Below are 106,896 nucleotides of genomic sequence, written 5' to 3'. Positions count from 1 at the left end.
CCTGCCCTGCCAAACAGGGCCCCTGCCTGTAAAGCCAAGGCTTGACTCAAGTGGCTATGCTTTCTCTCTCTCTCTCTCTCTCTCTCTCTCTCTCTCTCTCTCTCTCTCTCTCTCTCGATTCACACCTCCAACACCAGGTGGCTGTTTTGAATTTCCCTGGGATTCTACTGTTCTACCCAGACTTGGTAAGTCAATTAACATATCTATTTAAAAGAGAATTTTTTTCTACATTAAAAAAATGGGCTTTATATGTACATTGGAAGAAAATTGGGCTTTGTTTGAAATTTTAGGCACTCTGACAATGGAACAACTATATGAAAAGATTAATATTGATCGAATTATTCAGTTTATTACTTTTCTTATCCTCATTTTACTATTTAAAAAGATAGTCAACTTAAGTGCCAAGATAACAGTCTTAGAAAAACCTATTAAACCGATAAAAATGAATTATAGAGAAATTCAAATTCAGACAGAAGAAATAAATAGTGAAGTTGTTTCAAAATTGGATCGCAAGGTTACAGAAAGAAAGCCAGTTTTCGCACAATCACCCTTAATTTATCCGGTAGCCGTACAGCAGCTACCTGATGAAGAAAATGAACAAAATACTTGGGTTCCAGGTAAAATGTTAGACTTATGAAGATTTAAGGAGGCAATAGCATCTTATGGCATGCACTCCCCATATGTAAAGCAAATGTTAAACACCGGGTCAACTTGTAATTAGATTCTACCAAAGGACTGGCGGGAATTGGCACAGACTGTTCTTGAACCCAAACAAAATCTCCAGTGGAAAATGTGGTTCAATAATGAGGCTAAAAATATAGAAAAACAATGAAGGGATAGCAGAATACAAGTCTGCCAGGATCAGCTTATTGGAGAAGGCCAATATGCTTCAGTACAAACACAATGTTCATATGATGTCCAAACCCTAGTTCTATGTCGAACGGCAGCTTTGGATGCATGGGACAGAGTTGAAGAACCAGGAAAAAAACTGTCATTTACAAAGGTTATACAGGGCCCAAAAGAATCTTTCACAGATTTCTTACAAAGATTGACTTCAACAGTACAAAAAATGGTCCCGAATTCAGAGGCTAGTCAGATAATAATTGAATCTTTATCCTTTGAGAATGCAAATGCAGCATGCAAAAGAATAATCAGGCCATTAAAGGCAAGATCTGCACCTTTGGAAGATTGGATTAGAGATACAGATAATGTAGAGGCTTATGACCATTATGATATGTGGGTAGGAAAAGCAATTTCAAAAGGTTTGAACAATGTTAGATGTTTTGGATGTGGAAAGCAAGGACATTTGAAAAGGGATTATAAACAGGTCATTCCTAGAAATAATGTTTCTTCAAGGAACACTGGCAACAGAATGCCCCTTCCTTCTGGAGTATGCAGAAGGTATGGTAAGGGAAAACACTGGACCAACGAATGTAGATCAACAAGGGACAGACAGGGTAATCCTCTGCCTCGAGCTTTGGGAAACTCCCAGAGGGGCCTCAGGCAGGCCCCCACAGTAAATCCAGTTCAAACCTTTCCTGCAGTTGTAGAGGAAACCCCTACTCAAAGCAACTTAATAACCAAATGTCTATTGGAATAAATCATGTTAGTTGAGATGATGAAACAGAGAAAATAGGAAATTGAGGAAAAAATATAAAGAAAATTTTTTGGCAAACTTCTATTAATGAACAAAGACCAAAACTAACAATAAAGATAAATGGTGTTTTGTTGTCTGGTCTGGTAGACACAGGTGCACACACCATAATTGCACCAGAATTTTGGCATCCAACTTGGCCTTGTCAAGAGGTAAACATACAACTGTTAGGAATTGGGACATTATCTCGAGTGAAACAAAGTACAAGATGGCTTGAATGTATAGGTCCAGAAGGACAGAAAGGAAAATTAAAACCATATATGGCTAACATAGCTATGAACCTGTGGGGTGGAGACTTGTTACAACAATGGAATACTCAGATTAATATCCCTCCAATCTCAGGAACAAATCATAAATTAGTACATGTTTCTGAGAGAAATATTAAAAGATATTATTCTAATGAGTGCTCACCAGCCATCCATGTCATACAAGAACAGGGCACAACAACTGATAATTTTCTAAAAACGCCAACAGCTCTACCTTTAAAATGGTCAACAAACAAGCCTGTATGGGTTCAGCAATGGCCTTTAACAACAGAGAAATTCCAGGCTTTACAAGAGCTGGTGGAAGAACAGTTAAATGCTCATCATTTTGAAGAATCAACCAGCCCTTGGAATTCTCCTGTATTTGTTATTAAAAAGAAATCTGGTAAATGGAGAATGGTAACAGACCTTAGAGCAATTAACAAAGTAATTCAGCCAATGGGCTCTTTACAATCTGGAATTCCTTTGCCTACTCTGTTACTAAAAGGATGGCCTCTCATAGTTATTGATTTAAAAGACTGTTTCTTTTCAACACCCTTACAAGCTTTCACGGTGCCTACTTATAATAATTCTCAACCGGTTAAAAGATTTCAATGGAGGGTTCTCCCACAGGGAATGTTGAATAACCCAACTTTGTGCCAATATTTTGTAAAACAGCCATTAGAAGTGGTACATAAAAAATTTCCTAAATCTATAATTTATCATTATATGGATGATATTTTATTAGCTGACTCAAATGCAGATACTTTAGAAAGAATGTTTGAAGAAGTAAAAAAAAAATTGCCTTGCTGAGGATTAGAAATTGCTCCTGAAAAGATACAAAGAGAAGATTCTATTAATTATTTAGGATATAAAATAGAACTTCAAAAAATTAGACCTCAAAAGGTGCAAATTAGGAGAGATCGACTACAGACTCTTAATGACTTTCAAAGATTATTTGGAGACATTTCTCATCTAAGAACTATTGTTGGGGTAAAAATGATGAACTGAACAATTTGTTCAAAACCTTAGAAGGTGACAAGGACTTAAATAGTCCAAGAGAATTATCAACTGAAGCTGAGAAAGAATTGGCCTTGGTAGAAAAGAAAGTACATGAAGGGCACGTGGATCATATTGATCCAAAGCTGGATTGCATTTTTGGTTATTTTACCTTCTAGGCATTCCCCAACAGGAATATTAATGCAAAGGGAAGATATTATATTGGAATGGATATTTTTACCAAATAAACCAAATAAAAAATTAAAAACTTATGTGGAAAACATCTCTGACTTGATTTGGAAAGGAAAATTGAGACTTCATCAATTAGCAGGAATAGACCCAGCAGAAATTGTTGTACCTTTAACTAAGGAGGACATTGAAAAATTATGGATAGAAAATGAAGCTTGGCAAAAAGCTTGTAGTAATTTTTTGGGAGAAATTAACAGCAAATATCCCAAAAGCAATAGAATTGATCTTATAAAGAGAGTTGATTGGACCTTGCCTCGAATTGTGAGGAAAAAAACCCATATCTGGAGTTTGTACATTTTTATACAGATGCCAACAAACAAGGAAAGGCAGGTTACAAATCAGAAAACTTAAGTAAAGTGGTTCAAAGTCCTTATAATTCAGTTCAAAAATCAGAATTGTATATTATTCTGTTGGTATTAATGGTTTTTTCAGAACCTCTCAATGTAGTAACTGACTCTCAGTATGCTGAAAGAGTAGTATTACATATTGAGACTGCAGAATTTATCCACGATGCTTCAGAATTAACTTCACTATTTATTCAATTACAAGATACAATCAGAAAAAGGAGTCATCCTTTATCTATAACTCACATCCGATCCCATACTGGTCTGCCAGGCCCTCTAGCACAAGGCAATGATGAGACTGATAAATTATTGATAGGAAATGTGTTGGAGGCCTCAGAATTTCATAAAAAATATCATGTCAATAGTAAAGGTTTAAAAAAGGATTTTTCCATAACCTGGCAACAAGCCAAAGAAATAGTAAAGAAATGTCCTACTTGTTCCTTCTACAATCAAACACCATTACCAGCAGGATGTAACCCAAAGGGTACTCAGAGGAATGAAATCTGGCAGATGGACGTGTTTCACTTTGCAGAATTTGGAAAATTGAAATATGTACACCACACTATCGGTACTTATTCAGGATTTCAATGGGCAACTGCTTTGAGTTCTGAAAAAGCTGATTCTGTAATCACTCATTTGCTAGAAGTTATGGCCATTATGGGTATACCTGTACAAATCAAAACTGATAATGCTCCATCATATGTCTCTGTTAAAATGAAACAGTTTTTTGCTTATTACAATATAAAGCATATTACAGGCATACCACATAATCCTACAGGTCAAGCAGTCATAGAAAGATCAAACAGAACTCTAAAGGATATGCTAAATAAACAAAATGGAGTGACAAAAACCCACAGAAATAGACTACAAAATGCTCTATTAACTTTAAATTTTCTCAATGCCAATGAGAAAGGAACAACAGCTGCAGAGAGACATTGGATAATAGAAAAAACTACAGAATTAAATCAACCTATATACTTTAAGGATGTGCTGACCTCAGAATGGAAACCAGGATATGTGTTACATTGGGGACAAGGTTTTGCTTTTATTTCTACAGGAGAAGATAAGCTGTGGGTACCATCAAAATTGATAAAGGTTTGATTTGAACAAGAGAGACCTCTTAATTAGAGGAGGTGATAGTTTATCAACCAGCATGAACATCCAATTTAAACTAAGTTATACCAGTAACACATGCCTTTTCATTTAATCAGATAATTACTTGCCAAAAAGGAACATCCCCAAAAAACCTTGGGGAAAGGTTTTTGTTTTTGTCTTTTAGGAGAATGAAGGTTAAGGAATTTGAAGAACACTGGACAAATGACAAACTGAAGAAAAGGGACAAATCATCTATCCTAAGAAACAGAGTGAAATGGCGTATGGGTATGTTATCTAAAAAAATTTTATGTCTTCCTAAATGTTTGTTTCTGCTTTTCTTTAAAGATTTAACACTATTTAACTTCTAATAGTCCCAGTTCAATTAAAATTTAAAGCTGACTTTGGAGTTGGAGAATGGCTCTCTCCTTCTTTAAACTCAAGCATGTTGTTAAAAGGATAATGCAAACTCCCTGTATCATGCCAGAAGAAAAGAGCCATCTTCTGCTATGGGACAGGAGAAAAGCCAAATTAATTAAGGGATTATTCTATTAGTAATCTCAACTCTTTGTTTCTGTTCTGATTCTTTAAACTTTTCTTAAAGTATGAATTTTATATCAAAATTTACAAGATTTATATATATAGATAGATATATACATTTTAAACTTTGTTAAAATAAAAATGGTCATATAGAGTACTAACTAATTCTAAAAAGCCACATATATAGTCTTTGTGTTTGAGTCTCTTATCAGTTTTTTGCAGGAAATCGCAGTCAGGCCTAACATCAACTGAAGTCTCCAGGAAGAAGATGGGGCCCCACAACAACAATTCCACGTGGACAATAATAACATCACTAAGCTGACAAACATCATCTACAGATCAGCTTTGAACTACAAAGTTCTCAGAGCAATTTTGAGAGAGCTAGCTGAGATGATCCAGTCTCAAAGACTACTTGAATAAGGATTTGAGATAAACCCTGAACTTTGGCATTATACACAGACTGGATAACAAAGGATATATTTACCTTTCCTAGAATTTGACAATTAATCTAAATTTTTTCTTTCAGTATAAAGATACCTTCACCCATACCCAGCAGGAAGCAATTTCAAGAATATGACGCCCACATTCCCAAAGAGGTGGTGTGGGGCAGGTGGTTTTTTTGGTCTTTTAATGGGTATTGGGTCTGGAATAATTTTCATTGATTAGGGGGGTTGGTTACAAGTTGTTGTCAAGGGATAGGAAGAGGGCTAAGCAAAGGAGATTAGATTTAAGGTTCTTATTAAAAAAGAAAGAAAGAAAGAAAGAAAGAAAGAAAGAAAGAAAGAAAGAAAGAAAGAAAGAAAGAAAAATGTAAATACTTTACATTGGATTGGATCGTTTTATATTGTATACAAATTATATATATTGAAATTGATATTGTTAGAAAATGTTATATGTATATTTCTAATTGTACCATTCATCTAACAATGTAATGCAATTTTCTGATCCTTGAATGTTATTACCAACTATTAGGATATAAAGAAATGAAAGTTAGTAGTTAGACATTATAATAGAACTTGTAGTTATATTAGGTATGTTTTCAAGATTGAGTAGATATATTTTAGACAGACAGGTTATCTTCAAACCCTTCAGAGATCTACAGAATATGGCATTTAAAATGTTTTAATAACTTAGAAAATTTTTCTTTTTTGTTATGACTATGAGACATGTCGGCTCCTGGCAGTACCAATCTACTTCAGAGAAAATATGGGCATTGAAAAAACTGCAATTGGAGTTAACTTTCATTGTGGCAAAAGTTAGCCACTGGACAACAAAGTATCCTCAAATCAACTGCTGACAAACAGGACAGACAGGACACGAAACAAAGGACTACTGATTCTTGTCAAAACAAGTGTGGTTATGGCTTTATCAAAAGGCATCTTCTGAGGCCAGGACAATATGGCACCATCCCTGAAGTGGCCTTCGCAATCCGGAAAAGGTACAGTGCCCTTTTCTTCGAAGGCAGCTTAACAAGCAGTGGGCCGATGGCTTCTGATGTGCAATGGGAAGGTAGCTGAAACAATTATTCTTGAAGAGTAATTAAGCTCACACCTCTCAACAGTAGAATGGCATTTAATAGAGGGATGTGGAGAAGAATGGGATGCTGAAATGAAGCCATATACACACATAGCCAAGAAGAATGGACAGCTGAATTCAAAAAACATCAACCATTTCCAGAATTTAAAATCCTGAATCATGACATGACACTAGTGGAATTCAGGTGTTTCTGGTATATAGACTGCTCTCACCCAATGTGAGGTTGAACTGTTGACCTTGTGTACATCCTATTTCACAAATGAGTCTGTCAGATACGCTAAACCTATAGGCTGAAGATGAGGCCCCAACACTGCGGAGAAACCTCAGAAGATTGTCCAGGCAGCTGACTGTTTCTGTCAACTCACAATTTTTTGGAAATTGCTTACATATACTTCCTGTTTTTATTTTTTTGTTAGCTAATTTATTTCCTTCTTGGGTTTCTGAGGGAGTTGAAGATTAGTTAGTTATCGTTGAAGATTAATTAGGATAGAAAGTGAATTAGATACAATGGAATAGATAATGGAATTATTTTCTCTGAATTTGTCAAATACAAATGAACTAGACATTGTTTAGGTATTTATTACTTGTATATATTGTATATAGTTATTGTACTTTTGTATATAGTTTTTCTTATGTTAGTTATAAGCTTTTTCTTTTTTTCTTTTTATTAAAATAGAAAAGGGGAAATATGGTGATATTTTATTTGTATTAAAATGTTATTTGTATGTTAATAAATAAAGTTGCCCGGGGGTCAGAGCTATTAGCAAGCCATAGGAAAGCAGGGCAGTGGTGGTGTACTCTTGTAATCCCAGCACTTGGTAGGCAGAGCTGGGTAAGTCTTGTGTTTTCAGGGATACAGCCATTATTAGATACACATGCCTTTAATCTCAATACCAATCATGGAAAACCTGGAGGCCTATCCAGACAGGCCGTGAGGAGGCGGTCATGTGGTTGGGTTTACAACCAATGAGAAGGCAGGACAGGAACTCTATATCAAGACTTTAACACAGGGGTAGCTCTGGTTCAGAGAGGTAGGACCACTGCAGGAGGAAGGGTAAGGTTTTAGCTCTTAGCTCTGACCTCTTGGCTTTCTTCTTTGCATTGGTTCTGTGTTTCTTATTTAATAAGAAGGTTGGTTACATCTACAGCTTGCTATTAGCTCTGACCCCCAGGCAACTTTATTTATTAACATACAAATAAAATCACATTTCAACACAAATAAAATATCACCATAAAAGATGAAAAATGTAATTTTATATTTGGGCTCCCAGTAAGGTGGCAGCACAGAGTTACATGTGGATGCTGCTTATTAAGGATGTGTTTTACACCAAAATCGTGTTCCATGTTGAGAGAGCGAGCATTCAGAGGACCCACACAATGTATGTGAACTCATTAGGGAGTATTTTGCATCTTTAAAATTACCCTTTCATGTTCTCCTTCCTGTATGTTGTACCGTACCTCTGTATATGTACATGCATACATTATATAGGCTAGGATCCACACATAAGAAAGGACATGTGGTTTTTCCCCTGAGATTGGGTGATCTCTTTTAACAGTATACATTCTAAGTCTATCCACTTTCCTGTAAATTTTGTGACTTCATTTTTCTCTAGAGATGAATAGTATTTAATTTGGTACATGCACTAGACATGTATTATGCATTCATCTGTTGATGGACATCCAGATTGGTTCCAACTCCTTGCTATATTGAATAGAACAGCAGTAATCATGGGGTGTCAATATCTTTAAGGTAGGATACAGGATCTCTGGGTATATGCCCAGTAAAATAGCTGAGTCATGTGGTATTTTCTAATGTTTTAAGAGACTTCCACAAGTTCTATATAATGACTGTATTAATTTTCACACCCACCAGCAGTGAATACATGTTCCTCTTTCTCCACATCCTCTGCAACATTTGTTGTCAGTTATTTTGATTATAGCCAGTCTACCTGGGGTGAGCTGGCGTCTCACAGTAGATTTAATTTGCATTTCCCTGAAGACTAGTGATCAATTTTTTCCTGAGTTATATCACTTATTTATAATGAACACAAAAGCTGTACGGTATATATGACTTACAAATAAGCTTTTCTGTTCTGTAGGTTGTCATTTCAGTTTGTAGTTTTAATTCATAAACTTACTGTCTTAGGGTTACTATTGCTGCGATGAACCACCATGATCAAAAGGAAATTGGGGGAAGAAAGGGTTTATTTACCTTGCTCTCACATATCACTGTTTATCATTGAAGGAATTCAGAACAGGAACTCAAACATGGCCTGAACCTGGAGGTAGGAGCTGATGCAGAGGCCCTGGAGGAGTGCTGCTTACTGGATTGTTCCTCATGGTGTACTCAGGCTTCTTCTTTCCTATAGAACCCAGGACCACTGGCCCAGGAATGGCTCCATCCACAATGGGCTGGGCCCTCCCCCATTAAGCAATAATTAAGAAAATGCTCTTCAGGCTTGCCTATAGCCCATTCTCTTTTTGTTGTTATTAATTTTTTTCATTAATTTTACATACCAACCACAATTTCCCCTTCTTCCACACTTTCCATTCTTTCCCCCCACCTCCTATCCTCCCTCCCACATATCCCCTCCTCTTCCATTCAGAAATGGGTAGGCTTCCCATGGGAGTCAACAAAGCATGACATATCAAGTTGAAGCAGGACTTACTTCCTCCCCCTGCATCAAGGCTTCACAAGGCACCTAGCATGGGGAATATATTCCAAAAAGCCAGCTGAAGCACCAGGAACACCTGATCCCACTGCTAGATGCCCCACAAACAGACAAAGCTATACAACTGTTACCCATATTTAGAGGGCCTAGGTTGGTCCCATGAAGGCCCCTTAGCTGTTGGTCCAGAGTCCATGTGCTCCCAATAGCTTGTTTCAGTTGTCTCTGTGGGTTTCCTCATCATGATCTTGACCTCCCCTGCTCATACAATCCCTCTTCACTCTCTTCAACTGGACTCCTGGAGCTTGGCCCAGCCATTGACTGTGGATCTCTGTGTCTCCTTCCATCATTTACTTGATGCAGGCTCTCTGATGACAGATAGGGTAGTCACCATTCTGATTACAGGAGAAGGCCAGTTCAGGTCCCCTCTGCACTATTTCTAGTGCCTTAGCTGGGGTCATCCTTGTGGATTCCTGGAAGTTTCCCTTACACCAGGTTTCTCTCTAACCCCAAAATGGCCCCCTTTATCAAGATATCTTTGTAGCTGGAGTTTTCTCCAGGACCACTTGGACCCCCTCAGTTCCATAGCCCATTTATAAAATAGTCACTCTGAAGCTCATATTAATTAAAATTGCTCAGCCATTAGCTCAGGCTAACTATTGACTAGCTCTTACATCTTAAATTAACCCATTTCTATTAATCTATTAGTTGCCACGTGGCTTGTGGCTTACCAGTACTTTTACATCTCTCTTCCTCTGTGTCTGGCTGGTGACTCCTGACTCAGCTTTCTTGTTCCCAGAATTCTCTTCTCTGCTTGTCCTGCCTATACTTCCTGTCTGGCTACTGGCAAATCAGCATTTTACTTATCAGTTAATCAGAGCAACACATTCATAGCATCCCCAGCATATCTCTTTCATTACTCTCCCCCTCCATCCCATCCCAGCTCAACCAATCTGATCACTCATGCTCCCATTCCTCCATCCCTTTCCTTCTGTCCCACTGCCCCCACTCCCAGTTTACCCAGGAGATATCATGTATTTCACCTTCCCAGGGAAATCCATGTGTAACTCTTATGGTCTTTTTGTTACCTAACATCTCTTGGGGTGTGGATTGCAGCCTGGTTACCCTGTGCTTTACATATAATATCCACTTGTGAGTGAGTACATACCATGTTTGTCTTTCAGGGTCTGAGTTACCTCACTTGGGATGATTTTTTTCTAGTTCTATCCATTTGCCTGCAAATTTCATGATGTCATTTTTTATTACTGTTGAGTACTTCGTTGTATAAATGTAAAACATTTTCATTATCCATTCTTTGGTTCAGGGGCATCAAGGTTCTTTCCAGGTTATGGCTATCACAAAAAGTGCTTCTATGAACATAGTTGAGCAAGTGTGGTGTGATGATTGAACTTCCTTTGGGTATATGTCCAAAATTGGTATATCTGGGTCTTGAAGTAGATTGATTCCTATGTTTCTGAGAAACTCTCATACTGACTTCCAAAGTGGATGTACAAGTTTGCACTCCTACCAACAGTGAGGGAGTATTCCCCTTACTCCACATCCTCTCCAACATGGGCTGTCATCAGTGTTTGTGATCTTAGCCATTCTGAGAGGCGTAAGATGGTATCTCAGAGTTGTTTTGATATGCATTTCCCTGGTGGCTAAGGATGTTGAACTTTTACTTAAGTGTTTCTTGGCCATTTGAGATTGTTCTGTTGAGAATTCTCTGTTTAGAACTGTACACCATTTTTAAATTGGATTATTTGGTATTTTGATATCTAGCTCCTTGAGTTCTTTATATATTTTGGAGATCAGCCCTCTGTCAGATATGGGGTTGATGAAGATCTTTTCACATTCTGTATGCTGTCATTTTGTCTTATTGACCATGTGCTTTGCCTTACAGAAGCTTTTCAGTTTCAGGATGTCCCATTTATTAATTGTCAAACTCAGTATCTGTGCTACCTATGTTATATTCAGGATGTTGTCTCCTGTGCCAATGCATTCAAGGCTACTTGCCATTTTCTCTTCTGTTAAGTTCAGTGTAACTGGATTTATGTTGAGGTCTTTGATCTACTTGGACTTGAGTTTTGTGCAGGGAGGTGCATATAGCTCTATTTCCATTCTTCTACATGTGAACATGCAGTTATGCCAGCATCATTTGACAAAGATGTACAGCCAGATCTTATGGAGGCATTTTCTCAACTAATGTTCCCTCTTCTCACATGACTCTAGCCTGTGTCAAGTTGACATAAAATTATCTAGCGCAAATACTAAATCTGACTAAACTAAAGGTCAATACTCATCACAAAATCAACTTTAGCACTTTATATGAAATTTTTCTAGAATTTAAAATTAAATTAATTTTCCACATTTGAAAATCTTTAAAAATGTTTTTATGTCTTTTAAAAAATTTAAAAAAATTTTGTGTCCTTTTGATTCTCAGAAAGCCTAAGGATGTAAACCAGTTCTCTATTCTTTTTTTTTCTTTTTCAAGATTTCAAAGGAAGAGTCGAGAGAGTCCATTTTGTGTCCTAAGTATCTTTCTTTTTCTTCAAAGAGTGAAGAAAATGGTAGCCACTTGCTTTAAAACACATTTAAAATTCATTATTTGATACAAGGTTACATACACACACATATAACAACCCCATTACTCTCTCATCACTTCCCAGTCCTGCTGAACACTTCTTCCTAAAATGCTTGCCTCCTATATGTTTCATGTGTGCATATGTAATTTATTTTATATATACACACACATACACACACGTGTGTGTGTGTGTATGAGTGGGTGTGCATGAGTGTGGGTGTATACCACAGTACGCAGAGATCAGATGGTAACTTTCAGGAGTTAGTCCTCTCTTTCCATTCTTACCTGAATTCTGGAGGTTAATCTCAGGTCATCAGGCTTGTACAGCAAGTGCTTTTAGTAGGCAAGCCATCTCCCTGGGCCTCCATCTTTGTCTGTGGGTGCAACACTGTGTTATTTAGGGTTTCTTACATGAGCACGGATGGTGAGGCGGTTAATTTCCACACACACTGATCAAAAGACACCTGTGCAGTTCCTATAGTATAGGAAATTAAGCACTGAAGAAAATAATTTCCCACCCCTCGGTGGCCATTAATTGCCAATGGGTTCTGAGGAAGTTGTGTGGCCTCTTGAGCCCCTGTCTGGTCCATAGTGTGCTGGTGATGGGCCAGGCTTACACAGGTCTTGTGCTGCTGTGATTTCATGAGTTTATGGTATATCATGACCATAAACATGATCTTCCTGTGAAGTCTCCTAAACCCATCAGAAGAGTTGGCTTACATCCTGGCACCTGTCCACTGAGACTCAGGAGAAGGAGATGCCCGGGTGACCTAACTAACTACAGATGCCTTGGCAGTGTACAACTGGTTCCACACTCTATGGGTCTTGGAGAGTCAGTAAAGCCTTGTTTCCTGTTATCTCTATCAGGAAGTCAAATTCTAGCCCTGCATACAAGCTCTCTATGGTTACCTGGAGTTGAATCCAGAACAGAGATCTGGAGTCAGGCCTTCCAGATTCTCACCTCACTATGATGAAGCTTTAGGTCTCCCAGAGAGGCCCTTCTTGACTCTCACAGGATCTATCTGAGGGCCATGCTGGTGGGGGCACCCCAAGGGTCTGGCTGAAGATAGTCTCCCATTTGAGTTACCATTCCACAGGTCCTGCTCTCACTGGATAGATTCTCATGGGGGTTCTGATCTTTGCAGTTTGTCTCCTAAGTGTCTGGAATCTGTGGCACCTGGGAAAAGTCTAATCATGATTAAAATATTTATTTCTTAGCTGCTAGAAGGGCAACAATCTCTGAGCCAAACTTGAGCTGCCATGAGAAGGGAGGTCAGGGAAGGATTTTTAAAGATGAAAACCAGAAGAAGACCTTCAGTATCTACTCAAGCAAGCAAACAGCGGTATGTTTTGTTGAGTTAATTGGTGAAAGTAATCTAAAACAATCTTTGGGTGTCTGCATAAACAAGTTACAAAAGCCAGAAAATCATTTAGTCAGAACAAGCAGACGGTCACAGCTGTACATTTTGGGGAGGGGAGGTCACTGAGACAGGGTTCCCAGGAACTTATCTTCCAGGGACTGGAGTCAGAGACAAATGACTAGTGGTTACCAAGATGGATGCCTAGCATAAAATGGAGTTTCTTTAGCCACCACAACAGTAAATGCTCAAACCCCAACATGGGAGCACAATGCAAGGAGGAAGTGGATAGTGACCAAGCTGTCAGTCTTGTGTGTGAGGTGGAATTAATCCCACCAGCATCCAGAGGTCACAGATAGTCATTCTTCATGGGGTACTTCATGAAACTTGACAGGTGTCTGTTGATCAGTGTGTATAGTATGTCCTCCTGGATGACGTTCTGGAGCAGCATGCATTACAGAATATTGTTTCTCTCCCATTGTGTGCAGGTCCTGGATTAATTGAATGAGTGGTTTTTTAATAATATGAAATTTCTTGTTTGATGCCTAAAATTTCCCCTTTGTACCAGTGAAAAGCATACACATCTCTCTCTGACTGTGGACAAATAGAAGCATGTTCTTTCCTTTGACAACATCAGTGGCATTGATTAGTAAGGAGCAGGGCAGCAGTGGGAGAGGTCTGTTAAAAGTGAAACTAACAGTGAAAAAAGAGAAACCCATTACAGCAGTTTGAGTGTAGTTGGTCCCCATAAGCTCACAGGGAATGCCATTATTAGGAGGCATGGCTTTGTTGGAGAAGGTGTGGCATTGTTGGAGGAAGTGTGTCACTGTAGAGGCAGGCTTTTGGGGAGTCTCATATATACTCAAACCCTGCAAGTCATGATGTATGACACTAGTCTACTTCTCTGGCACTATGTCTGCTTGCATTCATAATGATAATGGACTAAACCCCTGAAAATGTAAACCACCCCAAGTAAGTGCTTATTCTTGATAAGAATTGCCATGGTCATGGTGTCTCTTCACAGCAATAGAAACTCTAACTAAGACAACAATCAACATCAGGGCACTTTTGTCTAGTGACTCCAAAAGTGGAGGCAGATGCAGAGATCCACGGCCAGGCACCAGGCTGAGCTCTGGGAATCCAATTGATGAGAGAAAGGAGGGATTCTGCAGGTGAGGGACGTTGAGATCATGATGGAAGGACATGCAGAGATGACCGGCCATACTAGTGGAAGCCCATGACCTGTGGACTGGTGGCTGTGGAGCCCCCATGGGACTGGACTAGGCCCTCTGGATATGGAAGACAATTATTTGGCTCGAACTATTTGTGGGGCACCCAGGCAGGGGGATCAGGATCTGTCCCTGGTCTAGGGGCAGGCTTCTGAGAATCCGGTGCCTGCGGTGTGATGCCTTGCAAAGCCTTTGTGCAGTGGGAAGAAACTTGGACCTGCCTAGGTTCAGTGTACTGGGCTCTGCTGACTCCCCATGGGAGACCTTGATTTGGGGGATGTGGAGATGCGGGGTGGCTGGGGAAGGAGGGCTGGGAGCATGGGGAGGTAGGAAGAGGGATCTGTGGATGGTATGTGGAGTGAGTAGAAAATTTTTAATAAAGAGAAAGGTTCAAAAAAAACTTCAGGGTCTTTTTATTTGTTAGAAAGATGGGCTGCAGGTTCTAAGCAGGTATGTTCATCACTCTACTTTGGTGTATATGTATGTGTCTGTGTGTGTATCTGTGTGTGTGTGTGTGTGTGTGTGTGTGTGTGTGTGTGTGTATGTGTGTGTGTGTGTGTGTGTACACACATCTGCATGCTACTAGGTTGAAATCTGTGGCATGGCCTGTATCCCCTCAGAGCCTTTGGTCTTATAATTTGTTCTGCATGGAACTCTCTCCTTAGATGTCTATATAGCTCACTCCCTCACTATCTTCAGATCCCTGCTCACACTCAGAAGGTTTAGGGTGTATGTAATTTGGGAGATACCTTCCTTGACATTCTCATCTATACCCTGGGTCTTCACTTTTGACCTTTCCCTGCTGTTCCCACCATGGCTTTTCTCAACCTCTGACCTCCTCCTCTAGATGTCCTTCCTGTCCTGTCTTCCTGTCTCCTGGAACTCTGGCATGTGAGGAGAGGACTAGTCTGATCTTCACTGAAGCTGCTGCCTGGACCAGGTTCAGACACCTGTGGGTGAATGGATGAGTGGTCCAGAGCATTGCTAGTAGCCAAGGACAATGTTTAAGGCCCCGGGTTGTTTTTATGTGGAGAGTTACCCAGACCCAGCTGTGAACTGTGTCTTCAGACTACAGAGGCCAATGGTGATGAACTTAGAATGGGATCACTTATGCTTCTCCTCCTTGTACTGGTCAGTTCTTTGTTGTTGTTGTTTGTTTTGCTTTTGTCAACCTGACACAAGCTAGGTTCATCTGGGAAGAGGAAATGTCAACTGAGAAAATGCCTCTATAAGATTGTCCTGTAGGCCAGTCTGTGGGGCGTCTTCTTGAATTACAGTTGATGTGGGAGGGAGGACCCAGCTCACTGTGGGTGGTGACACCCCAGAGCATGTGGTCCTGGATTGTATAAGTAGTCTGAGTAAGACATGAGGAGCGAGCCAATAAGCAGCACTCCCCTGTGGTCTCTGCTTCAGCTCCTGCCTCAGCGTCCCTCAATAGACTGTGACTTGAGATATATGAGCCAAATAAACCCTTTGCTCCCCAAGTTGCTTTTGGTTATAGTCTTTATCACAGCAAAAGAGAGCAAATGAAGACACTCCCTGCCCACACCAATTCCTGTTCAGGGAGAGCTTGTTGCTGAGCCTCTGTCCCTCTGTGTCATTTCCTTTGATGCCCCGAGAAGCCCTGTGTCCCCTCTCAGACTCTTGTCCTCCCTAGGAGACCCAGCCAGTCTCCTTGCTGCCTTCCTCCCACCACTCCCAAGAAGTGGTCTCCTCTCCTGTGAGTAGGAGCCCCTGCCAAGAGACCACCAAGGGACACACCTGTGCATGATAGGCATGAAAGGATCTGCAATTCTCTCTGTCCATGGAGAAGAGTGTCAACCCCAGCATGGCTCCCATGCCCTGCTGCTCTTGTGTCAGCTTTGTTGTCCTTCCTTGAAGCTGAGCTTCCTGGCAGGAGGCAGCACCTCCCAGGGTCACTTCAGCTGAGGGCAAGGTCTGTGTGCCTAAATCTGCTCCACCTCTTCCCTCTCAACGTGGGCCTTCTATTCCGCTCCCCATTTCTCTCTTTATGGTCCAGTCCTCTAGAACATGCTTTGAGTAGAAAGGCTAACCAGGAACCCTTGGCCTGAGAGAACAAAGGTCACCCAAGGACTGACCTCTGCCATGTCCTGTCCCTGTCCCTGTCAGCACCAGAGGGAGACCCTGTGCTTCCTAAACCCAATGGTGTATTTCCTCTTGTGACACAGAAACGTACTGAGCCCATCTGCTCTTTGCTCTCACTGCTCTGGGAAGGGGGATTTACTCCCAGCAAGAAGATGACAGAGATGTCTGTGAGGGCTGGAAAGGAACCAGCTGAATGATGACTGGGGAGGGGATGGAACCACTGTCACTGGTGTCACCAATCAAATGCCTGAACCAGGAATTAGAAGTTTCATGTCCTGTGTGTCCTAAAGAGAGAATGTGGACTTTGTCATTCTATGAAAATTCTCAGGGAGACTCGCTAACTTCCTGTGTGGGTTGAGCTGTGGCTGTGGTCAGCCCATGTCCTCTTGACCTTTCTGGGATGTCATCTGTCTAGGTAACTCCCCTGTGACCACCCTGTCTTTCCCTCTGGGTGACACCAGGAGGGAAGGGACTGTCAGGAGGTTAATTAGCATCCTCAGAGATATTGGAAGAAGATGGAATGTTAGAGTAAGCTTGTGGGAGGAACCTCTTGGTGTTGGAACTGGTTGGAATTAGGTGTCTCAGTTAGCTTTCTATTGCTGTGAGAAACACAATGACCAAAGTAACTTAGGGAGGAGGGGGTTTCTTTTGTCATACAGTATACAGTCCTATGATGGGAAGTCATATCAGGAACTGAAACAGAGGGTATGGAGAACTGCTGCTTACTGACTTGTTCCCAAGGCTCATTCAACTTTTTCTTTTATCCAATTCAAGACCACCTGCTCAGGAGTGGCATTCCTCACAGTGGACTAAGCCCTTCCACATCAATTTTAAATCAAGAAAATATTCCACAGACTTATCTACAGGCTGTGGGGATTTCTGCAAATGCCATGGCCCACAGAGTAATGATCAATGTGAGGCAAGAAGGAAATCCTGTTCAACAGGACTCAGGAGCCTGTGATGGTTCAGACTTCAGGAATCTGATTCCAGTCAGATTATTTGAGTCTGTTTACAGTACAATTTGGATAAAAAAATTTTCATGTGTACAATAAAACGTGATTACATAGAAACTTTTCTCAAAGAACATGTCAGTTCTTCCATGAAATTGGCCTCTGTAGATAGGCCACATGTGTTATCTTAAGGACCTAGGAGAGCTTCTGGTGTGGTCTCTGTCGTACAGAGAGCACAGAGGTCACCTAGGTTATTAACCATCTCCAGTCCTATATGGGAGTACCTTGGGAAACCCCTGGCCATGTAGATAGCACAGAGGTCATCTAGACTGCTAACAACTTCTGGTCCTGCTTGTTGGAGGTTGTGGGAGCCAGATATGGCCTGGCCCGACAGATCATGCAGAGATCACCTGGGCTATGGGACACCTCCATTCCCAGCCTTCTGGGCAGAAAGCAGGTTATAACTACCCAGCATGATTAGCTTCCCTGGTTTTCCTAGTGCTTCTAATGTACTCAATTGAGGTTCCCTCTTCCCAAATGACTCTGGCTTTTGTCAAGAAGACAAAAACATAGCAAGCACACCAGGCTTTGAGATTGTGTGTCTGAGGGAAATATTCTTCTGTGTGTCCCAATGTCTCCATCTGGCCTTCACTATGAGATCTGCAGCTCATCTGTGTGGTGTTGCAAGGAGGCTCCAGATGCTGTGTGGGCCTTTATAGCTGTCTATAAGTTGCCCAGGGAACCTTTGAATAGCTATCTAGCTTTCACTAGAAATTGGTACGGCAGTGGAGATGTCACTGTGATTTTGATATGTATTTCCACAATGATTAAAGATATTGAACTTTTTATTTATGTGTTTTTATCCACTGTTTGTTGCTCTTCTTTGAAGGTATGTCTGTTTGAAAACTTTGCCCACATTATTTTTTTTTGCTGTCTTTTTTAAAACCTTTTATTCTTTGCTCATACATTATACCTCAAGCTCTGTTTCTCCTCCCTACATGCCTCCCCATCCTTCTCTATATCTCCCTTCTCCCTCAGATCAACTCCACATTTGTTTCCCTTTTTAAAAAGAAAGGAGGGAGCTGGAGAGATGGCTCAGCAGTTAAGAGCACTGGCTGTTCTTCCAGAAGATCTGAGTTCAACTCCTGGGACTCACCTTGGTTCACAACATTCTGTAATGAGATCTGGCGCCCTCTTCTGGCCTGTGTACTTAATAAATAATCTAAAAAAAATAGGAGGAGGAAGGAAAAAAGGAGCAGGCCTCCCAGGAACATTCAGCGAACATGACCTAACAAGATACAAAAGACTGGGCTCGAACCCTCATATCATAGAGGAAAAGTGCCCCAACCACAAGGGACAGAGTCAGACACCCCCCATGTCCACTGTTGGGAGTCCCACTAGAACACCAAGCTGCACAACCATAACATATGCAGAGGACCCAGCTCAGACCCACACGGGGTCCACGTTTGTCTCTTTGGTCTCTTTAGCACCTATGAGCCCTGCTTCGTTGTGGGCCCTGTTCTCATGGCGTCCTGGGCCGTTCTGGCTCCTACATCCTTCCTCCCCCTCTGGCTCCGACTACTGTTTGGCTGTGGGTCTCTGCATTTGCCCATTTTAAAACTAGATTTTGTTTTCTTTTTCTTGATGAGTTTTGTTTTGCTTTGGTGGTCTTCTCTTTCTTCTATCCTCTAACCCTTCTTCTATCCTCACTAGGTGTTTTTGTCGTATCCCCAAACTCCCATGTCCCGCTCATATTTTTGGTTAAATTTCTGACATTTCCTAATGATCCAGTTGCTCTACTTGGTTTTCCATCCCCAGTTCTCTATTTTCTACTTGCCCCATTATGTTGGTGAGGCTTTCCAAGGAATTTTGCTGTGTTCCATTTCATTGTGTTTGGAGACAGGGTCTCACTATGTAGCCCTGGCTGTCCTGGAACTTACTATGCAGACCAGGCTGGTCTACAGCTCACAGAGATCCTCCTGCCTCTGCCTGACAACTTTTGGGATCAAAGTTGTGCACCACCATGCCTGACTCCACTGAGCTTTTTAATTAGTTTATTGAGTTTTCCATTTCCAGCATCATTTCTGTTTAGGTTTTCTTAAACTCTACTTTTATGTCTTATATTGACTTTGCTATTTCACTGTTCTTTTAGTCTTTGACTGTTTTGAGAGTTCTTCCAAGTCATTTTCAAAACGGGCTGTTACTGTGAGGTTTGTATCTTTTTTCTTTTTTTAAAATTTATTTTATAATTTAATTTAATTTTACATATAAGCCACGAATTCCCCTGCCCTCCCCTCAGCCCACCCTCATTCCTATCTCTTCCAGGGCAAGGACTCCCCTGGGGATTCAGCTCAGCCTGGTAGATTCAATCCAGTCAGGTCCAGTCTGAGCAAAGTGTCCTTGCATAGGCCCCATGTTCCAAACAGCCAGCTCATGCACTAAGGACAGGTCCCGGTCCCATTGCCTGGGGGCCTCCCAAACCATTCAAGTTAATCAACTATCTCACTTATCCAGAGGGCCTGATCCAGCTGGGGGCTCCTTAACTATTGGTTCATAGTTCATGTGTTTCCACTAGTTTGGCTATTTGTCCCTGTGCTTTTTCCAATCATGGTCTCAACAATTCTCGATCATACAAACCCTCATCTTTCTCACCCATTGGACTCCTGGATTTCCACCTGGGGTGTGGTCATGGATCTCTGCATTCGCTTCCATCAGTCATTGGATGAGATTTCTAGCACGACAGTTAGGGTGTTTGACCGTCCAATCACCAGAGTAGATCAGTTCGGGCTGTCTCTCAACCATTTTTTTTTTGTTTTGTTTTGTTTTTGGGGGTAGAGATGTGTTATTTTGGTTATTTGTGTTGTTTTCATTTCGAAGTTCGGATTTGTGCATCTGAAGTTGGTTATTGGTTGATTTTATTTTTTTTTCTGTTTTTTTAAGGCCCTCTTCTTTTTGGAAGAGTCGTTTACAGTGTTCAGGAGGGGGCTGATTCACAGCAGGTTAGGATGTCAATTTTCTCTGTCTGGAATTGGGGCTGCAGCCCCTATCCCAGGTTTTCTGGTTGTCAGCTATAATCTAAGGTCTGCAGCAGCTTGGCTGAGAAAGTTGGAAGAAGTTTCTCTGGCAGTGTGAACTGGTCCTGGGTCTCAAGCTGGGTAGGAGAACTAGAGGGTCCCAGTTAGACAGCTGACAGGGCACTGGTGAGTCCCAAAGAATAAAGTCACCTGGATCTCCCAGCCAGTGTGGTGGTTGGAGAGTTCCTCGTGGGGAGCAGGCTGAGAACTGGTGAGTCTCAAAGGGAGAAAAGGGGCCAGGAGGAGGTAGCAGCTCCTAGCAAGCAGCTGTGGGGCAGTTGAGCACAGCAAAAAGGAAGGGTCCTGGGAGGTGGAGGACAGGTCTTCTCCCTGAGTCTCCTCCTGCATTGTGCGCACAGGTTCGTCATATTGGTTTATTATTTATGTGTGAGTCTGTGTGTGTGTGTGTGTGTGTGTGTGTGTGTGTGTGTGTGTGTGTGTGTGTGTTTGACACAGGCTTTCTCAGTGAACTTGGAGGTAGGTGAGAATCACCTGACAGTTGTCATGTACACTTTTGATTCACACTTCCCTGGTGGATAAGAACACTGATTTTTTCATGTATTTACTCCCCATTTGCACTTCTTTTCAGGACTCTGCTCTGTACCTTTGTTTATTTATTGCCCAGATGATTTGAGGCTCTCTTGCTATCTGATTCACTTTTTGAACTCTTTCTATAGACTACGTGTTAATTCCTTCTCAGAAGTGTATCTGGCAACCTTCCCACCCATTCTGACTGACTTTTCACTCTGTTGTTTCCTTTGCTGTGCAGAAACTTCTCAGTTTCATGCAATCCCATCTGCCAATTCTTTTTTTCCCTCTTTTTTTTTTTTTGGTTTCTCAAAGCAGGGTTTCTCTGTGTAGCCGTGACATTCCCGGAACTCACTCTATAGACCAGGCTGTCCTAAATTCACTGAGATCCTCCAGCCTCTGCCTCCTCAGTGTTGGAATTAAAGGCATGTGCCACCACTGTCCGGCTTCATCTGCCAATTCTTGTTGTGATTTCTGAGGCAGTGGAATCCATTTCAGAAAGTCCTTGCTGCTGCAGGAATCTTGAAGTTTCTTCCTTCAGCAGTTTCCAAGTTTCAGGTTCACATGGATTTTTGTGCAAATGACAAGTAGGGACCTAGTTCTGTTCTTCTATTCAGTTTCCCCATGAACATTGGTCAAAGAGGCCGTATTTACTCAGCTGTATTTTTTGGCAATGTATTTTTGGTCACAGATCAGCTGTGGCTGCTCAGTTTATCTCTAGGTCCTGTGTTCTGTTGCACTGGTTTGAATGTCTATGTCTTGCCAGTAACCATACCATGTTGTTAGGTTTGCTCTTAGGGATATTTGACATGGAGCATGGTGATTTCTCCAGCGTTCCTCTTTCTGCTCAGGGTTGCTTTGTCCATTGGGGTCTCGTTTGCTTCTGTGAGAATGTAGTGTTTTCTATTTCTCTTCACAGATATGTTTTTGGAATTTTGATCCCCATTTTGAATTGATGTTTAGATCACCTTTGGTAACACAGATATTTTCACACTTTAGTTCTACCAACTCATAAGCATGGAACTTCTTTCCATTCTATCTGGTGTTTTCATTAGTTCCTTTCTTCAGTGTTGTAAAGTTTTGAAATTTAACTTATTTTTAGTATGTATATGTGTGTATGATGTGTGCTTGTGTGCATAAGTGCACACATGTCTTTCTGCATGCCATGGTGCAAATATGGAGGTCAGAGGATAATGTGGGAAGCCAGTCTCTTCTTTCAGGCCAGGTGGCCAAGCTTGTGTGGCAGGGCTTTGACTCTCCATGCCACCTCTCCAGCTGCACTTTTATGTTTTGAATTAGAGGTTTCTCACATTGTTGCTTAGGTTTCTTATTTTTTATTTATTAGTTTTTAATTACTTTTACATGTTTTGTTTATTTATTAAGCTATTATATGTGGGATTGCTGCCCTGATATCTTTAAAGTGTGTGAAATTTTGTTTTTCTCTTTCAAGATTATTTTGAATACTCTATTTTGTCTTTTTAAAACTATACTTCTGCAGTTCTTAATGGAGGCCATCTCTTCAAGGCCAGGAGCATTTTAGAGGCTATGCTATCTTTGGTCTTTTGGGCAGGGGTCCTGGGGTGTCCAGACTGCCTTCCATAAGGAATCCAGGTCCTTGAAGCACCTGTTCCCTGGGAAGGAGATGTGGGTTCCAGGCTGAGGGCAGCATGTGCTTTGGCAGTTTCACATATTGGTCTCTCTGCATCCCTGCCACATGTTTCTCCCTGCAGCTGTATCTCTACAGGCCTTGGGCTATGTGAAGAGATGCTCTGGCAGATTTACGACCTCTGTTGGGCAGCAGGACTGGGCAGTGTGAGTACACTGGGACCTGCTGGGCCTGGAGCCCTGGCTCAGGAGACATCCTTCAGGAAGGATGGCCTGTGTGCGTGTCTTCTGCTGTGGACTGGAGGGAGCTGGTGATCCTGGTGTTCCACATGCTCTCTCAGCTCTCCAGCTGAGAATTTGGCCGTGAGTTGGTGCTGTGCCTGCAGAAGGCTGAGGTAGACAAGGATGGCCATAGGTGGGTCTCACCTACCCAAGACAGATGTGGACAAAACTGGGGAGGAAATGAGTCAGTCTGTCTCTGTCTTGCCCATGGCAGTGGTATAAGTTACAGAAAAGCTGTAACAAAAGCCAGGAGTCATGTGTGTGGAGCTGAGCATCAGCCACTGCAGCTGGATGCTGGACAGTTTTCTCCTCCCCAGAGCTCTGGGCACTAACAGTGTCACTCCTTCCATGTGGCAGTCCTCACAGAGACATAATGCCAAACACCTCTAAGGTGCACACAGTCCCACAAGAGTGACCATGCCAAAGTATCTACAGGGACAGTTTTCCTGAAGAACCAGCTTTCAGCAAGTCAGAAAAATGAGCGAGGACATGTTTCTTTGGAGATAGTGCATTAACAGACAGGACTTATTATCTGAGGGGTCAAAGCTTAATTCTTTCTTTCATTTTTCTCTTTCTGCTGCTTCCTTTTTTCCTGTGTTATATTCTTCTTCCCTGCTGTTTCCTTCTTCTTCCTTGATGTTTCCCTTCTATGTTCCTTATTTTTCTCTTATCCCTTTTATACCTCATAAGACAAAATTTTCTACACAAGAAAAGATTACCTCATAATCACAAGTTATATGTTTTCCAAAAACAAATCACAGTATGATAACAAGTTACATGTTTTCCTTAAAGCTCACAAGCAGTTTAACATCTTTTGTTATGTTAATTTTCCCTCCATAACATCTTTACAACAAAGCAATGACTGTTTTATAATTGGTTAGCAAAGTTTTAAGGAAGCCATGTATATTTCAGCCTGTTCCTTTTGTATTGGCAGGAAGCTGCTTGCGATTTCAGTGTAGCAGATACCTACAAACTTCATTCCTGTGTTCAGCTGTCTATCTTTGTTTACATACAATAGGGGCATTTAATTTATTTTTACAACTTTGCTTTATCAAGCTACATTCCAGGGCCTGTGATTAATTCTGTAAGCTACATGACCGAGGAACTCAGGCCTAACCTTGGGTGTAGAGACATACTTGCCTTGTTTAATCATCAGCCTGTTTTCCAACAGGCAGGATCCATGGGTCTATAATGCATGAGACTTCCTTGTTTTCAGGTTCCATCCTCTGTAAATCCCACATCTAACCAAGGGGAAGGTGACTTCTAGCCTATATTTGTCTTTTTGGTGTTTCTTATTGGATCAATTGGCAGAATAACCCAAACTATTTCCCTAATCATCTTCACTTCCTGTCTTAGTCACCTGTATCATTCAGGCTGGCTCAGAATGTTCAGTCACATCATTGCTCTAACTAAGCATCCTTGCTCTTATAAAAAATAATCTTCATTATAATCTGAAAAAAAAATGCCCAGTGAGGAGTGGGATTTTCCCAAGGAACAATCACGCTATTGTTGGAGAATGATTTTAAGGTGTGTTACTTTTGTTTATGTTGCATTTGTTTAACTCTGTGAAGCTGTGTTACATTGACTTGTCTAAAACACCTGATGATATAATTAAGAGCTGAACAGCCAATAGCAAGGCAGGAGAAAGGATAGGTGGGGCTGTCAGGAGAGAAGATTAATAGAAGGAGAAAAAAGAGTAGGAGAGGAGAAAAAGGGGCAGAGGATGCTAGGAAACAGCCCCCTCTCTACAGAGCCAACCATGGTGTGAGAGTGAAGGGAAGATTACAGAAGTAAGAAAAGGAAAAGGCCCAGAGGCTTTTAAAGGTAGAAGGGATAATTTAAAGTTAAGAAAAGTTTGCTAGCAGCAAGCCAAGCCAAAGCTGGGCATTTATAATGAAGAATAAGCAGGGAAGGCATTAGGTTCAGGAACTTTCTCTTGGACATGTGGTTCCCTCATGCCAGCCTAGCCTAGGTGGACTGAGTCTCCCTTCAGCACTGACTTGGTCTCCTGTGGCTGGAAAGAGGATGAGGACCTACAGCACCTGAGGGCTGGTGTGGTGCAATATTTGTTTAACAATGTAAAGATGTGTTGCTGTTTTACTTTGACTCCCCAAGGCAACAGACTTGTCTAAGAAAAAGCTGAATGTCTAATAGTGAGGGAGGATATATAGGTGGGACATCTAGGCAGGAAGAATAAGTAGGAGGAGGTATTTAGGCTGAAAAAAGAAAGAAAAAAAAAGAAGCCAAAGAGACATCTGGGGTCAGAGAGACAGATGGGGAGGAAGCAGGAAAGTAGAACATACAGAATGAAAGAAAGGTAAAAAGGCCTGAGGCAAAACATAGATGAATAGAAACAGTTTAAATTAAGGTAAAGGAGCTAGTTGGACAAGCCTAAGCTACAGCTGAGCATTCATAATTAATAATAAATCTCCATGTCTTTATTTGGGAGCTAGTTGGTAGCCTCAAGAAAATGCCAGCCAGAGACTGGGGAAAGAAGATCTGCTCTGTAAGTCAGACAGGAGACAGTGGCTGTTGTCCAGGATGTTGTGGAAGGACTGGCAGGTGGTGGGACCTTTGATTTCTGAAGGTCAGTGCCTTTACTTACTGTGGGTGGACCGGTCCAGTTGTCCTCACTGAGCATGCTCTTACTTCTCGCCCTAAAGAAGTGGGAGACACTGTCACTGTTGTTTGGTTCCTAAGTTAGGAAGGACCCTGGGAGCCAATGTTTCCTGGGATCTGCTTGGTGTCCTTGCTGTGCATTCACACCATGGCTGCCACTGCCTTTCTTGGTGCTGGCTCCTTTTCCAATCTAATTAGCCCCCTCCAACCCTTTGATCCTTTTACCCCATCATATTTGCTGTTTTCTAATTGGTTCTGGGGGTGGTACTTTGGTTGAGAATTTACTTTTACCTTCTTTTTCTTTTGAAGTTTAATATTTGAACCTTCTTTTGAGGTTTCATTGAGGTTGGCTGGCTCATTGAGGTTGATTGACTCATTGAGTTTGGTTGGCTCATTGTCCACCTGTTTAATGTCATTCTCCATTTGTGGCTCCCTGGTAAAAAATGAAGACAATTTATCTCCAAACTTCACAGGGAAAGGAGTGACCATGACCAACAGACAGTGGGGTACAGGACATAGGAAGGCAGTGATATGAGGAACACAGCAGACACATAGCAAAGAGATAAAGATGGAGTCCAGACACAAAGTGAAGGAAGCCTCTTCCCTTTCCCAAGCATGGAGGGAATGGAAGAGTAGGTGGAAGGGTGTAAGACACTTCACCTGCCACGACATCTGCACCACAGGAAAACCAGTAAAAATATTACTGCAAACAGCCCCATCAGACATTGGGCAACAATGCCAATAATACTCCATAATTAAAGTCGATGTTCACTTGTCATGGACAGAAAAGAGAAGAAGCATCACCATTAGTTCATCCTCACCAAGAAAGTGGACAAGAACTCTCTGATTGTGTGTGACATATGTTTGTTCCTTTGGGGAGTGCACTTTCTTTGAGAAGGTAGATTAGGAGAGGTGAGGCAATAAGCAGGCTATTCTCTCCTAGTACTCCCATAAGTACTATGTTTCTAGGCTGGTCATGTGTCTTCCTTTAACTCCTTGCCTGTGGCGTGTGGGGAGAGAGTGTGCTTTAGGCTGCAGTCTAATTCATATCCACTCTGGCAGTCCTTGGAAGGATCGGAAGGTGGGAGAAAGTCACATAGCAATTTTTACATTAACATTACATTTGTTTTTAATGATCACATCTTTTTCTCATTATCCTAATTGTTGTAGATGTAAATATTCAGCTCTATGATTCCTGTGGCCAGGAGTTAACTGAAAGCATATTGAGGCTCCATACCCAGAGAGTGCTGCCCCTTGGCCCCATCCCTGGGACACAGCTGGTCCCTGTGAACCCCCACCCAACTCTGTCCCAGCTGCTGGCCAGCAGGCAGGGCTGCTGCGGGAAGGCACCACCCTCACCAAGACCAACTACCTCACCCTGCAATCTACACACCCTGCCCCCATTCCCATCCTCCTGAGACCCCAGCTACTTCCTGAGGCATGGAAATCAAGTTGGCAGCCCTCATTGGACAAAGAGCTCTCATTGGAACAAGAGTAACCTCTTGAGACAGGGAATCTGCCAGCCCTCATTAGACAAAGAGTGGCTTTCTGAGACATAGAATCTGCCACCTCTCATTGGACCAAGAGAGGCTTCCTGAAACACAGAATCTATAATCTCTGACTAGACCAAGAGCCCTGATAAGACCAAGAGTGGCTCTGTGAGTCACAGAATCAACAAGCTTGGATTCACCCAAGAGCAGCTCCCTGAAACACAGAATCTGCCTGCTCCAATTAGACCAAGAACTAAGATTGGACCTAGAGGGCCCCCCCCCCCGAGACACAGCCACAACAAGCTCAGAGAAGAACAATAGCAACTCACTCAGACACAGCAATCTCTTAAGTCTACTAGAGGAGGATATGGGCAGATGTCAAGGGAATAATACATAGATAGGTCAACATAAAGAATAATTCAGCATCACCAGAACCTAGCCCTCCTCCAACAGCAAGACCTGAACATCACAATGTAGAAGAAGCAGAAGAAAGCAACCTTGAGAACAGCATCATGAAGATGCTAGAGGCCTTTCAAGAAAAAATGAAAAATGAAATTGAGGAAAAGACAAACAAAAAATTGGAAGAAATCAATAAAGAACTAGAGGAAAAGACAAATTAAAAAAAAGTGGAAGAAAGCAATAAATTCCTTAAAGAAAACCATGAAAAAGCAATTAAACATGTGAGGGAAACACTTCAAGGCCTGGAAAGGGAAATGAAAACAATGAAGAAGACACAAACAGAGGGAATGCTGTAAATAGAAAATCTGAGTAAACAAACAGGAAACACAGATGCAAGCATAACCAACAGAATACAAGCATTGGAAGAGAGAATCTCTGGTGTAGAGGATACAATAGAGAAAACAGTTTCATCAGTCAAAGAAAATACCAAGGCCAAAAAAGTCATAACACAAAATGTCCAGGATCTGGGATACCATGAAAAGGCCAAATCTAAGAATAATAGGGATAGAAGAACGAAAAGAATACCAACTCAAAGGCACAGAAAATATATTCAACAAGATCATAGAAGAAAACTTTCCCAAAAAGGAAATGCCTATGAAGATAGAAGAAGCCTATAGAAGACCAAACAGACTAGACCCTCAAAAATGTCCCCTTGCCACAAAATAATTAAACAACTAAATCTACAGAATAAAGAAAGAATATTAAGAGCAGTAAAAGAAAAAGGCTAAGTGACTTAAAAAGGCAAACCCAAAAGAATAACACCCAATTTCTCAATGGAAACTTTAAAAGCCAGAAAGACCTAGAGAGACATAGTGCAGACACTAAGGGAAAAATGGATGCCAGCCTAGAATAATATACTCAGCAAAACTTTCAATCACCATAGATGGAGTGAACAAGACATTCTAAAACAAAACCAGATTTAAAAAATACCTATCCTCAAATTGAGCCCTACAAAAAGCACAAGTAGTAAAATTCCAGTCAAGATACACCCACAAAAATACAGGCAATAGATAACCCCCAGAAGCAAGGCCCAAAGAAGAGAAATACACTCTCACTACCACCAAAATGTAACAGGAACTAACCATCACAGGTCATTAATATCCCTTTATATCAATGGACTTAATTCACCTATAAAAAGACACAGACTAACAGAATGAATACAAAAAAAGGACCCATCTCTCTGCTACATACAAGAATAACATCTCAATTTTAAAGATAGGCACTACCTCAGAATAAAAGGCTGGGAAAAGTCTTACCAATCAAATGGTTTTAAGAAGCAAGTTGGTGTGATAGCTATCCTCATATCCCACAAAATAGACTTGAAACTAAAATCAATCAAAAAGATCAAGAAGGACATTATATAATCATCACATGAAGATGATACACCATGAAGATACACCATGAAGAATTTTCAATTCTGAACATTTATGGGCACCCACATATGTAAAAGAAACATTACTAAAGCTTAAATCACACATAAAACCCCACACATTAATAGTGGGAGGCTTCAACACCCCACTCTCACTACTGGACAGATCTGCCAAATTGAAACTTAACAGAGAAATAAGGGGCTTAATGGATGTTATGAATCAAATGGACTTAATTGATATCTACAGAACATTCCACCCTAACAAAAAAGAATATACTTTCTTCTCAGCACCCCAGGAACCATCTCTAAAACTGACCACATACTCGGTCACAAAGCAAATCTCAACACATATAAAATAATTGGAATAACATCCTGTATTCTATCAGACCACCATGGATTAAAGTTAGATTTCAACAATAACAAAAATTACAGAAAGCCTACAATCTCATGGAAACTGAATAATGCTCAACTGAATCACCAATGAATGGGTCAAGGAAGAAATAAAGAAAGAAATTAAAGACTTCCTAGAGATCAATGCAAATGAATATACTACATACCCAAAGTTATGGGACACTATGAAAGCAGTGTTGAGAAGAAAATTCATAGCATTAATGCCCACATAAAGAAGTTGGAGAAAGCTGGATCAACAACAGAGAGGGAGAACAAGGAATAGGAGACCATGGTAAATGAAGACCACATGAGAATAGGAAGAAGCAAAGTGCTAGAGAGGCCCACAGAAATCCACAAAGATATCCACACAACAGACTGCCGGCAATGGTCGAGAGACAGCCCGAACTGACCTACTCTGGTGATGGGATGGCCAAACACCCTAATTGTTTTGCTAGAAACCTCATCCAACTACTGAGGGATCTGGATGCAGAGATCCATGACTAGGCCCCGGGTGGATCTCTGGGAGTCCAATTAGCGAGAATGAGGAGGGTTTATATGAGCGAGAATTGTTGAGACCAAGGTTGGATAAAGCACAGGGACAAATAGCCAAATGAATGGAAACACATGAACTATGAACCAATGGCTGAGGGGTCCCCACTGGATCACGCCCTCCGAATGGGTGAGACAGTTAATTGGCTTGATCTGTTTGGGAGGCATCCAGGCAGTGGGACCAGATCTTGTGCTCATTGCATGAGTTGGCTGTTTGAAACCTGGGGCCTATGCAGGATTGTTTGGCTCGGCCTGGGAGGAGGGGACTAGACCTACCTGGACTGAGTCTACCAGGTTGACCTCAGTCTGTGGGGAAGGCTTTGCCCTGGAGGAGATGGGAATGGGGGGGGTTGGGGGGAAGGTGAGGGGGACGGGAGGGGGGAGAACAAGGGAATCCGTGGCTGATATGTAGAACTGAATTGTATTGCAAAATAAATTAAAATTTAAAAAAAAGAACCAAAAAAAAGAAGTTGGAGAAATCTCACACTAGTGACTTAACAGCACACCTGAAAGCTCTAGAACAAGAAGAAGCAAAGTCACTCAGGAGGAATAGATGCCAGGAAATTATCAAATTGGTAGCTGAAATCAATAAAATAGAAACAAACAGAACAATACAAAGAATAAATGAAACAAAGAGTTGGTTCTTTGAGAAAATCAACAAGACAAGCCCTTATCCAGACTACCAAAAGGCAGAGGGAGAGAGTATCCAATCGGAAAATTACAAAGGAAAAGGGAGACATAACAACTGACAATGAGGGGATCCAGAGAACCATCAGGTCATACTTCAAAAACCTGTACTACAAAAAATTGGAAAATCTAAAAGAAATGTACAATTTTCTGGAGAGCTACCACATACCTAAGTTAAATCAAGACCAGATGAACCATTTAAATAAACCAATAACACCTAACAAAATAGAAACCGTCATTAATAGTCTCCCAACCAAAAAAAGCCCAGGACCAGATGGTTTCAATACAGAATTAAACCAGATCTTCAAAGAAGAGTTAATACCAATACTCCTTAAATTGTTCCACACAATAGAAACCGAAGGAATGTTACCAAACTCCTTCTATGAGGCTACAGTTGCTCTGATCCCCAAGCCAAACAAAGATGCAATAAAGAAAGGGAATTACAGACCAATCTCCATCATGAACATGGAAACAAAAAACTCAATAAAATACTGGCAAACAAACTCCAAGAGCACATCAAAACAATTGTCTACATTAATCAAGTAGGCTTCATCCCTGAGATGCAAGGATGGTTCAACACACGAAAGTCTGTCAATATATGAAAACCATATACACAAACTGAAAGAAAAAACCACTTGATCATTTCATTAGATGCTGAAAAAGCCTTTGACAAAATCCAACACTCCATCATGATAAAGGTCTTGGAGAGATCAGGAATGCAGGGAACATACCTAAACATAATAAAGGCAATTTACAGCAAGCCAACAACCAACATCAAAGTAAATGGAGAGAAACTCAAAGCAATTCCACCAAAATTTGGAACAAAACAAGATGGTCCGCTCTCCCCATATTTATACAACATAGTACTGGAAGTTCTAGCTAGAGCAATAAAACAAGGAGTAAAACAAAAAAGGAGATCAAGGGGATACAAATTGGAAAGGAAGAAGTCAAAGTTTCATTATTTGCAGATGACATGATAGTATACATAAGTGACCCCAAAAATTTGACCAAGGAACTCTTACAGCTGATAAATACCTTCAGTAATGTGGCATGATACAAGATTAACTCAAAAAAATTAGTAGTCTTCCTATATACAAATGACAAATGGGCTAAGAAAAAATCAGAAACATCACCCTTTACAAAAGCCACAAATAATATAAAATACCTTGGGGTAACTCTACCTAAGCAAGCAAAGGACCTGTATGACAAAAACTTTAAATCCCTGAAGAAAGAAGTTGAAGAAGATGTCAGAAAATGGAAAGATCTCCCATACTCATGGATTGGTAGGATTAACATATTAAAAGTGGAAAACTTACCAAAAGCAATTTACAGATTCAATGCAATCCTCATCAAAATCCCAACACAATTCTTCACAGACCTGGATAGAACAATACTCAACTTCATATGAAAAAACTAAAAATGCAGGATAGCACAATAATCCTGCACAATAAAACAACCTCTGGAGGCATCATGATCCCTGACTTCAAGCTCTACTATAGACCTACAGTAAGAAAAACAGCTTGGTACTAGCCTAAAAACCGACGCATGGACCAATGGAACCGAATTGAAGACCCTGACATTAATCTGGACACCTACTAATAGATGATTTTCAACAAAGAAGCTCAAATTGTACAATAGAAAAAAGAAAGCATCTTCAAGAAATGGTGCTGGCAAAACTGGATGTCAACATGTAGAAGACTGCAAATAGATCCATATCTGTCACCATGCACAAAACTTAATTCTAAGTGGATCAAAGACCTCAACATAAATCCAGTTACTCTAAACCTGATAGAAGAGAAAGTAGGAAGTAAGAGAATTGTAGCTGGACTTTTTTCCAGTCCTGTCTGGCTCATGGTCAGGACAAATCTCTCTCACCTGCTAGTCCTGCAGCTGTTCAGACCCAACAGAGTAAACACACAGAGACTTATATTGCTTATGAACTGTATGGCTGAGGCAGGCTTCTTGTTATCTAGTTCTTATATCTTAAATTAACTCATATCTATTAGTCTATGAGTTGCCATGTGGCTGGTGGCTTATTGGTATCTTTACATGACACTTTCCATGGCTGTGGCTGGCAGTGTCTCTCTACTCAGCCTTCCTGTTCCCAGTATTCTCTTCTCTCCTTGTCCCACCTATACTTCCTGCCTGGCTACTGGCCAATCAGTGTTTTATTTATTAACCAATCAAAGCAACACATTTAACATACAGAACATCCCACAGCAGAGAAGAAGAGAAAGTCTTGAACACATTGGCACCAGAGGTCACTCCCTAAATATAATACCAGTAGTACAGACACTGAGAGCATCAATTAATAAATGGGACCTCTTGAAACTGAGAAGCATTTGTAGGGCAAATGTCACAGTCAATAAGACAAAATGACAGCCTACAGGATGGGAAAAGATCTTGACCAACCCCCCCCCATCTGACAGAGGGCTGATATCCAGAACATAAAAAGAACTCAAGAAATTAGACATCAAAATACACAACAGTCCAATTAAACATGGGCTATAGAGCTAAACAGAGAATTCTCAACAGAAGAAGCTCAAATGGCTGAAAGACATTCTTAGTCATCAGGGAAATACAAATCAAAATGACTCTGAGATGCCATCTTACACCTACCTGTCAGAAGGGCTAAGATCAAAAACACTGAAGACAGCTTATGTTGGAAGAGGATGTAGAGTAAGGGGAACACTCCTCCACTGTTGGTAGGAGTGAAAATTTGTACAACCACTTTGGAAATCAGTATGGTGCTTTCTCAGAAAATTGGGAATTGATCTCCCTTAAGACCCAGCTATACCACTCTTGAGAATATACCCAAGGAATGCTCAATCATGCCACAAGGACACATGCACAACTATGTTCATAGCAGCTTTATTTGGAATAGGTAGAACCTGGAAACAACGTAGATGCCCCTCAACTGAAGAATGGATAAAGAAAATATGGTACATATACACAATGGAGTACTACTCAGCAGAGAAAAACAATGACAGCATGAAATTTTTGACGAGACAGAGGAGAGATCATATGAGCAAGAGATATTGAGACCATGATTGGAAAAAGTACAGAGGCGACTAGCCAAACTAGTGGAAACACATGAACTGTGTCTAATAGCCTAGGAACCCCCATGGAACTGGATTAGACCCTATGAATAAGTGAGACAGTTGTTTAGCTTGAACTGTTTAGGAGGACCCCAGGCAGTGGGACTCAGACCTGTCCTTAGTGCATAAGCTGGCTTTTTGGAACCTAGTGTCTATGCTGAGACACTTAGCTCAGCCATGGTACAGGGAGGAGGGGATTGGACCTGCCCCAAATGTAGGCACCATGCTCTGCTGACACCTGAGGGAAGACCTTGCGTGGGGGTGATGGGAATGAGGGGTGGGTTGGGGAGGAAGGCTGGGAGGTAGGAAAAGGGAGGACAGTGTTATCTGTGGTTGATATGTAAAATAAATAGAACATATCTTAATAAAAAAGAAAAGAAAAAAATAAATATAAAAATTTCATTTCTGCTGGCTCTTTTGAATTTATTGGTGTGAAACAGAGTTGTCCTATTGAGTTACAGAATTTGGAAGGCATTCTTGCTGTCCATCTGACCCTCTGTGACCAGATGAGTTTTGATCAGGCTGCTAAGAATGTTCAATGATGAATGAATGATGTTACACAAGGGATGCTGGAAAAAATGGGATATCCAGGTCAAAGAATGAAGTTAAGCCTTCACCTAACAACATATACAAATCATCTCTACATGGATCAAAGATCAGAGCTGAAAGTCATCAGACTTTTAGGAGACAGGATGAAAGCATCTTGAAACTGGGTTTCTAATAGTATCTTTATTATGATGCCAGATGCATCATGTAAGCCTTTTGGTTGCTTATGTCTCTACAGAAGATGCATGTTTGGTACCTGAGGAGGACAGAAGAGGGTGATGAATTCCTTGGAACTTCAGTTACAGATAGTAATAAGATGCCATGTGGGTGCTGGGAATTGAACCCATGTCCTTTGGAAGAGCTGCCAGGGCTCTTAACTATTGAGCTATCTCTCCAGTCCTGTAAACCATATATATACACACACATACTACTACACACCAAAAAAAAAACAATTAGAAAAAAATGCATCTTGTTCAGGGATGTCATGCTTCAAATGTCAGCATGAGGATAAGAAACTCAGTATATGGACCACCAAGATGGCTCAGTTGGGAAGAGTGCCTGCCGTACTCCCTCCCAGTACCTGCCCCTAACTGCCACACAGAAATAAATGCACAAACAAATGTGGGCCAGTGAATTGGCTTAGCAGATAAAGGGCTGGTTTACCCACCTGAGTTCAATCCCCTGTCCTTGGATTGAACTGGCTCCCACAAATTGTCCCCTGACCTCCACTCATGGGTTGGGACATGCACACAAAATGAATAAATATGCAAATATAGTAAGAAACTCATTACAGGTCCTTTCTATCTATGCATTTTATATTTATGGATTGAAACCTTGGAAACAAACTACTTGAAAAAGTATCTCTACATTGAAAAATGTATTGTTTCCTCCTATCTGTGTCTGTACTCAACACAGTAAGACTAGGGTCTATGCAGTATTCATATTAGGCATTGGAAATAATCTAAAGAAGATCTGAATGTGTCAAAAGAAGTGTAGAGTAACATGAATATTTTACTAGTTTCTGAGGGTTGACTGTGTGACAGACTCAGACCCTAAACTTTTAGTCACTTTGCATTTCCATTTGCTATATTCACATCTATTGTTGTTAATATTGACCGGGTCTCACAATGTAATCTGAGCTGGCCTTGTACTGCTATGCCTCCTGCTTTGTGCTCTCTCCCTTTTGAGACAGGGTCTCACTATGTAGCTCTGGCTAACCTGAAACTGGCTACAAAGACCAGGTGGTTGGGAACTCATAGAGATCCAATTGTCTCTGCCCTGGTGTGCCTGGATTAAAGGCATGCAGCACTGTGCTCACCTTGCTTGGTATGTTATCATGAGATTAACATGCATCCATCACCAAGCTGGCTGTATTTGTTTCCTGAACAATGTTTGTCTCCTTGGGACTTTGACCCATTCTTCACTCTGTTGATAAAGAAACTGGCCCTAACCCCAAACACTATGGAGTAAGAGGGGAACAGAGGTCACTCACATATTATGTCCAGCTGGATGGGGTCACTCCTCTTGGAACTGACTTGATTGGATACTTCACACTGATAGTCCCCGGAATGCAAACTCCTGGCAGGGACTATTTCAAGGGTGCTGTTGTTCGGGGACAGCTTCATCCTATTCGTGATCCTCAGACTCTGGCCTTTGAAGAGCCAAAGGATTGAGATCCCAGTGTCGTTTGACAAGCACTTCAGGATCACAGAGGTCAGGCCTTTGACTGTGGTGTTGGTGAATTGGATGGAGGGTTTAATCACTGGTTCTGTGAATAAACAGTGGAGGGGACCAGCTGAGAGTCATTCACCCTCAGAGATCTCAGTCAGCTCCCAGGGCATATACAATGAAGGGGACCTCTTCAAGATATCATGTTCAAGATATATTCTGTAAAGAAAGAGCTGAATCTTACTCCTACCAAGATCACCCACAGTGAGACTGACTCAGGGTATTTGTGTAGATTCCACACTGGGAGCATCTTCAGCCCAAATGTCCAGAAATCTCATGGTTGGGAGGAATGTATTTCCCAATGATATTTGTGGGAATTCTTGCTCATATTTTCTGTGAGGGTGAACAGTCAGATCCTGCCTTTATGAAATAGCCATTTAATTTTAATTAAAAAATTAGTCATAGGGTTAAGATGGCCTACCTAAACTTAAAGGTGTTAAAGGCTAAACCTCACGACTGGGAGAAATCCTTAACTGAAGAATTTCTGTTTGTAGAAAAATTGTGTTTCTTGCCCCCTGGATATGGATTAAATACTACAGAGGAGAAGAAGTGATTAATCACAGTGCTGATGACAGCCTACCACTCTAATGCTGAATACTGATATTTTTGAGACAGGCTCTCACTGTACAGTCCTAGCTCACGTGGAACTTGCTTCGTAGACCAGGCTGGTCTCAAACTCACACTCTCTACCTGTCTCTCCCTCCTCAGTACTGGCATCAAAGATGTGTGCTACCACACTCAGCTGACATATGTTTTTTGAACCTTGAAGAGAGCAAGCAAAAAGGCATCATCAACTGTCAGTGACATTGTTCACCCTGACTCAGAACAGGGCTCCAAGGCACCTTCTCCACCCACTCTTTCCATCCCATGGAGTCAGAGCTGAGCCAGCCACCTCACCCATGAGACAAGAGCAGACCTCTCAGCAGATGTCAGTCCCCATCTGTGGGGAATATTCTCCTCCAATTTGGAGAATAAGAATGTGAGCAAAGTTGAAAGCCCTGGGTGTTCCTTGTAGGTCATGGAGATCATAAAATGAAAATGGAGGGGAGAGAAAAGCTTGTGTTATGCACAGAAAGAAATCTTGACCTTGAGGTTCTCCTAACCATGGAAAGTCCCTCACACAACCTAAGGCTTTCCAAGACTGGGAGAACCTCCTCCTCACACTGCAAGCTCCATCCCTATTGGCCAGAAACCAGAGAACCAGGAAGCCATTAGACATAGGGATGGAGTAGGAGGCTTGAGGTAAGACTGAGTTTTGCTTGTTCCCATAGTCCTAGGCTGTAATTAAATGCTTCTGCCACTTCCCAGAAAACCAAAAGACTCCACTCCAAACCTGGTGCTGATATTTCAGAGATCCACTTAATAAGAACTATAATGTTCTTGACTGTGGTCCTATTGATTCCAGGAAAAACATTATAGATGAGGCAGGAATAAGATCTGCTATTATTAGTATTAATATTGGGGATAAAGAACACTTGGGAGGATGACTGGAGCTCTCCATTGACAAACCAAGACTACTGTGCAGGTGGGTTAGCATCTGTGTGGCAGGAGATGTGAGGTTTCTCCTTGAATGGAAATGAATATTTGAGGGGCATATGATCAGGACATTTGGACACTCTGGAGAAAATAGAATAAAATCACACATGATGTCAGCAGAGGGAAGGGGAAATCCTGGTCTGTAGAAGGACATAGTATCTCTTTGAGCTGTGCTTTAACCTTAGTTGAGCAGGTCCTACCCAGAGCTGGGGTGCAGATTAGCAGAAGAGTACTCATTCAGCATTCACAAGCCCTGAACTATCTAAAGCACAACACACAAATACCCCCAGTGCACACTGTTGTGTGCACTGAGAATGAGTCTAACATGTCCCCTGTCTCCATCACCCTGAGCCTCTCTAGGCAGAAGTCCCTGTAGCCCATTTAAGATCAATGCTGGGCCTGTCCACATATGCTTGGGCTGAGACAGGATGCCCTGGCAGCCTAGGTATCTGTATGGTAGGTCTGTGTCATGAACCCAAGGGGACTGGGACCGAGTGTGGTAGATCTAGCCTTCTGTATTTAGGCAGTTGGGACCAGGATGAAACAGAAAATATTTAAAGTAATATTCAGAGGGACTTGCAGAGTCCCTCACTGGGTTCCAGGTTCACATTCATAGGGTCCTGTGTCAGTCCTCACAACACTGAGTAAAGTGAGAGTCCTCTTGTCCTCAGACAGCTTCAGCCTGTCCTCTTCTGAGAGGCTTTGATCATTTATCCTCCACAGGTAGGCTGTATTCTGAGTCTCAGGCTCACACATTAATGCTACTGAGTCCTCACCCTCCATGGGATTGGAATTGTTGGTTGTGATGGTGGGCTTCGGTAGCAGTGCTGTGCTGACCACAGAGAGATAATTACCCTGTGTGGTACTTCTGATTCTTGCAAAGGCCTCTTACGACCAGAGACAGACTCTTAACTTCCAGCCAGCCCAGATCCTTAAAGAATCAGGCAGGAAGCAAATTAGAGGCAGATGGAGTGGCTGAGTACTCAGAGATAATGGGGCCTCCTGTGCTGTGTATGGGAGAAGCAAGGACTTTCTCATGAGAGAACTGAGCTGCAGTGTTTGGTGATGGTCAGAATCAAGACTTGGAATTAGAGACCTCATTTTATCTCCTGGTCCTCACTGACCCATTGCCTGCCTTGAGACACAAGGTTTGAGTTCCTCCAGCTACACTGACCTCCCCTGATGAGTGTGAACCAGAGTCCTCCCAGCCTTTGCTGTTCAGGGCTGTCATATAGATGGGTTATGATTAGTCTTCCCATTGAGCATCCCTGAGAAACCTGATAGCCTGTCAGAGATCTCACACAGCTCAGGATCTGACTGACATTTAGGTCAGCCTGGGCCACAGGTGGGCCATTCTTGTCAGGTGTTTGATGTTGATTGACATGAATCAGGGAGTCCTGATTCCACGAAATGGTCTAGAAGAGTGAAGGTACCTAGTACCATTTCCATGGTGGGGAGGCTGGAGATGTCGCTGTGAATAGATAGCTTGTGCTATCCACCCCTCACTGCCCTCAGATCCCTACTCATACTCAGAATCTATGGTGAGTGTAGCATGTCTTGTCTGACCTCCTCCTCTAAAGACTCTGTGCCTTCATTTTCTGGGCTTTCCATGCTCTGTTTCCTCTGAAGTGCTTGTCAACCCCTGGGGCCACCTTCTAGATGTCCTTGCTGCTCTATCTTCCTGCCCAGTAGTAGCAGGGCTTTCTGAGGAGGACTAGTTTGATTTTGGTTTAAACCTCTCTACCTCAAACAGGCTCAGATACCTGTGAGCAAATGAGTGTCCTAGGGCCTGGGGTTTATTTGCAGATTTCTCAGGGTCCTACATAATGATGTTGTTTACTCGCCCACTTTGAGTTTTTATCTGTGCATGATGGGGTTGTAAGGATCTGCAATTCTCTCTGTCTGTGGAGAAGAGCTTCAACTCCAGCATGGCTCCCATGCCCTGCTGCTCTTGTGTCAGTTTTGTTGTCCTTCCTGGAAGCTGAGCTTCCTGGCAGGAGGCAGCACCTCCCAGGATCACTTCAGCTGAGGGCAAGGTCTGTGTGCCTAAATCTGCTCCACTTCTTCCCTCTCAACGTGGGCCTTCCATTCCTCTCCCCCTTTCTCTCTTTATGGTCCAGTCCTCTAGAACATGCTTTGAGTAGAAAGGCTAACCAGGAACCCTTGGCCTGAGGGAACAAAGGTCACCCAAGGACTGACGTTTGCCATGTCTTTCTCCATCCCTGTCGGCACCAGAGGGAGACCCTGTGCTTCCTAAACCCAATGGTGGATTTCCTCTTGTGACACAGAAACACACTGAGCCCATCTCAGTCTGATCCAGGAATTAGAAGTTTCATGTCCTGGGTGTGCAGGATGGGCTGACCTGTGTGTCCTAAAGAGAGGATGTGGACTTCATCATCCTATGAATAGTCTCAGGGAGACTAGCTAACTTCCTGTGTTGATTGAGCTGTGGCTGTGGTCTGCCCATGTCCTCTTGAGCTTTCTGGGATGTCTTCTGTCTAGGTAACTCCCCTGTGACCACCCTGTCTTTCCCTCTGAGTGACACCAGGAGGGAAGGGACTGTCAGGAGGTAAAGTAGCATCCTCAGAGACATGGGAAGAAGGTGGAATGTTAGAGTAGGCTTGTGGGAGGAACCTCCAGGTGTTGGGACTGTTTGGAATCAGGTGTCTCAGTTAGCTTTCTATTGCTGTGAGAAACAACATGACCAAAGTAACTTGAGGAGGAGAGGGTTTCTTTTGTCCTATGGTATACAGTCCTATGATGGGAAGTCATAGAAGGAAATGAAACAGAGGCCATGGAGGACTGCTACTTACTGGCTTGTTCCCAAGGCTTGTTCAACTTTCTTTTTTTATCCAGTTCAAGACACCTGCCCAGGGGTGGTTTTCCTCACAGTGGGCTTAGCCCTTCCACACCAATTTTAAATCAAAAAAATATTCCACATATTTGTCTACAGGTAGTGGGGATCTCTGTAAATGCCTTGGTCCACAGAGGCAAGAAGAAAATTCTGTTCAACAGGACTCAGGAGTCCGTGATGGTTCAGACTTCAGGAGTCTGACTCCAGTCAGAATATTTGAGACTGTTTAAATACAGTACAATTGGGATAAAAAAGTTTCTGTGTGCACAAGGAGACACGTTACATAGAAACTTTTCTCAAAGCACATGTCAGTTCTTCTGTGGAACTGAAATTGGGTTCTGTAGATAGGCCACATGTGTTATCTTAAGGACCTAGGAGAGTATCTGGTGTGGTCTCTGTCGTACGGAGAGCACAGAGATCACCTAGGTTATTAACCATCTCCAGTCCTATATGGGAGTACCTTGGGAAACCCCTGGCCATGTAGATAACACAGAGGTCATCTAGACTGTTAACCAGTTCTGTTCCTGCTTGTTGGAGGTTGTGGGAGCCAGATATGGCCTGGCCCTACAGATCATGCAGAGATCACCTGGGCTATGGGACACCTCCATTCCTAGCCTTCTGGGCAGAAAGCAGGTTATAACTACCCAGCAAGATTAACTTCCCTGGTTTTCCTAGTGCTTCCCAATTTTTTGAATTGAGGTTCCCTCTTCCCAAATGACCCTGGTTTTGTCAAGAAGATTTCAGTGTAGCAGATAATTACCAAACTTCATTCCTGTGTTCAGCTAACTCTCTATCTTTGCTTACAAACAATAGGGTCATTTAATTTCCTTTCGCAACATTGATTTATCAAGCTACATTCCAGGCCCTGTGATTAATTAATGTAGCCCTGTAAGCTACATGACTGAGGAACTGAGGCCTAACCTTGGGTGTAGGGACATACTTGCCTTCTTTAATCATCAGACTGTTTTCCAACAGGCAGGATCCATGGGTCTATAATGCATGAGACTTTCTTATTTTCAGGTTCCATCCTCTGCAAATCCCACATCTAACCAAGAGGAAGGTTACTTCTAGCCTATTTTTGTCTTTTTTGTGTCTCTGATTGGATCAATTGGCAGAATAACCCAAACTATTTCCCTAATCATCTTCACTACCTGTCTTAGTCACCTGTATCTTTTAGGCTGGCTCAGATAGTTTAGTCAATTCATTGATCTAACTAAGCATCATTGTTCTTATAAAAATCATCTTCATTATGATCTGCAAGTAAGTTGCCCAGTGAGGAATAGAATTTTCCCAAGAAACAATCTATTGTTGAAGAATATTATTTTAAGGTGTGTTAATTTTGTTTATGTTACATTTGTTTAACTCTGTGAAACTGTGTTACTTTGACTGTCTAAAACACCTGATGGTGTAATAAAGAGCTGAACAGCCAATAGCAAGGCAAGAGAAAGGATAAGCAAGGCTGGCATGAGAGAGGATAAATAGAAGGAGATAGAGGAGAGCAGGAGAGAAGAAAAGGGGCAGAGAACATTAGGTGACAGCCACCCCTCTACAGAGCCAACCATGGAGTAAGAGTGAAAGTAAGATTCCAGAAGTAACAAAAGGAAAAAGCCCAGAGGCAAAAAGTAGAAGGGATAATTTAAAGTTAAGAAAAATTGACTAGAAACAAGCCAAGCTAAAGCAGGGCATTTATAATTAAGAATAAGCCTCTGTGTGTAATTTATTTGGGAGCTGGGTGGCAGTCGATCCCCCAAAAAAGTGAAAACAAGCAACAAAATTATGATGTTCCTATGTGAGGTAGAGTAAAAGAAAATCCGGGCTGGAGAGATGGCTCAGAGGTTAAGAGCACTGGCTGTTCTTCCAGAGGTCCTGAGTTCAATTCCCAGCAACCACATGGTGGCTCATAACCATCCGTAATGAGATCTGGTGCCCTCTTCTGGCCTGCAAGCCTACATGTAGGCAGAATACTGTATACATAATAAATAAATAAATCTTAAAAAAAAAAAAAAAGAAAAGAAAATCCAACAACACACTATACTAGATACACTGGGATCCTTTCACATAGTATTCATACTTGTTGCATACAGCAGGAACACAACAGCAACAAGCAGGAGGAAGCACAGAAGCAGCAAGGGGCATTCTGGAGACTATTCCACTCCCCAGGTTCCTCTCTAGCCTTTAGCTTTGCTATTTGGCTAATTGAACTCCATGAGCTCTATTGCTGATGGCAGCTCCTCTGACATGACCACTGACAACATTTGAACCTCACTGTGACCCTTCCACTCCTTTGGGTCCTCCCTACACATCACGCTGCTTCTCCCCATTTCTTCCCATTACTTGACTGCTTTGCTTTTCTGGCAGGAAGCATTACTAGAGCAGCAGTTCTCAACCTGTGGGTCACAACCACTAGACTAGTAGTTCTCAACCTGTAGGTCTCAATTCCTTTGAGAGGGATTATGAATGACCCCTTCACAGGGGTCATATATCAAATATCCTGCATATCAGCTATTTACATTATGATTCTTAACAGTAGCAAAATTTTAGTTATGAAAATCATCTATGGTTGGGGGGTCATGTGGAACTATATTAATGGGTCATAGCATTAGGAAGGTTGAGAACCACTGCTCTAGAGGGCAGACATGCTCCTTTTTGAGATCATGTGACCTTGTCATCCCTGAGACAAGTGTAGCTGATTGTACAGCCCCAATCTCAGTTCTCAGACAGGCCTGGAGTGAAACTCCTGGTACAGTCCCTGGCCCACAAGGGCCTCATGTGGAGGGTGTGATGGCATGAGCTGGTGATGGGGAACCAAGGCAGGACCCAGATCACTTAGAGGGGCAATGGTCTAGGTGCAAAGGCAAGACCTCAGAACCTAGTTCTTCTATCTGTAAAATGTGAAGCTGTGCCCCCAAGGGCTCAGTCACTTCAAATCTATGTACAGATGACTAGAAGGGGAGGCTGTGGAACATTCTAGACAGTATCTTAAACAGTGCGAGCAAGGTCTTCCCAAGGACTTGAAGTAGCACTCTCACCTGGAAGATCAGGAGGGTGTGACAGTCACAATGGGACCGATGCTACCTGGGCCTGAGGGAGCAGATGGCTTCTGGGTTTCAGGGTCACCCTAGAAGTGGGGTGTGGTGATGTATACTCCCCTTCAGCAGACCCTATTCTTGGTTGTCTGTGTAAAGCTGGGTCTCCCGTCACTCCCTTGAGGGCAAAAGAGGACCAGGATCTTCCCAGAATCAGACAGTGGAGAATGCAGGAGAGTTTGGCAGGTAGACTGAGGAGCTCGAGGTGAGCTGCAGGTCCTGGTGGTGGAGCACCTAGCTGATGGTCACCAGAAGGTGATGCACAGGCTGCTGGGTACGGTAGAATGAGTCTATTGGCAGAGTGGCTCCCTGAGAATACAGTCTTGTGCTACAACATTAAGGAGCCCCTTCCTACTCAATGCTTCTGGTTTAAGCTCCTGACTTAATTCTGAGCTTCCTGGTACAACGTCCCCCAACAACTGAGACCCATTCACAAGCCACTTGTCCCCATCACACTGTGGGCTCTGGTTGACCACCACCTTTTCTAGCACTTTCAGGTCTTCATAATGACCATTATCTTGCCCCTGTCCCTAGCAGGGTGACTGACTAGCTGGAAGCCAATGTGCAACAGGCTAAGGGGCCTGAGTCCTTGGGTTTAAATGTAATTGGCCCCTATAAGCTTATTGGGAGTGGCACTTTAGGAGGTGTGGCTTTGTTGTAATAGGTGTGGCCTGGTTGGAGGAAGTGTGTCACTGTGAAGGTGGGCTTTAAGGTATCATATGCTCCAGCCATGCCTGGTGTCTCAACCATTTCCTGTTGCCTGTGGATCAAGATGTACCAGCTCCTTCTCTAGTACCATGCCTGTCTGCATACCACCATGCTTCCCTCTATGATAATAGACTAAAGTTCTGAAACTGTAAGCTACCAACTCAATGAAATGTTTTCCTTTATAAGAGTTGCTGTGATGTCTCTTCATAGCAACAGAAACCCAAACTAAGACAGAAGTTGGTACCAGGGACTGGAGTATTGTTATGAGAGGCCAGACCATGTTTTTGTTTGGAGTAATATGGAGTTTGTGAGTTTGGATGTGTGAGCAAGAGAGGAATCTGGAGTATATGATATGGTGGGATGACTCATCCCTAACAAGCTTGAGGGACAGCTAGTCCAAACCAGGAAAAGATACTTTCTGAGAGCCAACCTGGGTCTGCCTAAAGGCCTTAGCAACAGCAGCTGAGATATGATCTGTGATGTCCTGGACCAATGAGAGGCAGCCACATCACATCAGCAGATGCATATTCATCAGACCTTCTCCTAGGGTGTGGTGGAGGGTATGTAAGGCTTGCCTCTTCCCGAATAAACTGAGCTTGTTGTTTCAACATTCTCCCAGAGTCTGTGTCGTTGACTCTGCACCTACTTGGCCCTGTTCGCCCAAAGGGAACAACAGCTCAGGACCCTGTGACATGATAGGACACTGGCTATTCCCTAGTAGGAGAAGGAGATAGTTTCGGGGAACTAAGGAGACAGTAGTGTGTGTAAGGAAGAAATGAGAACAGAGTGGGCAAATGTTGAGGAGTGCTTCATGCACTCACTGAAGGTTTGGCCACTTAGCTTTGTGGGATTAGAGAACAAGTCACAGCTGAGAGGTGAAATAGAATCCCAAACAGACACACATGGGAGATTGTATCTCTCCACCATGGAACTGCAGCTGTGACCAACCAAGACAGTTCCTGTTTGTAGGACCTTGGATTTCATGGCCCGTCATGTGTACAGCAAAAATCCCATGACAGGAAATAGGTGCAGTCCTAGAACTGTACACAAGCCAATCTACATTGTCATCTTTCTGAGGGCAGAGATCACATGCCAGGAACCTACACATATACTCACCCAACTGTCAGAGGGCATTCCCCAGTGGAGGTCATCCCCTACCACAGCCCATTATTTTCTGCCACAGCCAGTTTTCTGATCACTACTCAGCCGGCTCCCCAGCTACAGTGAACTCCATAAACTGCTCTTGCTGTTGTGGTCTAAAGGGTGCAGTCTCTCACCAACAATCTGTTTCCTGCTAGCCATCAGCTACCCAATCTCTTATCTGCCTTTCTCTCTGTAGACTCTGAAGGCTGGGGCTATAGGGTTGCATCCTTTGTGGACTCTCCTCCCCTTTCCCCCTTATTGAGGGGCAGAAGACTGGGAATACATGAGCAGCAGCTAATGGGACAGGTCCCATCGCTGCATTTTTATTTCAGAAGACCGTTGCTGTTGTTGGTGGAGATGAGAAGCCTGAAGTTAGGGATTTGGGTGGCTGGGTATTAATCTTCAGGAAATAATATGAAGCTCCATCCACATGAAAAGTATGCTCATTACAGTCAGTCTCAAAGACAGAGAGAGAGAGAGAGACTGACACACAGACAGAGAGAACTTGGGTGCATCTCAGATGACAACTTGCAGGTGAAAGGTCTCTCCTTTCACCTCAGGATTTGGGGACTGAACTCGGGTGTCAGATTTGTGAACTGCACTTTACACACTAAACCATCTCATCTGCCCTAATCATGGTGTGTGTGTGTGTGTGTGTGTGTGTGTGTGTGTGTTGGTGTGAACCGACTCTCATGTAGCCCAAGGAGTCCCAATGTTCTCCTGGGACCAAGTGCTGTGACTGCAGGTGTGCTCCACTGTGATTCTGTGGATCAAACCTAGGCCAGGGACAGCCAGGCAAGCACTCTAGCAATGGGACTACCTTTAAGTTTTTTCAGCCTTTAAGTTCTCTAAGTGACCATCTCAATTGCTAAGAAGAATATAAGTTACTATGTGGCAGGAGCTTTCTGGCAAAGAACAGAGACACACAATAGTCCCCTCCTTTAGAGTCAACCCACGTGGTCTATGTTAGTCCTGCACAGGAAACATGCCTCAGGAAGGTTTTCTGTGCTAGAGACTTTAAAAACAGCACTCAGCCAACTTTAACATGCAGCCTGTGGTCCCTGGTCATTGTCCACTGTTGCTCCTTGAGGGCCTTTCATCTGCAGTGGCCCTTTGGCCAATGTCCACCCTCACTTTTGAGCATGCCTTCCATAATTCTCTAAGAAACCTGCCAGTCTTCTACACAATAGGATGTCTCTTGTCTGAATCCATCTGGTAGACATCAAGTGACTAGGCTGCTGGGCAGAGGAGGGGACACAGTGAGATTCCAGAGCCTGTACTTCTGACTGGTTGGAATGGAGTCTTTCCTTTGAAGGCCAGAGCAGGTTAAGATGAGAGGAGACAAAGGAAAGGGGTGTGGCCCTTCCTCCTTTGGGTTTGTGCTGGGAACTACACAGGGGCTAGCTCACCCACACCTGCAACCTCTTTTTTAGTAGGCAGAATACAGGCGAGCAGGCTAAGGGTGAGAGAAGTGCAGTTCCTTGTCTGCTGCATGAGGAACTAAGGACACACAGTTGTGCCTCTGAGTGTCCCCATCTCTCCAGAGACATCTGAGAGGAAGCAGGCAGTGAAAGTGGCAGTGATTACCTCATTAGGAGAGCTGTCACATGATCCAAGTTAGCAAGAGAACAGTCACCAGAGCATGGAAGTGCAAAGCTCATCTGAGACTTGTGATTTGTAGATGAATGAGGCTGCAGGAGGTAGTGGTAGATGTGGGGTGGAGGTTGAGAGGGGTGATGCCCAAGTCCAGTTAGAGGATTTTCATCCTCCAGAGTCTATTTCACAGACCTAGCTTATTAGGAACAGAGGAGAGGGAACAAGGACAGAGACCTGGATTATTCAGTTCAGGCATTCTCCAAGCTCACAAAGCCTTGATTATTCCTTCCTCGGTAGTACTTGTGACTGACATGTTCCTATGACAAAGAGGAGCACAGTGATCCATGGCAACCAGACACACACAGCAGAGAGTCTCCCTAAGGGACAATGAATGCCTACAACCTTCACACACAGCAGGAAAGGTGTTAGGGTGAGGAACTTGCTCTTGGACATGTGGCCCCCTCATGCCAGCCTAGCTTACTTAGGTGGACTGAGTCTCCCTTCAGCACTGACTTGGTCTCCTGCGGCTGGAAAGGCCACGAGGACCTACAGCACCTGAGAACTGGTGTTGCACAATATTTGTTTAACAATGTAAAGATGTGTTGTGTTTGTATAACTATGTAAAGATGTATTGCTGTTTTACCTTGACTGCCTAAGGCACCTGAATTGTCTAAGAAGAAGCTGAATGGCCAACAGCAAAAGAGGAGGTATTGGCAGGAAATCTGGGCAGGAAGAGTAAGTAGGAGGAGGAATTTAGGCTCTGGAAAGAAATAGAAAGAGAAGCCAGGGAGGCAAGATAGACAGACAGACAGACAGGGAGGAAGCAGGAAAGTAGGACATACAGAATGAAAGAAAGGTAAATAGCCCTGAGGTGTGGTGATAATTTATTTGTACTGAATTGTGATTTTATTTGTATGTTAATAAATAAAGTTTGCCTGGAGATCAGAGGTCATAGTGAGACAGGAACAGAAGTCAGGCAGTGGTGGCCCATGCCCTTAATCCCATCACATGGCAGGCAGAGTCTCTGTGTGGTCAAGGACACAGTCAAGCATGGTGACCCGAGCCTTTAATCCAGTACCAACCATAGAGACCTGGAGGTCTGTATAGACAAGCAGTGATGAGGAAGTCATGTGGCTGGGCTTAGAGCCACTGAGAAGGCAGAACAGTAGAGCAATAAAAACACAAGTCACACAGGAAGAAGCTCTCTCTGGGGAAGTGACAGCAGCGAGGTGGTAAAATAAGGTAGTCATGACTTTCTGATCTCTTTGGCTATTTACCTCTGTATTTGGCTCTGTGTTTCTGATTTACTAAGACTATTTAGAATTTCGTCTACACTGAGGCAAAACACAGATGAATAGAAACAGCTTAATTTAAGGTAAAGGAGCTAGTCAGACAAGCCTCAGCTAAAACCAAGCATTCATAATTAATAAGTCTCCGTGTCTTGATTTGGGAGCTAGTTGATGGCCCAAAGAAAATGCCAGCCAGAGGCTGGGAAAAGAAGATCTGCTTTGTAAGTCAGACAGGAGACAGTGGCTGGTGTCCAGGATGCCATGGAAGGACGGGCAGGTGGTGGGACCTTTGATTCCCGAAGGTCAGTGCCTTTACTTACTGTGGGTGGATGGGTCCAGTTGTCCTCACTGAGCATGCTCTTCCTCCTCACCCTAAAGAAGTGGGAGACACTGTCACTGTTGTCTGGTTCCTCAGTTGGGAAGGACCCTGGGAGCCGATGATTTCTGGCAGCCGTGTGGTGTCCTTGCTGTGCATTCACACCATGGCTGCCACTGCCTTTCTTGGTGCTGCCTCCTTTTCCAATCTAACCAGCCCCTCCTAGCCTTTGATCCTTTCACCCCATCATATTTGCTGTTTTCTAACTGGTGCTGGGGATGGTACTTGGGTTAAGTGGGACATCTCGGATCCCAATGGTCTCTTCTTTTCAGTGTTCTGCACATTCTGTCTTCACACCCACACCCCTTTGTCTCCCACTGGTGGGTTCTTTTTTCTCACTGCTTGTCCCAGGGGACCCTGAGGCTCATCCCTGTAGATTCTCTGTCTGACCTTTACATTCTCCCTCCGCTCTTTTTCTTTCATCCGTTCCTTTTGCTTCTTGTCTTTTTCTTTGTGGCGCCTTTTTTCATGACTGGAAGACAGAGAAATACAATGGGTTTTTTGTTCTAAGCCCTGTGGGAATGGGAATGGCCATGACCAGCAGAGAGTGGGGTTTAGGGAGCGGGAAGGCAGGGATTGAAGGACCCCATGAATTAGTGAGAAGCCAGCACTTAGGAAAGGCAAGAAGAAATCCAGTCTAGCGACAGACAGTCATGAAGAAAACCTTTTTCGTTCCCTAGCAGGGAAGAAGTAGAAGAGGAAATGTCACCATACTGGTTAAGTTTCTTGAAAAACACGAAGTACGCCAGGCCTCCTAGGATAGCCAGCCCAGCCAGAACTTCAACAGCCAAGGCAGCAGCAACCGGAACTGACATAGGGAAATTTCTCTTTGATGGTTGATCTGTTGTGGAAAGATTCAGAAGAAGGAAGAAAGAATCAGAGTACACAGGCACTTGGGGAAGCTCGCTCAGCATGGTGTGTGATCCCTGTCTGTTTCTTTGTGTGCATTTTCTGTAAGAAGGTTGACTGGGTGAGGGGAGGCTTGAGTCTGGATGACAAAGTGAGCTCTAGAGCAGCCTGGCTTAGAGAGAGAAACACCGTCTCAAACCAGATCCAGAACCCTCAGCCAGAGTATTCCTTGGTCCAATTTCACCCCTGTAGCTAAATAATATTTTTTACATTTATTTATTGGTTTTGTGTTTGTGTGTCTGTTTGGGCATGCGCTGTGGACTGTGTGACGACATCAGAGGACAACTGTGCGAGTCTGTTCTTTTTTTCTACCATGTGGGTCCCGGGGACTGAACTTAGGTGGTTATGCTTGACTGCAAGCACCTTTGTCTGCTGAAGCATCCCCATCACCTCTCAGTTATTTCTGACAAGAGACCTGAGACTGGAATTCAGGAAAAGATCCCCTTACCACAGGCAATGTTTAGAAAACTGGGTATCCATTCAGCAGTGGTGGTGCACACCTTTAATTCCAACACTTGGGAGGCAGAGGCAGGTGGGTCTCTGTGAGTTCAAGGCCAGCCTGGTCTGCAGAGTGAGTTCTAGGACAGCCAGGGTTGTTACACAGAGAAACCCTGTCTCGAACCCCCTCCCCTAAAAAAAAGAAGAAAAAAGAAAACTGAATATCAGTACCAAATAGCTTTCCCCTAGTACCATCTGCAAAAACAGCGCTAAACAGATCAGAGACCTGAATTACAGAACTAAAAACGCTAAACCTTTTAGAAAAAGGTAAAAGCTTCATGGCATTGGATTTGGCTGTGCTTTCTTGACTGTGACAGCAAAGCAGAGGTGTCAACAGCAACCAAACAATAAATTAGGCATCCTGAAAAGGGAAGACTTCTGGGCATCAGGGACTTGTCAGCCATCTGATGTTGTACTTTACAGGCTTTAGTTGCATGCTTGTCCAAATCCTTCAGATGAGACAGAATAACTGTCTCATGAAGAGCAGGTCCTACTGTGGATCTCCACAAAGCCACTAAAGCCCTCTGCCTGTCGGGAGCTTCTTCCTGAACACAGCTGTCTGTGGCTCAGTAAACTGCCTGTTGAATGCTGCCTCTGCATTCCCAATTTTCTTAGAAACAGCTGTCCTGTCATCTTCCACGTCCTGATATTGCTGGGGACTTTGTGTGATGGTAACAGTGTCCTAATAGCTCATATCAGCCAGTCAATCCCAGACTGATTTCTACCACAGTCCCTCAGGTTATAGAGCCTTTGTCTCAGGACAGATGGGTGGTTACATTGCTCAGTTTCTCCATTTCCCTGGTACTCAGACCAATCCCTCCACACTCAGGCCAGAATCCTCATGATCTAGGCTCTGACTAGAGCTCTCATTATTTGCTTAAAAACCTTTCCCAATTCAAGCACTTGAGGGGCTGAGTGTTCAACAATCATCATAGTTTCTTGTCCTGAACCTCTATGAAAGCTCCTTCTGGGTGCTGAAACATGCGATATACTCTGTGTTAAAGGTCAGACCCGAGGGGATTCTATCACTCCCACCATGTTGCTTCCATGAGTTCTAAGTGAAGCTGTAAGCTCAAAATAAACTTTCTTCTCTAGTTGCCTTGGTCACTGTGTCCTCACAGCAATAGATAAGTAACTGAGACACTACACACCCCACACTTACGCCACACATACACACACATATACACACCACACAGACACACACACACCATACACACACCACACCCCTCCCCACACATACACACACACCACATACACACACCACACACACACCACACCCCTCCCCACACATACACACACCACATACACACACCACACACACACCACACCCCTCCCCACACATACACACACCACATACACACACACCACACCCCTCCCCACAAAAAAATACACACATACACCACACACACACACACACACACACACACAAACACACACACACACCACTGCCTGGGATACAAAGTGAGACCTTATTCTAGAAACACAACCAGCAACAAATAAAGCAAGACTACTAATAGGCCCAGTGACTATTGTGTATTTGGGTGTATGTCCAGGAGAGCTGGATGCAGGGGTGCAGGGATCCCCACAAACACCATCCTCACAACTGTCACACACACACACACACACACACACACACACACACACACACACACACACTGATGGATAAAAAATAAGAAAATGTGGCACATCCACACATCGGTACAATTATAAAATAGAATGCTATTGTTTCAAAGAAAAATGAGCTGAGCATGGTGGCTTATTTCTATCATTCAAGAGGCTGGAGCAAGAGTATTGAGAATTCAAGGCTAGACTGAAACAAAAAAATCAGATTCCTGTCTCAAACAAACCAAAATGGTAAAATTCTGATACATGGTACATAATGGGTAAACTCTGAAAGTATTGTGCTACGTGAAGGGAAGCAGATATAAAAGGACTGTTCATGTGTTACTCTGCTCATGTGAGTGGGGTAGTTGGATAAATTGTAAAATGGTAGGTAAAGGGGCTGAAGGAGGAAGAGATGGGGGACTATTGTTTTTATATGTGACTGTATGTGTTCATGTGTGCACATCTGTGTGGAACCAAAAGCTGATGTTGAGATCTTCCACAACCACTTGGCCACTTGTTTTCCTATTCTCTTTCTTTTTTGAGACAGAGTCTCAAAATCTGTAGTTTACCAATTGGCTAGATTGGCTGGCTAGTAAGCTCTAGGAATCCTCCATCTCTGCCTTGCCATTTCTTACCACACCTTGTTATACATGGGTGATGGTGATTCACACACATGCTTGTCACTGTCTGTCCCCAGAGCTAATGTTGAATGGCTCTAAAGGTTTGCATGCTAAATGATAAAGTTATGAGATTGGACCATGGCTACACAGCACTGCAAATGTACTTTACATCACTGAAAAAATAGCTAAAACAGGAAATAACTTATATATATTTTACCACAAAAACAACATACAGAAAAGAATCTTGTGCAAGGTCACACTGTAAATGGCAGACACAGGAAAGGAAACGATGCCTTCTCCATTCACAGATTCCATCCAGAGCCCTAGAACAAGCCAAACACAGGTTAGACATATTCAGAAGAATCCAGATGTAGGGTGCACAACTGTAGGAGCAGCACCTGGGAGGTGGAGGCAGGAAGATCAAGAGTTCAAGACAATCATCATCTATATACTGTGAGGATGCCTGAGCTGCATGGGATATTGTCCCCCCAAAACAAAAAGACTCCAACGAAACAAAACATTCCAGAACAATTATCTCTGCACTGAAAACTGCACAGACATTTCCTGGCATCATTTCTCACTAACAGACTAGTGCTATTTGTGTGGGAGTCTGTCAGAGGACCAGCTCCAATCCATCAAAGGGATCTTGTGGGGAGGAGAGAGGAATAAGGAAGTATTAGATAGAAAGATAGGAGAGGACAAGAAAGAAAGAGACACAGAATAGCTTTGGGAGGGCCCTGGGTCAATACCCAGCCGCCCTGAGGTTTATTCCAAAGGACTTTTTATACAATGCCAAGGGGAGAGGCAAAAAACCTCCACTTTCAAGATCAAAGCACAACATACAGCTAAGTGTAGACCCTTCAAAACACCTGGTAGCTATGCCCATGGCCAAATCATCCCATTATGCAGCCCTGCTGGGTAAAGCAAGCTCAGATTCTCTGACCTTGAGTAAGGCTCAAAGTGGGGACTCCAACACTTTGCCTTGTGCTGGCACTTTATGACTTGCTGGAATCTGAAATATGAGGTACAGTATGTGGGATGGCATGCAGACTTACATGGAAACACTGATATTTTTGCAAGGAACTAGAGCATCCACAGATTCTGATATCTGTGGGCTTCCTTATGGTGATATTTTATTTGTACTAAAATGTGATTTGTATGTTAATAAATAAAGTTTCCCAGGAGTCAGGGCTATTAGCAAACCATAGCAGAAACTGGGCGGTGATGGTGCATGCCTTTAATCCCAGCACTTGGTAGGCAGAGCTAGGTAGACCTCTGTGTGTTCAAGGATACAGCCAGCATTAGAGACACATGCCTTTAATCTCAATACCAACCATAGAAAACCTGGAGGTCTGTATAGACAGGCAGTGACTAGGAGGTCATGTGGTTGGGTTTGCAACCAATGAGAAGGCAGAACAGAAACACTATAAAAAGACAGACACATAGGAAGTAGGTCTCTTTTGGAGAGGTACAGCAACATTGAAGGGTAAGGTTTTTAGCTCTTAGCTATTGCTCTGACCTCTTGGCTTTCATTTTGCATTGGTTCTGTGTTTCTTATCGAATAAGACGGTTGGTTACATCTACATTTGGTGCCCAATGTGACAAGAAGCCATTAAAAAATGCTTCGCTTGGCTTGGTGGGAGGTTTCCCTGCCTGGGCAGCCCAGCTCCCTAGCTCGGGCCCAGGTCGGCTTGGTCTCAGGCCAGACTGACCATAGCCCCAAGCAGTTAGCTGCAGCTGGAGCTACTTGCTTAAAGCCGGTGCTACAAACAACTCAGGCCTGCCCTGCCGAACAGGGCCCCTGCCTGTAAAGCCAATGCACATGGTCAGAGCTTAGGGAAGCCAGAGCCCAGGCTTAACTCGACTCAAGCGGGAACAAGTGGCTGGATTTGAGCTGTTAGCCAGAGCTTGTGGCTACGCTTTCTCTCTCTCTCTCTCTCTCTCTCTCTCTCTCTCTCTCTCTCTCTCTCTCTCTTTTGGATTCACACCTCGGACACTAGGGGGCTGTTTTGAAATTCTCTCAGATTTCTACTGTTCTACATAGACTTGGTAAGTCAATTAAGATATCAGATATTTTAAAGGAAACTATATAAAAGAAAAATTTTTTCCACATTTAAAAAAAATGGGTTTTCTGTGTACATTGGAAGAAAATTGGGCTTTGTTTGAAATTTTAGGCTGTCTGACAATGGAACAACTATATGAGAAGATTAATGTTGATCAAATTATGTACTTTATTACTTTTCTTATCCTCATTTTACTATTTAAAAAGATAGTCAATTTAAGTGCCAGGATAAAAGTTTTAGAAAAACCTGTTAAACTTGTTAAAATGAATCATAGAGAAATTCAAATTCAGACAGGAGAAATTAACAGTGAGTTTGTTTCAATATTGGATCATAAGGCTACAGAAAGAAAGCCTATTTTCACACAGTCACCCGTAATTTATCCGGTAACCGTACAGCAGTTACCTGATCAAGTGAATACACAAAATATTTGGGCTCCAATTGTAATGTTAGTTTACAAAGGTTTAAGGAGGCAATAGTATCTTATGGCATGCATTCCCCATAGGTAAAGCAAATGTTAAACTCCTGGTCAACATATAATAGGATTATACCACAGGACTGGTGGGAGCTGGCACAGGCTGTTCTGGTACCCGGTCAATGGCTCCAGTGGCAAATGTGGTTCAAGGAAATGGCTAAAAACATAGAAAAACAATGGAGGGAAAAAGGAATACAAGTCTTCCAGGATCAGCTTGTTGGAGAAGGCCAATATGCTGCAGTACAAATACAATGTTTATATGATATCCAAACCTTAATTCTAAGTCCAATGACAGCCTTGAATGCATGGGACAGAGTTGAGGAACCAGGAAAGAAAACTGAGTCATTTACAAAGGTTATATATGGCCCAAAAGAAACTTTCACAATTTTTTTACAAAGACTGGCTTCAGCAGTAACGAGAATGGTCCCAGATTCAGAAGCTAGTCAGATAATAATTGAATCTTTGGCCTTTGAGAATACGAATGCAGCATGAAAAAGAATAATCAGGCTGTTAAAGGCAAGATCTGCACATTTGGAAGAATGGATTAGAGACACGGTTAATGTTGAGGCTCATGACCATGATGATATGTGGGTAGGAAAAGCAATTTCAAAAGGTTTGAGAAATGTTAGATGTTTTGGATGTGGAAAGCAAGGATATTTGAAAAGGGACTGTAAACAGGGCATTCCTAGAAACAATGTCTCTTCAAGGAACAATGGCAACAGACTGCCCCTTCCTTCTGGAGTATGCAGAAGGTGTGGTAAGGGAAAACACTGGACCAATGAATGTAGATCAACAAGGGAGAGGCAAGACACTCCTTTGCCTTGGTCTTTGGGAAACTCCCAAAGGGGCCTCAGGCAGGCCCCCATAACAAATTCAATTCAAACCTTTCCTGCACTTATAGAGGAAACCCCTACTCAGAGCAATTAAATAACCAAATGCCTATGGGAATTAATCGTATTGCTCAGGATGATGAAACAGAGAGAATAGAAAATTCAGGAAAAAACATAAAGAAAAATTTTTGACAAACTTCTATAAATGAACAAAGACCAAACTTAACAATAAGAATAAATTGTGTTTTGTTGTCTGGTCTGGTAGACACAGGTGCTGACATGACCATAATTACACCAGAATTTTGGCATCCAACTTGGCCTCTTCAGGAGGTAAACATTCAACTGTTAGGAATTGGAACATTATCTCAAGTGAAACAGAGTGCAAGATGGCTCGAATGTATAGGTCCAGAAGGACAGAGAGGAAAATTAAAACCATATGTGGCTAACATAGCTATGAACCTGTGGGGTCGAGACCTGTTGCAACAATGTAATACTCACATTAACATCCCTCCAACCTCAGAAATAAATCATAAACTAGCACATGTTTCTGAGAGAAATATTAGAAGATATTAATATAATGAGTGGTCACCAGCCATCCATATTATAAAAGGACAGGGACAACAACTGATGATCTTCCAAAGACACCATCAGCTCTACCTTTAAAATGGATAACAGACAAGCCTGTATGGGTTCAGCAATGGCCTTTAACAACAGAGAAACTCCAGGTTTTACAAGAGCTGGTAGAAGAACAGTTAAATGCTCAGCATATTGAAGAATCAACCAGCCCTTGGAATTCTCCTGTATTTGTTATTAAAAAGAAATCTGGTACATGGAGAATGGTAACAGACCTTAGAGCAATTAACAAAGTAATTCAGTCAATGGGCTCTCTACAATCTGTAATTCCTTTGCCTACTCTGTTACCAAAAGGATGGCCTCTCAGTTATTGATTTAAAAGACTGTTTCTTTTCAATACCCTTACAAGAAAAAGACAGAGAAAGATTTGCCTTCATGGTGCATACTTACAATAATTCTCTACTGGTTAAAAGATTTCAATGGAGGGTCCTCCCACAGGGAAGGTTGAATAACTCAACTCTGTGCCAATATTTTGTACAACAGCCATTGGAAGTGATATGTAAAAATTTCTTAAATCTATAATTTATCATTATATGGATGATATTTTACTAGCTGACTCAAATACAGATACTTTAGAAAAAAATATTTGAAGAAGTAAAGAAAATTTTGCCTTGCTAGGGATTACAAATTGCTCCTGAAAAGATACAAAGAGGAGATTCTATTAATTATTTAGGATATAAAATAGGTCTACAAAAAAATTAGACCCCAAAAGGTGCAAATTAGGAGAGATTGACTACAGACTCTTAATGACTTTCAAAGATTATTTGGAGACATTTCTTATCCACGAACTATTGTTGGGGTAAAAAATGATGAACTGAACAATTTGTTCAAAACCTTAGAAGGTGACAAGGACTTAAATACTCCAAGAGAATTATCACCTGAAGCTGAGAAAGAATTGGCCTTGGTAGAAAAAAAAAGTACATGAAGGGCACGTGGATCATATTGATCCAAAGCTGGATTGCATTTTGGTTATTTTACCTTCTAGGCATTCTCCTACAGGAATATTAATGCAGAGGGAAGATGTTATATTGGAATGGATATTTTTACCAAATAAACCGAATAAAAAATTAAAAACTTATGTGGAAAAAATCTCTGACTTGATTTGGAAAGGAAAATTGAGACTTCATCAATTAGCAGGAATAGACCCAGCAGAAATTGTCATACCTTTAACTAAAGAGGACATTGAAAAATTATGGACAGAAAGTTAACCTTGGCAAAGAGCTTGCTGTAATTTTTTGGGAGAAATTAACAGCAAATATCCCAAAAGCGATAGAATTGATCTTATAAAGAGAGCTGATTTAATCTTGCCTCGAATTTTTGGGAAAAACCCATATCTGGAGTTTGTACATTTTATACAGATGCCAACAAACAAGGAAAGGCAGGTTACAAATCAGAAAACTTAAATAAAGTGGTTCAAAGTCCTTATAATTCAGTTCAAAAATCAGAATTGTATGCTATTCTGTTGGTATTAATGGATTTTTCAGAACCTCTCAACATAGTAACTGACTCTCAGTATGCTGAAAGAGTACTATTACATATTGAGACTGCAGAGTTTATCCCTGATGAGTCAAAATTAACTTCACTATTTATTCAATTACAAGATACAATCAGAAAAAGGAGTCATCCTTTATATATAACTCACATCCAATCCCATAATGGTCTGCCAGGCCCTCTAGCACAAGGCAATGATGAGATTGATAAATTATTGATAGGAAATGTGCTGGAGGCCTCAGAATTTCATAAAAAACATCATGTCAATAGTAAAGGTTTAAAAAAGGATTTTTCCATAACCTGGCAACAAGCCAAAGAAATAGTAAAGAAATGTCTTACTTGTTCCTTCTACAATCAAACGCCACTACCAGCAGGATGTAATCCAAAGGGTACTCAAAGGAATGAAATCTGGCAGATGGATGTGTTTCACTCTGCAGAATTTGGAAAACTGAAATATGTACACCATACCATCGATACTTATTCAGGATTTCAATGGGCAACTGCTTTGAGTTCTGAAAAAGCTGATTCTGTAATCACTCATTTGCTAGAAGTTATGGCCATCATGGGTATACCTGCAAAAATCAAAACTGACAATGTTCCATCATATGTCTCTGTTAAAATGAAACAGTTTTTTTGCTTATTACAATATAAAGCATATTACAGGTATACCACATAATCCTACAGGTCAAACAGTTATAGAAAGATCAAACAGAACTCTAAAGGTTATGCTAAATAAACAGAAAGTGGTAACAAAAACCTCCAGAAATAGACTGTATAATGCTCTATTAACTTGGAATTTTTTCAATGCCAATGAGAAAGGAACAACAGCTGCAAAGAGACATTGGATAATAGAAAAAAACTACAGAATTAAATCATCCTATATACTTTAAGGATGTGCTGACCTCAGAATGGAAACCAGGATATGTGTTACATTGGGGACAAGGTTTTGCTTTTGTTTCTACAGGAGAAGATAAGCTGTGGGTACCATCAAAATTGATAAAAGTTTGATTTGAACAAGAGAGACCTCTTGATTAGAGGAGGTGATAGTTCATCAACCAGCATGAACATCCAATTTAAACTAACTTATACCAGTAAAACATGCCTTTTCATTTAATCAGATAATAACTTGCCAAAAAGGAACCTCCCCAAAATTAGTCTTGGGGAAAGGTTTTTTTTTTTTGTCTTTTTGGAGAATGAAGGCTAAGGAATCTGAAGAACTCCGGACAAATGAGACATCTGAAGAAAAAGGACAAATCATCTATCCCAGGAAACCCCGGAAACAGAGGAAAATGGCCTATTGGTATATCATCTATAAAATTTTATAAATCTTCCTAAATGTTTGTTTCTGCTCTTCTCTAAAGACATGTAACACTATTGGTCTTCTTGTAGTCCCAGTTCAATTAAAATTTAAAGCTGGCTTTGGAGTTGGAGAATGGCTCTCTCCTTCTTTAATCTCAAGCATGTTGTTAAAAGGAAAATGCAAACTCCCTGTATCATGCCAGAAGAAAAGAACTATCTTCTGCAATGGGACAGGAGAAAAAACAAATTAATTAAGGGACTATTCTATTATTAATCTCAACTCTTTGATTCTATTCTGATTCTTTAAACTTTTCTTAAATATGAATTTTATATCAAAATTTACAAGATTAATATATATATATATATACAGATATATATATACATTTTAAACTTTGTTAAGATATGAATGATCATATAGAGTACTAACTAATTCTAGAAAAAAGGCTTCAATTAGCTGGTATATATGTCTTTGTGTTCGTGTCTCTTATCAGTTTTCTGCAGGAAATCACAGCCAGGCCTAACATCAACTGAAGTCTCCAGGAAGAACATGGGGCCCCACAATAACAACAATTCCACGTGGACAATAATAACATCACTAAGCTGACAAACATCATCTACAGATCAGCTTTAGACTACAAAGTGCTCAGAGCAATTTTGAGAGGGCTAGCTGAGATGATCTAGTCTCAAAGACTACTTGAATAAGGACTTGAGATAAACCCTGAACTTGGGCATTATCCACAGACTGGATAATGAAGGATATAGTTAGCTTTCCTAGAATTTGACAATTAACCTAAAATTTTTCTTTTAGGATAAAAATAACTTCACCCATACCCAGCAGGAAGCAATTTTAAGAATACAACGCCCACATTCCCAAAGAGGTGGTGTTGGGCAGGTGGTTTTTTGGTCTTTTAATGTGTTTTGGGTCTGGGATAATGTTCATTGTTTAGGGGGGTTGGTTACAAGTTGTTGTTAAGGGTTAGGAAAAGGGCTAAGCAATGGAAATTAGATGTAAGGTTTTTGTTTAAAAAAAGACAATTACTAGTTTTAAATACTAGTTTTACACTGGATTGGATTGTTTTATACTATATACAAATTATATATATTGAAATTGATATTGTTAGAAAATGCTATATGTATATCTCTAATTGTACTTATACCATTCATTTAACAATGTAATGCAATTTTCTGATCCTTGAATGTTATTATTACCAACTATTAGGATATAAAGAAATGAAAGTTAGTAGTTAAAATCATAATAGAACTTGTGGTCAAATTAGGTATGTTTTCAAGATTGAGCAGATATATTTTAGATAGACAGGTCATCTTCAAACCCTTCAGAGATGTACAGAATATGGCATTTAAAATGTTTTAATAACTTAGAAAATTTTTCTTTTTTGTTATGACTATGAGACATGTCAGTTCCTGGCAGTACCAATCTACTTCAGAGAAAATATGGGCATTGAAGAAACTGCATATGGAGTTAACTTTCATTGTGGCAAAAGTTACCCACTGGACAACAAAGTATCCTCAAATCAACTGCTGACAAACAGGACAGACAGGACATGAAACAAAGGACTACCAATTCTTGCCAAATCAAGTGTGGTTATGGCTTTATCAAAAGGCATCTTCTGAGGTCAGGACAATATGGCACCATCCCTGAAGTGACCTTCGCAATCCGGAAAAGGTACAGTGCTCTTTTCTTCGAAGGCAGCTGAACAGGCAGTAGGCCGATGGCTTCTGATGTGCAGTGGAACAGTAACTGAAACAGTTATTCTTGAAGAATAACTAAGGTGACACCTCTCAATAGTAGACTGGCATTTAGTAGAAGGATATGGTGAAGAACAGGATGCTGAGATGAAGTCACAAACACACATAGCCAAGAAGAATGGACAGCTGAATTAAAAAAAAAACATCAACCATTTCCATAATTTAAAATCCTGAGTCATGGCAGGACACTAGTGGAATTCAGGTGTTTCTGGTACATGGACTGCTCTCACCCAATGTGAGGTTGAACTATTGACCTTGTGTACATCCTACTTCACAAATGAGTCTGTCACATACGCTAAGCCTATAGGCTGAAGATGATGCCCCAACACTGCGAAGAAACCTTGATGACTGTCCAGGCAGCTGGCTGTTTCTGTCAACTCACATTTTTTTTTTGGAAGCTGCTTGCATGCACTTCCTGTTTTTATTTTTTATTATGTAATATTATTTCCTTCTTGGGTCTCTGAGGGAGTTGAAGATTAGTTAGTTATAGTTGAAGATTAGTTAGGATAGAAAGTGAATTAGGTACATTTTGGACTTACCAAAATAGGATAGATAATGGAATTATTTTCTTTGAATTTGTCGAATACAAATGAACTAGACATTGTTTAGGTATTTATTACTTGTATATATTGTATATAGTTATTGTACTTTTGTATATAGTTCTTCTTACATTAGTTACAATTTTTTCCTTTTTTCTTTTTATTAAAATAGAAAAGGGGAAGTATGGTGATATTTTATTTGTACTAAAATGTTATTTATATGTTAATAAATAAAGTTTCCCAGGAGTCAGGGCTATTAGCAAACCATAGCAGAAACTGGGCGGTGATGGTGCATGCCTTTAATCCCAGCACTTGGTAGGCAGAGCTAGGTAGACCTCTGTGTGTTCAAGGATACAGCCAGCATTAGAGACACACGCCTTTAATCTCAATTCCAACCATAGAAGACCTGGAGGTCTGTACAGACAGGCAGTGACTAGGAGGTCATGTGGTTGGGTTTGCAACCAATGAGAAGGCAGAACAGAAACACTGTAAAAAGACAGACACACAGGAAGTAGGTCTCTTTTGGAGAGGTACAGCAACATTGAAGGGTAAGGTTTTTAGCTCTTAGCTATTGCTCTGACCTCTTGGCTGTCATCTTTGCACTGGTTCTGTGTTTCTTATTGAATAAGATGGTTGGTTACATCTATACTTCCTGGAGCCAGTTACCCATGGATACCAAGGATCACATGCCTGACTCAGAGCTTAACCCTTAACCACTTTGTAATTGGGTTTACAACTTTGGTTTTATTTGCATTCAAACAGTTTGGAGACAGGGCCTTACTCTCTATCCTCCTGCCTCAGCCCCCTAAGTGTAGGGTAATAGGTAGGTGCTACATTGATTCACTATATTGGTGTCTCAGGTGATAGTCTCCCCGCTGTGTCTGTCATCTAATTTGCACAGTATTAATAAAGAATCCCCCAGTAAGAGGCCTTGGAGATGCTAGAGAGGGTACAATAGCTTAATGGAAAAAAAAACTATCTGAGTTGGATCCCTATAACCCAGGTAGAGATGGAAGGAAGGAACCTATTCTATAAAGTCTTCTGACCTCCACACATGCACCATGGTACTGTGCTCTACCCAATTATAGTCACATAAGTGCCTTGCACAAAACAGCGGGAGCTTTTTATGGGCATTTTGGGAATCATTTTTTAAAAAGCTTTTAATTTCATGTGAAAGTAATAAATCATTTTTTAAATTTTATGAATGGTTTTCAAAAAATTTAAAGGGCTGGAGAGATGGCTCAGTGGTTAAGAGCACAGGCTGCTCTTGCAGAGGATGTGGGTTTGGTTCCCAGCACACACACGGTGGCTCACAATTGGTAACTCCAGTCCCAGGGGGTTGAGTGCCCTCTTTTGGCCTCTGTGGGTACCAGGCATGTAAGTGGTGCACAGACATACATGCATGTAAAGCATGCCCACCCTCCACACAAAAAAAAAAGAAAGAAGAAAAAAGAAGAAACTGAAGCCAGCAACTCATGCATCAATTTTGTGTTTTATTTTATTTAAAAGATTTTACTTTTTATTTGTGTGTGTATATATATATATATACATATGTGTGTATATATATGTGTGTCTGTGTCTGTGTCTGTGTATATGAGTACTCAAGGAAGCCAGAAGAGCTCAATTAATCCCCTGAAGATGTATAGTTAGTTGTGAGCTGCCAATGTGCAATGAAACTCAGGTCTTCTGTAAGAGCATCAAGTATTCCTAACCACTGAGCCATCTCTCCAGACCCTCAAACAGCAATTTAAAAAACCAAGCATGAAAACACAGCTGAATCCAAAGATGCACTAATTTTTATATATACCTGTTGTTAGAGTTTTCCTGCCTGGCCCACAGTCAGGACAAATCTCTCTCACCTGCCAGTCCCACAGTCACTCAGACCCGACCAAGTAAACATAGAGACTTATATTGGTTACAAACTGTATGGCCGTGGCAGGCTTCTTGCTAACTGTTCTTACAGCTTAAATTAATCCATTTCTATTAATCTATACCTTGCCACGTGGCTTGTGGCTTACCGGTACTTTACATCTTCCTTGTCCTGATGGCGGCTGGCAGTGTCTCTCCCATCCAGCTTCCTGTTCTCTCAATTCTCCTCTCTGTTAGTCCCGCCTATACTTCCTGCCTGGCCACTGACCAATCAGTGATTTATTTATTGACCAATCAGCAACACATTTGACATACAGACCATCCCACAGCACATACCTGACAAGAAATGACAATAGGAAATATTAAAGACCTTTGTCTCCCACAACTGAACAAACACATTTGTGTAAGAGCAAAATCCTATCTCTTTTGAAAACAGGCTCTCATGAGCTCACTATACAGCCAAGGCTGACCTTGAACTCGGGATCCTCTTGCTGCCACCTCCCATGTGTCAGAATTACAGGCTTGTGCTACCATGGCCAGCTACAAGACATTGTACGAACTCTATGAAAACCGCAGTGTATTGCATGTTGTGGCCTGGAAGCTGAGCATGAGGTGAGGCCATGCAGTGCTCATGAGCAGTACAAAGTGTGCGCACTGCATGTTGAGAACCAAGGTTAGTGAAGCGGCATGTGACTGCTCTGTAGGAACATGTCTGGTTCATTCCCTGCATGGGTCTGCACTGATGTCTGGTGGTTAGTTGTAGGTTCAGAAACCACTTGTGGTTGCCAATCTTCTCATTGTGGTTGCCAATCTTCCCCTTAGGCTATGCTGACTTCTACTTGGGAAATTGGTCTCTATTCTATGCCTTTAATAGTCAAGTCTGCTTTTGTGTTCCTGTCCCTCTGTTACATCACTGCGTCTCTGAAGTGAAAATTAAAGTCAATTATGTGATGGCTCCAGGGTGGCTCTTTCTGTTAAGGAATTCTGGATCCTTGCAAGTTCACCTAAATTTTTGATTTTTAAAAACTATTTCTGTAGAAAAAAAATAAGAATTTTGATGAGGGATTTCTCTGAATCTGTAGCTTGCTTTTGGGGACACAGCCCTGTTTGGAATAATTTCGTCAATCATGATAATGTAACATCTTTCTATTTTTAAATGTCCTCATGTTTCTTCCCCTTGAATGTTGTCATGTAAATCTGAAATGTTCCCCAAGTCTCATGGTTGAAAAATTTGGTCCCCATCTAGTCATACTGTTTTGGAGGTTGTGGAATTTTTAGGATAGGTGTGCTCCTGCTAGCAGACATAGGTCAGTCATGGCAGGCCTTTGAAAAACCCTTGAAATCCCAGAAGGTCTAGCTCTCTCTGCTTTCTGACCTGCCAGAATTTGAACAAGCTAAGGTACGAGCTCCCACCACTTTGAACAAAACATCCTTAATGTACATTCCCCTTTTTGCCAGTTAGATTTTTGTCAATGTGACATAAACTAGGGTCATCTGGGAAAAGGTAACATCAATTGAGAAAAGGCTTCCATCAGATTGGCAAGTGGAGTATTTTTTTAAATTGATGCTTGATGTGGAAGTAAACAGCCCACTACGGGCAGTAAAACTCCTAGTAAGTGATCCTTTGTAGTATAAGAAAGCAGGCTGAGGCCTGGCAGCTTGGTGGCTCATGCCTTTAATCCCAGCACTTGGGAGGCAGAGTCAGGTGGATCTCTGTGAGTTCCAGGACAGCCAGGGCCACACACACACACACACACACACACACACACACACACACACACACACACACACACACGAGGCTGAGCATGATAACATGGGGAGCAAGATAGCAAGCAGCATTCCTTTATAGCATCTGCTTCTGTTTCTGCCTCTAGGTTCCTGTCTTGTTTGAGTTCCTGCCCTGAATTCCCTCTGGGATGGACTCTAAACTATAAGCTGAAATAAATCATTTCCTCCCCAAATGGCTTTGGGTCATGGAATTTTATTAGAGAGACAGAGAATAAACGAAGAGTCCTCCATGATGAACAGATCTCCTGAATCTGCGAGTCAAAAGAAGTCTTTCCTTATGTTGCTCCTGTCGCATGTTCACAGAGAGAACAAATGACAGAGAAAGCTGGGAGTATGAGTGTGGTCACTGCTGTCACAAACCTGACTCTGTGTGTGTGTGTGTGTGTGTGTGTGTGTGTGTGTGTGTGTGTGTGTGTGTGTGTGTGTGTGTGGCCAGCTTTTGGAACTGGTTCGTGGGATGAGTGGGAGAATCCAACTGTGTCTAGAGAATGGACTAACCTGTGGCGGGGAGGAAATGGAGGGAACACAGCATTCGTTCAGCAGCATGGGTTCCATTGGAAGTCAGGTTTACAGTGAGGAGCAAAGAGCAGAGAAGAAGCATCTGTGACAGCTCCTGCTCTGGTGGGGATGGCTACACGTCTCTGGCAGCCGGCAGAAGTTGGAGTCACCCTGAGGTACTATGTATACAGAACTCAAGATTCCAGGGTGACCAGGGCTGTTGGAGCTCCAATAATGCCACCAGGTGCTCCCGAGGCAGATGGCACCATAGGATTTAATGTATACTGTGTTGGGTTTCTTTCTCTTTTTTAAAAATTTCTTTTAAAATTGCTTATCAATTAACTCTCTCTCTCTCTCTCTCTCTCTCTCTCTCTCTCTCTCTCTCTCTCTCTCCCTCCCTCTCTCTCTCTCTCTCTCTCTCTCTGTGTGTGTGTGTGTGTGTGTGTGTGTGTGTGTGTGTGTGTGTGTGTTCCTGAGCTATGGTGTGCATGTGTTAGGACAACTTGCAGGACTTAGTGGTCTTCTATGGGGGTGCTGGCGTTTGCATTAAGGTTAGCAAGGCTTGGTGGCAGCCATCTTACCTGGGGATCCATCAGACCTGGGTTTTACTCTATTTTTATTTTTATTATTATTATTATTATTATTATTATTATTATTATTATTATTATTGGGGGTTTTTAACTTTTATTTATTTATTTGTTTGTTTGTTTATTTATTTATTTATTCCATTATCAGCTTGATACAGTATAAATTCTTATCCTAATAGTGAAATGTTTCATTGAGGTTTGCCCAGTAATTGAGTAAAACCAAAACTTATTATAAGCCACAGTCATCCTAGGGTCCCCACTGCTATATAGCCTCCCTGGTTCTGTGGGTTGCAGTCTGATTGTTCTTTGCTTTATATCTAGAATCCACTTATGAGTAAGTACATACCATGTTTGTCCTTGTGGGTTTGGGTTACCTCACTCAGGATGATATTTTCTAGTTCCATCCATTTGCCTGCAAATTTCATGCTTTCCTTGTTTTTCTCTGCTGAATAGTACTCCATTATGTATATGTACCACATTTTCTTAATCCATTCTTCAGTTGATGGGCATCTAGGTTTTTTCCATGTTCTGACTATTACAAATAGTGCTCCTATGAACATAGTTGAGCATGTATCTTTATGGTGTGTTTGATCATTCCTTGGGTATATGCCCAAGAGTGATATGGCTGGGTCTTGAGGTAGATCGAATCCCAATTTATTATTGATTTTTTTGAGACAGGGTTTTTCTGTGTAACTTTGGTGCTTTTCCTGGAATTCACTCTGTAGACCAGGCTGGCCTCAAACTCATAGAGATCCACCTGGATCTGCCTCCCAAGTGCTGAGATTAAAGGCATGCACCACCACCGCCCAGCTTTATTTATTTATTTACTTTTAAATTTTATTTATTTGTTGTTTTTTTGTTTGTTTGTTTTTTGAGACAGGGTTTCTCTGTGTAACTTTGGTGCCTTTCCTGGAATTCACTTGTAGACCAGGCTGGCCTCGAACTCACAGACATCCACCTGGCTCTGCTTCCCAAGTGCTGGGATTAAAGGCATGTGCCACCACCGCCCGGCTTGGGAATGCCTACATTGAATCATTTTATATTGGGAGTGTATAAGTTCCTTTTGTATTTTATAGGGGTTCACAGCTAAGAGTTTCCAGGAGTTTCAAAAGACACTTTAGGTTTTAATAAGTGTTGATGATGTTATGACTATGGGAATTCTTAAATCAAACACATCTTCTGAAAGGGTTACAAACCTTTGGGCACAGGGTATAATATGTGTTGAACCTGAAATGTTGTCCCCGGGCATCCACGTTTTATGCATTGGACCCCAGCTGGTAGTGTGGAGAAATTCAGGAATCTTTTGGATGTGGTCTTCTAGGTGAGTGTAGGCCACCATGGGTAGACCTACCCTAGTTCTGGTTTAGCCTCCTCCTTTTGTTTGCTGAGCTGTAAACACATGCTAGGATGGAGAGAGCTGAGCTAAGCATTTGTTAATTTCATTTGTCTTTTCAAAGAACTAACTCATTTTATTTATTTTTTTAAACATGTGGGATGGTCTGTATGTCAAGTGTGTTGCTAATTGGTCAATAAATAAATCACTGATTGGCTATTGGCTAGGCAGGAAGTATAGGCGGGACAAGGAGGAGAATAAAGCTGGGAAGTGGAAGGCTGAGTCAGAGAGATACTGCCAGCCGCCACGATGACATACAGCATGTGAAGATGCCGGTAAGCCACGAGCCATGTGGCAAGGTATAGATTTATAGAAATGGATTAATTTAAGCTGTAAGAACAGTTAGCAAGAAGCCTGCCATGGCCATACAGTTTGTAATCAATATAAGTCTCTGTGTTTACTTGGTCGGGTCTGAGCGGCTGTGGGACTGACAGGTGAGAGAGATTTGTCCTGACTGTGGGCCAGGCAGGAAAACTTTAGCTACAAAGGAGTGCTATGGGATGTTCTGTATGGCAAATGTGTTGCTCTGATTGGTCAATAAATAAAACACTGATTGGCCAGTGGCTAGGCAGGAAGTATAGGTGGGACAAGGAGGAGAATAAAGCTGGGAAGTGGAAGGCTGAGTCAGAGACACTGCCAGTCACCACAATGACAAACAGCATGTGAAGATGCCGGTAAGCCATGAGCCAAGTGGCAAGGTATAGATTTATAGAAATGGATTAATTTAAGCTGTAAGAACAGTTAGCAAGAAGCCTGCCATGGCCATACAGTTTGTAAGCAATATAAGTCTCTGTGTTTATTTGGTTGGGTCTGAGCAGCTTGTGGGACTGGCAGGTGAGAGAGATCTGTCCTGACCATGGGCCAGGCAGGAAAACTCTAGCTACAATTTTTATTTTTTCTGTGAATGGATGTTTTGCCTCCATGTATGTCTGTGATGCCATGAAGACCAGAAGGGGACATCAGCTTCCCTGGAACTAGAGTTATAGACAGTTGTGAGCCACCAGGTGGTGCCGGGAATCTAATGAGGGTCCTCTGCAAGAGCAGCCATTGCTCTGAAACCCTGTGCCATCTCTCCAGCCTCTCACTGATTTTTATGTCCTAGTCTGTGTTACATTAATTTCTATGTCAATCCTTACAGTGTCATTCCATATACTGGTTTTGTATTCATTATTTTTTCTATGATCTTCAAGTCTATCAATAAGTTATTTGAGTTTTCTCTTTTTTCTGTTTGGTTTTGTTGCAGCAGAGTCACTTGTAGCTGAGGCTGTCCTTGAACCTGTTATGTATCTGATGATGACTTTGAACTCTTAATCTTCCTTCCTTTTCCTCTTTTCTTGGACAATGGCATATGCCACGATGTCTCTCCTGAACTTATAATGTGAGCACTCATAGCTATACGCTTTCTCTTAGAATCATCTTTCCTGTATCACAAACCTTCTGAAAATTAGTATTTTAATTTTCTTTTGATTCTAGGAATTTTTGAGTTCTCTCTCTGGTTTTTCCATAAGACCGATCACTCAAGTGTTCAGTTGTTAGATCTCCATGATTTTGTATAGTTTCTGTGTTTTCTCTCACTGTTAATTTGTAGTATTATTCCAAATGGTCTGAGAAGGAAGGAGAAGTGTTTTTAATATTCACTAAGACATAGTGTATGGCCTTAAAATGTGATCTATGTTAGAGAGCATTACAGGAGATACTGAGTATGTTTATTCCATGTTCCTGGGTGGAATATCATCTCGATATTTATTAAGTCTATTCCATAGTGCGGTTTCATTCTGGTTCTCATCTATTGAGAATGGAGTATTGAAGTTATTCTGTATTAATATGTCTGTCTTTGTCCAATCCTGATTTGTTTGTTTGTTTGTTTTGGTTTTTTGAGACAGGGTTTCTCTGTGTATCTTTGGAGTCTGTAGACCAGTAGTCTGTAGACTGTCTCTCTCTGTAGACCAGGCTGGCCTCAAACTCACAGGGACTCTCCTGCCTCTCCCTCCTGAGTGCTGGGATTAAAGGTGTGTGCCACCACCACCTGGCTTACTTAAAATTCTTGATGGATCATTCCCTTTGTTGGTACCTTATCTCTTAAGGGTAATTTTGCCTTGGAATCTGCTTTATATAGGTATAGCAACTCCTTGTTTTTGGCTCCTTCTTGGTATGCTGACTTTCATATATTCACTTTCAGTGTGTGTTTGTGTTTGCCAGTGAGGTATAATTCTTACAGATAATAATTATATTGCATTGCCATGTGTGTGCACCTGTGTGTGTGCAAAGGCATGTATGTATGTGTGTATACGTGTCTGTGTTTGTCAGTGAGGTATGATTCATATGGATTTTACTTGGATTGTTGTGTTTATGTGTATGAGTTCATGTGTGTTCTCAAAGGTGTGTATGTGTGTGTATTGTGTGCACATATGTGTATGTGCATGTGTGTGTGCATTTTAAAAATACAGTCAGCTAGTCCTCCTTCAAGCAGAGCATTGGGACCATTTTCCTGGAGCTATGGGTGAGGTTACTTGGCTGGTATTTGTAAACTTGCTATCTTATTTTCCTTATTGATCAGAATGTCAATTATTTTTCTCTTTCTTTTCTATTCAGATTAGGAATTTACTCATTTGCTGAGTTGGACATGACTGAATGTTTCATAATTATCCTTTGCTCATTGATTATTCTCATGAAAGATGTTCCTGCCAATGCTGTCATGGTTGAGACTTGCTCCTTGTCTGGTGTGTCTGGTTCCTTCTAGTGTTGTCTGAAGCACTAAGTGGTCAGAATTGATGTCGTTTGTGCTTGTCTAGGAAGAGTTTTACTTCTCCATGGACTTTATTTTATCTGTTATTTTAAAAAATGTATATGAATGTCTGTGTTGCATGTATTTATGTGCACCATGTGTGTGCCAGATGCCAACAGAGGAGATGGCCAATACATTCTCCTGATTCTTGTGATTCTGCTGCAGAATAAAAAGGACCGTGTATGTACTCTAACCCACATAACAGTCTCTCCCAAGCTTCCCGTCTGAGGAAAGCACTCGACCCAGCAGCTCCACAGGTGCCTCAGAGGAAAAGGAAATCCAGTCATAGACGAGGGCTGTGTTGTTGGCAAACATCTCACCCTCTGCCCATTGCTCATGCCCTCTGTTGCCCAGATTAGCAGCTGCATTTCCCCACACTTTGTTTCCTTTCAGCAGGGTGGCTGTGGTGGGGATTACTATCTTGTCTATAGATGACCCTCACAGTGCTCACAGTCACCTGATCTTGGTAAAAAGACCTCCTGTGTGAGGACCCAGGTCCCTTAGCCAGTCCTTGACTGAGTCCTCAGGATCTTCTTCAGAGCCGTGGTCCCTGGGATGGGGACTAGGTGTGGGCAGATTTCCCCTTCACGCTAGCTGCTCTCTGAAGTGTGGATGCAGGGGAAGGAGTCTCTCCTCTTTTCAAGTCTGTTTTCACCATGTGTGTCCTCCACTAAGTGCTCAAAGCCTAGTAAGTGACCATGATGCAGAGAAGACATAGGCATAGTCGGGACTGAAAGCCTGTGTGTGTGTGTGTGTGTGTGTGTGTGTGTGTGTGTGTGTGTGTGTGTGTGTGTGTGAAATGCAATGAGCCCCACTCAGCTGCTAGAGACCACAGGGAATCACTTACAGTATATGGAGACTTCCACAAACATTGATTTTTGATCAGACTCTGCAGAACGGATATTTAGGTTGTAGATTCCAGATTGCTTCAAGGTGACATTCTGTAACATCAAGGATCCATTAGGGTATAGTGTCTCTCTACCACTGTGTAGCTTTCCTTGTTTGGTTTCTTGAAATTTTATTTCATGCATTATAATTAGATCTTTGTCCAGTGGCTCTTTCCCTTTGAACCAATGATAGGCTGAAAGGTTGTCTGGCAGATTGTGAGCAAGTAGAAGGACGTTCTTCCCTTCAAGGACAGCAGGTGGTACTACCTCAATGGCAGGTGCAGCAGCCGTGGGCATGTTCCATATGGTTAAAAGTGAGGCTATGAGGAAGAGAGAAAAACACCTATATGTGGACCTGTGTCATGAATTGTTGTCTCTGTTCAACAGGTATGTGTTCTCATACGTGTGTATGTGTGTGTGTGGTGTGTGTGTGCATGTGGTGTGTATGTGTGTGTGTATGCATGTTTGTGTGCTGTGTGTGGTGGGTGGTGTGTGTATGTGTGTGTAGTATATGTGTGGTGGGTATATGTGGTGTGTGCATATGTGTGTGGTATGTGTTTATGTGGGGGGGCTATGTGTATGTGTGTGTGGTATGTGTGGTGTGTGTATATGTATGTGTGTATGCAGTGCATGTGTGTGGTGTGTGTGTTTATGTGTCTGTAATGTGTATGTGTGTGAGTGTTATGTGTGGTTGGTGTGTGTGTGTGTGTGTGTGTGTGTGTGTGTGTGTGTGTGTGTGTGTGTTTTCCTTCACCCCTGCCACTGTTGAGGTCATCAGCATGATCTCTATTCCCTCAGTTCCTTCACCTTCTCCCTCTTCTATGCAGTAGAAATTTTTCCTAGGTGTCTTCACTGATTCACTCTTCTCTGTTCTAAGATGAATACTCACCTCTTTCTACTGACCCAAGATGGTGGGGAGTGGATGAAGTCCTTGAGTAAATATGTATTATTCACACAACCACAGCCATATCAAGGACCTCAGTGCCCCAAACCCATGAGAATGGCAATACCTTTCTGGGGGTAGGCTCAGGAATGGCAAAATCTTTTGGTCCATATATAGATGTTCCAAATGATTAACCTTTAGCTAAAGTCAGTGTATGTATGTAGACACTATCAACCATGGCTTCCTCCTCCTGGATATCTACAGCCTGAGACTCTTCCTCCTGCTGAGATAAACCAACCCACCTGCCTCCTTGTCCTGCTATACATGATAAACTTGCCTCCTCAACTCAGATGTATAACATAAACTCTAGGCCTCTGTTGGTGTGTCTCCATCAGAGCACATGGCCCACCTGATGCCAGTTTTTCTGTACATGTGTCTGTGTGTCTGTCCAATTTTGTGCCCTCGTCACCCTAGTTAGGTTTTCAGGACTCTGTCTTGTGGGATGCTGCTCTGAGTCTTTACATTCTGACCTTTTCCTGCTCTGTCTGCCCATGACTTTTGCCAATCATGGAGCTCACTTTCTCGATGCCTTTGCTGGTTTGTCTTCCTGCCTAGAATTATGCCTCTATAAGGATGGGGATTAATTTGATCCAGCTGTCACCCCAGTGCCAATAATAGGCTCAGATACCTGTGTAGGAATGAAGAAATGTTCCCAGGACCCTGTATGTTGAGAGTTTAACTTTGTAACTGTGGACAGTATTTACTGGGCCAGGTATTTTTTTTACTTACCTTGTGTGGGCATCCCTGCAAGCATCACAGCTGGCAGGGAAACAATCCAGGTGAGTTAAGAATGAAACTCGGTTCAGCCTGACTTAGTTAGCTGGTGCTGGGCCAAACTTCTGTAGTCTGGCACCAGATGGTTTATTTTAGCCATATTAAAGCACAGCACAATTGTGGGAAGAAACTTTCCTGATGACAATTAACTCAGTCCCAAGTGTACAACGAACTTAAGACATGTTTACGTTAAGATCATTTACAAAGTACATATGGCTTCTTCCATAAGGATGGGTTCTGTTGACTCAGAAAAGATGCTCAAGATATAAAGGTCTAGGGAGGTTGACTGAGGTAAACATAATGCCTGTGGGAGTCAACATTGTCCTCACCCTAAGATAACTCAGAAGTCACTTAGGCTGCAGTAAAATACAAGTGACATCTCTCACAAGGATAGGTTTATGGATTGAGAAACAATGCTCAAGACTTAGGGAGAAAAGTCTGGTATAAAAAATACAATATCCTGGGGGATTTGGTTGAAGCCTGGCCCTAGAGATAGCAAAGATCACCAGGTCATAAAGTACATTTTTCCCCAACATTCCAGGAGGAAGACAGGTAAATGTCTCCTTCCTTTGAAGAGATAAGCATGCCTGTTTAACTTTTTCCAGCTCCTCCAGTGCTCATCTATGTACACAAGGACTTTTACCCTCTACAGCCTTGACACTTTGTGAGAGTCAGTCTTGAGAATATAGAGGCCACTGGGGATTAATCTGGAATATAGACAATGGAGTCTTTCCTCTCCTCACCAGTTCCAGTCTTGAGCACTTCCTGTTGCTGAGCCTCTTGTCCCTCTATTTGTCCTTTCCCCTCAGGGACTAAGAAGAAGTTATTTGTCCCTTCCTAGGGTCCTATATTCTCCATGGCACTCCAGCCATGTAGGGAGCAGAGAAAGCCCTGAGTGAATGTGTGCTGTTGACATGACATGAGCATAACTTCAGGCTCAGAAGAGTGGCAAATCCTTCCTCAGGGGTACTAAGTGGGAATATTGACATTGTATGTACAAAATGTCCACCATATCTCTCTCTGTTAGGATCCTGCTCTCTGGGTCTAAAGACTTACATCATCAGTGGGTCACAGGCAACTGAGTACTGCCTTGTGGTCACACAATCTCCAGCTTAAAAAGTCGGACGTGGACCCCCACCTCTTTCTGTTTCCTCTCTGCTCTGCTCCCACCATCTTTCTGTCTCTCCAGACTTGGTTTCTTCCTAATAAAGCTCTTTCTAACTCTGGTAGCTGTGGCCCGTGCGTGACTCTTCCGCCAACCAACCAGCAGAGATCATCCTTTCATTGGTGCCATGACTCAGATCTCGGACAGGAAGTTCTCTTCACACTCAGCATCTGGGGCTGAATGTTGTGGGGAACCCTGTACTGAGGGCCTGTGACTGCCTCCTGCCACTGCCGCCACCACTTCAGTACATGTCAGGATTATGCTCCTGCGACCACCACTGTGGCTGCGTCCTGCCCTGTCCCGCCACTGCTGATGCAGCTCCCGCCACAGCCTCTCCACCACATGTGATTGGTGAGTCTCCATTTCCCATGGCTCTGCAGCCTGCGGTATATTACTTGCAACCGGACCTTGGGGGGGGGGGGGTCCTCGTCTGTGTACCTGACACATTCTATCTTGACGAAGTATGGGATGCTGTCCAGCCCCTGTGGGGTCTTCTGGGTACATACATCCCAGCCCTTATCCTCCCCTTGACAAAGTGGGGGGCCTAACTTGTGCTGATTCATAGATCCTTCCTCTACCTCAGGGATGCTTGAGATAGGAGCCTAGGATCCCGGTTTGCTATTTTAATTTTTTATTTTTCTCTCTCAGCTGCAGCCATGGGACAAAGGGGCAGATACCAGTAAATTTGACCACACAACAGCTTCGTGGGAACTTCTGCCTTTGAACAGGCAAATAAAAAGAGTTACTTTATCCCCAAGTTTTCTGCTAAAACTCTGAACCCTTCTCCCTCCCCATTTCTGATGTTTTCTCTGCCACATGACACCTTTTCTGTCTATCTGACTTCTGCTTTCCCCTCTACGGCAGTGGGCGGGCTCTCTACTGTTGTGTGGGCTGCTTCTACTGAATCTCACTTTAATTCACCTTAACTCCTCCCACTCATTCTCAAGCTGCAGTGAGAGGCACAGATGGGTCTAGAAGCGGGCTAGGATCCATGCAAATACGTTTACAATAGTCAGGATGGCTCTTGAGCCAGAGATCAGTTTATAGTTTGCCTTCAGGCAAGTCTTCCAAAAGCTGTCCTCAAGTCAGCAAACATCAAAAAAAAAAATTTCAAGACACACAGTAAAATCCATCTCTTTTTCCCTAGACCTCTCTGACTAAAACTTAAGCATCTGGAGAGCAAAGCTCCTGACCCCACAGGTGAAAGTGTCATCTGTGGTATTCAAGGTGCACCAGGGAAGAGATAAAAAGCCCGAGAAAGCCTGAGAACAAAATTGCCAAGTGCTGGCACTCGCTGACTCCCAAAAGCTGTTGGGTCCCTGCTTTAAGTGAGGAAAAAGGTCACACGGGCTAGTGAGTGCCCTGCCAGGCCATCAATAGCCTTGTTAAAAGTGCTGCCTAGAAAGACAAACTGGTCAGCTGACTGCTCCCAGGCACCAAGACAGCATGGGAACATCAAGCTAAGACCTCCAGCGGACCTAGGCTTGGCTACAGGCTCGCAGGGAACCCAGAAGGCAGCATGGAAGCAATCCATTTCTTTCCTTCTGGACACCAGAGCCACTGACCTGGTTCTGGGAGTTTTGGGATGTCACCTCTCCTTGTTTCCCTATTGTCGGGGTAGGGGGACAGTCTTACCCACCTCACCAGATTTAATTATACTTTCAGAGTTACTTAATGGGAAAAGATTTCCAGCCAAGAGCTTTCATTTTATTGCTCTTTCCATGTGCCTCGCTCCAGACCCACCTGTCTATGCTTCTCCTCTTCATGCACACAGACAGGGTCCTGATCTTTGCCTTGTCCCTAATTCCAAAGAAATAAGTTCTCATGCACCACAAGCTTTTCTCTTCCCAGTTCCCTGTTCTAACTCACTGCTCAGCTAATGGTTACAGGATCACCACAGAACTGGAGTCCAGAGATCATCAAGTAAGAAACTGTAACAGCTAAAAGGTATTTACAGCCCCAGATCCAAAAATGTCTGGGCTCTACAAAAACAGACTTTAATCTGGGTTCTGCAAAAACTGACTTTAATATAACCATCTATTACTGTTAAATGCTCTCAACAATTGGTCACCTGTGTGTCCTGGATGCTAAACTAGTAAAGGAAACAGGTGCCTTAAAATAATCTGTCTGTGATAAAGCTTAACATGTTCCAATCTCTCTGTCTCTCTCATTAACACTATCAATACAAGCAGAGTACTAAACACCACAAATGGTCACTAATCTTCTCATGGCTGCTTCTGAACATGTTCAAATTTTTCCCCAAGCTCCAGAAACTAGCTTAAATCCATCTAGACAGGTCGGATCTACTTTAGGATTTTCCTGTCTCACCAGCAACCTGTCAGATAAAAAAGCAGCCAGAGTGCCAAGCTAAGAGGGATGCACGGCTCCAGAGCAATGGACAACAGACAGTCCATCATCCCACAATGCCTGTCTACCCTAGAAGACCCCCCTTCCCTATTCCCCCTAAGAGCCAACTGACACCCACCAAGTCAGCTAGAAGCAGTTTTTCTGGGAGAAACTGAAAGGACCAAGCAGATGCCATAACAGGCTGCTCAGTCTTCTCTCAGAGATCAGGCCTCAATTTCAGTTTCCTGAGACTTGAGCAAGCAGTTTCTGGGAGGGCCATGAACAAAAGACTACTCAAAGTTCAGCCAGATGTTTACGTTCTGGGGCCCCTCACCAACTTAGAGTTATGTGCAGTACGTGCTTGGCCAGCCAGCCCCCATGGTGGCTCAAGGACAAAGCCTGGGACTTGTGCTGGACTGCCCCCAAAGTAATAAATGGTAACCACCAACCAGTAAATTCAAAGGTTACATACCCTCACCCAATTAAAAGAGAACAGAGATAAAAATAAACCAATCCGAGTTTCACCCGTGCAAAACTCCCTCAACCCCCGTGAAGGGCTTGTGGACTTTGCCTTTAAAAAGCTAGCCACACAAAGAAAAAGCAAGTTCCTCCTGGCCTCACGACTATGAGTGAGTGCTTTGGATCGAGCTTCCCTGCCCGCGGCTTGTAAACAAACAGAAATAAACCATGCTATTGCATTCTGAACCTAAGGTCTGTGGTGAAGTCTTTGGGGTCCCAATCTGGGCATAACAAAACAATGCCTTTATTCCTATGTACTTTCTTTTTTATAATAAGCAAAAGTCTGAAATGTTAGGATCCTGCTCTTACTCTCCTGAGTCTAACGTCTTATGTCTTCAGGGGGCATGGGCGCCATGTGGTCACACAATGTCCGCCTTAAAAAGTCAGACATGGACCCCCACCTCTCTCTTTCTGTCTCCTCTATGCTCTGCTCCCGCCATCTTTCTGCCTCTCCAGGCCTGGTTTCTTCCTAATAAAGCTCTTTCTAACTCTGGTAGCTGTGGCCCGTGACTCTTCAGCTGACCAATCAGCACCATTCATCCTTTCACTCTCTCTCCCATGGATATTTATGGCCTGAAGATTGCTTCCCTAAAGAGACTGCTCCTAGATTACTGTTGCCTTGACCCAATTGTTCTCCACAAACCCTGCCTCCTTGTTCAGCTGTATGCAATAGCCCCTCTTCTCTGTTCAACTTTATATAATAAACACACTGTGCTCCTGAGTGCTGGGGTTTCTCCATCAGAGATCCCAGTCCACCCAATCCCAGCTTTTCTGTGTGTCTGTGTGTCCATCTGTCTTTTCCTTATTTCCTCTCCATCCCAGTCTGGTCCATCCCTGGAGCTGTGCTAGACATGGCACAGCCAGTCTATTCATGTTCCTGCTCACTCCCAAGGTTGATCCCCTCACCTGCAAGCAGGGGACACGTGTTGGGAGAAGGGCTGAGGGGGGCTCCATAGTCTGTTGTCTGCTTAGTCTTGCCTCTATGGAAAAGAGCTCAGGCTTCAGAACTTCTTCCAAAGCCTGATGGTCCGATGTTAGTTCTTTTGTCCTTTGTCTTTCTAAACTGAGCTCATTATGGGGCTGGACCTTTCAGGGTCACATGGGCTGGTGACAGGGCCTGTTGTTAGGACTCTCCCCTGTTCCCTACCCATTTAGACCTGCTTCCTTTCTTCCTTTCCTCTCAGTTCCCCATCCCCCACAGACTGATGGGAGTCCTTGTCAACTGTCCACCCCAGCACTGATCTCTGCTGTGTCCTTGGCCTGGGGTCTGTCCTCATCACAGAAGGAGGCCTTGGAGCCCCAAACTAAGGGTGTGTTTCCTTTTGTGACACAGAAACACAACAGGTTATCTGGTCTCCTCAGTGTCATCTAGTGCTCTGGGACAGTAGGACTTACTCTCAGCAGGAAGGTCTTAGGGGATGGCTCTAGGGCAGACAAATGGGCTGTCTGAATCATGACTGGTTTGGGAGATCATTCCTTTATCTGACATCAGATTGGTCTATGTTCCTGGACAGAAATTGAGGAACAGAAAAAGGTTCATGTCCTGAAATTGCAAGAGAAGGTGAGCTGGATATACTAGGAATGGGAGAGCATGGTGGTGGGAAGTTTGGTAGAGCTGGGCTCTACTATCCTCAGTAGAAGGTGCAGAGAGACCCTCTCTGTGTATTAGCTGAGCTGAGTCTCAGGTTTGCTCATGCCCTCTGTGACCTGCTCAGGTGACTTTCTTGTAATCTCTCCCTGTGGGTGATACTTGAAGGTAATGGGTTACACAGCTCAGGGAAAGAAAAGGAAGAGCAGAGTAGGCCACCTTTGAGGGACTTGTGGTTTGTTAGGTCAAAGTATGGGAACCAGGCTGTGAATCCACCTCTTCATCCAAAGTCAAGTTCATGTCTTGCTGAACGTTAATTTGTGTCCTAATTCACCCCCTCAATGTCAAGAGAAGACCCCCTTCTAGTGTCAAGGGCTACAGCAGGAATGCTGGCCAGGCACCCATTCTCTGAGCTGCCCTGAACCCTGCCTGGTATAGATGGGCTCTGACTTCCAGGTTGCAGGCCTGGTCATCCTGACCCTCTTCACTGTGGTGTCCCTTCATTGCTGGGCTCCAGTCTGTGCAAGGAAAGTTAGGAAGATCATGCTAGCTGTCTTTAGATCACTGGTCCAGAGCTGGAGAACTAGAGAGATGAGCAGTATCAGAGGAGCTTTGTGCCCCTAGGGTTTCAAAGAAAAATCTGGGTATATGTGTTTTTAGTGTCAAGATGGAGTTTGTGGGGTCTTTTATATGTAAAATCATATCATCTGCAAATAAAGCTTAAAAAATACATATGAAGAGAGAAGGGGACCAGCTTGGCTTTATGGACTCGGTCAGCTGATGATATCATTCATGAGGGGTCTGAAGATGGGTGTGTGTTTATAAGTCTTCCCTATCATCTGTAGAAGAAGTTATATAGCATATGTAATATGAAATGTATTTAAATCAACTCAAATATACAAATCAATGGTATTAATTACATTAGAATGTTGTCTCCCTGTCTCTACTATTTTTAAAATTTGTCATCTCAACAGGCTTTCTGTTGCCAATAAACAATGATACCTTACGGCTGCCCTACCTCAGGCCCTGTAAACCTGGAATTTGCTTTCCTTATGTGACTTTGTATATTCTTGAACTTTTATTTAATTGTAATTATACAATGAATCCCATTTTGTTTCTAATTTATTTCATTCAGGTATTTCTAGATATATTCAACTTGCGGTTTGTATCTGAATTTTGTCTTGTGGTTTTGTTTTTTTAATTGCATTTATTTAGTAGAGGAGTGGGTGGGTGGGGCTGCCACATTGCTGTTTAGTTTCAGCATGTGGGTCCTGGGGATCAAATCCAGGGCACCAGGCTTGCAGATAGGCACTTTTACATAGTGAGCCATCTCAGCAGGCTCTTTGTACAGCTGATTCTTCTTGAAATGTGTGTATGCTTCTCTATTCACCTGGTGACGGACGCGTGACCAGGAGTCTGTAACTACCCAGCTTGCACATGAAGCTCTAGTGCAATTCTGAACGTGATTTCCACAGTGGGAGTGCCGGGTGGCTGTCTGTGTTCAGCTGTTAGGAGCTCAGTAGTGTTTCCCACAGGGGCTCACGTTTCAGATTCCCTTAAGTCATGCCCAAGGAGTGCACCTTTTCCACATCCCACCAATGTTTGTCATTGAATTGTTTGAGGTGTCGAAGAAACCTTGTTAGGTGTGGACTGGGGTCTCATTTGAGTCTGATTTGTGTTTTTGAAGTAGAATAAGGTAGAAGAGGCCAATTGTTGGGTCCCAATTTATTGACTTCCTTAAGGCACTGCCTGTACTGCCTATTTGCTAAGCGTGCCTTCACGGCTACCTGAAAAGGAATGACCTGGAGGAATAGCCGAAACAATGGCCATTTCCCTTAATTACCAGCTAACAGCCACACCTGATTCTGTAAAATCTTACTTCCCACCCCACCTTGGGGTTTTAGAGTGTAAAATGAGAATACAAACCAGACCCAGCATCAAAACCTTTCAGGAGCTGTCTTGGGGTCAGTCCACTGGTGACATCGCCTCTCATCCACTCTCATTGGTGTCCTAGTGCTTATTCCAGGAAGGGTCCCTTGACATTTTCACAATGACTGATGATATTGAGTGCCCACTCCTGTACCAACTATCTATTTGTACATCTCTGGAGACATTGTGCCTTATATGAAGTAGTGGAATATAATCATACATGTATAGAATACACTTTGATGAACTCACCCTCCTGTGTCACGCTCTCTCCTTCCTGTTCCCCCCTTTACCCTCCATGTCTCTGCTAGTCCACTTCCTTCTCATTTTCTTCCAACCCCCTAAGTTCTCTTTATGAGAAAAAACTTATGAGACTCCTCTAAGTGTGGCTTATTTTGTTTAACATGATGTTCTCTACTTCCATCCAGTTCTCTGTTTTTGTTTTTTTTTTTTTGTTTTTTTTTTTTTTTTTTTTGGTTTTTCGAGACAGGGTTTCTCTGTGTAGCTTTGTGCCTTTTCCTGGAACTCACTTGGTAATCCAGGCTGGCCTCGAACTCACAGAGATCCGCCTGGCTCTGCCTCCCGAGTGCTGGGATTAAAGGCGTGCGCCACCACCGCCCGGCCAGTTCTCTGAAAATGACTTAATTTCCTTCCTTTGACTGAAGAATACCCCATTGTGTATGTATTCCACATTTTCATAAAAATTACTTATTAATTTTGTGTGTGTGCATATGCACGCATGCATGTGAGAGTATGTGTGTGTGCGTGTGTGCTTGTTTGTGCGTGCATACTTGGTCTAGATCTCCATGCCTTACAAATGCTGGACAAGCACCATATCACTGAATTATATCCATAATCCTTATTATTTGATTATTTTTTGTATTGAGGTAGGGGTCTGTCTTTGTTGCTCAGTATGGTCTCAAAATACTGGCCTCAAGTAACCCTCTCCAGTCAGCCTTATGAGTAGTTGAAATTACAGATAGCACATCACCACACCTGGTCATAAGTTGGTTTGGGTAAATGTGTGCATTCATGGAGTAACCCCATGAGTAAGTTGTAAAACATTCCTTCCTCTACCAAGTTCCTCTGAGTATCTTCTCAGTTAATTCTGCCCCTGAGTTTGAGTTCTCAGCACCATTAATTATACCTGTCTATTCATGGCTGCATTGAAATGGCATTTAAATAGTGCTCCTTCATATTTGACTTGTTTTGCATAACATAATCTTTTGGAAATATCACTTTCAGAAAAGACTAGAATTTTACTGATGTTGTTTGGGATGGTCTGGAAAGAACAGACTCATTTGATCCCAAAGGTGTGCCACTGAGTCCAGCAAGATTCATCTCTTTTATTTTGCAAGACCTTTAGCCCATTAACTGCAGGCAAGCATCGAAGTCCTAGAGAGACTATGGAGGCAAAAACATACCTCAATATAAAAAAGGCCCTATACAACAGGCCAATGACCAACATCATGCCATGTGAAGGAAAAACCTGAAGCATTCCTTCTAAAACCAACGCAAGACAAAAATGTCCACTCTCTTGTAGTAGGAAGCTGTTTGAGCCATGCCCTGGAGCACTGCCCCTGGTGAGGTAGCAGGTAGCTATTACACCTGCCTATGACCTTGAGGTACATGTGTAGCTAGAGTTTTCCTGCCTGGCCCACAGTCAGGACAAATCTCTCTCACCTGCCAGTCCCACAACCACTCAGACCCGACCAAGTAAACACAGAGACTTACACTGGTTACAAACTGTATGGCCATGGCAGGCTTCTTGCTAACTGTTCTTACAGCTTAAATTAATCCATTTCCATTAATCTATACTTGCCACATGGCTCGTGGCTTACCAGCATCTTCACATGCTGTTTGTCATCGTGGCAGCTGGCAGTGTCTCTCTGACTCAGCCTTTCACTTCCCAGCTTTATTCTCCTCCTTGTCCCGCCTACACTTCCTGCCTAGCCAATGGCCAATCAGTGTTTTATTTATTGACTAATCAGCAACACATTTGCCATACAGAACATCCACAGCATACATGCCACTGGGGGATCCTTAAGACCTGGGATGCATGTACCCATGGTCTCTAGGCATTGTGACTTCCTTGTTTGGGATGCTGGGTCCAACCAGGGCAGAACTCACCAGAGAACTGCAATGGAATGTGGCTCACCTCTCCAGGATTCTGTGACCAATTCCTTTATTCTGGTTGTGAGTTAACCCCCAATAAATTCCTTTGATCATTAAATAGACTCTGTGGATTAATCCCATTACTCTCTCCACTCCCACTCAATGTAATACTTGAAGACTTAGAGCAATAAGACAACAGATGGCGATAGAAGGGATACAAATAGGAAAGGAAGAGGTCAAAGTGTCCTCATTTGTAGATGTTATATACCTTAAAGACCACAGAAAACTCTGACAGCTTACAAACATGCTCAGCAAAATAGTAGGTTACAAAATTAACGCCAAAATCAGTAGCCTTCCTGTATACCCAGAATGTACACACAGAGAATGAAATAAGGAAACAATACCATTCACAATAGCCTCAAAAACTATCTTGGGATGAACCTAACCAAAGAAGTGAAAGACCTCTATAACTTCAGAACACTGAAGGGAGAAATGGACAAAGACACCAGAAGATGGAAACACCTACTCTATCGGGTCCCCGTTAATCTCATCACATGTAATTCATCCGACTGAGTTAAGATGGCTGCTAACTATACAGTTGTTATTTAAACTATCTATCTTTCAGTAGATCTATTTTTAAATAAGAATTGAATCCAAATTACATATACAGTATATTCTAAACAAGAGTTGAATCCTATATATGGTAAGTTGTAGTAAATTAAGATTACCCGTGTATAGATGTTTTTAAGTATAATCCTTTTGTTATCAATTTTAAGCCAATTTTTTGTAACAGATTTTATAGATGTTTTTGACCACACCCAATGAACTTACAAATCTTAAAGTGGAGTTAACAGCATGGTCTTAAGAGAATTTTGAGAACAGAGCACAGAGATATCATAGAGATGAAAGATTTTTTTTTCAGAGTGGGAAGTAAAGAAGCCTTAGAAGAGACATTTGGAAGTGGACGGCAGAGCAGGATTAGTTAGAAGATATTTGGGATCATTTGTTTGTGCAGTGGCAATTGTTACCATAGGAGAGAATTTGGACACTGAGAATTTGCCAATCTTTGGCCATTGATTGAACTGCATTGAGGCCAAGCTGTTTGTAGTCCAAGGAGATGATAGGGTTGCAAAAGGAAAATCTGGAATTCTATAAGCTCCAAGAGGGAAGTGAGATAGAGGGTACAGTGGGTGTGGACTGCAGGTAGCTCCTAAGAGAGGAGACGAGGAAGCAGTCTTAGGAAATCTCAGGTGGGACTGCAGTTCCTAGGGGAGTCGAGAAAAAGCAGAGCTGAGGTGGGTAAAGTGTCCTTGTGACAAGGATGTCCATCTGGGCATCCCTAAGCGGAATGGTAAACTTGTCACAAAGGAGAGAAGTCCTTTGTCCTTTTGATGGGGCCCAGTGGAGGCGAGAGGAGATTCCTGGCACAATGGTAAAGATTTGTAGTAGTAGTAGATAATGTAGGCAACTTGAGATGACACTTAACCAAGAGAAAGACACAGAGAGAGAGACAGACAGACACAGAGACAGAGACAGAGAGAGAAAGAGAGAGGACAGAGGAGAGACAGACAGGCACAGACAATGAGTCAAACTTAGAGAGGGGAGAGAGCAAGACAGACAGACAGGAGAGAGCAGCTGAGACTTTGGGGAAAAGGTAGAGGCTAGGTGTCTTTAGTAGATATATGTGCCCACGTGGGTGTAACCTGGATGGGTGGAGCAGGCCAGAGTGGAGAAATGCAAGGCGAGTGTCCAGGCAGGTGGGGTAAGGCATAGAAGGCTCTAGGAGCAGGAGAGACACTTGTACAGTGGAGAGGGAGAGAGCAGTGGTTAGAACAGGTGAAGGGAAGCAGCAGCTGAAGAAGCAGACTCTAGAATTTGGAACCAAATCTGGTGGGTGAAGAAGTCAGCAGAAGTATATGATCTGGACAGACCTTTGGAGAGTCAGAACAACAGCTTGGTTCAGAATAGCCGAGTCCCTAGGTGGGAACTCGTCTATGCCAACGCTGTGGTCTCTCTCATCTTTAGCTATGATGTGAGATTGTCTAAAAATAAAAAAGAAACATGCAAGAAGACAAAGGTCTGCCCCAGCACAGATGGGAGTAGGCAGTGGAAGTTTGTTTATATAGTGGATTACATTGACAGACTTTCTTATGTTGAACCAACCTTGCATTGCTGGGATGAAGCCTACTTGGTCATGGTGGATAAAGTTTTTGATGTGTTCTTGGAGTCGGTTTGCCAATATTTTTTTTTGATTATTTTTACATCAATGTTCATGAGGGAAATTGGTCTGTAATTCTCCTTCTTTGTTGCATTTTTGTGTGGTTTGAGAATCAGAGTAATTGTAGCCTCATGAAAGGAGTTTGGTAACTCTCCTTCTGTTTCCATTGTGTGGAACAATTTGAAGAGTATTGGTATTAGCTCTTCTTTAAAAATCTGGTAGAATTCTGCGTTGAAACCATCTGGTTCTGGGCTTCTTTTTTTTCAGTGGGATGCTTTTAATGCCTGTTTCTATTTCCTTAAGGGTTATTGGTCTATTTAAATTGTTTTTCTGGTCTTGGTTTAACTTTTGTATGTGGTACCTATCCAGAAAATTGTCCATTTCTTTTAGTTTTTTTGTGTGGAATACAGGTTTTTGAAGTACGACCTGATGATTCTCTGAATTTCCTCATTGTCTGTCGTTATGTCTCCCTTTTTGTTTCTGATTTTGTTAATTTGGATGCTCTCTCTCTCTCTCTCTCTCTGCCTTTTGGTTAGTCTGGTTAAGGGCTTGTCTATCTTGTTGATTTTCTCAAAGAACTAACTCTTGGTTTCATTGATTTTTTGTATTGTCCTCTTTGTTTCTATTTTATTGATTTCAGTTCTCAATTTGATTATTTCCTGGTATCTATTCCTCCTGGGTGACTTTGCTTCTTTTTGTTCTAGAGCTTTTAGGTGTACTGTTAAGTTGCTAGTGTGAGATTTCTCCAACTTCTTTATGTGGGCATTTAGTGCTATGAAATATCCTCTTAGCACTGCTTTCATAGTGTCCCATAAGTTTGGGTATGTAATGCATTCATTTTCATTGAATTCTAGGAAATCTTTAATTTCTTTCTTATTTCTTCTTTGACCCATTGATGACTCAGTTAAGCATTATTCAGTTTCCATGAGATTGTAGGCTTTCAGTAATTTTTGTTGTTGTTGTTGTTGTTGTTGTAATCTAACTTTAATCCATGTGGTCCAGTAAAATACAGGTGGTTATTCCAATTTTTTTATAATCTGTTGAGAGTTTCCTTGTGATTGAGTACATGGTCAATTTTAGGGAAGTTCCATGGGGTTCTGAGAAGAAGGTATATTCTTTTTAGTTAGTGTAGAATGTTCTGTAGATATCTATTAAGTCCATTTTGAGTCATGACATCTTCTATTCTATTGGGTCCCTTATTTCTCTGTTAAGTTTAGGTCTGGAAGATCTGTCCATTGATGAGAGTTGGGTGTTGAAGTGGAATTTGATGTATGATTTAAGCTTTAGTAATGTTTCTTTTAGAGATGTGGGTGCCCTTGTATTTGGAGCATACATGATCAGAATTGAGACTTCATCTTGGCGGATCTTTCCTGTGATTAATATGTAATGGACCAAGAGCAGCTCACTCAGACTCAGGCATCTCATGAGGCATATCATGCCAATGCAAAAATAGATACAACAACATAAAGAGTAATATGGAATCACCAGAACCTAGTAGTTTTACAACAGCAAGACTTGAATATCACAACATAGAAGAAAGCAACCTTAGAAATAACTTTGAGGATGATAGAGGCCTTCAAATAGGAAATGAAAAATTCTCTTGAGGAAATTGAGGGAAAGACAAACAAAAAAATTGGAAGAAATAAATAAATCCCTTAATGAAAGGCAAGAAAACCATGAAAAAAGCAAATAAACAGTTGAAGGAAACAGTTAAAGACCTAAAAATTGAAATAGAAGCAATGAAGAAGACACAAACTGAGGAAATGCTGGAAATAGAAAATCTGGGTAAATGAACAGGAACTACAGATGCAAACATAACCAACAGAATATAAGAGATGGAAGGGAATACCCAGGGAGGCCTGCCTCTAGGACCCATCCCTGGGCCACAGCCGTTCCTTGGGAATACCCACCCAATGTGGCCCCAGTTGCCAGCCAGCTGTAAAGGCTACTGTGGCAAGGTTCTCCTTCTCCAAGACCCCCCAGTGAACCCTGCAATCTACATGCTCTGCCCCCACACCCATCTGCCCCAGACCCCCACCACTTCCTGAGACTTGGAAACCCACCCCCAGCCCTCATCCAGCTCAGAGAGAGAGCTCTCATTGGGCCCAGAGGGAGAGAGCTCTCACTGGACAAAGAGCTGTCATTGGACCAAGAGTAACCTCAGGAGACAGGGAATCTGCCAGCCCTCATTAGACCAAGAGTGGCTTTCTGAGAAGTAGAATCTGCCACCTCTCATTGGACCAAGAGAGGCTTCATGAAACACAGAATCTGTCAGCTCTGACTGGACCAAGAGCCTTGATAAGACCAAGAATGGATCTGTGAGTCACAGAATCAACTACCTTGGGTTGACCCAAGAGCAGCTCACTGAGACACAGAAGCTGCCTGCTCCAATTAGAACAAGAGCTAAGATTAGACCCAGAAGGGCCCCTTGAGACACAGACACAACAAGCACAGAGTGGACCAATAGTAACTCGCTCAGACACAGGCACCTCTTACACCTATTAGATGAGGAGATGGGTAGATGTCAAGGCAGAAGTATATACAACAACATAGAGAGCAATACAGCATCACCAGAACCTAGCCCTCCTCCAACAGCATGACCTGAACATCACAAGGTAGAAGAAACAGAAGAAAGTGACCTTAAGAATAGCCTCATGAAAATGCTAGAGGCCTTTCAAGAAAAAATGAAAAATGAATTTGAGGGAAAGATGTACAAAAAAGTGGAGGAAATCAATAAAGAAATTGAGAAAAAGTCAAACAAAAATGGGACAAAATCTATGAAGAAATAGAGGAAAAGACAAATAAAAATTGGAAGAAAGCAATAAATCCCTTAAAGAAAACCATGAAAAAGCAATGAAACAGGTGAGGGAAACAGTTCAAGACCTGAAAAGGGAAATAGAAACAATGAAGAAGACACAAATAGAGGGAATGCTGGAAATAGAAAAATGGAGTAAACGAACAGGAAACACAGATGCAAGCATACCCAACAGAATACAAGAGATGGAAGAGAAGATCTCTGGTGTAGAGGATACAACAGAGGAAATGGATTCGTCAGTCAAACAAAATACCAAAGCCAAAAAGGTCATAACACAAATTGTCCAAGAAATCTGGGACACCATACATAAAAAGGCCAAATCTAAGAATAATAGGTATAGAAGAAGGAGAAGAATACCAACTCAAAGGCACAGAAAATATATTCAGCAAGATCATGGAAGAAAACTTTCCCAACTTAAAGAAGGAAATACTTATGAAGATACAAGAAGCCTATAGAAAACCATACAGACTAGAACCCCAAAAAAAGTCCCCTCATCACATAACAATTAAACAAATAAACCTACAGAATAAAGAAAGAATATTAAGAGCAGCAAAGGAAAATGCCAAGTGACTTATAAAGGCAAAACTCATCAGAAAAACATCTGATTTCTCAATGGAGGCTTTGAAAGCCAGAAGGTCCTGGACATATGTAATGCAGACACTAAGAGACCATGGATGCCAGCCTAGATTAATATACCCAGCAAAACTTTCAATCATCATAGACAGAGTGAATAAGACATTTCAAGACAAAAGCATATTTAAACAACACCTATCCACAAATCCAGCCTTACAGAAAGCACTAGAAGGAAAATTCCAACCTAAGGAAGTCAGATGCACTCACAAAAACACAGGCAATAGATACCCCACAGCAGTAAACCCCAAAGAAGAGAAGTACACACACAATACCACGAAAAGATAACAGGAATGAACAACCACTGGTCATTAATATCCCTTAATATCAATGGACTTAATTCATGTATAAAAACACACAGGCTAGCAGAATGGATATGAAAGCAGGACCCATTTTTCTGCTGCATACAAGAAACACACCTCAAGTTCAAAGACAGACACTACCTCAGAGTAAAAGGCTGGGAAAAGTCTTTCCAATCAAATGGACTTAAGAAACAAGCTGGTGTAGCTATCATAATATCTAACAAAATAGACGTCAAACTAAAATCAATAAAACAGATAAAGAAGGACATTACATACTTATCACAGGAAAGATCCACCAAGATGAAGTTTCAATTCTGAACATTTATGCTGTAAACACAAGGGCACCCACATATGTAAAAGAAACATTACTAAAGCTTAAATCACATACAAACACCACACATTAAGCTGGGCAGTGGTGATGCACGCCTTTAATCCCAGCACTCAGGAGGCAGAGGCAGGTGGATCTCTGTGAGTTCAAGGCTAGCCTGGTCTACAAAGGGAGTTCCAGGAAAGGCGCAAAGCTACACAGAGAAACCCTGTCTCAAAAAACAAACAAACAAAAACAAACAAACAAAAAAAACCCACCACACATTAATAGTGGGAGACTTCAGCACCCCGCTTTCACCACTGGACAAAACTGCCAAATCAAAACTTAACAGAGAAATAAAGGACTTAACTGATGTTATGATTCAAATGGACTTAATCCATTCAACCAAGGAACTCAAACAGCTTATGAACACCTTCAGCAATGTAGCAGGATACAAGATTAGCTCAAAAAGTATCAGTAGCCCTCTTATATACAAAGGGCAAACAGGCTGAGAAAGAAATCACAGATACATCACCCTTTACAATAGCCACAAATGATACAAAATACCTTGGGGTAACTCTAACTAAACAAGCAAAGGACTTATATGACAAGAACTTTAAGTCCCTGAAAAAAGAAATTGAAGATGTCAGAAAATAGAAAAATCTCCCATGCTCATGGATAGGTAGGATTAACATAGTAAAAATGGAAATCTTACCAAAAGCAATCTACAGATTCAATGCAATCCCCATCAAAATAACAACACAATTCTTCACAGACCTGGAAAAAACAAAACTCAACTTCATATGAAAAAAAAAACCTAGGATAGCCAAAAGGATCCTGTACAATAAAACAACCTCTGGAAGTATCACAATCCCTGACTTCAAGCTCTACTATAGAGCTACAATAATAAAAACAGCTTGGTACTGGCATAAAAACCAACATGTGGACCAATGGAATCGAACTGAAGGCCCTGACATTAATCCGCACACCTATGAACATATGATTTTCGACAAAGAAGCCAAAACTGTACAATGGAAAAAAGAAAGCATCTTCAACAAATGGTGCTGGCATAACTAGATGTCAACATGTAGAAGACTGCAAATAGATCCATATCTGTCACCGTGCACAAAGCTTAGGTCTAAGTGGATCAAAGACCTCAACATAAATCCAGTTACACTGAACTTGATAGAAGAGAAAGTAGGAAGTAGTCTTGAAGGAATTGGCACCGGATATCACTTCCTAAATATAACACCAGTAGCACAGACACTGAGAGCAACAATTAATAAAGGTGACCTCTTGAAACTCAGAAGCATTTGTAGGGCAAAGGACATGGTCAATAGGACAAAATGACAGCCTACAGAATGGGAAAAGGTCTTCACCAACCCCACATCTGACAGAAGGCTGATATCCAGAATATATAAAGAACTTAAGAAATTAGACATCAAAATAACCAACAGTCCAATTAAAAAATGGGCTATAGAGCTAAACAGAGAATTCTCAACAGAGGAAACTCAAATGGCTGAAAGACATTTAAGGAATTGCTCAACATCCTTAATCAGTGAAATGCAAATCAAAGTAACTCTGAGATACCATCTTACACCTGTCACAATGGCTAAGATCAAAAACACTGAAGACAGCTTATGTTGGACAGGATGTGGAACAAGGGGAACACTCCTACATGGTTGGTGGGAATGCAAACTTGTACAACCACTTTGGAATTCAATATGGCACTTTCTTAGAAAATTGGAAATCAATCTCCCTCAAGACCCACCCATACCACTCTTGGGCATATACCCAAGGAATGTTCAATCTTACCACAAGGACACATGCCCCGCCTGCAGGGCTACAACAGGTTCTCGACCACCCTAAGAACAGAATGATAGGGACAGGAGATACAAGGAAATACACCAAGTCTAGATTCTGAGCAAGGTGCCACTTTATTTTTCTCCAGGAAGGTTTATATAGTTCCTGCAGGGTGGGGGGAGCAAGAAGCTGTCATCTACATAAGGTGGGGCAAGCTAACAGGATGTTTGTATAGGATGTTTACAGGGTGAAAGGGTCAAGGGCTCTGCCTCAATGTCCTGTTGCTAGGCAACCTGACTGTAAGATGATCTAGTTCCCTGTCTTATGGGGGTCTGTATTTTTCCATTAACTAGAGATTCTGTCCTTGTCCCTGACATCTCCCCCTTCTTAGTAATAAATCTAAGGGCCAACATAAACCAACTTCGAATGATCTAAAAGGAGGGCTCTGAAAGAGGCTTTGCATGGAGGATTACAGAGACCCTATCCCTCTAAAGGTTGTGAAAAAAGGTCTGAGAAGGAATGTCTCTCCAGACTCAAGCACCACAGGCATCCCCATAGTGTGGGAATCAATGGACTGTACAGTTTTTTGAGGGAGCGGAAATGGGTAAGCGCAAGGCTGCTACTGCACAACTGCTATGCAACAGGGCATATAATCCAGGCTCTCAGGATTTTGGGGTACCATGGTCCCCAGCCTGTGTAGTCCCAGCTGCACTCCAATCATGCCTTGAGTGAGCCTTTTTCCCACACACAGGTGCAGCCTCCCCTGAGTGAAGGGGTCTGTGTGGGGCATCTCTCATCAGGGGAAATTTCAACCCTGGAGTCCTGCATATCAAAGCAGTGGTAATGAACCTGGATCTGCCTGGCCAGCAGGTTTGTTATTTGGCTTCAGATGAAACGAGTGAGCCAGGAAAGTGCCCACGGCCCAAAGGCAAGGACCAGGAGCAGGCCTACAACAGGTCCTAGGAGGGAGGAAAGAAGGGTTAAGGGGAGTTGGAAAACCAATTCTAGAACCACCCAAGCTCTTGTTCTCCTTTTCTTTTTTTCTTTTTTTAGTCCTTTTCTAACCTACCATACTGTCCCTGACTACCCGGTGTGGTCTGTAAAGAAGCAACATTTCTCTTTGAGCCCAGTACAAAGGCCACCCTGTTGTAGAAAGAGGAGATCCAGGCCTCTCCTGTTCTGTAAAACTACCTCAGCTAGGGAGGAAAGGGATGACTTGAGGGCAGGAATTCCCTGTTCAAATTGGGCAATATCCTCGCCTATGGACAGTCGAAGTTCAGAGTAATGTTGGTTGGACAGGACCAGAGAGGCAATTCCTGTGCCTGCTCCCGTTGCTCCAACCCCCAGAAGGACTGCTAAGGTGATAGCAGTAACAGGCTCCCGTCAAGGCAGTTGTCTCAGCACAGCTTCTCTTTCTAGAGATCTAGGAATTGATCTGAGGAATAATAGGTTAGTCTAGGTGGAAGGGACCTAAGTGCCCTGAGTGGCATCTCTGGTGCTACCCTGTTTGCTGTGCTACCTGCCAGCCACAGGCTGTGTCAAGCTGGCCCAACATGGCTATGACCGCCTGTGACACCAAGGCCAGCAGGTCCGACAAGCCTTTCTGACACCTTGGATGAAAATTCAGCACTGCTCTTGGAAACATGACCCCTGCTGTCAGACTGGATTTGTGACAAGCAGTGTCACAGCCCAGAACATGATCGACTATGGGACTTGTATACTGTGTGAAAGGTCTCAAACACAGTTTGCTGTAAAGTTCCCACTGTCCCCACACAGGAACTCTGAGCAGAGTGATAACAGAGCTAAAGGGCTGGTGGGGGTTGCTGTGGGCGAGGACAACAGCCTGGAGGGCTTGCCGGAGGGACAGCATTTGAAACAGAAGAAGTTTCCTCAGGAGAGGGGCTATCTCTCCTGGGCAGATCAGGTATATTTACAGCTCTAACCAGGTGTTCCAGCAACTATCTGGGAACAGAGTGTATCTCTTTTATGGCACCATTAACAGGATTTAGTCTTTCTGTGATGATCAGCAATGGTGTTAATGTTGAATGTTCTCCTACCTCACATCATAAGAATCAGAAGGCTGTTGACCCTCTCAGACTCCCCCTCCCCCTGCCGGCCCCTGTGACTCTCTCCCCATGAATGAAGGAGCCAGCAGGCGCCAAGGTGGAAAGGCCCTCCCCTCCTCCCTCCAAGCCCCACAAGCTCCCCTCCCCCCAGTGCCACCAAGACCTGACCCTCCACAACAGCAAGCATCCGGCCCCACCAGCACTTTAGTTTTGGGAACTACTTCCAAGGCTGGTTCTGGCTCCCTTCATAAAGACAAACCATTGACAATATTTTTTACACTTTGAGATCTTTTACCACCACCCCCTCCAGACCGTCCTTACTCTGTTGGAGCAGAAACATAATGTCCTGCACACCAGTCGATTGCCCATCCAGAGACAAAATGTCCCCCATCCCCTCTAGTCACCCAGGGGACTCATGGTTGCCTCGGCAAATCCCCGAAAGCACCAGTAGCTACCCCAAGCCCTAGTTCCTGGCAGGCAGGGTTTGCGTTTTCAAAGGTCAAGTGTTTAACGAAGGTACTTTTGTTTTTGTCCAGCCCGAACAGTCTCTCAGTCGGGAGGGAATTTTGTCTGTGCTGCATTTGTATCATAGGGGGAGTTGCCGAGAACTTTCTTTAGTGTCCAAGTTTTTGAGGACGGCTGTTTAAGTGAAGTAGTGGGAGTGGAGAAGGAACAAAGAAATCTGTAACTGGTTGTGATCAATTAGTTGTCAACACAACTACCCTTGGATCAACCCTCTAGGGAGCCCTCCTCAGCAGGTAGAGGGGGGGCAAAAGGCTTCTTTGAAGATTTTTTTTCCTATATATTAATAACCTCTTGTATGTCAGGGGAATGTTTATAGACCCTAAGAATGTTATTAATAATCAACAAAGGCTTTAAGGTCTTTTTTTTTTTTTACCCTAGTTCCTTGTATCTTGAGGGGCTCATTTAGGCCAGAAATAAATAAACCTTGTGACGAAGTTGCCTGTCCCATGGCTCGTCACTTTCTTACCTGCATCGTCTCTGCTCTCCTCTGGGATCGCGTCCTGAACTGGGTGATTTTAGGGGGATCCAACAACTTCACCAAGGCCTTGGTCTTCCTCCAGGAGATGACGTTCCGAATCCTCAAGAGGTGGTTTCATCCACATTGGGCGCCAGTTTGCCACGCCTGCAGGGCTACAACAGGTTCTCGACCACCCTAAGAACAGAATGATAGGGACAGGAGATACAAGGAAATACACCAAGTCTAGATTCTGAGCAAGGTGCCACTTTATTTTTCTCCAGGAAGGTTTAAATAGTTCCTGCAGGGTGGGGGGAGCAAGAAGCTGTCATCTACATAAGGTGGGGCAAGCTAACAGGATGTTTGTATAGGATGTTTACAGGGTGAAAGGGTCAAGGGCTCTGCCTCAATGTCCTGTTGCTAGGCAACCTGACTGTAAGATGATCTAGTTCCCTGTCTTATGGGGGTCTGTATTTTTTCCACTAACTGGAGATTCTGTCCTTGTCCCTGACAGACACATTCTCAACTATGTTCATTATTTGTAATAGCCAGTGCCTGGAAACAACCTAGATGCCCTTCAACTGAAGAATGGATAAAGAAAATGTGGTACATATACTCAATGGAGTACTACTCAGCAGAGAAAAACAATGACATCATGAGATGTGCAGGCAAATGGATGGAACTAGAAAAAAATCATCCTGAGTGAGGAACCCAGACTCAGAAAGACAAACATGGTATGTACTCACTCATAAGTGGATACTAGATGTAAAAAAAGGATAACCAAGCAGCAACTCACAACTCCAGGGAGGCTACCTAGTAAGGAGGACCCTAAGAAAGACACAGGGATTGCCCAATGACAGAGAAATGGATGAGATCTACATGAGCAAACTGGACTTAGGGGAAGGGGTAATGGAGAGCAAGGGTCAGGGGAAAGAGAGCTTAGGGGAGCGGGAGGTCCCAGCTGGATCAGAAACAGAGTGGGAGAACAAGGAAAGAGATACCATGATAAATGAAGTCCCCATGGGAATAGGAAGAAGCAGAGTGCTAGAGAGGTCCCCAGAAATCCACAAAGATACCTCCACAATAGACTACTTGGAATAGTCAAGAGAAAGTCTGAGCTGACCTACACTGGTGATTGGATGGCCAAACCCTAACTGTCATGATAGAACTCTCATCCATGACTGATGGAAGCAGATGCAGAGATCCATGGCCAAGCCACAGGTGGAGCTCCAGGAGTCCAATCGACAAGAGAGAGGAGGGATTATATGAGCAAGAGATATTGAGACCATGATTGGAAAAAGCACAGGGACAAATAGCCAAACTAGTGGAAACACATGAACTGTGAACCAATAGCTGAGGATCAGGCTCTCTGGATAAGTGAAACAGTTGATTAGCTTGAACTATTTAGGAGACCCCCAGGCAGTAGGACCAGGACCTGTCCTTAGTGCATGAGCTGGCTCTTTGGAACCTAGGGCCTATGCTGAGACATTTTTCTCAGCCTTGGTGTAGGGAGGAGGAGACTGGAACTGACTCAACTGAATCTACCAGGCTGAGCTGAATCCCTAGGGGAGACCTTGCCTTGGAGGAGATGGGAATGTAGCGTGGATTGGGGGGGAAGCCTGGGGGTGGGAGGAGGGAGGATAGGAGAATCCACGGCTGATATATAAAATTAAATTAATTATAAAATAAAATTAAAAATATAAAATAAAAAATTTAAAAAGAGTCGGAAGGGAGAATCTCTGGTGTAGAGAATACAATAGAGGAAATAGATTCATCAGTCAATGAAAACACCAAAGCCAAAAAAGTCATAACACAAAATGTCCAAGAAATCTGGGACAACATGAAAAGGCCAAACCTAATAATAATAGAGATATAATAAGGAGAAGAATACCAACTCAAATGCACAAAAAGTATATTCAACAAAATCATGGAAGAAAATATTACCGACTTCAAGAAGGACATACCTATCAAGATACAAGAAGCTTATAGAACACCAAATAGACTAGACCCCCAAAAATCCCCTCGCCACGTAATAATTTAACCACTAAGCCTACAGAATAAAGAAAGAATATTAAGAGCAGCAAAGGAAAAGGGGGAAGTGAGTTATAAAGGCAGTCACATCAGAATAACACCCGACTTCTCAATTAAGAGACCACGGACGCCAGCCTAGATTAATATACCCAGCAAAATTTCAATCATCATAGACAGAGTGAATAAGACATTTCAAGACAAAAGCAGATTTAAAGAATACCTATCCACAATCTAGCCCTACAGAAAACACTAGAAGGAAAACTACAACCTAAGAAAGTCAGATGCACCCACAAAAACACAAGCAATAGATAACACCACAGAAGTAAATCCCAAAGAAGCAAATACATACACACACACACACACACACACACACACACACACACACACACACACACACACACACACTACCACCAAAGGTAAGAGGAATTAACATTGATCATTAATATCCCTTAATATCAGTGGACTCAATTCGCTTATAAAAAAGACACAGGCTAATAGAATGGACACAAATTCAGAATCCATCCTTCTGCTGCATACAAGAAACACACTTCAACTTCAAAGACAAACACTACATCAGAGTAAAAGGCTGGGAAAACCATTTCCAATCAAATGGACTTAAAAAGCAAGCTGGTGTAGCTATCCTAAATATAACAAAATAGACTTCAAATTAAAATCAATCAAAACCTTCCTTTTCAAATGTGACCACGCTCTGTGATGTGGGCTGAGCTGTTTTTTGACAGTCAATTGCGGTTAATATGAGTGGTTGTGATTCTCTTAGCACATCTAGGACTTGGACTTCACCATCAATGGTTAAGTGTGTTTTACCAGTTACAGTCACAAGATGGCAGCACAGCCTCACTAGTGTTTTCCAGTGAGCAAATCAGATGGATGAGATTTTATCCAGTGACTGATGGGGACAGATGCAGAGACCCATGGCCAAAGAGTGGGCCAAGCTAGGGGAGTCCTGCTGAGAGAGAGGAGGGATTGTTGGAACCAGGTGGGGTCAGGGGCATCGCAGGAAAACCCACAGAAATGGCTAGCCTGGCTCATGGGAGTCTGAGTGAACAAGCAGGGAGCCTGCAGGGGACTGACTTCTGCATATATGTGACAATTGTACAGCTTGGTCTGTCCCTGGGAATAGGAGCAGGGCCTGTCCCTGATGCTTTGGCTGACTCTTGGGAACTTATTCTTCATGCTGGACTACTTTGCCCAGCCTGAATACAGGAGGAGGTGCTGCATCTTATGGCATCTTGATATGCCATGTTTTGTTGATACTCATGGGAGGCCTACCCCTTTCTGAGTGAATATGTAGGAGGGTGGATTGAGAGGGCAGACAGAGGCGAGGTGAGAGGTGGGGATGGGAAGAGAGGAGGGAGGAGAGGCCATGGTCAGGATGTAAAATAAATAAATAAACTTTTAAAAAGTGTAGACTGGGTGACTAGGTCAATTGCCCCCCACTGAGTCCCATTTTCAGTGAATGTGAAACACTCACATTTAGAATTGGAAGACACTTTAGAGAAGAACTTGTCAAACTTTAATGTACTTACAAACCACACAATAACCACACAAGGTTACTGTTTCAATACAGATTCTGATATTTCTGTAAGACCTGAAAGCCTCCAGCCCCCTCCCTCTCCTTCCTTCCACCTCCCTCCCTACTCCTCCTTTCCCTCCTTCTGTCCCCTCTCTTTCTTTCCCTCCCCACCCCTCCTCCTTCCCTCTACCTCCCAGCATTCCTGGTCTCTTTGCTGCTCTGCCCTCCCCTTCCTCCCCTCCCTCCTTCATTTACTCCTCCCTCTATTTTATTCTCCCTCCCCCTCTCCCTCCTTCCCAACATGCCTGTTCTCTTTGCTGCTCTGGTCTTGCTGTGTTGCCTAGGCTGACCCTGGACACACACACACACACACACACACACACACACACACACACACACACACACACTGCTGCCAAGACCTGGTAATGCATCACTGCTGGTTGATGGACCTCACTTCAGTAACCAGGGTTTAGAATCACTTTAGAGATGAATTTTCATTGCACCTGCTTTGATTGATGGATGAAGTGAGAATGAAGTCTGGAGGGACAATCTAACTTGTCTGGTGTAGTTGTGACTTCATCATACAGCTTTCTCTTTTCTTTTGATCCTTCTCTATGTAATACATCTTGATCACAGTGTCCCCTCCCTCCAATCCTCCCAGTCCCTCTCTCATATATCCCTTCTCCCCCAGGTCCATTTCTGTTTCTCTTCAGAAAAGAGCAGGACCCCCCCCCCCAGGGATATCAACCAAATACATCATAACAAGTTACAGTAAGACTAGACACAAACCCTCATATCAGGGCTGGGTGAGGAAACCCAGTAGGAGGAAACAGTCCCAAGGGCAGGTGATAGAATCAGTTACACACCATTCCCACTGTCAGGAGACTCACAAAAACCAAGCCAACAGCCATAACATGTATGCTGAGACCTAGTGCAGCTCCATGTTGGTGAGGATGTGGAGCAAGGGGAATACTCCTCCATTGCTAGAGGGAGTGCAAACTTGTAAAGCCACTATGGAAACCAATATGGCAGTTCCTCAGAAAATTGGGAATAGATCTAACTGAAGACTCAGCTATACCACTCTCAGTCACAAACCCAAAGGATGCCTCATCCTACCACAGGACACTTGCTCAACTATGTTCATTGCAGCTTTATTCACAATAGCCAGAAATTGGAAACAACCTAGATGTCCCTCAACCAAAGAATGGATAAAGAAAATGTGGTACGTTGAAACAATTGAATATTGCTCAGCTGTTAAAAAAATGACATCATGGTTTGGCCACTCCCACAAGTTCTGCTCCTCCATTGACCCCACACATCTTGCAGGCTGGTAGACTGTAGGTTGAAGTTTTTGTGGCTGGGTTGATGTCCCAGTCCCACAACTGGAAGTTTCCTGGCTACAGAAGATGGCCAGTTCAGGTTCTGAATCCTTCATTACTAGGAGTCCTCACTAGGGTCACACTTGTAGAATCCTGGGAGTTTCCACTCCCCTAGGTTTCCACATCACCCCTCAAATGCCCTCCAGTTTCAGTCATCTCTTCCTGTACTCTCTCCTCCAACATGATCCCTCCTGTTCCCATTCCTGCCTAACCCCAGTCCCACAAAATATACTTCCCCTTCCCAGGGATATCTATGTGTCCCCATTAGAGCCCTCCTAGTTACTTAGCCTTTCTGTGTCTCTGTGTTGTATCATGATTATCATACATTTAACTAATATGCATTTATGAGAGAGTATATACCATAGGCGTGAGGACCAGAAACTAGAAGCATTTGGCTGGTTAGCATTTTGATCTGGTTAAGCATTTGGCTGGTTAAGCATTCAGGCTTCTAGCAGCAGGTCAGCTGAGACCCATTCTGGATGAGGACTCAGAGGCCTCCAGTCTGAGGAAACAAGACCAACTGAGGATCCGGTGAGGTGAGGGAGCTGTGGCTTGTTCTAGCTCTCTGATCTTCCAGTTCACCCTGATAACTGGCCTCAGGTTTGATTTTATTAATAAGACTCTTTAAGATTCATGCTACATACCATGTTTGTCTTTCTGGGTCTGGGTTACCTCACTCAGGCTGATTTTTTTTCTAATTCTGTCCATTTGCTTACAAAGAGTATGATTTTGTTTTTAGCTGAGTAATACTCTGTTATGCAAATGTACCATATTTATCCATTCTTTGTTGAGGGACTTCTAGGTTGTTTCCAGTTCCTGGCTTATGTTACTGACTTAGCCATTCTGACAAGTATAAGACAGAATCTCAAAGTAGTTTTGATTACATTTCCCTGATAGCTAAGAATGTTCAACATTTCTTTAAGTGTTTATTGGCCATATGAGATCCCTCTACTGAGAATTCTCTGTTTAGATATGTACCCCCCATTTGTTTATTGGATTTTTTGTTGATGTATGGTTTCTTGAGTTCTTTATATATTTTGGATATTAGTCCTCTATCTGATATGGAGCTGGTGAACATCTTTTCCCATTTTGTAGGCTGAAGTTTTGTCTTGTTGATGGTGCCCTCTGCCTTAAAGAAGCTTTTCAGTTGTATGAGGTCCCGTTTTTTAGTTGTTGATCTTAATGCCTGTGCTAACAATGTTCCATGCAGGATGTTGTCTCCTGTGTCTGTGAATTCAAGGCTATTTCCCACTTTCTTGTCTATCAGATTCAGTACATCTAGTTTTATGTTTCTTTTTGTTTGGTTTTTCAAGACAGGGTTTTTTTGTGTGTTTTCCCTGGCTGTCCTGGAACTCTCTCTGTAGATAAGACACTTCTCCTCGGCCTCTGTCACCACAAGACAAATGAGTCATTGGAACATTTCTCCCATGGTCACAGTTTTGGGACTGGCTCTCCCACACCTGGGCTAACAGTAGTTTGTTTGTTTGTTTGCTTTTGGTTTTTCAAGACAGGATTTCTCTTTCCTGGAACTAACTCTGTAGACCAGGCTGGTCTTGAACTCACAGAAATCCACCTGCCTCTGCCTCCTGAGTGCTGGGACCAAAGTTGTGTGCCACTGTAGGAGCCCACAACTGACTTAGTTTATTCTGAGTCTATAGAGTTCAGGCTTATTTGCTCCAAGGCTGTGAGAAAATCCTGATTAGCCCACTAGAAGGAACATACTATCTAGCTAGATGCAGGCTGCTGATGCCAGCTAGAGATACATTGAGATAGAAAATGATACTGCCAGCTCCTTGACGCAAAGCAAGATAGATACTGGTTGAGTGCCTGCACTGTGCAATGTTCTATCTCTGTCCTTCAAAACTGTATATAAGATGGCTATGAAATAAACTCGGAGCTGTTCCAAACTGACTGGCAGACCGCTCAACTCTTTTCTGTCTTCTTCATGCATGCCTCTACTGAGCTGCCCAGCTGACTGTCGGCAGGCTCCAACATGCCACCACTGCCCGGCTCTTCTATTTTATTTTATTTAAAAATTTTAAATTTGGGTAAGGATGGCCTTACTGCTGCAGAAGGTCTTTGAGTCCCTCTGAAACAATTCAGGGTCACGGTCCTTTGGAGAGATGATATGTCAGGTCAATAGAACAGTCCAGATACAGTAATTTACTGGGGCCGAGGCTGTGTTTGTGTTTTTCCTCAAGGTGCTGCCCAATGACCCTTTGCAATGAAAATATGAAAGTAGATTTGTGTGGACAAAGGGACAAATGAGTATATAGTGTGATTTGGTGGGTCCCACTAGAACTTTCTGACAGAGTCTATGCTGAGGGTGCTGTGGTTCAGGGACAGCTTCATCCTGTATGTGAACCCCAGACTCTGGCCATGGAAGAGCCAACAGCTGGAGCTATCAGGGTCCTTTGAGAAGCTATCAGGAGCACGTAGTCCAGTTCTTTGACCTTGGTGTTGGTGACTTGGATGAAGGACAGAGTCACTGGCTCTGTGGATAAACAGTGGAGGGGACCAGCTGAGAGTCCTTCACCCTCAGATCTCAGTCAGCTCCCACAGGTCACAAAATGGCATGGCTCTCTGCAAGAGCACATGTTTGGATTCAAGACAGGGTGTGTAAGAGAGAGCTGAATCTTCCTCCTCCCCAGATCTCCCACAGTGACCCCTGATTCAGGGTATTTGTGTAGATGTCATAATGGGCTTCACTTCAAACCACATGTCCAGATATCTCATGTAGGTGGTGTGTATATCCAATAGATTTTTGTGCAAATTCTTGCTCACACTTTCTGTGAGTGTGAACTTCAGATCCCTCCATGATGAAATAGCTTTCTGTATCTTTTTAACTAAATAATTTGTGGGCCATTCCTGACAGGTGTTTGATGTTGATCGACATGAATCAGGGAACCCTATAAAAAGGCTGAGTCTACAAAATAATCTAGATGACTGATGGTCACCTAAAAGGTCTCCATTTGGGGAGGCTGGAGATATGACTGTGAACAGATAGCTTGAACCACCCAAGGGCTGTGTGACCCTGACTCAGTGACTGTTTCCTGTCTCAGTTTCCCTGTAATAGGACACATGGTAAATGATCATTGCCATGCCTGCAAGTTAACCTGAAATGTGAACAACAACCTTATCTTCCACCAAGCAGTGTCTATTAGTGTTTGCCTGCAAGAAATAATCCCAGAGGACAAGGAGCTGCCTTTTCTATACTTACACCCCTGCTATCACTTATGGCTCTTGACCTCCCTAGGAGGTCTCAGAACCATTGATTAGCTGGCTTATTGCCTTTCCTACCTCTTCACCTATGCTGAGCACACTGTGTCTCAGGAGGAGATATCCAGGTGACCTACCTCAGACATGGCTCTCAGAGGCTGACTGTCAGCAGGCTCCCAGTCTACAATCCATCATTGTCCCCTGTCAGCTCCAACAGGAGATCAAATTCCAACCCAGTCTACAAGCTTCCCAGGATTACTGGTCCAGTCTGGTATGGAGTTCTTGAACAAATCTTCAGGTGCTCATCTCTCTGTGAGACTCTCATGGTTTCCTCAGCCAGGCCCTGCCTGAGTCCTGAAGGGTCTTTCTCAAGGCCATGTTCATGGTGAGCATCTAAGACTCTGTCTGATGTGCCTGGGCTCAGTTACCTCAAACTCTCTTCTCAGATCCAAGTGAGGCATCCTGATTTATTGCTGTTTGTTCCACACATTAACGTGTGTCCTTTACTGAATGCTTAAACCACAATGTGGGGACCATAACACAGAGTCATCCAGGGCTGACAACCCTATGTGTGAAGTAGGATTAACTCCACCCACGACCCAGAGCGCTGGAGTCCATGTCCAGTGGGCTTCTGTGCCACAGGACGGAGGTGTGAAGTCGGTGAAGAATGAAAAGTAGGACCACTGTTTGCCTTTCAAAGTGATGGTCCCAACTACCTCAGGCCGTCTTTATTATACAAGTTCTAATGTATTCAAGCATGAGCAATTTCTAATCATTTCTCTTTAATCATTTCCCAAGAATCATTCACATTCATTCATTTTAGTTCTCTTCTTAATCCTACTCCCTTGACGTCACTGACCTTTTCCCCCTATCATTATAGTGCAAGCCAAATGATTAGATCTCCTTCATAGTGTGCCCTAGCCAGCAACAAACACGCTGATACAAAGTAAGGGATTTAAGCCCTGTGATTACTTCTTAACAATATGATACTTTCATATTGTTGTAATCTCCTGAGTGTATTGTTACGTCTAGGATATTATGTTCAGGTGTTTGCCAATTTCTAAGTAATCTGTATATACCTTTCATGTGGACTACAGTTATAATCCTATTCTTTATAAGTCCTCAAAAGAGGAATGATTAATATCTAACTCTTTAACTGCTGGGACTAAATATCTATTCTTCCTGGTAATTTCTGCATGTGCTCTTCTTTTAAGGGAACTGGGAGTTTTAGATACCTTTACTGATTTTTTGACATTAGAAAAATATCTGAGTTTTCATGTCCTGGCGCCAGAGATATGTCTGACCTTGCATGTTCTCTATCTTTTCATCATATGTTCCTAAAAGATTTTAAGGTCACCTTTAAGAAACCGTTTTTAAAGTTCTTAAGTTCTTTGGAGTATGTTTATCCCTTTCTGGAGTTGAATAAGCAAAACACATTGAACTTAGTGAGTTCCTCCTGTTCACTCAGAATGACTCCAAAGGCATCCAGAGGCCACCAGAGACAATCTTTCTGTAACAGATCAGCTTTGTTTCCAGAAATCACAGGCAAAATCACAATTAACAAAGCAAAACTAAGATATACTACAAGAAGAATCATAGCTCAAAGTTAGAGGCCTGAAGCCCATGAGCTCCCTAGGATCAGCACAGAGGAATGCAGTATTGTTTCTATGGGTCTTTCCAAATGGATGGGATTCTCTAAAGTGCCTTGCCTTCTAAAGAGCTCCACTTGAAAAACATTTATGTGCCTTTCCCAGGGGTGACAGCGTGGCTTCGGCCACCAGAGATTACAGAGATTATTACTTAGGGTGAACCTTAAATTGCACAGATACTTTCTTTTCATCAAAGTTTTCCATAGTCACACGAAGCAAATAGACTCCTGCATCTTTCTGAGTAACATTCTGGAAGAACAAGGATCCTTTGGGGTATAGTGTCTCTCTGCCACTGTATACAGGCCCTCGTTCTAGTTTACGTCTGGGTATTACCAGTCGCGCAATTTCATTCCTCTGATCAACATTTTTCCCCTTGTACCAGTGAAAGAATGGGGCTGTTGCTGGCAGATTGTGGACAAGTAGAAGGACATTGTCCCCTTCAGCAACGTGTGATGGAACTGCTTCCACAGTGACTTGGTCAGTGTTGGGGGAGGTCCTGTAGGTTACAAGTGAGGCTAAGAGAGAAGAGAGAAAAGTCTATCAAAAGACTGTCAGCAGGCTCCCAGTCTACAATCCATCATCGTCCCCCATCTGCTCCAACAGCAGGTCAAATTCAAACCCAGTCTACAACCTTCCCAGGATTCCTGGTCCAGTCTGGCATGGAGTTCTTGAACAAATCTTCAGGTGCTCATCTCTCTGTGAGACTCTCATGGTTTCCTCAGCCAGGCCCTGCTTGAGTCCTGAAGGGTCTTTCTCAAGGCCATGGTCATGATGAGCAGCTAAGACCCTGGTCAGAGTCTGACATGCCTGGGCTCAGTTACCTCACCCCCTCTTCTCTGCGGGTGGATTCAAGTGAGGCATCCTGATTTATTGCTGCTTTTTTCCACATTTTAGTGTGTGTCCTTTACTGAATGCTTGATCCACCATATGGGGACCTTAACACAGAGTCATCTAGGACTGACATTCCTATGTGTGAAGGAGGCTTAGCTCCACTCAGGACCCAGAAGTTACAGAGAATTGCTTACCCTCTACATGAAACTGCACAGATGCCTTCTCTTCATCAAAGTTTTCCATAGTCACACGTAGCAAATAGACTCCTGCATCTTTTTGAGTGACATTCAGGAAGAGCAAGGATCCATTGGGGAATATTATCTCTCTGCCGCTGTACACAGTCCCCGGTTCTATTTTACCTCTGGATATTACCAGTCGCGCAATTTCATTCCTCTGATCAACATTTTTCCCCTTGTACCAGTGAAAAAATGGGGCTGTCGCTGGCAGATTGTGGACAAGTAGAAGGACATTGTCCCCTTCAGCAACGTGTGATGGAACTGCTTCCACAGTGACTTGGGCAGTGGTGGGAGAGGTCCAGTAGGTTACAAGTGAGGCTAAGAGGGAAGGGAGAAAAGTCTTTCAATATTAGGACTTTCCACTTGGTAGAAATTTGAACGCTGAGTGCCTTCAACTCTCAGCCTTGGTGTGTGTGTCCTATTGGGGCGAGGTCAGCAGCATCATCCCCATTCATCAGTACCCATAAATCTTAGAATGTATGAGACTGTCTTCTTGGTGTCTACACAGCTGACCCCTCACTGCCCTCAGATCCCTGCTCACACTCAGAATCTATGGTGAGTGTAGCATGTCTTGTCTGACCTCCTCCTCTAAAGACTCTGTGCCTTCATTTTCTGACCTTTCCCTGCTCTGTTTCCTCTGAAGTGCTTGTCAGCCCCTGAGCCCACCTTCTAGATGTCCTTGCTGCTCTGTCTTCCTGCCCAGTAGTAGGAGGGCTTTTGAAGAGGACTTGTTCTTTTTGGTTTGCATCTCTCTACCAAAAACAGGTTCAGATACCTGTGAGCAAATGAGTTCCCCAGAGCCTGGGTTTTTGCAAATATCTCTGGTCCTATGCGATTACGCTGTTGTTTACTGGCCTCAGTTTGAGTTTTACTTGGAGAGGCACTCTGACAGAGTTGTGAACGTCAGTCTTCAGGATACAGTGGCCAGTGCTGATATACTTAAAATGAGAAATAACTGAGCTTTTCCTCCCCACACACCAATTTCTATCCACCAACAGCTTCCTGTTGCTCTCAGATTTTAAGATGTCACTTCTCAGGCTACTTCACTCTCCCAGAAGACCCCATCCAGTCTCTGAGCTCCCCAACTCTCTATTCCCCAGGAATGTCTCCTCACCTGTGAGCAGGAGTCCCCTCCAGAAGACCTGTGCTTTGTGGAGAGGGGCTGAGGTGAGCTCCATAGTCTCGGCTGTGGCCTAGGCTCTTGTTCTGGAGAGGAGGTTTGTCTCTCAGGCTGCTGCCAAACTGGGCTCCTCTGGTGTCTGCTCTGCTTTTAGGAGGAGGGCACTTCCTGGAGTCAAATGGGCTGGAGGTGGAGTTTGTATATGCACATTGGTCTGTTCTGTGAGTGCTGCCTCCCATCTTTCTATTCCTTTCTGGTTCAGTGTTCTGGAACATACTTTGAGCCTCAAGACTGAGAAATGTCTGTACCCCAAGAGAACAAGAGACCACTCCAAAGTTTTGTCCCTGAACTTCCTATAGACAAGAGTGTATTTCCTTGTGACACACACAAAAAAAAACAGCAGAGCCCAGTCTGCCCTGTGATGTCAATGCTCAGGGAAGGTGGGATTTACTCCTGGCATGGAGTGGCAGTCTTCTCTAGGCACTGAGTGATGGCTGGGGAGGGCCCAGATCCATCATCACTGGTGTTACCAGTCAGGTGTCTGTCAAGGGATACACTTTATCTCAATGGTTCATATTCTGGTGTGCAGGAGGAGGTGAGCTGTGTGTCCTAGGAAGAGGACCCTGTGCTCCAGCTTCTTACGGAGGGCACCAGGGAGACCCGTCCACCCCCAGTTTCCTGTGCTGGCTGAATGTGATTCAGGTCTGCCCATGCCCTCCCTCACCTTTCTAGGATGCCTTTGCTCTCCCAGGTGATTGCCCTGTAATCTCCCTCTTTCCTCATGGATAATGATCGGAGGGAGGGGACTACATAGGGTCTCCTTGCAGAATATGGTCTCGGAGACACAGGAAATGATTATGTGAGGGAGCTCCAAGTCTGTTGGAACTGGGTGGAAACAAAGCTGCAAGGCAGGTTCACACCTTAGGGAGTTTTCCCTGTAGAATATGTGGTTTATTGTTTCCCCCTAGTGTTCATGAGGAGACCTGCAGCTCATGTTTAGGCTGCCTAAAGGATGGTAGCCAAGTTCCAAAGGCTGTAATGAAGCTGAGGACCAAGTTTCCCAGGAAGGTCCCAGTGTGCAGCTGCCTTTGAGTATCTAGGTAGATTTTTGCTGGAGACTAGAATAGCTGAAGTGAGACTCATTGCCATTTTGATCTGCAGTTCCATGAAGACTGATGATGTTGATCCCCCATTCCCATGTGTTTATTAGCTTTTTGTAAATCTTGTTCAGGGCAGGAATATCCAAGTCCTTTACTCACTCTAAAATAGTTTTATTCTGACTTTAAATTTTAAAGCAAAGTACA

At 42.7% G+C, this 106,896-nt stretch overlaps 1 pseudogene; it reads right to left on the bottom strand.

Moving 5' to 3' along the window:
* Window positions 1–35,732: 35,732 nt before the first annotated feature.
* On the bottom strand, window positions 35,733–105,650 carry LOC128124081 (carcinoembryonic antigen-related cell adhesion molecule 1-like; annotated as a pseudogene).
* Between the last annotated feature and the right edge of the window lie 1,246 nt (window positions 105,651–106,896).

The sequence above is a fragment of the Peromyscus californicus genome, unplaced genomic scaffold, assembly GCF_007827085.1.
Source record: "Peromyscus californicus insignis strain IS unplaced genomic scaffold, ASM782708v3 Scaffold_4__1_contigs__length_199733344, whole genome shotgun sequence".
In the NCBI taxonomy this organism is placed as follows: Eukaryota; Metazoa; Chordata; class Mammalia; order Rodentia; family Cricetidae; genus Peromyscus; species Peromyscus californicus.
Note: the sequence above shows the minus strand (reverse complement) of the source record. Positions and strands in the feature narration are given on the sequence as shown.